Source organism: Pyrgilauda ruficollis, unplaced genomic scaffold (assembly GCF_017590135.1).
Source record: "Pyrgilauda ruficollis isolate IOZ18807 unplaced genomic scaffold, ASM1759013v1 scaffold93, whole genome shotgun sequence".
Classification (NCBI taxonomy): Eukaryota; Metazoa; Chordata; class Aves; order Passeriformes; family Passeridae; genus Pyrgilauda; species Pyrgilauda ruficollis.
This window is the reverse complement of record NW_024531377.1, coordinates 385,685-526,116: the sequence shown is the minus strand read 5'-3', so window position 1 is coordinate 526,116 and position 140,432 is coordinate 385,685. Positions and strand designations below refer to the sequence as shown.

The 140,432-nt window shown below is 44.9% G+C and overlaps 8 protein-coding genes and 1 non-coding gene across 14 annotated transcripts; 1 reads left to right on the top strand and 8 right to left on the bottom strand.

The window, feature by feature from the left end:
• Positions 1–43,757: 43,757 nt before the first annotated feature.
• Positions 43,758–56,339, bottom strand: DTD1 (D-aminoacyl-tRNA deacylase 1). Of its 2 annotated transcripts, none has more exons than XR_005956985.1 (6): positions 56,242–56,339; positions 54,346–54,436; positions 52,022–52,257; positions 48,355–48,452; positions 45,641–45,908; positions 43,758–44,365 (listed from the first exon to the last, which is right to left on the bottom strand). XR_005956985.1 is itself a non-coding variant. In XM_041489427.1 (6 exons), exons 1-5 carry the CDS (start codon positions 56,282–56,284, stop codon positions 45,753–45,755), a joined length of 624 nt encoding a protein of 207 aa, XP_041345361.1. In that variant the 5' UTR covers positions 56,285–56,339; the 3' UTR covers positions 43,758–44,365; positions 45,732–45,752. The 2 variants fall into 2 exon arrangements, 1 of the variants encoding a protein (XP_041345361.1); XM_041489427.1 differs by having other exon boundaries at positions 45,732–45,908.
• Positions 56,340–57,344: 1,005 nt separating this feature from the next.
• SMIM26 (small integral membrane protein 26) lies at positions 57,345–58,844 on the bottom strand. 3 transcript variants are annotated; one of them, XM_041489374.1, is made up of 2 exons: positions 58,669–58,844; positions 57,345–57,834 (listed from the first exon to the last, which is right to left on the bottom strand). In XM_041489374.1, the coding sequence occupies exons 1-2, from the start codon at positions 58,796–58,798 to the stop codon at positions 57,650–57,652; spliced, it is 315 nt and encodes a 104-aa protein (XP_041345308.1). In that variant the 5' UTR covers positions 58,799–58,844; the 3' UTR covers positions 57,345–57,649. The 3 variants fall into 3 exon arrangements, with proteins under 3 accessions (XP_041345308.1, XP_041345309.1, XP_041345310.1); XM_041489375.1 differs by having other exon boundaries at positions 58,675–58,844; XM_041489376.1 differs by having other exon boundaries at positions 58,681–58,844.
• A 257-nt stretch (positions 58,845–59,101) lies between these two features.
• On the bottom strand, positions 59,102–73,802 carry SEC23B (SEC23 homolog B, COPII coat complex component). 2 transcript variants are annotated; one of them, XM_041489417.1, is made up of 20 exons: positions 73,627–73,802; positions 71,534–71,825; positions 70,395–70,452; positions 69,737–69,823; positions 69,325–69,561; positions 68,876–68,961; positions 68,260–68,404; positions 67,558–67,716; positions 66,780–66,895; positions 65,706–65,829; positions 65,152–65,232; positions 64,748–64,837; positions 64,381–64,487; positions 64,092–64,245; positions 62,688–62,765; positions 62,230–62,391; positions 61,914–62,000; positions 60,765–60,920; positions 59,891–59,956; positions 59,102–59,354 (listed from the first exon to the last, which is right to left on the bottom strand). In XM_041489417.1, the coding sequence occupies exons 2-20, from the start codon at positions 71,752–71,754 to the stop codon at positions 59,265–59,267; spliced, it is 2,304 nt and encodes a 767-aa protein (XP_041345351.1). In that variant the 5' UTR covers positions 71,755–71,825; positions 73,627–73,802; the 3' UTR covers positions 59,102–59,264. The 2 variants fall into 2 exon arrangements, with proteins under 2 accessions (XP_041345351.1, XP_041345350.1); XM_041489416.1 differs by having other exon boundaries at positions 71,534–71,770.
• Positions 73,803–78,752: 4,950 nt separating this feature from the next.
• POLR3F (RNA polymerase III subunit F) lies at positions 78,753–85,803 on the bottom strand. Its single transcript, XM_041489439.1, has 9 exons — positions 85,730–85,803; positions 85,177–85,294; positions 84,227–84,294; positions 83,986–84,053; positions 83,597–83,709; positions 82,931–83,074; positions 80,881–80,988; positions 79,971–80,162; positions 78,753–79,390 (listed from the first exon to the last, which is right to left on the bottom strand). The coding sequence occupies exons 1-9, from the start codon at positions 85,783–85,785 to the stop codon at positions 79,313–79,315; spliced, it is 945 nt and encodes a 314-aa protein (XP_041345373.1). The 5' UTR covers positions 85,786–85,803; the 3' UTR covers positions 78,753–79,312.
• A 132-nt stretch (positions 85,804–85,935) lies between these two features.
• On the top strand, positions 85,936–106,847 carry DZANK1 (double zinc ribbon and ankyrin repeat domains 1). The gene is made up of 21 exons (XM_041489419.1): positions 85,936–85,963; positions 87,066–87,189; positions 87,827–87,980; positions 89,049–89,166; positions 89,540–89,636; positions 90,398–90,510; positions 91,060–91,145; positions 91,794–91,911; positions 92,805–92,918; positions 93,874–93,966; positions 95,863–95,985; positions 96,704–96,868; positions 97,477–97,705; positions 101,017–101,120; positions 102,312–102,383; positions 103,287–103,383; positions 104,197–104,282; positions 105,342–105,422; positions 105,962–106,089; positions 106,444–106,518; positions 106,727–106,847. The coding sequence occupies exons 2-21, from the start codon at positions 87,081–87,083 to the stop codon at positions 106,845–106,847; spliced, it is 2,283 nt and encodes a 760-aa protein (XP_041345353.1). The 5' UTR covers positions 85,936–85,963; positions 87,066–87,080.
• A 508-nt stretch (positions 106,848–107,355) lies between these two features.
• On the bottom strand, positions 107,356–108,872 carry LOC121365308 (baculoviral IAP repeat-containing protein 5-like). The gene is made up of 4 exons (XM_041489398.1): positions 108,742–108,872; positions 108,550–108,659; positions 108,265–108,382; positions 107,356–108,047 (listed from the first exon to the last, which is right to left on the bottom strand). The coding sequence occupies exons 1-4, from the start codon at positions 108,853–108,855 to the stop codon at positions 107,967–107,969; spliced, it is 423 nt and encodes a 140-aa protein (XP_041345332.1). The 5' UTR covers positions 108,856–108,872; the 3' UTR covers positions 107,356–107,966.
• A 2,034-nt stretch (positions 108,873–110,906) lies between these two features.
• Positions 110,907–128,161, bottom strand: KAT14 (lysine acetyltransferase 14). 2 transcript variants are annotated; one of them, XM_041489371.1, is made up of 10 exons: positions 127,906–128,161; positions 126,113–126,231; positions 122,801–122,922; positions 120,968–121,149; positions 120,024–120,443; positions 118,576–119,147; positions 117,928–118,064; positions 117,243–117,418; positions 113,984–114,174; positions 110,907–111,517 (listed from the first exon to the last, which is right to left on the bottom strand). In XM_041489371.1, exons 1-10 carry the CDS (start codon positions 128,159–128,161, stop codon positions 111,344–111,346), a joined length of 2,349 nt encoding a protein of 782 aa, XP_041345305.1. In that variant the 3' UTR covers positions 110,907–111,343. The 2 variants fall into 2 exon arrangements, with proteins under 2 accessions (XP_041345305.1, XP_041345306.1); XM_041489372.1 differs by having other exon boundaries at positions 120,024–120,440.
• On the bottom strand, positions 114,345–114,472 carry LOC121365339. Its single transcript, XR_005956991.1, has one exon. It is a non-coding gene; the product is annotated as a U1 spliceosomal RNA (small nuclear RNA).
• Positions 128,162–128,411: 250 nt separating the features above from the next.
• On the bottom strand, positions 128,412–132,414 carry LOC121365301. Its single transcript, XM_041489373.1, has 2 exons — positions 131,839–132,414; positions 128,412–128,562 (listed from the first exon to the last, which is right to left on the bottom strand). Exons 1-2 carry the CDS (start codon positions 132,412–132,414, stop codon positions 128,413–128,415), a joined length of 726 nt encoding a protein of 241 aa, XP_041345307.1. The 3' UTR covers position 128,412.
• Between the last annotated feature and the right edge of the window lie 8,018 nt (positions 132,415–140,432).

Genomic DNA, 140,432 nt, shown 5'->3' with positions numbered 1-140,432 from the left:
CCCAGCCCTAACTGAGAGGATGCACAGGAGTTCACATAAAGGACATGAGATGATGCCTTCAATCCCTATTTCAAACTCCAGCTGGCCTCCTGTGGCATTCACATTCTCTGAACAGAGAGAGACATAATTCTCTCTCTCAGGTTTTTTTTCTCCTGGAGAAGCACAGAGAGAAGAAGAGAAAAGCAATTCTTATCTCTACTTGCTGCTCCTGTTGTTTTTGCACATGTGGAATGTGTTAGGAAGATTGTTTACCTGAAGGGAGCTCTTAGTTGGACACCAGTGAAGGTGGTTTTGTTTCCTTGACAATTAGGTCAAAGCTGTGCCCTGGCTGTCTCAGACAGTCACAAGTTTTTCTTTTGTATGTAATTTAGTATAGTATAGTATGTATTTCTTTAATATAGTATAGTATTAATGTAATATAATATTGTTTTAATAAAGCAATTGTTCAGCCTTCTGAATCAATGGAGTCAGATGCCAATCATTCCCTGCTCAGGGGTTATCCTGTTTTATTGTAGGATTCTGTTCCAACTTACATCCTCTGCTCCTGCTTCCATCCCCTCGCTGTCTCTTGAAAACACATTTTAGAGGTTTAATCCAGATGTCATCCAAAAATCATTTGGCCAAAAGCAGCTATGAAGAAACAGAGAACAAATCTCCACTTTCAGGCGTTAAGACATTTACATGAGCTAGTGGAAAACATACCTTTTTCACTCAAATAATATTTAATTGAAAAACAGAATTGCAAGGTTTAGTATTTTGGAAGGGTTTTTAATTGGGTTTTGGGGTGTTTGTTGGGGTTTTTTTGTTGCTGCTGCTTCTTCTGGTCAATTCCCACTGTTGCTGCTTGCCCCAGAGGCAACTCAAATGCCATCTGATAAAGGCTCCTAATTAAAGTGCACAGCCAAACACCTAAATCAAGAAATTGGATTGACTTTTTTATTCACCACCTGCAGAATCATAGAATGGTTTGGGTTGGGAGGGACCTTAAAGCTCATCTACTTCCAACCCCCTTGCCGTGGGTGAACAAGTCCCTGCACTTCCATAGAAATGCCCAAACTGGGATGGCTCATCAGTTTGCTATCAGGGGTACCTGGCAGGGATTTGGGTGGTCAGGGCTGCATCTCAACAGGTCCTTGACCAGAGCAGGATCTGCAGCTCCTGCCTTGTCACAGCCAGGAGTGCTAAAGCCCACGGCCAGGCACGGATCTCCACCGCAGCACGTACCTGGGAGGGACCTGTTCCCAGCACTAATGAGGCAAAGAAGAGTCACCACTTAATTAGATTTGCACACACTGAGTAAAAACGTCACATTTCTCACCTTGAAGGAGAAGAAACTCACTCACCTGCTCTCCTCACAAGCCCAGCTTGATTCACCCCTTAAGGTTCTGCCTTAGACCTCCACTACCTTTTCCCATTTTTCAGCACTCATGCCTCTCCCAGAACTTCCAGGCAAACGTGTCCTGCTGGGAACAACCTGTGCTTGGGGAATCTCCTGACACTGCCAGGATGGGTCAGCACCTTCTGGGGAGTTGCCCAAGACCTGCTGCAGGGAGGAAGGGTAATGTTTAGCGCAGCCTCTCCATACCTATTCCATTCCAGGCTCATGCTGGCTTCAGGCTCAGCAGGACAGACTTGTTCAAGGCACAAAACATCCCTAAACTCTGCTGTTTAGTCCTGCCTGGTCTGGGTCACACAGATATCTACTAAATACCCTTTTTTATGTAATCCCTAAAATATCATTTTTTGCATTCTTCTTTTATGCAGCCATTATAAATAATATCAGATAAAAATATCAGTAATTTCCAAGAAATGTTTGACTCGCATTGGGTAACGGCAGTTCCATGGGCATGTTGGAACTGGATGATCTTCCAGGTCCCCTTCCAACCCAAACCATTCCATGTTTCTTTGAATAATGAAGCCATTCAATGAAATATAAAACCATTCTGTATTTTTAAATTAGAAAATAAAATTACTAGAAGGTTTTTTTTTTAGCATCTTGCAGACTTCTATGAATTATCCCAAAAGCCTCCCAATAACTGAGCAGAAAATCTCTTTGGTCAGCATTTTTCTTTATGACAAATTCATCCCAAATGTTTACTGTGAAAAATGCAGAACACAGAAGTTTTTCATGCATACTGCTGTAGAGGCTGTGCTCCATGCAAACAACAGTTATAAGGAATCAGAGGGGGGGAAAGTGTTCAGCAGAGTGCAATGCTGAGCAAATTATTCTGTCTGCTTTTCTAGCATCAGAGGTTCTTTGAAAATATCAGATATATGCAATGCGTGTGTCTGAAAGAGAGAAATAGTAGTTTGAGAGTCAAGAAATTGCTCCCAAACTGATGGCCCAGTAAGATAAAATAATTGCTCAAACAGAATAAAACAAGTAAGTGGAATACTAATGACTGTCTAAAAGCTACAGCCTTCTAGGTAAGCCTGTAAGTGGTTTACTCTGGTTTTTATGCTTATATGACAAAAAAAAAAATCTTTTAATATGTAAGCAGACAAAGAAAAGCAGAATTTTGCTCCGTTCTTTCACACACACTTTTTCAGTAGTACATGACAAATTGGGTTCTTGAGCATAAAAGCCCCCTGGTTTCAGGAAGAAATCTCTGCCTCTGTCACACAAGCAGCTTTTTCCAACAGAAGAGCATCCTCCATGCACCTGGAGATACAGCAAGGAGATGATGTTTCTCTTTTTGCCCTGCTCAGGCAGGATTCAAGCCTTAAATCTGCTAAAAGAAAATAATTAAATGCATGCTCCACTGATAAGCCTGCAGCACTGCCAGGCAGCAGCTGGGGGAGTTAACCTCAATCTGAAGTCACCTTCAGCTCTTGGACAGAGGTGACACAGGCAGGAAGGTCGCCACAAACCCTGGGCCTGCAGGAGTGTTAGCTGTGAAAGGACAGCATTTTTGAGTCACAAAGGTTTGCAGGAAGCCCAACAGTGCCCCATGGTGTCAACTGAAATTCCTTGAAATTCCCTCCCCTGCAGATATTCCAGGCTCCATTGTTTTCTGTTTGCAGTTCTTTCCTCCTGAGTTCCTTTGCCAGGAGAGATGAAGGTCAGAGGAGGGCAATTCAGCACAAGGTGACCAGAAGTTCAGAGCTCACCTCACTCCACAGATGCAATCAAGGCATCAAACCGCAAGGACAGCACCCACTTCCCCCTTGCAATACGTGCCAGACCCCAAAAGTCAAACCAGACTGTGAGCTACTCCCTTCCAAACACATTTTATTTGTCATGAAGTCTATTCCAAGCAACGCTGCGTGTCACCTGTCAGGGTAAATGCAGATGAGACCTCCCAGATTTCAAATTCAAGTGGATGCACATTTCCCAAGCAGGGAGCTATAAATGTAGTCTTGTGTAGTTTTTGTAGGGTTTTCTGGGGCATTTCCCAGCCCAAATGCCATGGTTTTAATGTGATGCACAATCTCATCAGGGCACCAGAGGTACCCAGGCTCCCAGGCAGCTTCCAGGGTGTAGATATCCATCTAAATCTGTGCACTTGCCATCTAAACTTCACACAGCAGCATCCTACCAAGGATGACAAGCAAGCAAATCCTTCATGTCCCTTTCCTCTTCTTCCCTGTTCCTAGCAGCTCTTTGGTCTGCCACTGCCTCTAAAAGGTTTCTTACTGCTTGTAACTGCTGTGTGAGAGGGAGGCTCAGATCTCTGGGCTCTCACAGGGGAAAGGAGACCCAAGAAGCAGCTGGTTTGGAGAGCAGAGGCCCTCCAGCATGGGAGCTCACAGCAGCAGGCAGAGATTTGTCCCATCAGGTCCCTGCCATGGTTTGCACCTCACACACACTGAGCTCAGCAAGCCTGTGCTGCCCAGGAGCCTTCTCCAGAGCAAACAGGTCAAGGGAGCGATAACAGCATGGTGGGGGAAAGAAAAAAAATACAATCAAGAATAAAAAAAACAGAAAAAAACCCACCACCCGATCACACATCACTTTTCAAGACTAACTTAAATGAGATGAAGCATCAGGTCAGATCACAGATTTCAAGGACCTTTTTTTTTGCCATCACAGGAGGTCTGATATCTTAGCAAATTATCAGTGAAAGCAGACACAGCACCAGCAGGCCTTTGGGTTTTTTTTAACTCTGTGAGGGTTTTTTTTTTTTTTATTACCAGAGTGCAGCTAAGGCTCCCAGATGACAGGAACCCCCATGTCCACGTACTGTGCAATGTCCTGAAGGTGTCACACCCTCACTTTGAGTGAGCACCTTGCAGCCAGGGGCTCTTACCTGCCAGGGGAGGCATCACACTCAAGCAGATTCTGTGTTTAGAAGCAAGCAACATCCCTGGCAGCTGGTATTGTGAATATTACTTAGAAATTCACACCATTTATCTACTTGTTCCTCTGTGACAGGCAGACCTAAAAGCAACACAAATATTGATCCAGCTGGGACAGAGATGTGTCATCTTGTTTAACACCCCCACAATCCTCAGCTCGAGGGGCTGGAGTTTAAAAACATTTTGCAGACTTGGACAATCTAATTTTGAAAATTACCTGAAGTGTGCTTTAATTATTCTGCATTTAATCACATTGAAATGGCTTTATTTCTGAGCACAATTCTCCCACCAGTTTCCTCAAATAAATTAGTTTTTAAAATCTGATTCAGAACAGTTTTACTTGGCTTTCAGGAGGGGCAGTAAAGCAAAGGATGAGATACACCAAGGGCAGTATGCATGCATTCTTAAAATAAACATCTTCTGTGCTAAAGAAACATTTAATCTATTTCTTTGTATGCAAAGAAATTGATTTATTACCTGACTTTTTTCAAGAAGCAAAGATAATCAACAACATTATACAAATGACAAGCAGAGCAACTAATCAGAGCTGGTGTAAGAACAGATAAAACTGCAGTTAGAAGCCCAGGTTAAGGTCAAGGAAAACTTATAATTCAATAAATTTTAAATTTCACACATGACAACATTTAGCTCCATTTGGGGTTTGATAGTTTCTGCTTTAAATGTAGATAAACTATACTAAGATAATATAATTAAAATACAGAGCTGTCAACATCTACGCTATTAACAAGAACAGATTTATAAATGAAGTCTGAGGCAGAACACGACTGAAATCCAGGACATTTCCATCTTTGTATTTGTTTCCACCTAATCTGATTTATGAGATGCTGTGAGGCCTAATACCCAACATGAGATGAAACAGTAAGATTAAGTAGCATGAAAAACAGGTTTTAGGGTCCCTCCATAATAGATATAATTAAAGAATTAAACGTAGATATTGGTCTTAAGTTATAAAAAAGAAGCAAAAATAATCACATTGTCTTTTTTTAAAAAGTACCGATTAAAACCAATTTCTTGGCACTGGGATTTAGGGACACTAGAACACGAAAACCCCACTCTAACTCAAAGCTTGGGGAAAATCACAGAGTCATTTTTGTGCCTTCTTACCTATAGAGAACAACTCCTGGGCCTGGGTCCTGAGCTCAGCTAAGGGTGACATGGCTCAAGAAGCCCTGGGGTTGGGACAGTGACAGTGCCCCAAAAACCAGCGCAGCCCCTTCCCTCAGCCCTCTTCCTGCCCAACACATTGGATTCCTGCACTCAGGGGAGAAAGGAGGAAAGCCTGGCTTAGCCAAGCACAGGGGCACAGCCATTCCAGCCTGGGGAACAGAAGGGAGCTAATTTGCTCTGCTAATAAACCAGGTATGCTAAACTGGTGTTAAACCCCGGGTAACAGCCTCCCATTGCCTGGAAATGCCTCCAGCACCACCCATGCACCTGGGAAAGGGCCACACATTGCTTTCACCCCCCTGCACCCACCCAAAGAGATCCTTGATGGCCCCATCACCATTTCTCAAAAGTCTAGGGAAAGTGGAGTTCTGCAGTTTAAAAACTTTGCAGTGAGACTGAATGGTTTGGGGGGAGCTTTGGTGGGTGTTATCAGGGAAAGCTTAACTCACAGGAGCTGAGGGGCACCCCGGGTGTAGTCTGGATTAACTCAAAATATAAAAAAGGAAAGATTTTATTAAAGGAAAAATTGATGTTGAGTAGCAGGCTGCTCCTGGTATCTGAGTGTATACCCAATAAAGAGGGTCCTTCAGCCTTCTGCTTTTGCTGCAAAGAGCCTGGATCAAGAGGCTAATGCTGCCATCTCCAGCAGTATTATTTGGGCCACAGAGGTAAAATAAACAGGGCTTTCGGCTTGCCTGAAGTACTAGACACAGGACAGGGCCTTATTTGTCCTTTATTTCCCAGGCTGGAGGACTGGTTTTATAAAATACCACTCATCTCCAGAGGCACAGCATAAACATCCAGGCAGGCACACTCCAGACTATGGGGACAAGCAATGTGGCGTTTTAAAGCAAGAATTCCAGGAGCTCTTTGAAAGAAGTTTTCCAGTATCCCAGCCTGCCTCAGAGCTGGGGTTTGCCAGCAGCTGAAGCCGTGTCAATGCCATGGAATCACACCTTTGGCTCCTGCCTCACAGCAGGAGCAGCCCTGACTCCACATTCCCTGTGTGCCCTGCCCCTCACTATTGTATTCACGGGGTTCCCAGACCAAGGAATGATGAATCTGACTCCATGTTCTCAGAAGGCTAATTTATTATTTTATGATACTATATTATGTTAAAGAATATTATACTAAACAATACAGAAAGGATACAGACAGAAGGCTAAAAAGATACTAATGAAAACTCATGACTCTCTCCAGAGCCTCGACACAGCTTGGCACTGGTTGGCCATTGAGTCAAAAAAATTCACATGAAACCAGTGAAACAACCACCTGTTGGATAAACAATCTCCAACCACATTCCAAAGCAGCAAAACACAGGAGAAGCAAATGAGATAATTATTGCTTTCCTTTTTCTCTGAGGCTTCTCAGCTTCCCAGCACAGAAATCCTGGGCAAAGAGATTTTTCCAGAAAATATGACTGCCACACCTCACTGACCAGGCTGAGGGCTCAGATGGATACCCAGCCTCACAGCTCAGTGCAGCAAGTGCCTCACTGCCCTGCACATGCCATGCCTCTGCTGAGGCTCAGAAGGCTGTGGAACTCTTTTAGTGGCCATTTAGTGCATTACTTGACAGGTCAGTCAAGGTAAGGAACAGTTTTGTTTTCTCACCAACTAAAGAGTTGTCAGGGTGAGATTTATCCCATTGTTTAGCTGACACCAGCTTAAATTTGGCTCTTTTCCTGCCTTGGGTGTGGTGGTTGCTGACAGTCTGGTCATAGAGAAAAGTCAGATAAATTTGCCCATACATTGCTCTGGGGAGTTTTGGGAAAACTCAAAGAATTAAAATACCTTTAATCTTTGCAGCTGGTGTTTTGAACGTGCTGCTTACTTGTAAGATGTTTACAAGAAGGGTGTTGTTCCTAATTGGCCAGTGATGTGAGGGGTGTTGATGGAGGAGCAATCAGGTCCAGTTTATTGGAACAGGTCCAGTTTACTGGAACAGTCTATAAAAAGAATGTGGTGTATAATAAACTTTCTGAGAACACAGGAGTCTGTGTCACTTCATTCACCCATCCCTAACACAGCAGCCATAGGGTGTCTCTTACTCACGCTGAAAACACCACACAGAAATTCCCAGCAGCGAGCACAAAGACAAACACCACCTTTGGACGATCAGCTTTGCTGTTGCTGAGCATCCCAAAGGTGTTCCCAACACTGGGAGCAGCGTGGGGCAGCTCAGGGCTCCTCTGCTGGGGAGAGCTGCCACCACCTCCAGTGCAAGAACAGCACCAGGCACTTGCTGACAACAAGAAGGCTCATTAAGAGGCAGCTCTGACAGTCTTTTTTAAGATAATTACATCCTGAAAGGGAACACACCTTTGCAGATGGCTGGATATTGACACAGCCCTAAGCAGGAACAAGGAGAGCTACTGTGATTTGTCTGATCGTGTCAACGGAGGGAATAAACAAAGATATGACTGCTAAATATGGCAGAAATTAGTACCTACTAATTATGGTAGATAGACACGTGGTGATTCCCTACCTGCCATCACCTGCTAATGCTGGATGCTTCAGCTGTAGGCTGAATGTACCTTTTTCTTCTGAACTGAATTCTCCTCTTTGCAAATGGAGCAGTGGAATGGCCCCCAGAGCGTTTCCTTTTCATCCCTCACAAGCACACAACACTTGAAAAGCAATAAATCACAACAAAGGAAATCTTCTATGGCACTGCCTACCAGCCCTCATTCCAGTCCCATCACAATCACTCCAAAAACCAACAAAGAGGAATAGATGCAGGAAAAATTTTTAAAAAAATAAATAAATAAATGGGACTATCTGAGAGGGACAAGGACAAGCAAGCTCTGAAATTAGTAGCTGGGTAAAGAAGGAGCCTCAAGGAACTTGGAGTAAATGGAAACAATTCAGTTCCATCACAAATTGTTAAGCCTTTCCCAGACAACTCGCAAAACCAGGAGAAAACTGAAACTTTACAAACTTCTTTGGAAGGAAACATAATGCCCTTTTGGATGGATGAGGACTGAACAGCCAGGGGTGGGACAAGCTGAAGGACACCACAGACCAGGACTATTTTTGGGTCCCTTATTCTCCAATTCCCTGGCATAAACACAACAAAACCAAAACAAATAAACAAAAAACCCCTAACCACAACAAAACAAAGTGAGAGTTTCTCCATTATTCCCCACCTCTTCCTGACCTGTAATTAATAATTACCAAGCTGTATTCATGGATGGCTTGTCAAGATTGTCTTGCAAGACAAATGGCTCTAGTGAGTTTTAGGCTGCCAAGAATATTTATTGGCTATGAAACAGATTGCTCCTGACTCCCAGGAGGATCCAAGGGCCATCAGGAAATGTACTTCCAGGAAAAAGAGAGCAAAAGAGCAGCACCCCTCAGAAATATTAGTACAGGCTTTTTAACAAGCACCCAGCAAATAGCACATTTTAAAAAAGGAAAACTATTACCCTAGGTTTATTTACTTCTCTCTCTATCAGCAGAGATGCCTTGACCCAATGGATTAAACATCTAAGGGGCCTCTCCTGACTCTAGGGAGAAATGGGTCAGACAATCTGTCACTCAAAATTGCTCATGTCAGATGATGTCAATCCAGAAACACTGTCTTAAATCTGAGTTAAACTGAAAATATACTGCAGCCAGTGGTGTAGATGTCTTGAAACCATCAGAGGCAGAGTCTAAGTACACAGTGTGCTGACTGATCAAATACATATGGAGCATGCAGCGTAATAAAGCACATATTAACTTGAGTAAATAATACTTTTGTCAAAATATCTCCTACAAATTTACACAAGTCTAAATAGTGTTTACCCAGGAGTCCAAAATAACTCCCAAGACCACAGTATTCTGCTTTTTCCCAGGTTAATTTAAGTTCAAGTGTTCACAACTGTTGATCCATGTTGGAGGTGCACTACCAGTTGCAAACAAAGCCCCCCATGGGTAGAGGTAGTGCTGGATTCTTGGGGAATGTTTATCCTGCCTGTCACACATGGATGTGGCACTGAAATGGAGCACCTCATGTGCTCATCAGACCCTCAACATAACCCTGCTTCTGAGAGTTTCATAATTGCACCAGCTGAAGTTCATTTATTTTACGTTAAATGCTCATCTTTGCTGCTTCTGTTGCACCTTTTCTCTGCTCCCTGCTTTTGCAGCAAACACCTTCAGCAGCAAAGCCTGGGGCTTGTTTCCTTCCCCACACATTGCCAGCACCCCTGTAAAATTTTAGCGCGTCAGCAAGGTTCAGCAGATATTTTTTGGGAGCTGGAAACAAGCAGTAACCTGTGTGGCAGTGACTGGTGATTGTGCTAAAACTTACCTGTTGCTGAAAACAGCTGACAAACCAAAAAAAGAAAAAAAAAATTCAATAATCTGCAAGAGCCAAAGAGCCATTCCTTTGGGAATCAACCACAACTGCTCATGTCAAGTGTTTGTGGTTTGTGGCAACATAATCCCAAAATTCCTTCCTTTTCACTGCCTTTGGGTTTGTTGTTACTCCTGCCCTCCAGAACCAGCTGCATAAGCACTAATCTCTTGAACTCTGCCTGCAGCTTGCTAACACAGCATTTAGTTCAAGCCCTGTGAGAAGTAGGTGGAAACCAGTAATTACTTGCAGGAGGAATTACACTGTACCACTGATAACCAAAATGGCTTTGTTCCTTCCTTGCTTGTACTTATTTGTTTGAAAGGCCTTTGGAAGACACAACTTATTCCATCAGACTCCACACAGGCCAAAGGAGAGCCCATGGCTCTAGTTCAGATGGTGCAGAATAACCCAGAATTGTTAACCAGAGCTTGTCATTACAAACAATCCAAGAACCAGTATACAATACACCCACTGTCCTTACTAGCCAAATTAACACTTCTGCACTCGATACACCTTACTTTTTCCACCTGCCTTCAAACACTGCTCCTTCACTCTGCTCAAGTGCTGTTTCTCTCAAACAGCTTCCCTGTGAATCTCTTTTTCTGCCTGGCCCCAGCACTTACCTTGCTGATGCTCCTGGTGCCAGCCAGGGATTTTGGTGGCTGCAGCCAGCAAGGTGGCACCTGGAATTTGGGCAGCATGAGCTCCCTGTGCACCACACAGGGAGAAAGAGCCTGTGCCTCTTTAGGCCTTTTAAATTAATTGTCTTTCCCTAAATGCAATCAGAAAATCAATCACAGTTAATTGACCTAAGGAAAACATTTCCCTCCACACACACACAGACACACAGAGCATAATTAAACAGTGTCAGAGCCCTGAGTGTTTTCTCTCACCCTGGCCATCCTCACCTGGGACCCCCAGCCAGACCTTTGGCCACAGCGCAGAAGCTCTGGATAAATTTGGGCTGCACTCCCATTCCTCACCTGAGCTGTGTAATTGTTTTCATCCCTGTCTCCCAGCACAGACTCTGGACCTCCCCTGTAGTCATCCATCTCCCCCTGCCCACCCTGCTGCTGCTGTCCCCTCCTGTCCTGCTGCTGATGGCCCCAGTGTGGCTCTGAGCTGCTGGACCCTGGATCCCTGCTCTGCCCAAACCCTGGGGCTGCTCTCTGGCCACTGGAGGTTCTGGGGTCTCCCTTGGCTCCCAGCTCACCCCACACCTCACAAAGGAGCTCCCTCACAGGCAAGGCCACAGGAGGGCCTCAAAGGCAGCAGTGAACTTTCCAAAAAATTGTATTCTTTACAGAAGAAAACATCCCCAGGTCTTACGGCTCCTACAGAGATTCAACCCCCTCCTCTAGTGGTCTTAATTCAACCCTTGTGGGTATTCAGGTGTGCTGCACTTAAACCTAAGCCTAATTTCAGGAAGTAAATTAATCTGACCTTTGAAGAAGACAGAAAACTCTTTTTGTCCCCAATAGGATGTGACTAGATGTTTAAACAGCACAAGCATGGCACATCACCTGCATTTCACAGCAGAGAAGCAATCTGTATATAGACCAGCAAGCAGCACTACCAGGAGTGTGATAAAAATTATCCTTCCATGATTTTAAATAAAAAAATCACACTCACTACCAGGAGTGTGATAAAAATTATCTTTCCCTGAGTTTAAATAAAAAAATAAATCAGTTCAGTTAACTTTGCCTGCACTTAGCCATGATTTTTTTTTTTTTTTTGCATGTATCATTAGGAGAAGTGAGAAGGAGCCTAACTATCCACTGGAAAAGGCTTGTCCCAAGGAAGGGCCAAAATTAGGATCAGGACCAGAGAGTTGTAGCTTTTTGAAAGGCAAATTCAGTTAAATGAAGTTACTGTGCTTCAGATGCAATGGGAAGAAATTGAAGGAAGTGAGGAGTAAATGAGGTGAATCGGGAGTTCGGTGTGCATAAAACCTGTTCCACTATTGCAAAAAATAAAATTTAGCAGCTGTAGCATTCAAAACAAAAGCTATTTCCTAGAGTATTGGAGAGATAATTGTAACTGCAGAACTTCTGTAAAGAAAACTAGATTATCAAATTAGTGTAGACAAAAGGTTTACTGCTACATTACATTAATATAGCCCCTGGAAATATAAAATACAGAATGAAAATTCAGAGACTTCAATTTGGGAATCAGATATTAGATCTCACTGCTAACTAAAAGAACTTCTAAGCCCATCCCACTTTTGAGGGGGCTTTTGGGAAACATAAAGCAATGCTTGAGGGAAAGAAGGGCTGTGGCAAATCACTCAGGGGATCAGATGGATTTAGAGGAGTAGTCTTTTATCACTGTTTGCCTCTTCATTACCCACACAAATCAAAGATTTACTACAGCATCCTCTCATCCCAGTCATTTGCTCCAGTAAAACCATCCCACCTCCACTGGCTGTCACCAGACTCCAGCACGACTTCCCATGGGGACACACACTCATGCAGGCTCTGCAGCTCTCCAGCAATTCTTTATTGCTTCTTCCCCTGTTTCCCTCTTTTAAACTCCAAAGAGTGGCTGGGCTGACTTGTGAAAAATGCATATTTTATGATTGGCTTTTCACAAATATTAAAATGTTTTGTTGCTCTAATTATATTACTCTTTTTATTACCATTTTATTACTATTAAACTTTTAAAATTTTAAAAAGAAGCGATTGGCATTTTTCACAGACTGACTCTGGATCTCTTGCCCTGGCTGGGAAAGCCTGTGATGGCCTCAGGGATGGCTGGAGCTGTGCCCCTGGCACACCAGCACTGCTGCCATGCCCTGGGGAGGCTGCCAAGAGCCCTGGACTGAAGCTCCTTTCTCTCCCTCTTCTTCCACTGGTTTCTCCTGAGATTTTAGCTACTGGTTCACTTTCTTCTCAGTGCCTCTGCAGACAAAGGTCACATATAACCATCTATCAAACTAGGACATCAAAAGCTGTCAAACACACTTCCCTTCTTTGCCCCATGTAAAAATTCTCTTCTGCTCTCAAGCAATTAATTTTTTTTTCCTTTTCTGTAGCTAATAAAAGCCATTTTCCTGCAAGCAGAAGCCATGGGGCCAGGCAAGCAAACACATCCTCTCTTTAAATCCCAGGCTGTGCTCTTCTGTCAGCGCCATACAGTGACCCGTCCACACGTGGCCAGAGACAAACCAGACTTCAAACTCTTCACACACCTCAAGTTACACCCACACACTTCTGGAAACAACTCATATATGTAATTGTTCAATTCACATATGTAATTATCTGGACTCTCATTTCCTAGTGGCACTCACTCCCTATTTTAGCATTTGGTTAAAAAGAAATGGGTTTAAAACACTGAAAGTCTTTTAAAGGATATTTGATAGAGCTAAAAAGAAATGACAGGAATAGCCATCCTGCCCATGGCAGAGGGGTTGGAACTAGATGATCTTTAAGGTCCCTTCCAACCCCATGAATCTCTGTTAGAATTGCACCAATTATACATTCATTAGCCCATTCAGGTTAGGGGGGTCTGGACAAAAAGCAGAAGTAGACATTTACAGTAATAACTTTCAGAGACATTCTGAATTACTGACAACAGTTAATACTCATGCCATGAATTATCCTTCAATCTGAAGGCAAAATGAAAAAAAAATTTTTTTAAAAATTGAAATGGGTGAGATGGCACAGCACAATCTGGCTCACCCATTTCCTCTTTGTTACTGTGAAATTTATATCCTTGTCTCAGCTGGTACCTGATGTCATTTAGATATTGAGAAACATTGGACTGTACCAGAGTCTCTGCTTATTTCAGACCCGCGGGTTTTTCTTGACCTGTCATTGTTTTCCTGCAAAGTAATGTCCAAATGGCATCTCTGACATTCCAAAGTGACAGCAAACAGGCTGAGTAAGTGCACTCTCTGGAGGGAAAAAAAAAAAAAAAAGAAGCCAGCAATAGAAAAAGAAGGAATTTGTTTAGAATAAACTGAAATTTGTTTGCTTGAATTCTCAGAGCTGGGCTAAGCAGACAAACTGCTACAGTGAGAATCTGAGAGTTCTCACTTGAAGGTTTGGCTGCTGAACAGTAATAGGGGGGGTCCCATTAAGTCATTCTGTGTAAGGAAAGAAAAGGTGAAAAGAGAACTACAAAAAATCATCTGGGAAGCATATCTACCCCTTATTATGAACACTGCTATCAAGTTTTCCAGTTAAACCTGGAGTGGATCAGCCAGGAAAGTCAGCTCTCTATTTACAAATGGAAATAAGCACACAAAGCAAAGCAGAGCCTATACCAAGAAACCTCCCAGATGCTGAAAACCTGCAGGAGCTGTCAGGCCAGACACATAATAACTTCCAGCATTCTGATATCTCATTTCAATAGGACATAAACTAATGACAGTGGGAAAATGTGCTAAGTGCAAGAATGATACCTTGCTGCTCAGCAAGAATTTCTGAAGATCTGAAGTGCAGCAGTCTCTGGGCTATTATTCAGATACAGTGGATAAAGCTGTGCAAGGCAGCTTTGCACTCTGTGATAGAAGTGATTTCTGAACTGAAAAAGGAGCTAATTCTGTGCAAGGCTGAATGCCACAGCAATCCCTGTACATTCAAATGAGATGGATATAATGGATGTCACACTGGGAACAGAGTACAGCAGCACAGAATCACAGACAGCTCCACATCAGGCTGCTGGGTAAAGTCACTGGTAAATAGAGCACTTCAGTCTTTATTGCCAAGGGAATGGATACACCCAATTAAATGTCATTTTAGGAAAAGCACCCTCCTCCTCCCTGCCAGAGTGAGGCTGGCATTTGACTTGACATGAAAACAAGGAATGTAGGCACTGGCAACCAGAGTTCACCTTGCACTTTCAAGCAAGGACCTGGTCTGCCCCTGCCCTAACACAAATAGGGAGCACATCCACTGAAAAGAGCCAGAACTGGGAAAACTGGAGGGAAGGCAGCTCTGTTTCCTGTGCATTTCAAGAGCACAGAGTGCCAAACCACCTGATAATAAATTACCCCACTCCAGCTTCAGGGGGCAAGCTGACAAATTGCATTTCTTCTGATTTACTCTTTCATAAGAAAATCATCATGCCTCCTGGAGATGCAGATATTGCTGTATCAGCCTGCTCTTTGCAAGATTACAAAGGGAGCACTGAAAAGCATTTTTAGCAATTGCTTTTCACAGGTGAAGAGATTTGCAGAAATTCTGACTACTCACTCAATTTTATCTTTTCCTCCGCAGTACACACAGCAGACACACATCAAAACATGCCTTGAGCTAAAACATCATGGAGTAAACGTCAAATAAACTGAAATAAATAAAAATTAATTCATTTAACTTAAAAATTCTCAGCTCAAATAGTGTCTGTTTCTGAGGATCATCCTTCACAAAAGATACACACTAATGAGAAAGCATCCAGAGACTCCAACTCAGAGAGATCAAATCTTTAGGAAACATGGTCTCATGGGATTAACCAGAGGATTAATGGACCTGGGGTTTAATGTCAGGAAGGTAGAAGAGAGCTGTGAAAGAGCCTTCCAGTATTCCAAAGGATACTGCAAAGGAAAATGGGATGAGTTTCTCCCTGTGTTCCATGATGAGCACAGGGAGTGGACAGGGATGATAGGAGCAAGCTTTTCAAGCAGGAGGACAAGACAGAGCTGCATAGCCCAAGGCTGGTAAGGACAACACCAGCACAGCAATCACAGAGCAACTGGAAGTCAAGAATTCATAAAAAGAAACATGCTGTCAAAAGAGCCCAAGTCATATTTGCTCTTGTCCATTCCCATTTCCTTAGCCTGCACTAAGCCTTCTGAACTTCCATTTATGCACACTCCAATCTCTCAGGAATTAAGGGAATTTTATTCCACAGACCAACTTTTTCTCTCAGCTAAGCCTCCCTACGACCTTCCTGATCATTGTTGCATGCTCAAAGCCCCAAAGGGTTCATCCCAGCACTGGCAGTACTGAAGGTAATAGAGGTTGGAGAGAAGTAATTCAAAAGACTGAAATACTGCTGAGGTTTTAAAGACCACTTTCTGTTAATTGTATCTGAATTTTACACAGTGCCTACATAGGCATTGTAAAAATCCCTTTTCCCTTGGAAAGGACTGCAACTTGCTTTAACATTCTCGTGGATTTTTCTCACCTTCCCTCAGAGCACTGGAATTTTTCTGCAAATTTCCTGACTTATTTTGCAGATCAATTTGGGCCTGCAAATATGGCTCTAGAGGCTAATTCTCCCCATGCTGGCACTCTAAATATACTCAAGGAAAAGCAGCAGCTGAGGACAGGATGCTGCTGCACTGCCAGGGCAGTGTCCACCATCCTTGGGAACAGGAGTCAATGCACTGCAGCTACCAGGATGTATGGGATCTGACAGGTCCAACTGACCCCCCAAAACCCTCTGGAGAGGGCCCTGCAAGTGAAATGGCAGGTCTAGATATTTTAATCTTTTAGTCTCTAGACATTTCAAGTCTTGGAATAACTCATGGAGAAAAGGCAAATGTTGTTTAGTACCCCACATAGTTTGCCTGACATAATTTAAGGAAAAAAAAAAAAAAAAAAAAGCTGAAACATTTCTGGTTGCTGTGGGGGCAAAATACTGGAAAATAAGTGTTAAATCAACATAAATGCTCACTTCAAGTACAAGCCAGCATTTCCTAGCAGCTAACAAACAGATTCTTACATTAGTCGACATTGTTCTGATCCAGCATAATCATCCAACAATCAATACCTCCTTTTGTGACAATCCAGCAATTCAAAAGTTGCATTTGAATGCTGCTCACTTCTAGGCATTGCCAAATCTGACTCTGGTTCATAGAAGTCACTGCTTTTTAGGCCAGCTGTCCTTTCCTGTGGGCAGTGGAGATCAACAGTTCAGCGGTACCCACACCAGACTAAGGATTATCCGACCTCCCTTTATTTCCTCCACCATCTAGAAGTTGTAATACAATTACATAAGGTTGCACATTTTTGTTGCTACTACTACTTCCTAAATGCAAACTGGTCGGATTCTATTACCTTCTAAGTCCTGAACTTGCCAACAATGAGGACCAAGGGCTCCTTCCTCTGAGAAGAAAAAATGTAAATGGACAGGCACAATTTTGAAGGTCAGTGGAAGATCTTTCCCCCTTGCTCCAAATTGTGCAATGTAACCTAAAACTGCGAAATTCACTACTGCTGGGGAAAGAGGATAAAAGACCCCTGCACTGGGGTGTAACTGGGGACAAAAGTGCTCCTCAGAATAAATGCCCTAACAGGAACCATGAATGTAAAACCCACACTTGTTTGGACGCCGTCTGCCAAGATATTAAAAATGCAATTCCAGGCACAGAAAGAAGCGCAACAAATTCAAGAACCTGCCAAGCATAAGGACTCTAAAATCCTAGCTCTGAGAGGCCAGAAAGAAAAGAATTGACAAGATGAGAAACATGTTTCTTGCCACAGATGGTCACTCCATAAATGTCTACGGTTCGAAGATAAGCCAGCACAAACAGAGAGCACATTTGTACTTTTAGGAATCAGCACAATAGCTGGGTTTGCAGTACTTGTTACTTGAAAATTATTTACTGCATACTCTTTTTCTGTATAGAATGTCATTAGAATGGAATATTAGAATGTTATTATATAGAATATATCTGGCATTATACAGTAAATATCTCAGTCCAGAAACACATCCAAGAATTTACTCATGGCTGCTGCTGGCCACTCTCATGGAGCTGTGCTCCTCAGAGGCAACTCCACCCTGCACTTCAGACAAATGGTCAGTGTAAGGCACCACCAGCATCAGCGTAAGGCACCACCATATTTAAAATTCAGTCCAAGACATTGGACTGAATGAGCTTCAGAAAGCAAACACAGCCCTGACACAGCTTTGCCTTCCTATTATTTTGGATTTAGAAATTATTCGGATTAAAATTTTCTTGCGAGTGCTGAAGTCAGAAGATAAAATACCAACAGGCAGTTTACAGAAGCTGTTACCTCTAAAAGCCAGATAAACAACAGGATGTCTGTCCTGTGCTAACGCTGCTCTGGGTGAGGATTAACTGCACAGCAGTTTCTAAAGCAAGGATGGTCAAGCAAAAAAAAAAAAAAACCAAAACAAACCAAAACAAAAAAACCCAAAAAATAAAACTTAAAGAAGAAGTTACAGGCCCCAAAACACGTCTTCCCTGTACATGGTATAGGACACAGGTGCATTTGCTAACATGCCAGAGTAATTTTGTCGCATGACTCTCCTATAAAGATATCTGCAGAGATTATTCTTCGTTCTGTTTCCATTCCAAACCTCTGGGGAGATTTCTTCCCTGCACCCCTCCTCCCCCAGCCTTCTCTAGCAGAAACTGCCAAGAAAATAAACCTTATCCCTTAAATTGGTATTTGAGCAAGTATTTCAGACGAGACAGGACCGTGGCTTTTGGTGACCTCCTGGACTGTCAATAAGGTTTTTAATTAATCAATCAACCACTAATCCATGTAACCTGCACAACTGATTCAGCCCATGGCAGCAGCACCCTCAGAGAGAGGAGGGAAAACAGCAAGAGGAGCTCCTTTGCTCTCTCTGCCCCTGCCTGGGGAAGCTGCTCTCCATGCCCTCCCGAGGTATCCTGAGCAATAACCCTGTGCTCCTTGAGAAAGGAGTGGGGACCAGGCTTCACACTGAGATAAGGCTCCACATTAAATTAGAGCACGGGGATTTGGTGCTAAACTGTCTCATCACTTGGTGGCTTAGCTGACCTCAGAACCTCAGCTTTCTGGGCTCAGAGATAAATGGCTTTAAATGTTTCACCCAAATTCCCTTCCCGGCATCTCAGGGCACATTTCACTGGCATCACCTGCTTTTTCAGCTGCCTCAGCAAGAAACTGGATAGTGCAGTTAGCCAAGTACAGTCTGCAGGAAATGACCAACATTACAGTGTCAGAGCACCTTCTCTTTATTACTTCCATCAGAAAATGAGCGGCTTTTGCTCTGAAATTGCAGAGGAGTAGCCAAGGCCCAGCACAGTGCTGTAAGTTATGTCTCTTTGGAGTAGACACAGCTTTTTTTTGTTACTATTTCCAAATAGTAACAAAAAAATATTTCCAATCCTGTCACTGCAGCAGGATCTTGCCGTGTTCAGGAGTGAAGTTCCAGACCATTGGTGCAGGACTCTTAGATGTTGCTGAGGCTTTTCAAGCAGAGTATCAGAACCACCTCACTCCTGCTTGAAAAACATCAGCTTTGCCCCAGTCTGCAGAGGCAGCAGAGCTCAGCCAACATAACACAGAAGCCTTGAATTCACAGGGCCCTGGTGCTGACACAGGTGCAAACAAAGCCCCTTTCAATAAGTGGGAAATGGGAGAAATTGGAGGAAGCCTCTGGGTGCCAGCACTCCTCACTGGGGAGCTCAGCTGACTTGAGCAAGTACATCCAGTGCAAATGCAGCTCTGAGCACTGTGAGCGGCTGAGCACTGCCAGCTTCACTCAGCAACAGGCTGCAGGCAGAAATAATGGCTGGCCTAAAATTATAGGGGGGAAACAAAAAAAAGAGATGGTGGTGGGCACACCCAACATATCAACAAAGTCAGGAAAAATAAATTGTTTCTATAAAACCACACTAGTGACTGGATGGTTGAAATCATTCCCAGATGGGCTCCTGGGTGTTGCATGACAGAGGAAGACAGGATGTCTTGGCACTGCTAATCTCTGCATGCAGAACAGAGAACCCTCTAAAGCTGGTTTGTGGGAAAGTCTGAGCACCATCCTCTTCAGGGATTAATGTCCACATATTCCTACAAAAATACAGACAAACAAGGCCAGATAAATTCCAGGCCAAGGCCTCCAAGCAGAACTGGAGATCCCAGACAGGGCTGCACTGGTATTTCTCATGGCATAACTCCTGCAAATTTACACAGCATTATTCTGGTTTGAAAGCAAAACCAGCGGGAGACTCCAAGTCAGAAATACAATTGATTAGGAAAAGGGAAAAAAACAAATATATGCAATAATACAAAAGAAAAAAAACACTGACAGAGTCAGAATACAACCTGACACCCTGCTAGTTAGGGTGGTGGTAGCAGTTCAGATGAAATGGTTTTGTTGAAGTGGCGATCCTGTAGAAACGATCTGGTAGCTCTTGACCTCTGGAAAACCAGTGATAAGGACAGCCATTCCTCTGGGAATCCAGTGGAAAGACTGCTTCTTTTGTCCCAAACCCCAGATCATATCCAGGTGGGATTGCTTAGCTCCTCCCCCCTGGGCAGAGCATCTCACAATGGGCTGTTATCATACTGTGAGTCATGTTTTGGGTCCATTAGACAGAAATGGCTCCGGGAGGGAGTTATCTCTGAGTCAGGGGGAAAGGCACTGATGGGCCCATTAACAGGAGATCAGGAAAAACAATGCCCCTCCTGGCTTCAACAGCTCTAGAGGGTGGGAATAGAAAACATCTTTATTTTGTAACCTAGGACAAGCATGGAAAGAAAAAGTGGGGTTTCTGAAACAGGGCAAGAGTTGTCAGAGCTGCGATTCACTATTGCAAACCCATTTTCCCCTCCGTTAAGACACGAAGCGTGCTGCTATTTCAGGCAAGTATCCCGAAGATAATACTTTTTGTTCCAGTGTGTATTACTTCTCTCATGTCTATTTTGCATTTCTAATTAAAGATCTATTTGTTGTTTAGCTGAGCAAACCCTGATGTCTTTTCACTGGGGATTGCTTGGATATATTCAATCCAATCCATGGTGGAAAGATGTTTCCAAAGCCAATGATTTCTCAGAGCAGTGAGGAGGAGAACAAAAGGAAACTGGGTGAAACAGCAAAGCAGAGAACCCCGCTTACAATTGTGAAAAACACCAATCACTTGTTTTTTTAATTTTCTAATGCAGCACAACTTTCTAACATAACACATACAATATTCATTTTAATATTTGCGAAAAGCCAATCACAAAATATGCATTTTTCACACGATGCCCTGGGGGCAGAAGGGTTTTGCTTGCAGACTGGGAACCCCCCATCCCTCTCTCCTGAGAGCTGCCTGATCCCCCCATCAGGCTGTGGATTTTCCAGCGTGGGAAGAGCTCCCCCAGGCTGCTGCGGGCAGTGCCGGTGCCTTGGGAACACCCAGGGAAAGGGAGAGCTCTGCCAGCCCTGGGAGCCTCGCTGCTGGCCAAAGCCATGCCATCACTTTAATTTCTCTTTATCTGCATCAGGCTCCTTTCAAGCTGCCAGGCATCCGCTGCGCTCCCAGGCTCACGATCGCCTCTCTCCCTTCGCCTTCTTGGATGTTTGCCATTTCTGCTCTCCCGTCCCTCTTCAGCTCCCCCAGCCCCTTCTCCCTGTTGTCTTTGTCAAGAGAAAATAATGAGTTCTTCAGACACACACAAAAAAAATCTATACATCCTCTGCATTAAATAAATACCAGGTCGTGTTTGACTCTCTCTCTCTATATATATCCTGAACTTTCTGTCTCTTTAACATGGTATCCTAGGCAACCTGGATTATCACGTTGGAGATACAACTATCCCAGCTTTTCTTCTTTTAATATAAAGATTAACCTTTGCACATCATCTGAAATTTTAAGGAAGTTCGTAACCTGACTATGCCTGAACGCCATGAATTATTCATTTGTCTGCCAGTAAGTGAGATCAGATTTAATTACATTTGAGGGACATCTACAGAATTAAATGTTGAAATCCTTGTTTGTCTTTGTTGCAGCCTTAAACACAATATTGGCCTTTAAATGAACACACATACACATGGCATTAGTTAAAAAGTTAAATTAAAATTAGTTAAGAAGTTAAAAATATACCAATACCTCATACAATGAAACAATAGGCATGTTTACTTAAGTTGTTTGTATATTAAACCAAACACAACTTTATCTCACTACAAAATTAAACCAGCAATAAATTAATACTACATTATCCAGAATGTGGCTGTGAGTCATATACAATATTCATACTACGGGAGATCAGTTTCTTAAACAGCTATAGGCTGATACCAGCCATCAAAAAGCATGTATCAATAACAAAGTCACAGCCTCTTGCCATATTTGGCATGCCTTAAATTCAAATTCAAAAGAGAAAGTTTAATTGTAATAGATATTAGTTGTCTGTGCAAGCACTTTTGCAGAATAATTTTACTCTGAAGCACTGGTAAAAAGCATCTTACAAAAGCAATAATAATAATAATAATAATAATAATAATAATAATAATAATGCTTCCACCCTTTCAAAGAAATTCATTGCCAAAACCCAAGATATAATCTAGGTTTTCACCCCACCAAAATTTATTTTAAGGACTGACACACCCCTGCACCTCAATTCATACACATCTGTAACCCAGAAGATTTTGGTGTAGCCATTCCCCAGTAAAACTAGAACTATATCCCAGTTAAGCCACCCCACAATTTCTCTGTATTGAGAGCTTTAATTTTGGGGTTTATTTTATTTGGGACTGCTAATGCAAATCTAAATTTCTGGACAGCAAGCACTCTTGTTTGTGGGGCCTGATGCACAGGCTGGTTCCCTTGGCAGCCAGAGGAGATGGAGCCACATTCACCTTATCCCTCACCCCCACAGCCCGAGATGAGACTTGGCAGGGGAAGAATTTGCACTGCCTCACTTTTTCTGCCTAAAAGTTGATGACACAGATTTATTTTCTTTTCCTATGGTATTTCAAGCCCTACTGAGAACAGCCCTATTTAAAAGGCTGCCTTTTAAAGTGTGTCATTCCCAAGCCAAAATGAGAGGTTGGTTTTTACTTGTATCCCCTGGTGGTTTGATTTTCCTGGGTTTTTTGCTTTGTTTTGCTTTGGTTTTTGCAAATGGAAATAAGCACACCTGGTGTGTCTGTGGACTGGGTTTGGGTGGGCAGGTTTTGGTTGTGGGGTGGGTACAGGGGTGCTGTGTCTGGCATCCAGCCAGGGTCAACCCACTGCAATCTGAAACTCTCCCTGGATATTTGCCTTTTCCAAGGCACACTGAAAGGATCTGGAGAGCAAGCTCAGCACCCAATTCCTTCAAGCACCTCCCCTTCAAAGCCTGCAGCTGCCTTAGTCCAAATTTACACCTGCACTTGCAAAAACACATTGGACTGGGAAGCAAACATAACATTTGGTGACATGTAAAGGATAAGGCTTCCCAAACCTCTGCATGAAGCCAGCAGCAGCCCCCTGAACCTGCCATAACCAGTGAGAACACACAGAAATCACCCTTGTGGGTTTATCCCAGGTTCCAATGTATAGTTTAAATGTGTGTGGCTGCAAAACCAGGACAGACCCCAAAAATTGCTCCCCTTCTCCTACCCAGCATCTTTTTTAAGCCCCCCAAAGCTTTACATCTAAAGTAATTTTCAAGTCTACCCTAGTGTTTTTTTTCTTATGAGATGCCTTCTTGTGGTTTGTTTCCCATTGCAAGGCAACAAAATGGATAACATTATATTTTAATACTTTAATATACAACATTTTATTGGTTAGTGAAATATTAATGAGTCCTCAATGCATCCTTATGTAACAACTGTAGGTGTCTAGACTGCCTGCTTCCTTCAAAACTGCTATGCTGCATAAATTTAGGCTTTCTGTTACTTTTCCAAATGCATCATTTTCTTATGGGAACTCCTTGCATTTAAGACTTTATGGATAATTTTTTTCACATAGCAGCACTCTGAGCCCAGGGGTCTTTGAGCCCAAAGTCCTGCAGGGATTCACAGGAGGATTTCAGGATGCACAAAGATTACCCTGACTCCTGCAGTATCCCAGTAAATGTTATGTTCCCTCCTTTCACAAATCAGGATATTGCATTATACAAACATGCTCTTTCAGAGGCCACAACTCAAACACACATTTAGCCAGGCACTCCAGCAACAAATTCAGCACAAGCTAAAATCCCAGCCAAAATGAAGCCTCAATGGGACTTTAAACACGTGCTTGATGCTAAATCCATAACAGGCCTGGCTGAACTGAAACCAGTTCAGACAGGGGCTTGGATGGCTCTCCCAAGCTGTGGGGAGCTGCAGCTTTTCCCTGCTGACATTAGGAGAAGGCAAGAAAGGCACCTGCAAAGAAATTGTATGATTGGAGTCAGAGCATGCAGCAGAACAAGAGTTTCACTCCGGTTTGGGGTTTGCTTTTTTTCTTACTAAAAGCAGATCAGTTTTTTTCCACATTTATTGGTTCGTCTGGGTCTGGGTTGAAGGCACTTGCTCCCCTGGGGGTCAGGACACCCCAGAGCAGACACAGAAATATTCACTGTGCCCTGGGTTTTCACACACATGGTGAAATTTGAATTTTCAAATTTATCTGTTCAGAAAGACTCTCCATTTGCCTGGTGTCTCATTTCCAGTCCTTCCTTATTCCAAATCCCAAGGTGTATTATTTTTCAGTGCATGTAATAGACATAATACATGAAAATGTCACTCAAGTTTTCTGAGATTTTCTGAGATGGCAAAGAGCATAAAGTCTGTTAACCACCCTATGACAAGAAAGTCTAAAAGCCAGCTACGAGACTTTAGAAGCCAGGGACCCTCCTGGGTGCTGCTTACATGTTCTGGAGGAGCAGTAGCTCTGAGATCTTTCAGTTAGCTTTTTCTGCTAAGAAAAGCTAAAACAGAGACATTTCTTGCCACCTTGCAGGGGCAGTTTTCTTCTGTGAGCAGCTGCCATGCTCTTTCAAGCTCCCTGTGCAGAGGATGCTCTGGTTTTGCAGTGGTCCTTACCACTATACCCTTAAGATATGTACAACAAGGAGCACAGGGCAGAGTCCTTCAAACTCAGCGTCTGCTTCGTGAAGAAATCCTCTCCTGGTTTTAAAGCATGGGATTGTTACCCTGGGGAGGCATTTGACACCTTGAAAAGTCAAGCAGTTTATTGATGTCTCCTGAAAAGGAACCAAAAATATAAAATAGGAGGCTCCTGCCTCTATGATTTGTTCAAGATCATGCAGCCAGAAATAGTAAAGACTATCTCCTCTTCAGAAACACTCTTGATTTGATGAAATTCAAGTATTTGAAAGCACTGACCAGAGCTGAGAGTAGCAAATTACGTCTGAAATGTGCCTTTATGAGCCCATCCAGCTCCCACAGAAATCAATAGGATCCTGCCCATGTTCAGCTCAGAGCCTGGAAGACAGATTACCTTCCTGGGAGTGATCCTTCACAACAGAGCTGCCTGAGCAAAGAAAAGGGAGAAGTTATTTCCCCAGCAGATGTGTTACCTGGGCCAAAAGCTCTGAGGTTCTCTCTCCTGCCACTCAGGCACAGCACAGCTGCCCTGCTTTCCAAAAGCTTTGTGCAGGTGTGGGGCTGCAGGTCAGCACTGTTTTCACCCTGACTCTGAAAAACCTTCCCTCCCTAAAAACATTAAAAGTCAAGAAAGAGATTAAAAAAATAATTTTTTTTAAATAACCTGGCATTTAGGAAGAAAATGGCTAAGAAGAGTGAAAGGGATGCACTGCCATTCTCCTTAGTCTTTTGCCCTCCCCTCTGCGCAGCTGCTGATTTTTTCTGCAAACATGGTTATTCTATGAGCAATGCTGAGCTCCTCACTGTGTCCAGAATTAGCAGAGCTCATTGAAGTCACCTGGAGTTAATGCTGCTGGTTTTTAATCCCCTCTGATCTATTTCAGAACCCTGGTTGTGGTGGTATGAAAGTCACTCCAGCCCTGAGGTCACTTTTGTTGTATTTCACCTGTGGATGGGTGGGGGCCCTGCTGTGGAGAGACCTGGAATGAACTCTGAGATCCCCCATGAGTGGCGATCCCTGGATTTTAACAGGGCTGAGTTCACTCAGGCTCTTCAGAAGGACCTTTCTGTATGGCAAACCCTCTGCAGAATTCAGGGGCTTGAGCTGAGCCCTCCCCAGAGCTGGAAACACTCCTTGCTTCAGTCCCTCCCTATCTACACAGATTTCTTCCAGCAGATCTCACTTTTTTTGGACCTCACAAAAGAGGGCCCTGCCAGCCTTTCAATTAGAAGAATATCATATTGTCACTTGTCAGGACTTGGCTTTGAAGACACTGGAGATGGCAAACAAGAAAAAAGTGAAGACTCTGCTTCAATGCAGAAACCTGGTCCAGCCCCAAATTCACTGACACAAACCACCTTTTGTAGGAAGAGGGCTGGAAACTGAAAAAACCCCTCAGGATGCTCACAAGGATTAACAACAGACTCAGGGGGAGAGGTGGAGGTGCTCAAAGGGGTTTCAGTAGAAACAGATTTTGCTTTTTGCTGGCTCCAGAAGGCTGATATCATTCTTTGTGACACTGGGCTAGGAGTTTTATTCACACCTCCTGCCGATTCCTGTTATGCATGTTAGTTTTGGTTGCCTCTAGTAGGGTGTCTTATTGATGTCACTGCTTTTCTGCAGTGCTACTGCCTGAGAGCTTTTGGTTGGAAACTCAGCTTCTAAAAGCTAAACAACCTGAGGAGGTCAGTCCAGGAGACAAGGATCCACAACGTGCAATGGAACAATGCAGAATTTGCCCCTGTCTTAAGGTGAATTTAAATACCTTGAGGGGGATGTTACTTAAAGTGAGCTAGCAAAACCACTTGGCCAGAATATGAACAAAACTGGAAATAAAACTGCTCCTGTCATCATTGGTGTAATAGCAATTAGGGACAGTATAAGGGGAAGCTTTAGAGTCGTTCACTGGAGACATTAGGACAAGATTATCCTAATCTTCAAATATAATATGTTCCTTAATGACAGAGGCAGTGAGATCAAATGTTTTAGCACATTCTTACCAATAAAAGTGGGATTTCTTATGGTAGTCTCTAAAAAGCACTAAAACCTATTGCACTTCTGTAGTTTTGATGTTGTTTTCAAACAAAAAAAGGCAGCAGCTTCCCAAATGTAAATCTTGGCTCCAGCCTACTCCCCTAATGACCTGCATTCAGCTTTGTCCATTGATTCTACAAAACATTAATCAGCCACACCAGCAGCCAAAAAAACATGAATAAAACTTCTTAAATCTATGTTTGCTTCACTCAGTTCAATCCTAACACTTAGATGTTTTACAGAACCTTTGGTGTTCTAAAATGAAAGTCTTACTTTGGACTGCAGCAAAATTCAGCTTCTTAGGAAACAAACTCTTCCATTGCACACTTGCTATTTCAAATCATAATATGAAATATGTTTTTGCAGACAACTGCATACACATCAAGTCCCTAAACGGTTCTTTTAAGGCACAAAAGAAGCTGGAGTTGCACAGAAAATTTTAGATTTGTTATCAAACTTTAAGTGCTGTGCAGCTCAAAAGTGATACTAAATACAAAGGTAAGAGAGAGACCCTTTTGTCTTTCCTGTAAAAACACAGCCTTCTCTTCCTGAAAAAGCTCCAAGCTGAGAAGAAAATTAACTCATTCTTACAAGGATGATGGTGAGCAAAGTAACAGCTGCCAGAAGACAGCATCTTCTTGAAGCAAAACTATTTAATTTTACAATATTGCAAGGTTCCAAAGAAAAAGCTTTTCTAAAAAAAAAAAAATTTCATTATGTCACCTTTTACTCCCATATATGTGGGGAAAAAATATGATTTCTGTTATAAAGGAGCCACAATGGGCAGTAAATTCAGTGTGCCAGGGGCAGATGTCAGCTGGAAGTGTGAACACCAGTTCTTGAACTTGCCAGCATGAACATTCCCCTTTTAATTTCCCATGCTCAGCCATGTGATGAGCTCAGCTCAAGCTCTGAGTCCTGTCGGGGTGGGAAATGCTGTATCTCAGCAGAGCAGCTCCCTCCCTACCTGCTGCTGGTTGAGCAAATGAAAAAGGGAAAACTTGTGACTTCTTCTTCCCCTCCCTCTCTTTGTGTTTGGTCTCTGGAAACTGAGCCTGCTGTGCAAGGACAGAGCTGCTCACCTGCTGTAATTTCAGTAAAACTACCAAGGATGCTTCCCAAAAGCCGGGGCAATTCAGCTGCCCATCACATCCTTGCTTCTCCTCAAAGACATCTTCAAAAATGTTAGTGACAGGCTCACTGTCACAGCTTTTGTGCAGAGGTAGGCAACTTGCATACACATAAAAACAATGAAAGAAGGTAATCATGCGTTTCCTATGTCAATTTTAAAATGGAAGTGGAAACAAAGAAAGAACTGTAATTAAATTTCCCCAGGCAACCCCCTTTGTCATTCCAAAAAACTTATGCCAATTAATGCTAAATATAATATTCCAAAGAAATTCTAATGACATTAACACAGTTTTATCACCCTTCAAAGAAGAATTTTGTTGGATGTGGGTCAGTACTGAAGGCATTTGAGCACGAGTTTTCAAGAACAATATATATATTGTATCATAAATTCTATATACTAAATCTGCTTTTCTGGAGGGTGGCATTTGAAGACAAAGAGCCATTGAATCTTTTCCTTTAGGCTGACCTTGTTTTGGTTATAGAATTGACAATAAGCTGCAAATCTTTATTATGATAATTTCTGCTGTTTGCATTGTAGCTGCTATCAAGTGCTAAGATAGCAGGGTAGACACTTTGCTGTAAATACAAATCAAATTCCAAAACTAATAAACAAAGTCAGTGGGATATTGTCTAGAAAATGTAATCAAATAATACTCATTATCATCTCCCAAATTTTCTAAGAGGCTGAACAAATCATGTTAGGAAGGTGCAGTTCTCATTGACATTCCCTGCCCACACCTGGGTTTTCCCATGTGAACTCCTCTCCCCAGTTCCCAGAGTGAGTCCCAGCTCCTTCTGGGGACCAAAGGTAGTCTCTAAAAAGCAAGACCCTGTCACCATTTCCCAGTTTTTTCCCTCATTTAAGCTAGGAGCTGTACTGGGAGCACAGGTTGATGTATCTGCTCTCAGCATCACCTTGTCACATGTGCTGGGGCTCATGTGACAGCATCTCAGGGACTTTCTAGAGCATTCAGCACGAGGCACACACATCACTTGGAAGTGACACCTATCAAAAAATACCTCCTTTACACCTGAAATAAACCCACAATCAGCAAAATGCATTCAAATACCTTTTTTTTTTTTTTTTCCTGCAAAGGTAACTGTTTCTGCCCCTCCCTGGGCTCTGGATAATTCCTGTTGATTATTTGATGCTCTGTTGCTATTGGATAGGAGCACAAAGAGCTGTTTCCCACTTAGGTTCTGGAAATTGGGGCATGCAGAGGGGGTTTTGCCAACTGTACCACTCACCAAAGGGACTGCTGGCAGCCCAGGCAGCATCCTCTGCAGAGCCTGAAAGGTTTTACTCCATGGCTGGAGGGAGTCCCTCCCAGCTCATTACCTCCAGAATGAAATTAAGGGCATCCTTATCCACAGGGTAAATCCCACATAGCCAAACTGCTCTGAAATTTTGACACAAAATTTTGCACACAATAGCACTAAAATAATAAAGGAAACAATGCACAGACAGCCGTGCTATTTTTTAACAAATCCTTACCCGACTTATATCCTGAGGACAGTAAAACATCAAAAGCAATTCTAAAGTCAATTTGACAGTATCACCCTTGCTAATGCAATCAGATATCCCTCTGTTTCTTTTTGAAAGGAAGTTAGGCTGGAAGAAAGTGTACCTGCTTTCCAAGGGGAATGCCTCAGCCTCAGGCAGCACCTTCCTCTGCAGAATTTTGCTATCCCACTACTAATTCCAAACTCTCCTGCTACCAGGGAGGCACTTTTGGAGAAGAGAGGAAAAAAAAAAACCACTCAGATGAAGCATATTTAGCTTTTGGGTTTTTTTTTTTTTTTTTTTTAAGACAGAATTAACAAGCATTTCAAAGTCTCCTTCCACCAGAGATTGCATTTGTGCATATTCAGGAATTGGTCCAACTTACATTTCAGATCTTTAGAGTGCGTGAAGAACTTTTAATGATGGCTTGACTGGGTAAGTGGGGAACACTGTGGGGATGCACAACTGTTATGGTGTTATGTAGGATAAAAAGCCATGCCATTCCTGCCTAGATCTACAAACATTCCTGAATTTCCTCCTGAATGGGAAATGAAGTGGTGGGAAAAAGAAAAAAAAAAAAAAAACCAAAAAAAAAAAAAAAAAAAAAACACCTTTACTAATTTACTATTTTCCAAGAGATTTGTGTCAGAGATTCTCTTGTACACACTCTAATGTAGTTTTTTTATTTGGTTTCCTCTTTCCACATTATGGGGCTTCACGTTTGACTTCAACCAGAAGAAAATAGTTTTTTAAGCGATGACCAAAAAATATACAGGGGAGAGACCACAAAGCCCAGCTCTCTTTAAGAAAATGGTGATTTTGCTTTGTCACTGGCAAGGGGTAAACTGCAAAGAACTCAACATCAAACTGTCGTTAATACTTTTAAAAGTTACACTCAGCTAAAAAATTTTTACTAAAATACATTTGGTATCTCAATGGTATCTGAAATATAAATCAATATTTAAAACCAAGTAAATCTTAAAATCATGCACTTTTCGTGGAACTGAGTAATAATTTTAATGACATTATAAAGCTTAAATTATTTTGGTAAAAGCTTATAAATGTGGAAGTCTAAGCATCTTTTAATGGATAATAAAAACCAGAAGAAAATACAAATAAGACATAATTTTAAATACAAGCTTAATTCTATAGGGCCTAGTTAGGAGATACACATTACCACACAATTACTTCTATGGGATAAAATACCAAAATCAGACTGGTATTTTTGCCATGTTGTTTTGCCTCACACAATCTCTTCCTGAACCCATTTCCTTCTCTCCTGACCTTTACTTTTATCTCCTGTATCTTCAGACCTCTTTCTGTGCATTTGAAGTTATTCTTGTTGCTCAGCCAAATCTGGGGTCTCATACAAGATGTTTGATATAGGAATAGAGAAAAGATGCCTTTCTCCAGGGTGGTAATGAGTAATTTTTCTATATGGCTTTCTTCCTACAGAGAGGGAAGCAACTGAATTTTTTGAAATTGAATTTTACTGAATTTAGCCTTCACACACTCACTTCTTTATTTCAGATTTTCTGTAACCCTCACTAAACCTGATCGCAGTAATTAATTACCACGTACCATCCTTGGAAAGCACACGTTGGACTAGACAAGCAAGAAGTTTGGAGATTAGCAGCCCATATTTAAATAAGCAGCACAGCATTATCTGCTTACCAGGCGCCCTGCACAGTAAATTCACTGAATTAAAGCCACCTGAGAGCAGACAAGCAGCTGATCCTCGTGCTGCTCATGGGCTTCCACTGCATTACTTAAGAATCATCCAAATAAACTTCTGGAGTTACAAGGAGTATCCTAAATTACTCCAGAGGAGGGGGGTTGCATGTTTCAGGAGTATCTTCATTAAGCCTAGGGACAGACAACACCGTGCCCGCCTGCTTAGATTTCACCTTCAAGCTGTGCCACATGAAATGAAGCCCTGCATCTCAAACACAGGGACTGTCCTAATGCTGGGAACAGGTTTAGGATTTACACCCAGCCGAGCAGCTTTGGCTTCGTGCACAGCATGGCACACAGAGAGAGTCAGTCAGGATTTTCCACTAACCCATCCTTCCTGAATAGAATCTAACTAATTAAGAGTCAATTTGATTCAATTACAGCGGCAAGCCAAGTTCCCAGAAGACAGAGATGAGGCTGATAAGGCCTTTTGAAAGCACAAAATCTAGACTGCAATTATGTTTTACAAGGCTCCCCTTCACAGAGCTGAGCTTCCCAGGGGAGGTCTCAGCAAAAGGGCTTGGCTCTTGCAGGTGGCCCCAGCCCCACACAACATCCAGGTATTAAAGGTGTAGCTCTGTCCCCAGTACTAGCAACTCCAGATGACTTCAAATATCTGGAGCCACTAATTATCTGGGAGACATTATGGAACAACTACATTTTAATTTTATTTTTTTTCTCATGAGTGAGATTGCTTTGAAGAAGAGCATTTCTTATTCAGTAATATTCTCCTAACAACGTGCGCTTCAGCGCTGATTTACATCTGTGACTGGCTGTGTAAATTACACTGCACACAGAGGCTCAGGTGCCTCTAACACCCTATTTTCCATTATTCTGAGTAGCCAAGTAATAAATGTGTTTTAATTGGAACCAGAAACGCATACTTGAAGTGACCAGCAGTCCCTTCTGCAGTGGTACTGGGTGCCCGTGGCATGCATTTAGATCCAGGCTTCCCTGGAGTTTAGAGGTGAGCATGTGAGCTGCAGCTAAAATTAATATTTCCTCTTTCTGAACACTGAGATATTGAAGCAGAAAAACAATCTTATTCCATGGCTCACCCCTCTGACCTGCATCCTCCCCAGCTAACGAGGGCTGGGGGAGAGACACTCTGCTACTCATTCATTGATGCTGCTCAGAGATTGCAAACTTCATGTTGTTGCAAAAGTTGCAGAGGCTGTTTTTGATTTAAAGAAATCACAAACATTTCTGGCACTGACAACTTTGCCAGCCCATCTTTCATTCCTGAAGGGTTTAAGAAAACCCTCATCAGCCTGGTGAGAGCCCTCAGTCTGACACACAGCTCGATGACAGCTCAGCCAAAGGTCCCCGTTTCTCTAAGGGTTAAGATCAAGCATCTCCTCATTATTTTGCACTTTCACACATTTTTCATCTGTATTAAATATGTTTCCTCTTAAATGCTGCCAGTCAGGTGCAAGTCATGGGATTCCAGGGTGAGCTCTGCAGTAACATCCCAACCAACCTTCCTGAAATCTACACCTGTGACATGTGGCAGCCCTTTTCTGTGTAGTGAAGAGTTACCCTATCTTCAAGGAAAAGCACTTTCAATATTTGGGGCTGCACAGTTCTCCAGACCAGCACAATGTCCTCACCCTGTTATGAAGTTAATAATAAAATATTAAAAATGTAATCCTTTGGTATTAGTTATTTCTGCTGCGCTATTAAAACTGCACTAAAACAACAAAATACAGAGGAGAATCACCTCCTCCGTGTAGAGGACTCAGTGGTTTAATTCACATGCCAATAATCTTCCTCAACTGACAGACTGTTGGGTTCATATAGACACATATTATTAGTGGCATATTGCCTGCTAATAATAAAAAAAATATGTGAGAAGTGGAGCTATAAATCATATTCATGGCTCATTACCATCTACAGTCCTACCTAAGGGCTACATGTGGTTTTCCACTCCTACTCCGAAAGGTTTTACACACCTGCTTGCAACTAAAATTAGATTGACAACTCTGAAATTTGACACTGCAATGTCCAAAAGTACAACTAAACCTGTAAAACTGTATGATGATAAATCAGTGAAAGTCTAAAATCCCACACTACAGCAGTGATGACCATTACCAAGGGGTAGAAACTTTCTTAAGTGCTCCAGCTTTGCACACTGAGCAGACAAATGTGTAATTCAAAATTATCCCCACATTGCTGAGCTGCTCCTTTATCCTGGATTGTTTTTATTTTATTTCAGGGACTTGTGTATCCCTAAAATAAGTTGGTTTCTTTCCCTTAAAGAATGCTGGAGAGCTGACATAGCCCATTTTTTCCCCCACACATTACAAACAGAAATCAGAAAAAATGTAGTATATTCAGTACTGTAAATATAACCTGAAATATTGGTGGTGGAACAAATTAGACAAATTTAATTTCATGTTTCACATTTGCTCATTTAGCCAATAAACAGAAATGGAACTCAAATTAGCTTATTAGAACCACTAAGCCAATACATTTCTGTTCTGGAAATAGGTCATATGTCTCACTTACGAAGAGTTATTAAATAGAAACCTTTCTCAAAAAAATCCCTTAACATATTCCCTTCCCAAACATAACAAATGAACTCATAAATAGACACAATATTCATAATACCTAAAGAATTATTGCTGTTGTAGTCCCAATGCATTCTTTTAGGGCATTCCACCTCCATTAGCATTCAGCCTTACATCTGGCAGGATAGGGCAGGAAAAAATCACCTAAAAGTGGAAAAATATACAAAATGTCATTCAGAATGTGGCATTACGTGAAAATGGGGTGGGAGACTCCAAGGTTACCTGAAACAAAGCTTGGGGCATGGAATTTCATCCAACATCCATACTGGAACAGGCCAAAATGCCTATGTGCATTGCCTGTGTGCCCATTTTCAGCACCTTCAGGGCCAACATGAGAAAAGAAGTCATTCTCATAAAGAAAATATAATTAAAGGATTCGTTGCACATCTCAATTATTTTTTTCACTATTTTTTTGCTGCAATAATGATAATTCTTTTGCTTCTTTCCCCCCCAAGGCAAAACGAATTTGTCCTAAAGAATCACACAGTGCTGGTTTCCAACTCTGTGGTCTGGTCTAAAAATCAAACACACACCCCCTCCCTGCATGAAACTTCTGCTGGGTTTCATGTCAAACAAATTCTTTGCAACATTGCTTAGGGACAGGACAAAATATTTCAGAGATGAAAATAAAGGTGTAGCCAGTGATTAGACAAAAGACAAGCACATCCCACTCCCTTCAGGAGGCACAGCAGTAGAAATCACAGCTAAACTAATCAGTACCCAATTTCTTACCCCCAGAATTAAAGCACTTTATTTTAAATACACTCACTACACCCACTCACACTGAAATGTGGAAGTTCCTGCAAATAAGAAGAGGCAATTACTTGTGCAAAGCAGTCAGGATTCATGTTAAATTTACCATCTGATGATGTTTAAAGAGCACTTAGAACATCATTCTCTCTGTGTGTTCATGAGAAAATGCTGGTTTTCTTATTAATTAGAATTTCATCAGATGGGTATAAATGGTAATTTGAAGCTGTAGGAACTTTTTAGGCCTAGGCATGGGATGTAATGGTCTGAGTCTGTGGGGAATAACAATTTAGGTCACACAGATCTTGCCTGTAGAACTCCAGGTTAACAAGGGGTTTTAGTTCTGATTTACACCATAGGTGGTGAGCACAGAATCATAGAAAAGATTCCTTATTTACCTTCACCTTAAAGAGGATGTGTAAAACATTCTTGCTGACACAAATCAAGATATAAATCAATATATAAAAAACGCCTGCAAATTGTCAGGTCCCCAAAAAGCTATCACTGAAAATCAATATATAAAAACCACTGCAAATTGTCAGGTCCCCAAAAAGCAATCACTGAAAAGAAGGAGAAACCCTTAGAATCACAGAATCATTAAGGCTGGAGGAAATCTCCAAGATGACCAAGCCCAACCTCTGACCAAACACCACCCTGCCAATTAAACCGCAGCACTGAATGTCACATCCAGTCATTCACTGAACACTTCCAGGAATGGTGACTCCACCAGCTCCCTGAGCAACCCATTCCAATGCTTGACGATCCTTTCCATGAGGAAACATTCCCTGATGTTTAACCTGAACCTCCCCTGGTGTATCTTGAGGCTGTGTCCTCTTGTCCTGGTTGTTTGGAAGAAGTCAGCCCACACCTGGCAACACGCTCCTTCCAGGGATTTGAGCCTCCTTTTGTCCAGGCTGAACAACCCCAGCTCCCTCAGCCTCTCCTCATAGGATTTACTCTCTAGATCCTTCACCAGCTCTGTTGTCCTTCTCTGGATATGCTCCAGTGCCTCAAAATCCTGTTAAAATAGTAGAAATCTAGCTACAGTTTTGGTTTGGCGGGCTGCATTTCTGGAGTTTATATAAGCACATGTCTGGAAAAAAAAATCAAATAAACAAACAAAAAAAAACCCCAGCCTACTCCTCGAGGTGTTTATATTAAAAAAAAAAAAAAAAAAAAAAAAAAAAAAAAAGTAGAATTCAAAGTACTGGCAGCCACAGCAAGAAGCAAGAAATTCACCAGAAATAGTCTGTGAGGGAAGTTAAGAACCATCTGCTTGGAAGAAGTCTTATAACTGCAAGGAGTCTCTAAGGTACCAGGGAAGGCTTAGGTTTCACTGCAAGATCAATGAAGAATTAAAAGAAAATACAAGTGTATGCAGAACTGTCCAAAAATCACCTGAAGTGAAGTACTCCTGATGCAGCATTTCTCCTCCTTCAGTTTTGCTTCCAGGAGCATCTCCTGTGACAGCTGGAGCTGCTGCAGGTGTTCTGGCATCACAGGCTCTTGTCAAACACTTCTGAATTCAAGGACCAAATAAAAGGGGGGGGGAATTAAAATAATAAGAATCATTTTCCCCAGTGGTTTGTCCAAACATGTGCCTTGTATAACAAAAGGAGCATTATCAGCTGAGGATTGTTGACAGACTCCCCCCTTCCCACATCCATTTAAGCTCTCTTGGACCTACTAGGAGAGATTAAAAAGGCAAAATCTTGCAGCTGAGGCAAGGGATCATTCTCATCTGATAAGACTTGTAGGCACTGCAGGCTTTCCCAGAGAGACCAGTAAAGAGTTATCACATGGCAACATCATGAAATGAGATGCTGCAAACTTCAATGTGCCCTGCAGCCCTCAAGGAGAGAAATTTGGGGTGAAGGAAGAAGTAAAACTGATCCTACAGGCTCTCTCTCTTCACTCATTGTGAAGCTTGTACAGCAACACCTAAAGGGCCTAAATATATTCCAGATATTCCACTTGGTTACTGAAAAGGCTGCTCAAGATTTCTGTAAACAGGGTTTTTATGGGTGAGAGAACAGGTCTAGACAAAAATCTTATGAAGTATTATTACACTGTGTTTTATTATACAGTAAATATTTTTGTTCTTTTTGAGAATTGGATGAGGTGAACTGAAGCCAGTTGTTCCAAGAAATGAGCAGTACCACTTCAGGAAAATACCCATGCTAATCAACACATCACAGGAGACTCCAGCAAGGGCAGAAGTAAATTGTCTCTGAGTGAGGATTTTGACAATCAAATCAGTGTGGAAAAACAGAAGCACACAGAATTTAGCACACCCTGTGAAGCAAAATCCTGCTGGGCCTGCTCATGTCTAAAGTTTAAGGTAACTTCAAGGTTGATCTTAGTAAGAAAATATTAAATATTCCTGGTTGGATGTGACAGATTTTTGAGGATAACCCAAAATGTTACTGTATTCCAAATTGTTCCAATATTGTATTCCAATAACAATTCCAAAATTGTTATTGGCTCTTTAAGACCCTACAAAACACAGATGCATATGTATATTCATATATATGTTATACATTATATATATTTATATAGATGACATGCATATATATAAATTTTAAAGTGGCGCCTTTATAGTGCCACTTCATAAATTTTATTTAGTTTATATACACACATACATACATGTATGTATATGCATATTCCAGCAAGATCTGTCTTGAAGGAGAAAAGCTGGCAAATTTCCAACCACTCGGAAGGACAAATGCTGTATGAAACCCTGTTGCTTTGAGGACACAAAATAAAAATACCTACATTCAGGAATCCAAGCTGGTTTGACAAATTTCCTGAATACAAAGAGCTGCTGCAGTTTCTCCAGCATCTCTGGATTTCCCCATCAGAAACATAATTTTCAGCTTATTTAAATAAATCCTCTGTCCAGCCACACTCATGAACTAAACCTCACTTCAGCCAGATGCTGTTGATGTAAGAAAAGTGAATGAAGTGACTCTGATGACCACACTGGCTAGCTGGTGGTGAAAACCATCATCATACGAATAATGCCATGGCCCAAAAAGGTCTTTCTCAGCATCTTCTGCACATTCTGACTGGGGGACCAGTAGCAGAATCTGTCAGGGACTGTGTGGCACAAAGGTCAGGTGTGTGTGTTCCTCCTCATGGCTCCTGTTTCCAGGAGTCACCAGCTCCCCGATTTTTGGCCTCAGTGGGAAGCATCCTGTAGCAGGTCCAAAGTAAAGCTGTGGTTTGGTGTAAAACAGACCCAACAGGAGCAGCAGAGAGGGGAGAGTGGATGGACCTCAGAGCTCACACATCACCCTTCAGAGATGTACAGCTCCTGGAGATGGCTGTGAAATATTGTCTTACACCAATGCAGCAGGCCAGAAGGATGCAAACAAGTGATGGCCCAAGTTCCTGCCTCATGTACATTTAAAGATAAACAGATGATCAGCCTATAGGCTCCACTTCAGAGCTCCTCAGATTACAGGTCAATGTATTTTATATTTTATTTACAACAGCATGGCAACACCATTCTGGTGCATTCAATTAATCTCCTGTGGCATCTGCACTTGGTAATGCTGGGCATGCTGCCATCAGTGTAGAAACATCCAGTTCACACCTAAAGCATCTTTTACTCCACTTGGTTTGCTCCAAGGAAAAAACCTCACAGATTCCACTCCAGCTTCCAGCTGTTCCCCTTCTCCCCATTTCCCCACTGGGACCTCAAAGGGATTTATGCCTGAGAAGGAAAAAACCAGGTTTTTTTCCTTCTCAGCATCCTTTATTTTATTTTTACATCCTTCTAAACATGTCCAAAACCAAAACAAAGCCCACTTTGCAAGCTGGGCTGGAAATTGTGCTTATGCAGGAGCCCCAGGGGGACGGGTCCATTTTTCAACGTGGGGTCACAATGGACAGAGGAGCAGGAGCTGATCAGCTTGATGATGGGGAAAGAAGGGATGCTGGAAGGCAAGATAAAATGTGCTCAAAAGCAGTGCATCTGGCACCTTCCTTAGGAGGCAGAAACAGGAATTAAGTGTATTCTGTGTTTATCTTTACAAACACATGTATTTCAGGTAGGAAATAACTGGGGGGAAAAATGGTGACTGACCTGGCATTGATATGCAAAAATCTTTCTGCCTTGTCTGGTGCAGATTGGAGGATCACCAACACCAGCACCCACATCAGGAGCAGCACAGCTTCTCCCAGGCTGAGATCACCCTACTCACCCTGAGAGATTCCTGGAGCTGGCACAGGTGAAAAACGAGTGAAAACATCAACACAGCACAGTTCCAACACCAAAGCAAACAACAGCAAACAAGATTTGATGTTAGGGATTGTAGCCAAAACTTCTGGCTAATTTGAAATCCTTTTTCCTAAAACATGTTGAATTTTTCCTAAAACGTTGAATACAAATGGAACAGTTTCAATGTCAGCACTTTTATCCTTTCAAGAATGCACTATGCTGCTCCTCAAGATGGTTTTCTTCTCAGCATGTAGCTGCATATGACTCCATGGACTTCTCAACAATACCTCCTGTTAGAAAATTACATTAGTCTGAATCTAAATACTCTGATCAATTTTCTTGATGGATTTTAATCCATAATACATTATATTTCACTGTAATTATTTGCAGGAACATTCTGGCTAGCTCAGTATATTTTCACCACTGGAGCATAATGGAAAAAATACAATTTGTCCTACCATCAGAAATATTTCTAATCAGTTTTATAGAAGAACAACATGGATTTCCCCAAAACACAGGTGGGGAAATGGAAATTTATTCATAAAATATTTTGTGAGATGTATTAAAAATATGTGGATGTTAAACTATTTGGAATAAAAGAGTTGCTCACCTCTCTCTTCTCCCCTGAAACACAGAGGCAGTTTTGCAGCAGGCACACAACAACTTCATGGTTGCAGTAAATACTTCAACTTATGAAGCCCATTGGCTATATTCCAATAAATTTCCTAAAACTTAAAGGTATCATTGTTACTCCTTTTAATCCATAAGAAACATCTGCATTGCTCCACACTCCCTCCCATTTCATCAAGTGCTCACTATGTATTAGCACATCATAAACCATCCTAGCAGGTTCAGGGGGATTTGTTCTGATTTCTTTTCTAAGGATATTTATCAACCTCTTGGAAATTTTCCACGCTGGCCAGGAGTTCCTCAGCTGGGCACCACAATCTCGTTGCCCACACGGTTCCTCTTCCTAAAGCACACCAGGGAATGCTGCCTGGCTGATTGCTGTTTGTGCCTGCTTCAGGCACAGCAAACCTCAGCACTGTGAGGCCATGACACAATAATCAACTCTCCATAGGGAGAAATATTCCAGCTGGCTGCCCTTCGGAAGCATTCCCCTGAAACTATAGCTTTTCCAATGTGAATGCATTCTAGGATTGACAACCACTGTGTTTGCTGGTTACATTCTTGTCTTGCGTCCCCCTAACCCCAAACAAACAAAGAAAAGCAATTAGAGGGAACTTCTTTGGAGCTATCACGAGGTAGAAATAAAAATCCATAGTAAAACAGTGTGTGGGTTCTGAGGAGCAAGAGCACCTCAAAGAAACAAAATCATGCCAGAATGAAAGAAATATTCATTTTCTGATTCAAACTGCACCAGCAAAGGCAACCTCCTCCCCTAAAAGAGATCTTGTAGACACAAGTGTGAGTAGCACCATACCCTGGTTTCATTCAAAAGGCACCCACCTATTTGTCAGTCCTAAGGAGTGATTGTAAGCATTGGACTCCTCTCAGGAAATCCACCTCCTGCCTTGACACCCAGAACACACCTATTGGTGCTGCCAAAACTGCAGTCCTGTAGCTTGACAGAAATGCTCTGAGCCAAGGAGCTGAGAGGCTGAGGCTTCCAAAGGGCAGCCCAGACAATGCTGGTGGCAGCACAGGCTGTGTGAGCTCTGGTAACAAAGGGCTGCTGCTTCCCCGGGCTGAGGGGCTTGCACAAACGTCACACAGATCACTGGGTTAATATGCAGAAAAATTTATGTATTGCGCAGTTTCTGAACTCTGGAGAGTGCAAATGCTTAGACCAAGTGCGCTCTGAAGAAACAGCAGTGTCAATTATCACTGGAATGGTAATTTTTCTTTAGGGAAGGAGTCGTTAATGAAAACCACCTTAATCCACTGTAATGGTTTTCAGTTTCTTAGGTTCTGCTGACACCAGGTGGCACAAAGGGAAATAGTCTCAAAGCAATAAACATCCCTGGTCCTGCTTCAGCAGCCAGTCACACCTCACCCTCTCTGAGTCAAGATTTGCTATTTCTATTACTACAAAACCAATACACTCAAAGTTTTTTAAGAGATGCCATGGAAGGCTTTTACAGGTTAATAACATCTGCCATATGAACTGTTCACTCCCAAGTGCTCCAACCTTTTGCATACAGTTGTGTTAGTGCAGAAGGATTAGTAAAAAGACATATATGTGCTCTATACAGCCAGAGGCTTTTCAACCACCCTTACAAAATGATCCCAGTTCTTAACAGGAAAAAAATTTACCATCATACCTCATCTGGCACTGGTCAACCTCACCCAGATAAGCTAAACACAAGAGGAAAAAACACTTTTGCATGAATAGCAAGGTACTGTCTTACACAAAGTGTAAATCTCTTCTCCCTAAGTCACAACTGAGGCACATTCCCCACACACCTATATTCTGACAATATATTTATGAAATCAGTAATAATTTTTGAGCCTGGAAAAACAAGGAGCAGCCCTAAAATATTGTGGCTATTAGGTTAAACTCACAAAGAACAAAAACATATTCAGATACTGCTGGCTGCAAATACTAAACTGTTAATTAAATCAGAGGAGCTCTCAGAAAGGAGAAAGTCCAAGATCAGCCACAGCTCAGGTTTCCATGGTTTATTTTCAAAGACCATTGTCAAAAACCCCGCAAGCTTCATCCTGGCTCCTCATCCCTTTGAATGAGCTCAGCTTTGAGCCATTTGTGCCAGGGTGAACAGGCCAGTTTTCATAGGAAGGACTGGGATTTGGCCTGGCAAACCATGGACTGGGGAGAATGCCTCCTGAGGCATTGGGAATAGAATGAGTTACAAAAGAATTGAGGTTGGTATGAGAATGTGTACTCCAGAATATGGAAAGGTGACCTGGCTCCATTGTATTTCCACAGCATCTGCTCTGATTCCTGCCAGGCCCTGCCATGTCACTTCCACTGAGAATCAAACGCATGCAAAGAGTTTAGGAATCTCTTTTTAAATTGTCACCAAACCTTTGCTGTCTGCATAATCCACAGTTACATGCAGTTGAGCTGACAGAGAACCACTTCTAAACACTTACATGAAAAATTGACTAAAATTGGGCATTTCTGAGAACATTGTGGGGCTGCACAGGACGGACTGGCAGCCAGACAAGAGCAGACACTTCACACCAGCTGAAAACCTGCTTGGGGAGATCTGCCTGCCTTTGCTGGGCAGGTACTGAAAGGAAGAAACTCCACTAGTCAGAGTGAGGGTGCTCCATGAGTGAGCATATCTGTAAATGAGAACATTTTTAATTTATTGTCCACACTAGCTTCTAAACGATGAGCTTAGCCACTGGGTACTTACATCAATTGTCATGTTATTTTGACTTTGATTACTGTATTTACATCCCAAAATAAAATACTCAGATCATTTTTCCAAATAGCTTTGTAGAAACATCACTTATTCTGACTCTTCCATTCTTAAAATCCTATTTTCCAAACTATCATAGACCCTAGGGCCAGTATCTGAATGGAGATGTTGGAAAAACACCTGCAAAAGTTTTTTAATGTTATAATAATTGTATTTTCTGGTTTTAGGCAGTCCATGACAATTAGCAACACATTTCCATTGGAGGTGTCTTCTGTTGAGAAAATATTTTTCCTAAGAAACATCAAGCAGAGGAACAAGACACAGGAATTCATGTATCCTGGTTTTTGCTTGCAGCTCTCTACAAGCAGAAATATCCATAGGATAAATATCCAATTTCAAAGCCATGTGACTGCACTTGGAAAAGTGGCCTTGTCCACGTTTGGCTGGCAGTAGAGTAGGGTAATAACTTTTGTAGAAGTAAACAGTACTTTTAAATGAAGTAGGCTTGGCTGGTTCGTGGTTTTTTTGAAACTAATTGTGATGCTTAAAAATACTCTGGGCACACAGGAAACATCTGTCCCAAACATGCAGCTTTTCCTTATATTGCACATAATGGATGTGGCATTAACATTCTCTGAACAGACAGAGACAAAATTATCTCTCACAGGATTTTTCCTGGAGAAGCACAAAGAGAAGAGAAAACAATTCTTTTCTCTACCTTCTGCTCCTGTTGTTTGTGCACATGTGGAATGTGTTAGGAAGATTGTTTACCTGAAGTGATTTGTCAATTGGATTCTGCTGAGGATTGTTTTGCTTCCTTGGCCAATTGGCTCAAAGCTGTGTCCTGGCTGTCTCAGACAGTTACGGGTTTTTCTTTAGTATCCTTTTGTATAGTACAGTATCTCTTTAATATAGTATAAAGTAATATAATATGGTCTTCATAAAGCAATTACTCAGCATTCTGAATCAATGGAGTCAGATGCCAAGCATTTCCCTGCGTCAGGGGCAGCCTGGATTCAATAAATGGTCACGTGGGAAATTATGTCACTCTTAAAGGCAAGACAATGTGTATGCATCAGGGGCAGCCTGGATTCGATAAATGGTCACGTGGGAAATTATGTCACTCTTAAAGGCAAGACAATGTGTAACACTTCCACCTATCCTGCCCTCTCACCATTCCTGTTCAAATGCCAGCTGCGTAGCTTGCCAAATCTTTACTTAAGCTTCATGGTTTTTAACAAACCATGTCAGGGTGCAGCTCTAAATCTCCTGTCTTGGTTGACTGATATTTTACAACACAAGCAGCCTACAAGTTAAATAATAAAAACCACAGTGGTTACACGACATGCAGCATTGTAACTGTGCTGTGCATTTGGATTAAAAGCTCTCACCATTGAGTTATCCCAACAATCAGGGAGAGAGCTGTGCATCCTGCCTCTGATGGCAGTCACAGCAGGGGCCCAGGGCAGACTGGAAGGGCAAGGCAGACCTGGGGAACAGCAAATACAAAAGGTGCCATCATCTCTGAAAGAAGTCAAAGTGCAACAACCTGCAGTCTTTCATTTTCCCCGAAGCTTTCCTGGCAATTTTGCAGCTTCTTCTCAGCTCTTGTTGTTTGCTGGCAGTTTCCAAATGCTCGTTTGCCTCCCCTGGATGTGACAGAAGTGTCTGTCAGCAGCCCTGGATGCAGTAGATGGAGCAGCTGTGTGGCATTTTGATACCACAAAATAAATTACTTAGATGTGTTAGAAACAGCAAAGATTTCAGGTCAGCAGCCTGATTTCCAGCCTTCCACAGAAAGGTGGGAGAGCTGAAGCAGTATGTGTTTCTTGGCCTGCTACTTTAGCTCTGTGTCCCCCGCTTTGTGACACCCAGGAGTGACTCAGGGAGTGCAATACACAAACACCAACAGGCACTCAGCTGGCATCATTTGTTTAATAAAGTTTTTTCTGGTTTTAAAAAAGTTTACAAGACACATGTGTTCCACATGATAAACAACTAGAGGCTGATCTTCTCTTGTAATAACTTAATCCATGCAGAAAGACTGGACTGCCTAACCTGATGTTAGGCAGCAGCTAACAATTTACCAAAATATACACAGATCTGCACACTGCAATGGAAACAGATAGCACACGACACCACGGAGTGAGAATCAATACACAAGCCTGCTCAGAGAATTTTCAGAATTCAAGTGTAAGTTTAAGGAAAAACCCTGATTTATTCTTTAAATGGAGCTTACGTACTGAGAGTGAAATGCTCTGCTACAATCTGCCTACAGTCACCCTTTACTCAGCAGTCGTGTGAGAACGCATACACAGAAATGTCACAAGTCCTTTTCACTACTGACACTACACATTAACAACTGGATCTGATAGCATTGCTTTGGTTGGTTCAATACAGAATGAAAGGTTTCTAATGTCTCAGCTCTGCTTTCCCATTTTCCATCCTTCTCCAAAGTCGCTGAAGAGTGTTGCTGAGGCCAGTGTTGGGTCTTTCTTCAAGAATTCAGTGTAGCTTTTGTGTAAGAAACTGTGGAAGGCAAACAAACAGGAACATTACTGTAGGTAGAGCAGAAATACTGAAGGTGTCCTTCAAATCCCACGGAGAAAAGAATCTTTACTTATTGTCACAGCACGAAAACTAATGCTAGGTTATCTGTATGCCACATTTTAGAGATGTTCAGCTCCTTAGAAATCCAAATGTTATTGGAAAGATTGGACTGGCCCAATCTTTCCAATAACACTGCAAACCCTCTAAAATGTTCTTATTATTTCAACACACAACCCAGAAATGGTGGGGGGAAACCCTGTATAGAACAGAAATCATCACCTAATGTCTGACCACCTGGGAAATTATGGATTTAAAAAAGAAAAAAAAAAGTAAGGAACTTTGTGAGCAATGAATGATGCTGAATTGTATAAATCACAGCCAGACTAAACTCTGGAGACAGGAAAATGAGAGAAAGGTTAAACCTTAACTTTGAAAAGCTGCTAATAATTAAACTGCACAGCCAGCTCAGAGCTTCAGTGTGCAGATGAGGACAATAACACTTTCTTTAGAGCTTGGACACATTTGAAAAGTCAAAATCAGCAATGTAGATTTTTGGGGGCAGAAAGGGGGAGGAAAGGTAATGAAAGCTGTGTCCTGAAGGCTTAAAGCTGACTGGAAGATATGATAAACACATATCTACACAGGCAGATAATCCATGACAAAGGATTCAGGTCTGTATTCAGCCTAATTCCATTCACTGATGTCTAGGCATGTCCTGCAGGTCGAGTGCCTGAAGGCAGAGAAGATCTCCTGCTGCTCAGGCAAGTTTGGCTCTCAATGCCTGCCCTAATGTCCTTATTAGATGGTGAAGGTCTATTAAACAGCCTGTGACTAATTCATCCTGGGAAAAGAACAAAACTGAGGAGGGGCAGGTAAGAACCATGAAAGGAAGCTGCAGTTCTGCCCTGTCTCCAGCTTCTGAGCTGTTTTCCACCTCCATTGCTACGGACTGTGCTGTATTTGGGCTGTTCCAGAGCGAGCTCCCTGCTAGGTGAGGACAGACAGAAACACAACCCCATGTCTCTGTCTATCTGAAGAACACAAAGAAGGATTCTGAGTTAAGTCACTGCTGTATTATCAGATCAAACTTTCAGATTTCCTGAGTCAACATGGAAGCAGTCACAACTGGGCCAGACCCACAACTCCAGCCAAGCTGGGAAGAGGTTTTCACCCACCCCAACATTCTGGTGTGCGACTGCAGATGGGAGCAGAGGTTGCAAAATTTATAAAACCAACAAGATTATAAAATTTCACCTTCCAGCACTTCTAATGCCACTTTCTGCATGTGCTGCTTCAGTAAAACAGGCAGGGGGCCAAGCATTCCAGAGGAGAGGAGAAGCCAAACCTGAGGCCTGCCTTGGATGAGCTAAGGCTCTCTTTCTGAGGACACATCTCCTTCTGCTCCACTGCTGGCACTGGGGTCATCCTTGTTTCGGGGGGCATTTCTTTCTCTGCTTGACTCAGAGGGCACCTTGGTTCTGGTCTTCTCTTTTCTTTGCTGCTGTTTTTCAAGTTTTGTCAGCTATTCCAAAGGAAGGAAAAAATATATCATGTAATAAAACCATTTCAGAAGTCTATTTCTAAAAAATTGTAAAAGTGAGCATTTGTATAAAACTTGCAACTTAGATTCACAACACCAATACATGTATCAACAAAACAAAAAAGAAAGAAAAAAATAACCTGAAGGCTGAGATTTTAAAAAATTTTAAAAAGACAGTGAATTATCACCATAAGATAACATGATCACCCCAAGTATAAAAGAGAAGTGATTTATTTAAATCCCTCAGCACAAGTAATACAAAAAATACATTTGGATTGACTAATCCAAATGCATTTTTACTAATTACATTGCAAATTACTTAGAAAGTTCTGATTACCAATTACAAACACAGACAATTGCTCAGACAAAATAAGATATTTCACTGTCACATCCAATGACATAAAAGAGCTACTCATCAGCAATTATTTGTCTAATCTCTTCCTGCTAACATCACATTAAACACTGCAGGATGGTTCAGTTATCTCTTCTTGCTAAAGCTGAAAGCTCAAATATAAAAACCACACCATCCCTAAGCCTTACTTCCCATGCTACAAACAAATCAACAGATTTTTGTCAGCAAAAAAAGAATGCAATGGGCAGGGAAGAGGAAAGAGAACAACAATTTAAATTGGTTCTCCCTCGTCACACTATGCATGATGGATGTCTTGACCCCATCTCCTCTTGGAATTTCTATCAGCTGAACATTGCTGGCACCAGGAGTGGAAGTTATAATTGGTTTTTTCTGTATCTTTTCTGTCTCTTTCTTCTTCTAATTCCCTCTCCTCTGAGTTTTGAACAAGTTAAATAAAATTGGACAGGTTGGGAGTTTGTGAAGCTGAATGGGTTAAGCCAATGCTTTGTGAAATGTTTTGTGTTAACTGGATGTTGCTCTAAATTTTTGCCAAAGCTGTCTGATTTTCTGAAGGTTGCCAGTGAAGCTTCTGTTGTTCTGACCCCTTGAAATTCCTGTTGGAATTTCTCCCTTGTGTCTAACTCAGGGAATATGAAAAAACCCTAAGCCCTTTTAAGAGGCTTGTCAAGGGAGTTTTCAGCCTTACACTGACAGAGAAAGTTTAAAAACCCTGTCTTCAGCCTATGTTGTCACCACCAGGAAGGTGCTGTCAGATGGGTAAAGCAAGCAGCCTTGAACTGGGAAGGCAAAACCCTTAAACAAGCCAATGTTCCCCAAGAAAGAAATGAAACCTTTCAGAATCCTGCACACCTTGGTTATTTTACACCTACATGCTGGGCAGCAATTCTCACTCCAAAAACAGAGCTGCTGCTGCTGCTAATTATGCATGGCTTGGCCTGAGAACTCTAAAACTGTGAGGGTACATAAGGAAAGACTAGAGACAGAAGTAGATTTTTCAGGGGCTAAAACATGACACAAGAATCCAGAACAGAATTTGAAGGTAAAAATGAAACCGACTTCAAACCAAGCTGTTTAAGGCAACCCAGGGCACTTGTATCTCTCATTTCATAGATGGAAGTCTTGTTGAGAAGGATGATGTGAGGGACAGTATCAAAAGCTTTACTAAAATCTAGAAAAACTAAATCCACCACCTTCCCCTCCTTCATTTGGCAGGTGACCTTACTGTAGAAGAGCATTAAATCAGTTAGACAGGACTTTCCCTTTTGAATCCATGCTGACTGTGCACTGTCCTTTAAATGCCTCCCAGTGGCACCCAGCATGATCTTCTCCACAATTTTTCCAGGCACTGAGGTTAGATTAACAGACCTGTAGTTTCCTGATTCTTCCCTCATGCCCTTTTTATAAACTGCAGTAACAATTTCACTGAGGTTAAGTGAAGCATTATACAAATAAGGTTGGTGTGACCTTGCTGAAGCACAACAATCCCCTTTGCCCCTTTTCTCTCAGCTGGAAAAGCTGGCCACTGTTGTGTTTAGGGGATGAGGAAGCCTCAGCACTACATTTGGTTTTCAGCACAGCTTGTGCTGTTCCTCAGCAGAGCTAGCTCACTCTCCTGTCCACTCCATACTTAAATACAGGATTGAAATTCACTATTCCCTTGTTTCTGACAGAGAGGCACCTCTTGACTTCCATCCAGTCACCCACATGCCAAAGCTCCCACATAGCAAGAAACTTCACTAAAGGCAGGGGGGGTGGTCCACTTATTAAAAACATTGTTAATGAGTCATGATTAAACAACAGCTTTTATGAGGATGAATAAACTGTGAAAAGCTGTTCTGCATTACACACACACACACACACAATCTTTTCCAGGACAGCAGGCAGCCATCAACAGGCCAGGGAACTGAAGAAAACAATGCAATTATTTGACTGTTCAGAGGCTGCATAGGAAGGACAAGGTCCTTGTACCTGAGGGAAGCTGTACTGCTTCACAACAGGAATGCTACAAATTTGCAGAGGATACATCATCCTTTCCAGACCTTGTGAGTCACTTACTTGTTTGGGATCAACAGTGGCTGCTGGGGACTCCAGTTCTATTGTTACAGGACCATCATTCTGGATGTGGACCTGCATGTAGGCACCAAACTTGCCATCTGAAAAGGGAAGAGACAAGTGCTCAGAACCCTTGGGAGGATAACACACACCAAAGTTTTTATCAAAAGTGATACCAAAAAGAAATTAAAAAATACATAAAAGGGCAGCTAACTGCAGAAAGCTACTAAGAAAAAAAAACAGTGTATGTGCACCCAGGTATGTAGTTTGACATTCAGAGAGGATAAATACACAGCTAAGTAGAGAAACATGCACAAAACAAACCAAGTCTACAGGTAATCAGGGTGTGCACAGTTCAGGACAGGCAGGATGGTTCTCACTGCCAGGAGATGACATTTCAAAGGCTCTAACAGCTCAGCCTAGGGATCCAGTCCAACTGACCAGTTGATGTTTTGAAGAAACGTTATAGCTAGGCAAAAGGTAAGAAGACCTGAAGCCTACTCTGAAGCATTTGGCAACTGAATACTGTAGAGCAGGGACACTGGGGTGCAGCTCAGTCCCAATCTGCTACAGCCATTTCTACATTCCTGCTGGTAACCTAGGCTGGTCCTTGAGAGTTACATAGATGTAACCTACACTCTGTGACCACAAAACCCAGTCAAAACTAATCTTTCTTTAACAAAATAATAAACAAAGAATATTATCTTAAACTTTATTAGTGGGAGCACAACTTTTCAAATTGCTCTGTACATCCCTCTGCTGTACTTCACATACAAAAAGGGTTGGTCTTTTCCATTTCCCATTCATGTGTATGGACCTAAAAAAAAGTAAACTCTACAAGCCCTTTTTTTTCAGAGGCTGATAAAGTGGTCAAATAAACCCCCAACTTTACCACAACACTCAAAGTACTCCCATGTCATAAGCACTTTCTATCTTGTTTTGGCACCAGAACTATTGTCAAGGAACATCTCCTTGTAACAGTTCCCTCCCATTCTCCTCACACATTTAAATTTCTAGTTACTGCTCTTCATCTTTCCCCACTGTAAGACTTCTGGACTGATCAATTCATCTTGTAACATCTTCTGCAATAAAATAGGATCCTAGAAGTATTATACTTCTTCAATTTAATTTAATACTTCTAAATAGAAGTGTTATTGAAGTGACAAGTTCATTCTGCTGGACACCCATCTCTCCAAATTCCTTGCCTCTAAAAGCCCAGCCTTCCTCAGATGGAATATCTGCACCTGTCATGAGTCAGAGAAGCCACATCTGAGCCATAAAGACTTGAAAAAGAGGCATCATTTACTTCCAGAATATTTTTTTACATATTTCAAGCCTTATGACCTAGAAATTTCACACTGGTTTTATACTTCTAAGCTTGTCTACTTGGAAAGTTATTCTTAATTAACCTCATGTGAATACTGTTGCTCCAGATAAGAGCACTTATTCTGAAGTGACAACACTCACAAAGGGAATTAATCAGGGAGAATAATTGTGCTTTCAACTTGTACCAAACTTTAATCTGAGTTAAACTCTGCCTTGTGGAACAACCCTCTCATATTTACTTAGATATTACTACTAAGAGAGCAAGACATTTCACACTCCTTGCCATGTTAACCTTTACTACCTCAGAAGAATAAATCCACATTCAAGACAGAGAGCAAATGCCCTGAAACATAAGGAGGAGCCTTGGTAAGTCTGATATTTGGATATTACCTTGCACAACAAGAGTGCTCAGGCCTGCAGACACCAGCTCTGCTCCCCAGAGGGGAGTGGGATGTTTAAGAACACAAGAAAGCACTGAAGCACAACAGGCAAGGACTTCTGATGCAGCCTTTTATTTTCTAGATGTGGGTGCCCATGTGTTAACCTGTGCTGACCTAGGAACCATGGCTCTGAACTGAAGGAACCTTCTCCAAGATTTGATTTGTCAAGTGTCCCACTGCTCTCGGTGTGAAAGAATGGGCTGTGCCTCTGTTTGGGGAACACTTCCCACCCTGAGCTCCTGGCTGGCAAGCTCCAGCTAGACCAGAGAGCAGAGAGGAGCTGCCTGCCCAGCACCTACAACTTCCAACAGACAAATTCTCTACTGGAACCAGGAACCAGAAAACACAAGGCTCTTAGGACAAGACCTTTATTGATCTGTCTTTGCCTCAGCTACACAAATTCCACTTTCAGTGATTAAATTACTCCTCTAAGATGCATTAAGCAATTTGTAGGATCAAAAGGGAAGGGCACCTACAACAATCCAGAAAATCAAATTCTTATCTCCCAATAACTACAACTGTTGTGTTTGTGCCTGTGTGTATGTAGGGGCAATGTGAGTACAGATCTCCCAGACAGCAAAGAAGCAGAAAAAAAAAAAAAAAAAAAAAACACCACTGGCAAGCAGAAACTTCAACCTAAGAGAATCTTAGCAGACTTGGGTGCAACACACCATAACTGGCACAGCTTAATAAGAAAGCAAAATCATAAACTGACAGGTAGTTCCGGTGCTGCCAGCAGTTTTAAATTCATGTGTTATCTGACACAACAGCACTCTTGGGTTTCCCAATCTGTGCTTTTAACACAGAAATAAAAATGCAGAAGTGAAAGCTCGTTTTGCAGAAAGCACTGGCAAAAAAAGTGCCAAAATAAGGGCACTTAATATTCAATTCAGATACACAACTGCTATTCACTGAGAGAATTAATTCAAAAAGCTGCTTTCAAAATATAAAGTGATTGAAGTGGTATCAGAAATGCATTCCTTATCAGGAACAAATGTTGGAAGAACATATCAAGCTAGAAAAGCTTGAAAAATTGACATTTTTGGACATGTGGACATGTGTGTATTTCACTGTGCCTCCTTGGAAAGCACTGGAATAATTATCCTAACCTAGAGTCAATATGAAAATTAGCCTCTAAATCCTTCCTCAGCTTTTTTTACTTTCTTCCTCATCAGGAAAGGCCAACCACTATCTACTAGCAAACACCATTTGAAAAATAGTCTTTTCTAGAAACTTGTCTCCTGTCAAGTGTAGCAAAAAGTCAAATCTGAATATGAAAATGGACAGAAAGTACTCAGAAAACCAAACAGAAAAGATTGAGTGTGGACAGAGCACAAATGAACAGGAAAGCCAGGTATTTTCTGATAAAGAGAAAACTGTTCCACACATGACACAGAGTTGAGGAAAGAGAGTCTAAATCAAAACCTGTGCTCATGTAGCACATTACACCTCCCACTGTCACAATTCCATTTAACAGGATGTAGAAGTGACAGATGGAACTGTGCTGTCCATCACACACTGGTGACACCTTAGAGCCTCACTAAACACACTCCTCAGAAAAAATGCTTCTCTTGGGTTAATCTATTTATACAGCACAAAACATCCAGCAGCCTTTGAGGGAGCCTGAGCACAGAACTTGTTCTCATGGCTGCAGCCTCTCTGGGCTGCTCACGTTGTGCAGCCAAAAGGAATAAAACATCTACATGTCATCCAGAGGAAGGCCAGGAAATGGCTTGGCTAGAGGAAGACTGGAGCGATCACCCTGACAGGCTCTAGTGAAAGTATTGTTAACACCCCTTCAGCTACAGAAAGTCACAGAATAAAGAAAGCAAGAGTCAGGAAAGGACACACACAAGGAGTGTCCACTGGTCACAGCAAGGACCTTACCAACCTTCTGTCCTTACCTTTAATAAGCTCTGGTTTGTAGGCTTTTCTTAGCTGCTCTAGGAAGTTGTTATAAAAAGACTCTGCCTGCTCCGTGGGCATTGCCATGTGATAGTCAGGCTTGTTTCCCTTCAGGATGCACTGGAGAGTAAACTGGCTCACACACAGCACTTCATACTGTTTATCCATCACACTTTTGGACCAGTGCTTCCCACTTTCATCTTCAAAAACTCGCAAGTTCAAGATCTTTCGAACCCTGGGAGGAGGAGAAGATAATTCCTAAATTGTCCCCTGTAGGATCAACAGGTACCATACAGAATGAGATAACAGATGCATACTCAGCCTGCCTCCACATAACAAGATATCCCTCTGCTCTTTGATTCCCAGCCATGGGAATCTCATCACATTAGGCAGAGCCTTAACCAAGAGAGCCCTCACACAGTTACACAAGAGTGTCAGGGCACTAATCCACACCATCATTTTACATTGTGGCACCAGGGCAGAATAACTGCGTGTTACACAGCAACATAAAGATGGCACAGGAAGTAAGAAAGCTCACTCTTTACTATCTGCTTCTATGTGTCACAACATTATTTAATGTGTGAACAGCTTTGGGAATTTGAGTCCTCCCACCACACCAGGAAATCACACTCAGTAGGAAATGAGATCATCCTAAACTGTGTTTAAAACTGTGGGTTTTTGTTTCCAGTCATGATTCACATATACTCCTCCTGCTTTGTCACTTCCTAGCACTATTTCCAGACCAGGCCCCATAAGCCAGATGATGACAACACTTGTTCATCAGGATGAGAGGAGGAATCCAAGGAACAGGGCAGAACTGCAGCTGGCAGCAAAGTGGTTTGCATTTTGGGCCCATTTTCTAGAGACAGGGGACAGAACTGACTGGCTCAACACAACAAGAGGACTTTCACAAGTGGGTCCTGAAAAGCAGCAGGCAGCTGCAACCAGTCCATGTCAGGACTTTGACTGATAACAGGACTGCATCCAAGCCACTCGCCTGTCTTTGGTTTCTTCTTCTGGCTTCTCCACACCTGCAGCATATCAAGGGAACCTATCAAGTACAAAGGGTTTCAACTGCAGCCATCAGCCAGGCATTTTTACTGCACCAGAGGTGAGGCAGTCAGTGCAAGACAAAGCTGAGACTTTGTTATGGTCTAGCTTCAGGGTCTGGCCATCACTATTTCAGCTGCAGCCATCAGCCAGGCATTTTGCACTGCACCAGAGGTGAGGCAGTCAGTGCAAGACAAAGCTGAGACTTTGTTATGGTCTAGCTTCAGGGTCTGGCCATCACTAAGGCACAGTCACAAGAACATCCTTGCCAATTTGTGTGTGTGAACAGCAAACAGAATTAACTCCTGAATGAAGTGGACTGTTGAAAGCATCCACTGGAAGGCCCCAGCAGAAGGCTTAAATCATCACCACTGCTGGTTTTTGTGTTTAATAATGTCTGTTGTTTCATTTACAGGATTACTAAAGTTTCCTTTAATAGGACCTGAAAAGCCTGGTTAAGCTGCTTTCTCTCACTCGTTTTGCCCAGATGCTGGCTTCCTGCCCTTCCTGTGTCAGCCATCCCAACAACCTGGTGCTGAGAGCACGGTAGCCACAGATCTCCTGTCTGCAAAATTCAAAAGCAGCTTCTTCATCCACCAAGGCAGGGATGGGAAGCGAAGGCAGAGCAAATGTTACACACTGAGGGAGGCAAACAGGAAGGTAAACCAATGGAGCATGTGAGAATAAAAACCCCTTCTTCTTGACATCAGTCAGCTCCATTACCTGTTTCTTTTTTGCCTTTGCAAGGACTGAGGTCAGCTCTAGAGCAATAACCAGTCCAAAAGAGACAGAAGAAGCCCCTGGAGAGCTCTCTCTTGCATGTGTTTGCTGGCTGAATCCCAATATTCTGTGGCCATGGAGCAGATGGCCAGAGCCAGTCCTCCAGGCTGCCAAAACTGATTCCTGTTTGCAGACAAACAACTGACAAGACTATCCCGCCTTTAGGAAGAACAGAACTCATGTGCAAGCTAAAAGGAGAGTTTGAGGATGCTCGTAAATCCCACCCTTGAAGGATGGATTTCTTTTGGACTCAAAAAGGATTTAAAAGAGTCTGCTCTTGATAAAAAACACTTAGGGGAAATTGGGACCAGATTTTTCTCAATGGAACATGAAGAGAAAACTCTAAGAAATCTGTATTCAAGGTAAAATCTGAAGAGAAACTAACAGGCAAACCTCTATTTCCCATAGGAATAGCTGATTAGTTTGGCTACTGCACAGGTATCAGCAATGCACAAACAGAAGAGTACAAGGCAAAAGGCAGGGAGTGACTTACATGTGCTCCAGCTCTCTTTGTGTATCTTCCAAAGAAATGCCCAGCAGCACACAGAGGCCTCGTCCTATTGAACTGATTTGTTCACCACCCACTGGAGAAAGCAGAGAGGAAAAAGAAAAATAAGGCTAAATGCACTGTCTTGTTTTATAGCACAAGTTAGGACGGTTTCAGCAGTCCAGCCACTAAAGAGAACAGCATTCTAAACCCTGTTTCCTCTGTCTTTACGTTTGTAGATTTGAAAGATCACATGGAAGCATTCTTTCAAAAGCTTTCCAATGCCACCACTTCTTTATCAGATTGGGTTACTTACTCCAGCATTTAAAAACACTGTATGAAGATTTTTATACTACCATTGAATCAGCTGTCCTAAACAGAAAGGTGGTAAAACTCTTCCCAGTCCTTGAAAAATTATCCACCTGGTTGATGCCACTAAGTGCACTCCATTTCTCTACTTCACCATTCCCTTCATACTTTGCCATTGTTTTTGAACAGGTGATTTCTGCCTGAGTCCTCATGGATTTTTTGAAACATGACTTTCAACAACCTGCAAATTAGACCCTCCTAACTGGGAAAACAACCTCTTTAATGACATTTACAATAAAACACAAACTAGCACAGATCTGTAGTGTTTTCCGAAGAAACGCCTTAAACTATCTTAATTTAAATAAATTATCTTAACGTGGTTTTACCCTGAGATTACTGTAGTAAGAATAAATGCCTGGTGCTGAGATAAGCACCAGTTACCCAGCTGCTAAAATTGCATCCAGGCTCATGACTGGGACAAAAAGCTCCAAACATCTCACAAAATGAAAAGAGATCAGGCCTCCAGTAAAAGCTGAAAGTGTCTGTGCACTAGTGGCTGGATTCAGGGTATGAGTCCTCCAGCCTAGAAATTTGTCCTGCTAAGTACAGCACCGTCCACCAAACTCTACAACAGCTGAAATTCTCCCCAGAAAAGTGGTACTAAGGCAGCAAGAACCCCCATGCCGACAGGGTGTGCCCAGCTGTGGTCACGGTGCCAGCTGTGCACAAAAGCTGTGCCCTCACAGACACGCTCTGCCCGTGCTCACAAACAGGCAGAAACTCTTCAATAACTTCCCACAGCAGGCACTCACTGCCTCACGGGCAAACTTCTTGGCGATTTGAAGCACCCTGAGCACAGAAGGTCCAAAGCAGTGCAATAGCAGGGACATTCCACCAGGACACACCGTCCCTGCCGGAACCGGGGCTAGACCCGGGCGAGCAGTGCCCGGCGGCAGCTGGGACAGCACCACTGACACACACAGGCTATGAAAAAAGATGAGCCAGGCTGCGCTGCCAGCATGCCGGCCATGCACGCAGGTGACTGTGACTGCAGGGCCAGCGCATGCAAGCCACGGGAGAGGGACACCGGGATGGCACCGCCACCACAGGCACGGCAATGCACGGCCGTGCCAGGGCAGCCCCGCTAGCACAGCACCAGGCGCTGTCACGGCACCGAGCCCAGGAAGCGTCTGGACAATGCTCCCCGGCACACGGTGGGACTCTCGGGCTGTCCTGTGCAGGGCTAACAGCTGGGCTCCATAGTCCCTGTGGGTCCCTTCCAACTCGGAATACTGTGTGATTCCGTGAACACGAGCGAAGCAAGACGACTGCGACTGTGCTGCCAACACAAAGGCGCTCGAGGAGGCGATGGCAGCGTGTCTGCCAGCCCACGCCCGCCAGGCAAGGCTGCACACAGAGCCCCACACACACCCCGCACACGCACCCACGGCGGCCGGGCCGCGGGGGAGCCGCGAACGAGCGGACCCACGGCGGGGACAAGGGGAGGGGAGCGCCCGCACACACCCGCACCCACGCCCAGACACCCACAGAGCCGCCCCGGCCCCCGCAGCTCCGCGGTCGGGACGCACTGACCTGTGACGCTGGCCTGGGCCACCCGCTGCACGATCGCCTTCATGGCGCAGCGCAGCGCGGCCGGCGCCGAGCGGGGACAGCGGCGGCGCCCGGCAGCAGCGGCGGCCGCGCCCCGCGCACAGCGCCCCCCGGCGCACGGGAGGTGCCGCCGCAGCCCCGGCACCGCCGCTCGGGGGATTCCATTCCATTCCATTCCGAGCGCCCGGACACGCACGGGACGTGTGTCCAGGTGCTCGGCCTTCCTCTTACTGCCTGTAGGGATTTGGGGGTGCCGTCCAAAAGGAGAATATGCACGTAAGCAGATTGGCATCCGCTATAGGAACAGCTATAGGGAGACAGAAGGGTGCCCATAAAAATGAGTAGCTGGGGGAGTGCTGGGGAAAAGGAGGTGGTGGCTGTAAGGACCTAAGGAGTCCATGTGGAAAGGTGGGTCTGTAGGTGCATGGGCTGGGTGGGGTTTGGGTTGTAAAAGCTCCTATAGAATCAAAGGTGTGGGCTGGAAGGGCAAGGACACTTGCACTAGGCCAGGTGGCTCTAGGTCTTATCCAAAACCTGGCCTTGAACACTTCCACAGCTGGGGCATCCAAATCCTCCCCAGGCAGCCTATTCCAGTGCCTCACCACTCTCACAGTTGAGAATTTCTCCTAATATCTAGCTAAATTTCCCCTCTCCTTATTTGTACCAACTCCTCCTTGTCATATCAGCACAGTTCCTGACAAAGTCTCCCTCCCCCTGCAGCATCCCTGCTGGGCTCCCTTCAGAAGGGAGGAAGGATCTGGAAGCTGAGGTGTGTGGGCAGAGGAGATGGAGACAGATTTCCAAACAGCAAGATGGAAACCTTAGATCCATCCCCTTGAGGGGCAGGGCAAGATGTGTCCTAAAAGGGCTGTAGGGAGAGCCCAGTAGAAACAGGGAAGGGATGTCCATAAGGACTAGGGAAAACCCTACAGAAGGAACATTAGTTCTGGCCACAGAGCTGAGGGACAGGACCCTACAAGGGGACATAGCGTGTGCAAGGATCAGGACAACCCCTAAAGAACAAGAGCCTGGAGCAGAACATTCAGTAAGATTTTAGCTTACAGAAACATTTCCACACTTGTAACTCATCTCTCAAGAGCTTTTATTTGAAGGACCATTAAGAACTCCGGTAACCAAAACATTAAACTACATTCCTTCCCATTTACTCATCATTCCTGAAGTATCCATTTCAGAGCTGCCCAGCTGAGGAGCCATCCCAGGTACAGCCTGGATCGCCTGGGTTTGTCCTGCTGGGAAAGCAACTTCACACCAGCGAGGCTGAGCTGCTGTTCCAGCAATGCAAGGGACAGTGCTCCAGCAGTGGGCCGGTGCCAGGCACCGGGATGATGTTCTCAGAGGTCCAGCACAACGTTCCAAGCTTCTGAACAGCTCACTTCTCAGAAGGAGGGTCATCATTAGGAACAAAGAATGATACCACACGCCTGAGCAGCTGAGTAAGAGGAGGCGGAACCTCTTTGTATGTTATTTCTGTTGTCACTGTCAATCCAAAAGGATATTCCCTAGTGTGTACTTCCTTGCGGACCCCTTGGTTTGCCTCAGGATCATTTTCATTCTCTAAGGAATAGAAAGAATGGTAAGTGGGGGGGGAAGACAAAAAAAAAAAAACAATAAAAATCTTTTATCCCTTTATCATGGCAGCCACATGGACATTCAGTATTCTTTTTGCTTTTCCTTCCATTCTGAGGATCAGATAGAAAAGATCTGTTAACCATAGCCAGAAAAACTGATTTAATGAGGTAAATCAGATACCTGCACTGGTACGGGACAATTATCAGTACTACAGTAGCAGTAACAACAGGTTTCCCAAGCTATCCACATCAAAGCTAGCCCAAGCAGCCCAGTGCAAAAATCCATTAATTCCATTATCTGACCACCCTCTCAGTAAAGAAATGCTTCCTCATGTCCAGCCTAACCCTCCCGCAGCACAGCTTCGAGCCATTCCCACAGCGCAAATAAAAGGAACAGGTTGGGAAGAGCCTAGTGCCCGTTTCTGTGACTTGAGACAGAGCACGACTTTCTCCCATCAATGCGGGATTTACCTCCCTTCAGGAGGGGCTGCCGGGGCGGGCCGGGCCGGGCGGACACCCGGGTCACTCAGCCCGAGCGGAGCCCGCGCTCCGGCAGCCGCACAGCCCGAAGTGCCCCGAGGGGCGGGCGGGCAACACCCCGCGTTACCGTCCCCCGACCGGGAAACGGCGAGACCGGGACTGGGGGACCCCGGCGCCTGCCCCGGGCAGCGAGGAGAAACCAGGACGATCCCGCTGCCGAGCTCTCCCTCACGCAAGCCCCGCCCCCGGGCAGGCCCCGCCCCGGACACGACGCGCGCCGCGCTGGCTGTCCCTCAGCGAAACCTCCCCACCCCCTGGCGGTGACCGCAGGCCCCGGTACCGGTACCGGTGCCGGTGCTGGCTTTCTCCAGGCGGCTGTAGTAGATGAGGCCGCCCAGCGTGGTCCAGGCGCCCAGCGAGTAGAGCAGCGCGGCCCTGGCGTTCCACACGGCGGCGCGCGCCGGCTTCATGGCCGCCCGCGCAGACGCGTGGGAGGCCCCGCCCCCTAAAGGGGCACGCGCGGGGGGCGGGGCAAAAGGAGCCAAGAGCCGCCCTTGGCACCAACAGCCGGATCTGGGAACAACACTAAGGAGCTGTGCTCCTACCCGGTTTTATTTTTCATTACTACAGCCCCCTGCTTGCTGGGAGACCTCTCAAGAATATTAAAAGTTAAGCTAAAGGCTGTCGAAATCTCTGTTGGCTAAAACAGCTTTCAACTCTAATTGGGATGTGTGGAAAATGCAGAGTGAACAGAATACAGACAAACAGCAATACAAATAAATTAGAAGGGAGAAGTAAAAAACTCTCCCTGAATGTTTATTTTGTGTAACAGTTAAAATCCCTAGTTCAAAAGAGAGGAAAGGAAATGTAAATAAATTGGTCCACTTCTGTCATCAACACGATCCATGTAAATTGTCTGCTGCTCCTGCTGCTCAGTCACGATGCACTTGAAACTGCCAGCTTTTTAAGGTGGTCCATGAATACCTGGAGACTCACATCATCTGTCAGGATTGGAGCTCCAGATTCCTGCAGAAGAAACAAAGTAATAACGAGCCTAAAATACTGTTGCTAACACAGGGGAAGAACTGAAAGCAAATCAAATGTCAGCACTCTCACCTAATTAAAACCCGCTAAAACCTTTTTCTCCTGCAAAAGCCAGATGCTACTATTTGGCAACAGCACTGACATTATCCTCTCATACAATCTGAACTGCTGCAGGGAAGTCTCTTCTTCCTAAAGCACTGGGAATTTTGCTGCCCAAAGCTCTACACAAACAAGGTAAGCAAAGAGGATAAAGTCTAGTATTCTCAGCTAAATTAGATGTGTATGTATCCATATGCTAGTTGCTTTTTCCAGCATCATGAAAAAGCATGACATCCAGGCTTGAAAACTCCATTCTGATCATCCAGTGCTGCCCACCAGTGCTTCCATGATAATGAACCAAAGACAAATGTAGCACTTTTTGTGGCCACTTGGTGAGACAGGATGGCCACTGCACACACAAACGTGTCCATGTGTATTTTACAGCATTCCCAAAGATGAGCAGCTCCTCCACTGCTTACCTGGCCCCAGGCATAGAGGTTATTGTGGGTCTGAGAAGGATTCACCTTAGACAGGAGGAACCGGGCCTATAAAGACAAAAAGAGGAGGAGTCTGGTAAAATGAGAGATCTGTCTGCTCCTTCAGGCTTCATCTCACCTTAGACGCATGGCCAGCAAAGTTCCTCTGCTTTTGCAAGGTACTAAGTTAACTTAAGCAGGTTTCAAGTCCAGAAATCCCTGCTCCACAGACAGTTTGTCTCCCAGGGGCACTGAGTATCCTGCTACAGCAGGCTGTGCTCGCCTGGCAGGGCAGCTCTGATTCCATGGGACAGGAATCCATGGCACAGGAAACACCAGCACTGTTCTTCTCCCCATGCTACACCTGCTCTTCCAAAAGGGGCTCAGTGCCAGACCAGTGCAACAGGGTCACAACAAAAATCAACACCAAATCTTTAGTTTGGAGCAGCAGTCCCTGCCTCTTCACTGCTACAAACAAGTACAGCAATTCCAGGAAGAGCGAAAGTAACAACAATTTTATATCCTCACTCAGTGGTTGAGAATGAAGATACAGATGGTCAGTCATTCAGCATTACTCTCCTAGCAAGCTAACTATAGGCACATAGCCAAATCATTTATTTCCCACCTTTTTACTGGGGAATAAAAACATATTTTAGTTGGCTTTTCCATTTTTTTCCACCCTCAGATTTCATAAGCATATCCAGCAAGTGATCAGCCTATTAGAAGACAGAGTTGTAGCAAAAGTTGATAAGAAAATATGCAAGCTCTGTACTTTGAAGAGCTAAACTGTGTTTGACTACCAGAACCTCTCAGAAAAGCAGAATGAGCCATTTGCTCTAGGCACCAACAGAATGAGTTCCTCCAGAAACTTCCTTACCTGACTGCCCCCGTGCTCAGTGTGGATGTAACGTGGCATTGGGAATCTGGTCTGCAAGATTTCCTGGGCATCATCCAGTGGGGCTTGCAGGAGGTGCTTAAAGTTTTCATATTCAGGCATGTCTTGGTATCCAGCTTTCTGCCACTGGGCAATAGTCTATTGATGGGACAGGGAGGAAATTAAAACGGAGCAGGGATGTCTACAAGCCTCCCCTTTTTACCCTGCATGTCTCAAGGCAGCAGAATGCTGCATGTGCTTCTGCTTGGGGCAAACACACACCTTCACTACTGTGCCTACAACATTACTTTCTGTCCCCAAATTTAAGCACAGGCACCCAACACAAAAGCTGGCAGCAATTTGTGCAGTGCCAGAGCAGTTTGTTGAAAATCTTCAATATGCTTCAGCCTGTGCCAACACAGAAATGAAGCATTTATAAATCACTGACATTTTGAATCTGACTTGGCCTTACAGTACTTTCAAGGTATCCATTGCATGCACCATATGTCTGCAGCAATTCCTCTATAAGTACATAGGTCAGACACTCAGCTCTTGTCTGGTTTTTAGCCAGTTACTGAATGTCCTGATCTGCAACAGAGGACAGAAACTCCTTAAGGTAACCCCACAAGATTTTTAGAAAGTATCTAAGCACTTCCCTCAGTCATGAGGAATATAGCATCAGCTTCCAAAACCATCCAGTATTTAAAAGCAAAAACTGGAAAACTGCCTAACTGATTTCTTGAAGAGCCACTGCACGTAAGTATTAAAACCCTGCAAGCAAAATTCTGTCACTCCTCTGAAAATACTTGCAACTCTGTCAAAATATGTATCCCTCTTGTTAACTCTGCCCTGCTTAATTTCCAGGTTCTCTGGCCTTTTCCAATGATGGTAAGGGACCACCTTCATGGCCAAGCTAACACAACAGCTGGCACTCAGTGCAGAACATATCCTTAGTGGTTCCAGTACTATTTTTACTCTGACAGTGGTGGGAATTGTATTCCAACAAGCAGCATGTACATGGCATGGTCATTATGCTGTGTGGGCTTTGCAAGAAGTTAATTTGTTCATATTTCATACTAGCAGCAAAGCTGTCTGCATGCATGGCAGGAGGGAAGGGGCACAAACACAGAAAGAGAATGTGTTTCACCATACCTCACCAAGGTAGATAACTATCTGGAAGAAAGTATCCATCAGTAGGATTCTGTCAGGAAGAATACTGCTGCTGTCCAAAAGCACTGGCTGGGGAAAATAAAGAACAAAGTCAGGCACCCCTATGCCCTCAGATCTCAGGATGCCAGAGAGTAACTTCTATGCCCATCCAATTTGATACGATCTTGAACAAAAGTATCTTGTCCTTTAATAATTTTCTTTTAAATCTACAAGGGCCTTTTGGCTGAAATAGTGTTATTTCAACTGAATATTCATTATTTTGAGTTGATTGACCTCTTCCTAGAAAACACAGACTCACCTCAGGAGGCCCATGGAAAGAATAAGCATAAAGGATGGGCTGGATCATAATGAGGGACTGGGTCAGATCCTGCCTGGCAAAGTGGTGCCGGTAATAGGAAGACTCATCTGGGCTGTTGTTGAAGACCTGCAGGAATGGGGAGCGGCGCAGGTGGAAGATGAACTGCACCAGAAAGAGGAGTGAGACAAGAAATGTCAGCCAAAGTCGCCAAGACATCTGGACCCAGTTCCAGTATTTTTGAACAGCAAATTCTTTGGGAGAAGTCTGCCCCTTAATAACTCCCCAGATTTCTTCTCTTACTGGTCTCTTGCAGTGCTGAACTACAGGATCAGTCCATTACATTAAAAAAGCACTTGTTCCTCCCCTCCTGAATCTGACAAATAGTGCAAGATGTTTTATCATCATTCCCACTCACCCCTGCACACTTTTCCCATGGCTGTGGGAAGTGACATTCTTACCTGAGGATACAAAGAAAATGATTCTGATAGCCTAAAGGAGTTGGGATCATCTTTGTTGTATTGTCCAAATTTCTGACACTGTTGGAAGCAAAATGGGTACTTTAGTTATCTCTCTCTTTTCTCTATTTTTTTCTTTTTTTTTTTTTTAATAGAATTTACATCTCTTTTTCTACAGGGTGTTCTTCTGCTAATTTTTAAACAAACAAGGCATGAACCTGACAAGAACAAACACTATAGCATTTACAGGCTATTTTTCTTTAAGTCAGTGGTTTCTCTGTTTTTCTGGAATGAGAATGAAGATTTAATCTATTTTGATATTTATATATATATTCATAAAGTCTAGATTTGAAATTATCAAAGAATGAAAGAAGTGGTGCCTCTACAGCACTACCCTTTTTTTTTCCATTAATTCAGGGCTATTACACCTAAACTGTTCTGTACCCTACGGAACACTTCTTGCAGAACAGCAGATCAGTATTTCACCATTTCACTGAAACTAAGTATCAGTGGTTTTAGAAATTAAACTCTAAATGATTGCACAGTCACTGCAGCAAACAGTTTGCTCCTGTTTGTGCTTGTGCTCCAATCTCTATTTGACTGGCCCTGGTTTTTAGGGTCTGATGTGCCATATTGTCTTAGTACCAAACCCACATGGTGTTTGGACAAGACCAGCACTGATTTAGACAATTTGGGCTTATGAAATTGAAAGCAAAAGACAGCAGGACGTTGCAGAATTAATTCAGGTTACTATCCTGAACTTGCCCACATCTGAATGCTGTGTCCAGCTTTGGGCTCTACATGGATATACTGGTCTAGCAGAGACCACCAAGTTAGTCAGGGGTTGGAGCATCTTATGAAGAAAATGAAGCTGAAGAAGATGGGTTCGTTCAGCCTGGTGAAGAGTGAGATCAGGGAGTCAGTTTGCTGTCTACCTGACTGGTAACTGGGGAAATGGAAATTCTGATTGAGAGATAGAGGCAGAGAAGAGAAAAAAAAAAAACAAAAACACAGTGACTGTGACCAGACACTGGAACAGGCTGTCAAGAGAAGCATAAGAAATCGCACCTTTGGAGATCTTCAAAACACAACTGAACAAGACTCGGAGCAAGCTGCTCTAACTTCAGAGCTGGTCCTGCTTTAAGCAGGAGGATTGAGCCAGTGACCACCCCACCTGCATTACTCTGTGTTTCCCTATCCCTTATTCAATCCCTTTCAGCATGATGGGATGTTCACCTATCCCATCCTAAATTTGCTGATCGCACTGGGTTCTGAGTTATTCCACGCTACACCTATGTGACTATGATCCAAGCACAAACAAAGCAAGTCAATCTGGAAAAAGATTGCTGACGTCTCTTCCATTTTCACTGAAATCAAGAATGCCCCCAAGCTCAGTGTTGGTCTTACCAGCCTGATGAGCTGCCTGTCCAGCCAACGCAGAACATCAGGTCCCTCCTCAGACTCAGCCCTGTACACTCCCAGCCGTGCCATGAGCACGGCAGCTGCCTCCTGGTCAAACGCAGCCTCGATGTGCTGCAGCTGAGTCTGTGCATCTGCCCAGCTGCAGGGTGAGCAAAGGGTTAATGCCACGTGCACCCACGTGTGCCAATGCAGGCAGCAAAAAGCCAGGAATCCCAGCACAGATGGGAGCTGAAGTTGGTGCCACTCTGCCAGAGCACTGGCACAGGGTACTCACTTTCTGGCTACGGTGGTGACACGAATGCGCTTCTGGGTGCTGGAGTGTTGATACTGGGTGACAAACTGCACTGCCCCTCTGCCTCCCTGAGGGATGGGTGCATTGTGCTGCAAATGAAACAAGGGCAGACTTCAAAACATGATGCCTTTTCCAGAACTCTTCCCAGCTGTAACAAGCCCCCACAGCACATAAAAGAAAGAGACACATGCGAAAAAAATTCTGAAATTATTTTCTCATCACAGAACACTTGGCTGCTTTGCAACCATCTACCTGCAACACAGGGGGTGCCATTGCATTTTCTAGACCTGTAACAACTAGTTTGATGACTAAAAAAGGTATTAAAAAAAAAAAAAAAGCCAGGACTGACCTGATTTACCACTTCAAAGTAAATAGCCAGAGTTGTACTGGGATCCAGACTACAGATTTTCCATTGAGATGTCCCTCCAATTCCAAGTTCCTGCACAGAATCCAAAAGAAAGCAGCAATTTTACTCTAGCAGCAGGAAAGGCAAGCTTATGTTAAATTCTGATCAGTGGTACAAGTAATGGCAGGCCTTCTAGACTCCTTATCTTTTGGGTGTGAATGAAGTTACTGAAGGCCATACAGTTAAAAGAAAGCCTTAGGAAGCAAGAATTTAGTCTAAGAAAGGCTGTAATTTCCTAAGGATGTTTCCTGGAAAACTGACATTCTGTTTCAGCTGCAGGTCTAGACAGAAACTTTGCACTGTATATTTACTTCTTTGTTAAAGATTTTTCCATGTCAGAAACTTACATTTTCAGACACACATGGCCCTTTAGCATTCAGGGATATGCATGGTCCAATGGCTCCTGCAATTTTCAGCTCCCTGGAGGTCTTGAACAAGGTAAAAAAAAAAAAAAAAGTTTGTTTTTTTTTATGAAGTCAGTCAAATAGCATACACAGAGTCTAAATTAGTTGCTCAGCTTTAATGAGATGGTATTTTCCCATACTATCCACTGCTACAATTAGTGAAGGTAAGAGAATCTACAGAACCACATTTTAATAATGAAGACATATTTATAGGGATTAAACAGTATGAAATGTTCCTTGTTGAGTGAGGAGAGGCTGCTTTAAATATAACAAAACCAAACCAAACAAACAAAACAATAAAACCCACACAACAACAACAAAATTACCAAGCTTCCAAATCAGTATCCCTCCAGTACAGTGCTTCTCCCAAAGAAGCACTACATCTGACCTCAAACATGTAGACATTCCTACACCCCAAATATCCCAGAGACTTAAACTGACTTTTTAATCAACAGCACTTGTATTTCCCCATTACTGCAGTCATACCCATCTCTCACCTTCACATCCAGATTTGCACCAAAAGCCATCCGGAATTCCCCATTGTAGCCTTTGCTAAATACCCTCTGGAAGGTCTGCTTGAAGAGAGAAGTGTTGAAGGAGTCTCCCATCACCATGTGTCCTCTGGGAAAGAAAAAACAAGGGAACTGAAGCAGCTGGGAACTAGAAGTACAAAGGACACATGCCTGAACCTCTGACACGTGCAAACACATGCAGTTACTGCTTTAGAGCATGCCTTTGCACAGGCAGGATTCATAACAGGGAGTGCAGATTCATGTGTGCCTTCTACAAAGCCACTCGGGTTAGTGCGTCAGTTTATCAGTTTCCTTTGTCAGTTTCCTTTCTCAACTCTGTTTCTTGCCATTGCTTCAGCTGCCTTCAAAACGTTTGTTTTTCAAGCCTGGAAAGCTCTTTGCTCAGCCTGCTTTCCCTGAGTAGGGCTGGAGCCACCCACACCACACCAGGGGTGGCTGCACCACTGCAGCACAGGGAAGGTGCTGGGCCTCCCCTAAGTGCCATGGCAAGCCCAGGTCTGCCAGATGCAGCTCAGTAACACATCCACAGGGTCAGTCTCTCTTCTCCTTGCTGAGCACTGAGGGGTTATTTACAAACACCTTGCACTTGCAATAAGTCATGCCAAGTCCTCAAAAGGCCTGGGTTAGCACACAGCCTTCCTCACAGAGACCATTTCTAGCAGTATGGGACAGAGACCTTTACCCCTTAAGACATGTCACTTAAAACTGAACCCAGGGAAGTCAAGAATCCCTGGAGAAAGCATAAGCGAGCTGTTAAGCAGAGAAAATCTGGTCCACACAAGGAAAACATCTACCCACCATTGAGTTTTCTAACAGCAGTGCTAATTCACATGCTGCTTTGAGACTCCAGAAATGTAGACTGGGATCAGGTGAGGCTTGCCATATAATTCCTGGCAAATTCAAACCACAGTTTAGAACAGAATGACAAAAAACCTTCTGCCTTGACAGCACACCTAATTGCTTCCTGAACTATTCTCCCCCTCCAAAAACACCCCAAAAAGCAGGTGCCAGCTGTGTGCTGCCCTGCTGTGAACATACCCAGTGAGGTTTGCACAGCACTTCATCTCCAGCAGCCCTGTCTGGTCCAGGGCACAGGCGTAGATGTCGATGCAGTGCCCGTTGGCCGCAGAGCGGTTGGCCAGAGTCTCGTAGTGCTGGAACACACACCCGAGGGTTAGGAGGCTGCAATTTCTGCAATTTCTGCTGCTCCCCACCTCAGGCCAACACAAGGTACAGATGGGACAACCACCAGTACTGTGGTAGCTAAAGAGATGTTGGCTGCAGCACACTGCTCCCTTCTAGGATGAGGGATGCATTTGGATGAGCCTCAAATATAAACAGTGCATAAATGACAAGGGATCATCTAGTCTGTGATGACTTGCTGGGAACCCAAAGACAGTTAAGAGAACAGGTGTCATCCTGCTTTCTCTAAGCTGACAGGCACATTTCATATCTGACATTTTTTCTGTTTTAATGGTTGTTTTATATGTCAAGCCAAAGGAGGCTTTCTGGAAATAACCAGTTCTTAGGAGATTTTTATCTCTCCAGAAAGAGACACAATGATGCAGATGAACAAACTCTCCACCCACCATCAGCTAAGAAACAATACTGAAATACTTTCTTCTCTGAGAAGGCACAAGACCATGATGGAGAACTAACTAGAAGGAAGCTTTTTTACTCTTCCCTTAACCATCCCCGTAATTTAGCATACACAAAGACTCAGATTATTTCAAGGACAACCATGCAACCCATGTAGTGTTCTGACACAGCATTCAGTTTCAGCTTTTAAACACACATATCAAGCCCTAGTACCTACTTTGGTGGCCTTCTTCATGAACCTTGCATTATCCTTCTCTATGTCATGCCAGGAGCGGATGGGTGTTTTCAGCTCATCTCCCACCACCATGCCTGGCCCTTGTGTTGGTGGCCCGCCTGTGAACAGCATTATTCTGGCCCCTGTGTTTGGAAATGTACCCTAAAATAAAAACAAAGACTTATATCAGAGAGGGGGAGGAGGGGGAAAAAAAGGGAAACTGATTAAATAGCAACAATGCTTTCTTTAGAGAAGGGTCTGCACGTGCTCCTGCAGTGTCAGTGGGGACCTGTCCCTCCCTGCCAGAAGCCACCTCGATAAATAGTGATGCACTTCCTGACCGTCACAGCACTCAGATAAAGTTTAAACTCAAACCATATCAAGCTTCATGTCTACAAAACAGGAAGCAGGCAGTTTCTGTTCTCTTTACTTATATCTTAGATAATACTCAGATAAATCCAGTGCATAGTATCACCTCTTGTGTGGCAACACACGCAAGAATCAGAGACCTTTAAACACCTGCAAATTTAAATTCCATTTAGATGAAACCTTCCAGCCCATCTACATCAGCCAATGCTAGCACAGCTCAAATGTCAGTAGAGACAAATTGCCCCTCTGCACCCCACTGTAACCCAGCTGCACTCAGCAAGCATGGCCATGTGCTTACTTTGGCCTGCTCATCTCAAACCACAGCATTAGAAGTACCTCCAATAAGCCAACTGCAATTGAAAGAGCCACTCCAGTAGATCGCAAGGGTCTCTTTCCCTGGGTCACTGGCCATGGGTCCCTCTGCAGCTCTCCAAGCAGATCTGTTAAATTCATGTCAATCTTATGCACAGGCTGTAGGAACCTGCAAAAATTCAAAATAGTGTTTTCCTGCTTCTAAGTTTGGAGAAAAAAAATCTGCCTCTTTGTTCCTGGCACACATAAACTGCACTGAGACAATAATCAGAATCAAAAGAAGTAAAGAGACATGCAGCAGGTCGTCTTCTTACATGCAAACTTTCCAAGATAACAAGCCTGTGCAAAATAAAAAATTTGATCAAAGCAAGACATCAGGAACTGACAAGACGTCAAAGTCACATAAAGAAGAGGAAAGAAGTTCAAAGGTGAGTTTGCTGAAAGGCATGAGAGCTACCACTGAAAAAGAGAAGCTGAGAAAGAGAAAACTGTGTTCAATGGAGGTAAATAACTGTGATAAGACAATACCATTTAAATCTCCTTTCCCCTCCCTGGGAAACCCAGGGTTAGAAGCATGACCTATGGTTATAAAGGGGCATAAAACATCTGCCCTGCTGTGTGCTGTGCTGGTGAAGCTTACCTGCTGGAAATAACAGGCTGCTCTGGAGTTTGAAGAGGTCTTCCCTGTTGCATGGGGACAGCTGGCCTCGAAAGCCCAAGCATATCCTAAGAACAGTAAAGAGGAGGCAGAGATGTACTATTCAAACACTAATAATATTATGTGTATTATTTAATATACTGTGAGGCCTGCAATACTGCAGCATTAAATATACTTAAATCTGTAAAATTATTCATCTTTGCACTGCCATTAGGAATGGATCATGGGTCCATTATGTGAGATATAAAAACTCAATCATGAACAAGCTTCCAAGACATTTACAAAAGCAAAAAGACAGGACAGATACTGAGAGGGCAACAGGCTCACAGCTGAGAGCACCAAGCCCTCCTTTCTCCCAGAGAGCCCTGTGCTTGAGAGCCCAACAGAGCTGAGAGGTACAAGCCCCTGGCCTGAGGGATGGCAGAGCACACCTGGATTTGCTTGGCTGTCAGGTCCTTGGTGCCCCGGAAGACGTAGCTCTTGGAAATCCCTTCACAGCTCAGCTCGTGAACCTGGACCATGCGGCCAAAAGTGATGAGCCCCACCAGGGCATCGGGAGGCAGCAGGCTCAGGGACATCTGCAGGGACTCCTTCAGGGCCTGCAAATCCTCCTCTTCCAAGCACGTGTCCACAACGTACAGGAAGATCAACGGCGTCTGCGGACCTCGCTGACGTGGGAAGAAATGACATTTTATAAAGCCTCCAGCCAAGGAATAAAATGAGCCCCTTCTTAAGCACCTTGCAGACATGGTATTTATTTGCATTATCCTAAGAAAATTTTACACATATATAATTTGTCACAAACAATTCTGGGAGCTTCAAACTTGCCTGTGGTTCATTTACCTGCACTATGTATTCAATTGTTGAAAACTGAGGCATAAGCTCTGCTGGCTGATTGACTTCAGAAATGCCAGCATATGCTGGGGGGAACTGAAAAAGACAACAAAAAATTAGGACAAGGAAGTTGCAGGACAAAAATTTAGGGCTCTCTACTGCAGCACAGAGCCTGCCCTGCAGATTATTCAGGTTATTCAACTTTTTATTTACTGCCACTGCACCAACCTGATTAATTCATTACGTGCTTTTCCTAAGCACAGACAAGTGGCCAGCAGGATGGACAACTGCTCAGTCCAGTGTAAATAAAAAGTAAGGCTACAGCAGCAACAATGTAGTAGTTGAAATTCTTTTAGCCATAGCTTCTGATGGCAAAAGTCTACTCAAATCTAATAAATTCCATAATCTGCAGGAATAGTAAATATCAGATGCAAAAACAGACTGGGACACATGGAATAAAATAGCATTTTTATCTCCTTATATGCTCCGCATGCTAGTAAAATCACTGACAATATGTCAGATAAAGAAGACTGTACTCTAGCCTGGGCTCAGCAAGAGAAGAAAGCCAAGGGAAGGGATCTAGAGAAGCAGAATTTATGTTTAATGTCCAGGGAAGGCCATCAATTAAGTGTTCACTGAAAAGGTGGAAGTGCTTTTTCCAACTTACCTGGTTTCTCTGAAAACAGAAGTTACAAGCCCAAAGCTTGGCCCGAAAGTCAACCTGGCTGCAAGGGAAATATGAGGCATTGGTGTGACTTCAGGAACAATTTTACAGCAAAGCTTCACAATTAATTCATTAATCCATGCTGGTTCACAGCACTGAGGAAGAAAAAGACACTCCAGCTTGAACAGCAAGTATTTTAGGGACTCAGACTCTGGTTCTATACCAGGAAGTTCATTAGCTAATCCAGCCCTGCCATTTCCAGGCTTGTCAGCATGAGGGACCACTGACAGCTCTCTGAAGCTCAGCCCTTGGCAGACACAGACTTGGGTCTAATAACTCTCACTACACTTAGGCTCATCTCATTGTCTTACTGTTTGTGCAGCTGTGGCACACAAGTGCTCCAGTCTCAGAGCAGCAGGAGCCATCCACCCAGATCTTGTGCAAACACAGAACAAACAGGCTGTTCCACAGAGTTTATCCCCTCAGCCCAGTACAACATCCTGCTATTGCAGGATGCCTCGCCATGTTCTCATTCCATGGCTTTGATCTCATTTCACTTCCTCTTACTGGCATCTGTCCCACAGAGTTTACTCTCCTCAGCCCAGTACAACATCCTGCTAGTGCAGGATGCCTCACCATGTTCTCATTCCATGGCTTTGATCTCATTTCACTTCCTCTTACTGGCATTCCCTGCTTTTTCTTAGCCCAACACCACACTCCGAGTATGCATGATCATCACATGATTTTGGGACCGAGATATTCCTCTAAAATTACTTCATTATGCTCATACTGGAACTGACCTACAAGCAGCAGGATGTGTAGGAAGCAGGAAAACAAGTGAACACCAGAGTCCAGAGCACAGTATCAGTATAATGGGCATCTTTGTCTATTACGAGTTTCCTCATTCACCATGAAATTCTCTGGGATGCTGAGAGGACTCTGCCGTAACAGCCTCCCCAAAGATCCTCCTGTGCCCTCTGCTCTTGCCAGCTCTAGCAACAGGCATGTTGATGTATGGATTTTAACAAGCCCACCACATCTAAATGAAAGGCATAGGGCAGAGAATAAGGAAGCAGTGAAGTTCAGATGACAACTAGGTATTATCCAGCCCTTTCCAACATCCCCAGCCGAGCAATTCCTACCAGAGCGGGTTGAGCACAGCTTTGCAGGTCGGCCTGCTGCAAAGCACCGGCTCATACTGCACGGGGGGCAGGTCCAGACGCTCCTTCAGCGGGGTCAGGAGACAGGCCAGGGGCACAACCATCCTGGTGGCCTCCAGCCTGCTGGAGGGCCACACGTTCCAGCTGAAGCGCACCCCGTCACGCTCCTCGTTCTGCTGGATGAACTCCAGGTACGTCGCCATGGCCCCGCAGAAGCTCCTGAAGGACAGAAGAAGGCACCTTCGGGCAGCAGCCACTTGTGTGGGCAACAGACCTGCAAAGGAGCTCAGCAGATCAACTGCAGGTGGGGACACAAGACACTGAAGCACAAAGCCAACACAGTGCAATGAATTAATCCCATTATCAAACAAACCATGTGACTCCATTAATCTCTTCTGTCCAGTGCTCTCATCAACATTACAGCCAATTAAAACACCACCAAATCCAACAAAGAAACAAGGAAAGCTGACACTCAAAGTCAGAATGCAAGAGGCTGGGGTTTTTTTCCTTATGATTCACATTTAACATCTCAAAATCCAATCAGCCTCATGCTGGCCTCAAGGCAATCCTGCCTGACTGGGTCAGTAAGGGAAGACAGGCCAGATTTGCAACACATCCTGGAGCCTTCAGCTGAAACGTTGCAGGGAGAAAAGGAGGCCAAGTCTGACACCAAACCAATCCCAAATGCCACCAAGATGTCAGCCTGACCTGCTTACAAAGGGAAAGGAGTACATTACAAAATACCAAAAAAGGTCTTTTGGACACCCACTCTGCATGGCATCATTGTCCCACTGCCAGTAAGGAGGGAACTGAGAGGCCAGAAGACTTCAGAAAACATCAAGGAGGAATATCCCCAACATAACAGAGAAATCATTCTCTGTGTTCTCTCACTAAACTCTCCAAAATAAGACATAAAAAAGAGCCTCCAGGCCATCACTACTTTTGATTTCTCTGAGAAAGGCAAGAACAAGCTTACCAAAAAAACTTACTTGTCAAATCCAGACCACAAACACCACACAGCACTAGCAGCAACTCACAGAGCCAAAAGCAGCAGCTCACAACCTGCTTCAGACAAGGAAACTCAGAGGTTCACCTACAGCTGCAGATACTCCAGGATTACCTTACTCCTGGTCCTCACTGCAGGTGGGATATTCAGGAGGGCCACAGACATGAAAAATCAGAAGCAACACCTCCCCTCAGATGAGGAGAAGTTTTGGTGTAACATTTTCCTACAGAACTACAAATTCACTGACATTTTCCTCTTCCTTGCTATTAAGCATGGAAATCAAGCATAAGGGGAGAATTGCCCCATGTTTCCACCTCCCTCACCGGATGGACAAACAGAAGGGTTCACAACACATCCCCACCACAAACAGGTCTGTCAATGTGAAAGTCAGAGCTGAGTCTGCCTGTAAAAGATCCCGCACACCAGAACAGCAATAAAAACATCTGACATCTCAGGTATGCAGCACAGCCACAGGGCAAATTTATTCCATGTTTTCCCAGCTGTAGCCCAGCATCACTTCCCTGCCCCAGGAGAGCCCTGACTGCCATGGGCTGTGGCCCTACTTTGGGGTCAGGACAGCGGCAGGACAGGTGTAATCCTCCAGCTGCTGCGCTTGGCACGGCTATAGGGGACACCACAGATCCCCCGTGCCGCCACAGGCGCCACCTCCGCCCCCCAGAGCACTGATCCCCGGCACGGCCACAGGGCAAAGCGCCGCTGACCCTCCACAGGGGACACGCCCGACCCCAGCCCTGCCCTGGCGGACACTGCCGATGCCCAGCCCGGCCGAAGCGAACAGCGCCGAGCCCGTGCTGCTCCGTGGGACACTGCTGACCCCCGTGAGCACCGCGCCAGGGCACAGCGCGGGCCGCGCTCAACACCCGTCCAGGGGACACCGCTGACGGCCCCCTCCACACCCGCCCGTCACAGGGGACGGCGCCTTCGCCCTCACAGGGGCCATCAGTGACCGCCTCACACCGCATCCCCTCAGGGAACACGGACACCCCCCCTATCCCCATCCCCATTTCCATCCCCATTCCCACCCCTCGGAGCCCCCCGCCGCTCCCACCTGCCCGCGCCGCTCGCTCGCGCCGCTCCCTCCCGGCACGCCCCGCGCGCCCGGCAAGGCCAGCTCAGCGGTACGCGCTGCCCGCGGCCAAGATGGCGGCGGCGGAGGCACACCCGCCCGGCGCCCGCTGAGGCCCCGCCGCCATCTTGGCTGAGGGCACGCCACACCGCCCCTCAGAAGGAGGGGAGAGGCGTGCCGCGACCAAACGTGGCGGGGCGCCGGCGGCACGGAGCTCATCTTGCCTAAAGGCGGCAGGTTCCGCCTTGGAATGGCGACGGACGGGGTGTCCCTGCTAAGTGTGGGATGCGGAGTCGCGTTTCTACCCTGGCACGGCATGAGGGAAGCAGCTCTGCCCTGAAGGGGCTCGGCTGCTTGAGAGCGCGCTGTCGTGTTCAGCAGGGAGGACAGAACTTCTGGGAAGGGGTTATGAGTAGCACTCCACTAATAACACCGAGACACTTTTTAAAGAAATAAACTGCGAGCCCCACACGGTCTCACCTTTGTCTCAGTTCTCGGCTCCTCTCTTGGGCCGAGGGTTCTGTCCCAGGCACGCTGGGCAAAGTCATGAGGCCATTCCATTCCAGCAGCGAGGCAGGGACAATCCATGGGATTTTCCTCCCGTTCTGTTCCCTGACCAAGCTTTACCCCCACATAGGCTCGAGGCCACAGTGGTTCACCATTCTGCCAGGAAATCCGTAGCCCAGCCTACGGGGGAGACCCTGCAGTGCCCAGACCTTCGGAGAGGAGAGGTCCAGGGATGGACACAATTTTCAGGGAGCTGAGGGTATGAGGTGGATATGAGGTGGAGGTTTGGCACATCTGACTTGCCCCAGGAGCTTGTCTCTGCCTTGAAATTAGGCAAATACGTGTCCCTCTTTCATTGCTTCCATCTTGTGTTGCCTCCCAGACTCTCTTCCAAAGGCAAGGAGGTGAGGCCTTTTCCTAGTGAGCCCAAGACAGGAATCCTGCCCTGCAGCTTTGTGTGCTGCCGTGCAAGTGATATTTGTCCTATCTGAATGCATGGATGCAAATCCATTCCTGAATCCTGCAGGCTTTCACACATATTCGAGGTGCATACCTCATTTCGAGTGAAATACCTCAATCTGCTTCTTGTAGTTTGGGTGTTTGCCTCACATTCCTGCAGTGATCAGCTTACAAATATCCCCCAGGCTTCTGTGTGGGCACTGCTCCACCATTGCTTAAAGGAAATTATTGCCCTGTGATCAAGTCTACTCACCCATGTCCAGCTCTGGGGGTTGTTTGTTTTTGTTTTTGTTTTTCCTGTTTTCTTTCTTTTAAATGCGACAGAAATCTGTGTTTGGAATGTGCAGAGTACAATCCAGGTCCAAAACAAAGCAAAATGAAATGCTGTCTGAGGTGAACTTTAGTTTTGCCTTCCCAGCTTCCCGACATCACAAACACAGTGGGAATAAAAAAGTAGAAGCATACTACTGATGTGTGTATGCTAAAGTGTGTAAAATTCAAATTACTAGTATTGCTAGCATTGTCAGGTGTAGGACTAACATTCTCAGCCCAGGACTGGCTCTCCAAGTAGGAGGCAAAGCAAATCTGCTCTTCTGAAGTTGCCTGTTTACAGTTTACATCTTCCTCCCACTGCCACATCTCAACACAAAGAGCCTCACCAGGACCTACGGCTTCAAGGCCATAGTGCACCCCGCTGCAAACATTAGATTAACTAAAATATTAAGCAACTATTGTAAGTCTGTGTCTTGCTTTCATCTTTCAGAGTTAATTTTCCTCCCTCAGAGCTGGTTTAGTGTTGCATCTTTTGATTTAGGATTAGGAAGATGTTGATAACACGCTGATAATTTAGTTCTTGTTGAGTGATTCTTATCCTTAGTCAAGGATTTTTCAGGTTCTTCTGGCCAGCCAGGAAACTGGGGCTGCATAATAATTTGGAAGGGGACAAAGGCAGGGCAACTGATCCCCAGTGGCTCAAGGGATACTCCTTATTCCTTATCATATGGTGTCATGCTGAACGATGAAACTGGGGAGAGTTGGCTGCTGGTTTCCAGCCCACTGCTCTGGCACTCCTTGGGCAATGGTCAGCAGAGGAGGAGCAACTGTATTGTTCATCACATGATTTCTAAAATCTCTTACCATTATTTTCCCTTTCTTTTCTGCCCTGTTAAACTGTCTTCATCTGAATCTACAAGCTTTGGTTTTTTTTACTATCGTCTCTCCCATCCCACTGGGGAGGAAGTAAGATAACACCTGTGTGGTGTTTACCTGTCTGCTGGGTTAAACCAAAGCAGTTTGGAAGAGGAGCACAGTCTTAAAGCCCTGTGTCCATGGAACAAATAACCCAAGTAAAAGTTTTCCCAAAAGCATTTCCTGAAAGAAGCACAAGCTTGCTCAAAAAGTGGGAGAAAGGAAAACACCACAGGCTGCCTATACAAACCCCAACTTGGTTTGTGTTTAACAGCTGAAAGAGAAGAGAGCTTTGAGCTCTGGTTCCTGTCCTCCCCATTCCCCAGAAGACCTCCTGAAGAGTGAGCAAAGTGCAGTGACCAACTTTCTCATGGTGGAAGTGAATATTTTCAGCGTGAACTTGGACACCACCTGTGGAGCTTGTCACCGTACCTTTTAGTCTCTTCCAGGCTGCAAGCTGAGTTGGGCTCAGTGTGGCTGAGGAGAGCCTAGCCATGCCGTTTCTCACAGGTGAAATGACAGAAAGTCCCAGCCAAGCAGAGCAGGAGGAGGGAAAGGTGGTCTGTGTGTGGCAGAGGACAGCTCTGTTTGAGGTGTCTGTACCCTGTTTCAAAGCATCAAGTGTTTAGCAGCAACAGGAGACCCAGTTGGCTCCACTCACTACAGTTTCTTCCCAAAATCTGCTCTGCATGTGGAGGCAAAAAAGAAACCAGTATGGCTTAAGACCGAGCTTTTTCCATGTTGGAGCCCTGGGGGAGCCATCCCAGGAAGAGACAGGAGATGGTGCTCTAACAGCACCAGAGGAACAACAATTACCCATCACACCTCCAACGGGTCAGTTACCATCAAAGTAAAAATACAAAACCCGCAGCCAAACAACCAAACCCGGGAAAAAACTGAACAGCCACTCAGTCACGGGGAAAATGTTTTCACTACCAGAGCTTCAAGTTTGCCATTCATCCTCATGTTTTAAACTTTGGAGTGTAAAGGCTACACATGCCAGGCAGTACCTGCCGGCTCTACACTGTCAGTTCTCAATGCAGCCAGCTACTGTAGTCAGTGTTTATCTTGGAATTAAAACACAATTTTGCACTCGATCCCCTGTGGCAGCTGGGTGTGCCCACCCTCCCACTTGCCTTTGGACAGCTGGCTACTACTAGTGAGGCAACCACTCAAAAGAGGCTCATGGGTTGACAGCAGGATCAGGGCTCATGAAAACAAGGATGAGCTCTCTCCAGCTCAGGAGGGATCTCATGGTCCTGCAGCAGATGAATTCTGACCTCTTGCATGAGGCCTGCGAAAATAAATGAGCAGATCATGCTTCCTATTTGTCATCCATATTTTAAGGGATAATTCAACTTTCTACACCTAAGTGTTTTCATATTGAGTACCGTGGAGGTACTGTAATAGCTTCCTCAAAACATTACATTTCATACCAGTTTGGAATAGGGACAGCTTCGCCAAGGAGAAGATTGACAAAACTCAGGACACTATTAATGCTACCTTTTAGCATTTCCTCACTTTTCAGATAAGAATGTCAGACTAATAGATCAGCCAGGTTCATGAAGAACCGGAGTGACAGAAAGATCATTTCTCTGATTCATATAGAAATAGATCAGACAGATTCCTATCTGTAGGAAACTAAATCGAAATTACTTTTCCCTCATAGGCACTTTTCCCCAAATCTGAGAAGTCTTGTTACAGCTTCAACACTAAGAAGTTTCAGATACCACAAAGGTCATCTAAGCCAGATAAACCCAAAGCCAAAATTTAAAGAGCTTAATAAACCATATATCTACTTCCTAAAGCTGTTCACTGAGAACTTTTCTCTCCTTTTTCTTATTGCCAATGAATGTGATTATAGAGCATAAAGTGACATACCTGCATGATAAAGCCTTATTGTTTCCCTGGAAGGTATCTTCTAGCTGCAGTGGAGCATAAACATTGTGTTATCTCTGCAGCAGCAGGCTCAGGACCCCATTGTGTCAGGTCCCCTTTGAAGACAGGAAGACAAAGGCAACCCCAGCCCCACATCTCAATGAAATTACCTTGGGTGGAATAAAGGATGTCTGATCCAAGGCTCTTTCCAGGGAAGAGAGCAGCATTTTACCCTTGACTTCTCTGTGGTGAGTGGTTAAAGGGGGCAGAGGAAGAACAAAGCTCCAATCATTTCACCCCCACCTCTCTTTCCTAAGAGCCCTTCTGCCTCTGTAGAGATATGCATCCCTTTCACCTGGAGACAACACTGCAGCAAAAGGAGAGCCTGCTGGCAGTGCTCACCTTGCTGGGACAATCAGAGCCCTTCCAGGGACTTGCCAGCTTATCAGCGCTCATTGTTTGCTCCAGTACACACCTAACTGCTCCCACACAAGGAGCCTTTCTCTCTGCATCCATACCCTCCCTGCATGGGACAGGAACCATGGGAGGTTTTTTTATTCTTTGTACAGCACCCTCATTAGCCTCTGTCCTCTAAGAAAGGAAATGGAAATCAAGCAAGATTTGAACACTTTCATTTGTGATCCAGACTGCTTTTAGAAAGTACAAGCTCCTGGACAGTATTGAAAATGCTGATGTGAAGTCTCTTACCCTTATGAGGTAAACTGTTCCAAAACCTATGTTAACCCTCTGTCAGGTTACCCAGGATGCTGCTAACAGCCACAGAGGTGCTTTCCCACCACCCTCCCAACACAGTGTCCAGAGGGCTTATTTTGAGCCAGGCACACTTGAAAACAGCCAGATGCAACAAGCTCTGTGGTGTGCTTGACCCCCTGATTGCTTGGAAATTGTCTGGAAAACATCTTTCCAGAGCACCTCTACTCAAAATTTCAGTGGAGACATCCAGGTATGTGATGCAGCTGCAGAAAACACCACCAGAAATTTGATGATGAAGGAATAAATACAGCAGGCAGCAATACAGGAAATGAAGCACAGATGTACATAAGAAAAATCAGGGGTTTAATGATAAATAAGCAGGTAAGAAAGATAATAAAGAACCAGTAAGTGTTTGACATATTCAGTGTCTGACATATTCAAAATCTTTCCCACATCAGATTCATAGTCTTCAATTAGATGGAATCTATCATGGGAGTAAGTGTCAGCTTTAGAACTTAAGCATCCATTAGTAGCATTAATCTGAAAGCAAAATTTGGGATCTCATTCTTGGTACCACTTGTTACAAGTTTTTCTGATCAGCTGTGAGGAAGTGATAAATGTTAAGACTAAAATGTCTCAACCTTGTTTGAACTTTATTTTGAACTGTTGCTTAGAAATCTATTTTATTAACCACCTTAGTTGCCATCTCCAATTTTGACTGATTTCCACTTCAGCCTTGATCTTCAGCACTGACTCCACTTCCAGTCCACTCCCAGGATACCTCACACAACTGATACATGGCTGGTTTGTCACTCCATGTCCTGAAGTTGCTTACAAATTTAGAAGTCCGCTTTTAAAAAAAGCATTCTGCTTTGTCACTTTGGCTGTGAAGGATGAATCCAGTTTACAGTTTCCTTTCACTTTAAAACTCCAACCATTCTGTCATATAAATACAGTTTGATGGAGAAATCTCACCACCTTCATGACAATCATCAAAAACCTGCAAAAGAAAGCCCTGTGTCAGCAGAATAATTACTTCCAGTTGGATGGTGCTTGCTGTGTGTAACATGCTCCCATGTTTTCTGCTGCTTTCCCAGTAGATCAGCATTAGTCTAACAGAGGCCAAAACCTAGGAAGTTTTATGGCAGCTCTGAAGGAGAAGAGAAAAACAGATCCCACCACAAAGGGACATGCTGGCAAGTTTTACCTACAAACCAATTCACAGTCCAGAGAGGAGAGACTAAAAGCTAGAGAGAAATAATTTAGCTTTGTAAAAACACAGGCAAATGTGGGATCAGAAATAACATAATTTGGAACAGGCTACACTTGACAGCATCCTTTCACATAGAGTCCAGTAAAGAGACAGGCTGCAAGTGGGAACCACCTGGCAGAGCAGGTCTGACCACCAAGTACAGAACCTGTTACACCACAGCTAAGGCCTCACAGGCAGCTTTTAAGCACAGCTGGCTTAGCCCCGAGGCTGACTCATGGGCAGAACTTGCCGTGTGCCATCTGGCCACTGCAGGCCTGTGTTCAAGAGCTGCATGCACCACTAATGATACACAGAATTAGTTACTCACAGGGCAGAGTCCACAGGGTGTCCTGACCAATCCAGTGGGCTGGATGAGAGGACTGACGGCTCTGTACAGCCTCATCTGCCCATCCACGCTGCCCACTGTCCCCTCCTTGGCAGCAATAATGGTCATCTCCACTTTGCCATCATAGATCAGAGTATTCAAAATGGTCTCAATGTCTTCCATTGACAACTCTACCTAAGAAACAATTGGTGAAATAGATGTTAGGAAAGATGTGTGCCAGTGAGTCCTGCAAGGAGGAAAGGAGGAAACACCATGAGTAACAAATCCTTAGAGTTCTAGCCTAGCCCAGAAAAAGGCACCAGTCTTCATCACAACTTGATGGAGTTGTGCAGATGCAAAAAGAAAAGCAAATACTAATACCTCCTACCTCCTGAGCATTTCTGATTTGCACTAGCCTTGGTCTTACCAAAAAGAACTTCCCTATGCACCTGAGATGTCTCCATCAGCCTAGCACAATACAGTTCCATTTCTGCAAGAAAACAGTTATGAAAGAAGAAAAAGACAAGATTGCTAAAGATATACTTGTTGATACACCCCGTAATGGTGGGGTATTTTTCCTCTTCTTTTTTTCCCTCTGCTAAAATCCCTTGAAGTGCATATGTAAACTTAAAGAGAAATGATGAAATCTAAACCAGCTGAGACAGCTAACAAGGATGTGAATGCTAATTCTTTTACACATTGTTGAAAACCCACATGCACAAGCTATCCTGGTATGCCAGGCTGTATCAATAACCCTCCCCAAAAAGCAATGAAGCCACAAAGCTCACCTCCACTACACAAGCTGTGGGGCACTAAGACACTTACGAGACCTTCAGCAAGTTTGCAGTACCCAGCTCCTAGAGCTAATCATGCACTGACAATGTGAACAGCAGTGAGATCAATCTGTTCTGACCTTACTGATGCCCAGTTCACAGATGTATTTCCACACCTCGTGGGATGAGGCAAACGAGCTGTTCCTCTGTATCATGGGATTCTGTTTGCTGTCTCGAGCTGCCTCTGCCTGAGAAAAAGCAAAGGTCAGAGTCAGCACTCACTGCCAAGAGTCTCCTTCGTGGTTCAGTTTCAGGCAGACTCAAAAACAAAACTTGTTTTCCATTTCTGGGACATGTTTAGCATTTAAAGCCACATTCTTAAAACTGGTGTATGTGAGACAATGCAGTGCACAATCAAATATCATTTTATAATAAATGACATAAAATTTACACTGTAATTCAGATTAATATGGGAATACCAGCATTTGGCATTTTGTTGAAAAAAAAAAAGTTTCTGCTGTACCTACAGCCAATTAAAAATATATTGTAATGGAACAGACACATGCTAGAATCTGCAGAAATATTTAATGAACCAGAGACAATTTAGACTAGGGGCAGTTGTGTTCTAGGCAGAGCTACCTGACTGACCGCTACCTTACACCCTCTCAGAAATGAGGTGCTCTGCAGAAACCACAGTGACTTTTCCTAGATTTTTTGGTCCTGTGGTCTTTGCTACCTGGTTTGTGTCTTAGTTTAAGACAATTATATGATAACTCCAAAATTAGTTAGTTTTGACCCTTTAGTTTTAACCAACCTTCTTCCACCAATAAATAGACAAAATGGGAGAAGACAAAAGGGAAAAAATATCAAATAAAAGACAACAGCCTCGGCAGTTCCAGAAATTCCACAAAGAACAGTCAGAGGGGAACAGGGACAAATCAAAATCTGGACAAACAATTTTTGGCCAAAAGGCTCCAATGCTGCCAAAAACGCTGGAAAAAACTTCCCAGCAAGTTGCAGGTCCGCCTCCTCCTTGACAAACAAACGGCAGGCGGCTGGAAAATCGCAGAGAGAGCATCTGACTGCTCCTTGGCTGGAAAAGGTATTGCGAAATTCCCTCAGGAGCAGGTCTGGACTGCAAAATGCAGCTTCTCGGGTGTGAAAAATGCGTATTTTATGATTGGCTTTTCGCAAATATTAAAATGAATATTGTATGTGTTATGCTAGAAAGTTATGCTGCATTAATTTTCTTAAGTAGTGTGTTAAATATAGTTTTAGATTATAACATAATGTTAAAATAGAAACTATGCTATGTAAGATACTTTTTTAAAGAGAGGACTTGCACCAGATAGCAGCCACAGGACACCTAAATCTTTCAGAGAAAAAGAATTTATTGCCCCATTATCAGAAGAACTAACTTCTTCCTGCCTCACTCAGCCCTGAAGGTGCTGTTAGGATTCAGAGGAAGAAGTTGACACTGACCAGACAGAATCCTTTTTTTGAATGGAATTATGCATCACGTATGAGGTGTATGAATATGCAACAGGCTATCATTTTTAAGGGTTAATCCTCTGTTAATGTGTGTCCTTTTTCGGGCTTATTTTGCCCAGAAAGAGGTACCTGGACTGTCCGTAACTCTTTGTTTTTATTGTCTCATATTGTCCTAAATCCTAATTGTCCAAATTTTTATTACTATTAAACTTCTAAAATTTTAAAATCAAGTGATTGGCGTTTTTCACATCGGGCATGACTTGAAGACCCGCCCCAGACAATCCCCTAGGGCACCCAGGGAGAACAAGGGCGTTCCCCTCATGTCCATTTCCATTTTTAAAGAGATCCTGCACCCTCCCCTTCCAGGATAAAACACACAAGTTCCTCTTTCCCGGGTTGCTGGCTCTTAAGGATGGCAATACTCTTGGGCAGGCTGGCACACAGAAGATAAGGAATACACAATTTTGGGTCACCTAGGACAGTTTGTCATTGGACCTTGGGGACAAAAGGCTTCCCTCCTTGTCCAGGGTGTAAAAATACTCATCATTAAATACAAAACCATCACACCTACTGTGACAAAAATAATAGTCCAGTATGGATTTGCCAATCTAGCTGCAATAATGGCCAACACTTATGGAAAACCTAAGCCTTGCCTGGCACCTGTTTACACAACAAATGGCAGGTGACTTTGGCACTCACCTTGCTCTGCAGAAACTTAAAACACTGTTGATTTAACACCTCCACAAACTCAGACTCGAAGTCCTGGTCACTGTACCAGGCCCCTCCAGTGACGGAGCGGTCGGGCTGCAGGTTGTACAGCATGTAGACCTTCTTCTTGGATGCCTGGGGAGGGAAATGCACAGCTCTCAACAGGTGAAAACCTCCATCAGGAAGGAACATGTGAGCAGATAATCTGCAAAAGAGGTTTATTACTCCTATACCTAAGGCACAGCAACCCACCTGACTCCAGCTATCCTCAACCTGCTTGACCCTCAGGAAACACAGACATAAAGAGAAGATCAACCCATTTCGATTCCTAATCATTTTATAACACGGTGTTGGAAGACCAGATGAAGCCAGCATCTTTCACATGAACACAAACATGCCACTGCTTTGCTGTGTCCAACTTCTCTACCCCCCACCTGCTTTACCAGACCCAGCAGACAGCAGAGAAGCTGACCTGTGCACCCAGTATCTGCTGCACCTCAAACCTGCACACTGAAGGCAGAGACTCAAACACTGCTGCACAGTCAAAGACAAAGCTGGAGGCAAAATGAGGTTTCTCTGCCCTCAGGCCCCTGTTAAAAGCATACAAAGCATGCAGCAGATGTTTGAAATTATTAAAAAAGGATCACAAATACTCACTGCCACAGATTTAACTGCTTTAATTAATTTCTTGCTTTCCAAGTTTTTCAGTATCTTGTTGATCTCTGTTAAAGGCAGATTGCTTTTGTACCTAATGTCCCTGCTCCAAATACCTGTTAAAAAAACAGAGAAGTGAACAGAAATAAATAGAAGAAACCATTTGTTTCCATACATACCAACCAAAAGTCACATCAGACACTGCTTGGGTTGCCTGCCTGCCACTCCCAGCAAAAGGGAAGGAATGGACAGAAGGGACTGGGGAAAAACAAGCAGGTATGGGGCATTAGATTTTATATTTGTATTGTCTGGGCAAGCATTCGTGACTTTGGACAGGAATGGTCCCATAAGCAAACAGAGTTAGTACCATTCACATTCATAATTTAAAGTACCTTTGTTGCCTGCATCCTCTATGATTTGGTAAACCAGCTTCTCTTGATTGTCAGAACCTTTCATTTTACTGTAAACCAAGACAGACATCAGGATTTATTTAAAGGTCCAAAATTTGAAAGAAGTTTGATTTGTTTTAAACAAGAACTGAAGTTTCATTTGTTTTAAACAACAACTGAAGTTTCATTTTTTTTAAACAAGAATTGTGTTCCCAACATACTTACCCAGCAGACACAGGCTTACCTGGCATTTTGGGAATCTTTGATTCTGTACAGGAGACCTGCACTGCTTCTCAGAAGGTCCAGCTGCCCCTAGGAGAGATGGACACAATACATTTACTTTCCTTCAAACAGCTTGTTTCAGAAGGTGTTTTAGAAGAATATTCTGAAATTCTAAAATAAAAACCTTGTTTAATGTCAACTAAATAAAGAAAAATGAAAACTAACATTTCTAACCACTGGAAACAATAACAGCCTTGAGGATATTTTTCCCTCCTGACAAATTTCCACTTATCATCAGCTATCAGAAATAACAAACAGTTCCTGACCCTTCCCACAACATCTGCACAATTCCTATTGTTTCTCCTGACTTTCACATGGTACAGGGGACTTCCAGTTCTTGCACACTTTGCTCTCAGTTCCCACCAATGCACTCATTTGCACGGCAACCCAGAAATCACGGCGGAGCTCTGGAACAATTCCAAGTTCCAGCAGCAAAGTTCTGCTTTTTACTAAGTAACTTTCCAGTTAGGCCATCACTGGAAAGCTGCCAACTTTGATGGGCAGTGACCCTTAGAAGCAAATTACTGCCATGTCTCACACACACCAAGAGACTGTTTTGCTGTGCACTGCTGTGGCCAGGCAAAGTCCTTCTTTCCTCTTTTGAAGGGGAAAGCAGTTGGACAAGCCTAAGGGTGTAAGTGTGTAAAACAGCATTAATCAACATTCATTCTCTCACTGCCAGCTCATCCTTTCCTACAGTCACAGCCTTGGTTGCTACAGTTTTGGCAGGTTCCTGTGTGCCTTCAGAGCAATCCACAAGCTTGGGATTTTGTGGGGGGTCAGAGAACACCCCCACCTACGAGACCATGGGCTCACATCCTCCTTTTCTCTAGAGCTAACTAACTGCCCATCCCTAATGGGCCTTGTGGTTATGTGTGTGCTGAGGAAGATGGGAAGGTGGGCTGTCCCTACCATGGAGAGCAGCCTGTTGATGGCCACAGCTCTCTGCTGGGCTTCCATGTGAGGCATGTCATTCTGGATCACCTGGTCCGTGATCCCATGGGGGAACTGGTGGCACAGCTCAAGGATCCTGCAGGAGGAGAGAAGCAACTTTAAAAGTCCTGTTCTGCTGCATCCAAACCCAAATCCAAACAGCACTGGAGTCAGGATGGAAGAGAGTGACAAGAGCAACTCAGGGGAAAATCCATCAATTGCTTCCTCAGGGAGCTCGGCACCAACTCCCTGTGTACCATTTCCCTTTCCAAGACCACAAAAACTCCGGGACAGCCGAAAGTGACCTGACCCAACCCTCACTACCCCCTAAGCACCTCCCAACACGAAACCCTCAGTGTCCCCAACAACCCTCTCCTTCAGCACCCATCTCCTGATTAACACTCGGCCGTCGAACCACCCCCCACAGGCCTTGAACGACAAGGCCCCGCCACGCCCGCTGCCCCCCGCCCCAAAACCCGTCCTTCGTGGCCTCCACACAGCCACTCCATGGCTGCCTGGGCGCCCGCAGCACCTGCTCTCGATGTCCATGGGATCGGGCACCTCCGGCTTCACCTTCACCTCCGCCATAGCAGTGGGCTCCGGCGCGGAGGGATGACGTCAGAGCCGCGCGACTGCGGGAGGGGGCGGGGCCGGTTGCCGCGCAACGGCCAATGGGCGGCGGGAGCGGCGGGCGCGGCGTCCCTGGAAACGGAGCGGGAGGGGCGGGATCCAGCGGGATCCGGCGGGATCGGGCGGGATCCAGCGGGTGAGCAGGGGCTGGGCAGCAGCGATGGAGCGGGGCGAGGTGTGGGGGCCGCCGGGGATGCGATCCCAAAAGCTGGAGCGGGGCCCGCGTAGCTTGGGTGTGCCAAGAGCGCGGGGAGCGTGAGGGAAAGGATGAACGCCTGCCCCTCAGGCCGGGGATGGAGCTGATCCGCCCGGGGTTCGGGGGTGTGTGTCAGAGGATGGACCGGGCTCGGCTCGGTGGTGCCCAAAAATGGGACAGGAGGAAACAGAGAGAATCTGGGACACGGGAAGTGCCCCGCTTCCACGGGAAAGGTTCAGCCGCGCCCTGCAAAGCAGCACTGGGACAGACTGGCCAGAGAGGGTGGGGTGGCCCTCGCTGCCTGCGGTGATGAGAAGCATCAGAGTTGTTCTGGAGCAATGCAGCGTTGGTGACAGAACCAAATTCTTGTAGCCCAGACGTGTTTCCTGGCCCTGAGCATCAATTCCCAAGATCTGGAGTACATTCTCTTTGTTTTGTAAAATGTCATCATATCCAAATGCAATTTTTCATTCTTGAATTACATGACATGGTAATGGCTATGTACATCAGGATAGATCAGGTTTGGCACCTGTTTCATGGATATATTCTGGATTCACATGATAACTGCAATAAGCTTAAGAAATAGCTGGTTTTCTTTAGTCCTTTCCAGGGCATCCTGTACTTACTCAGGTGGCCATAGTGGGACAAGGATGGTTTCACATCTGCCATGGTTAGGGTGGAGATTCCTGTCCCTTCCTCCTTCCGTGTATCACTGACATGAGGTGCTAATGCTGTTAATCTCAAACACACAGAATCACAGTCACAGGATGGTTTAAAGAATCCAGTGTTCCCTCTTTAAGAGAAACAGAGACAAGGAGTCATGCTAAAAGACTGTTTTTCTCAGTGCATTCTTCTTTTTAGACGAATCTTTAGAAGAACTTCTTTTCTTTTTCAATTATTTTGATTGTCTGCCTTTTTACTTTTCTATTTTAAAGATCACTGCTGAAAAAAGACAAGGAATCATGCTAAAAGACTGTATTTCTCAGTGCATTGTTCTTCTTAGGAAAATTATTGTCTGCCTTTTTACTTTTCTATTTTAAAGATCACTGCTGAAAAAATGACAGCTGGTTCTGTCTCAGCTCCTCAGATCATCCCACTTCGAATCCCACCTCCAGGAAAAGCTCAACGGGATATAGACACAAATACTCTCATAGAAATAAAATCAGGTATGAACAAGAGCTTTAACTCCGCCTCAAACCTGTACTTGTGTGTCCGTTGGAAATATTTGGCCTTTATACTTTTTTCACATTTAATCATGATTTTTGGAGTGTGCATTTAAGGAACTTATAAAATTAACCAGTAGGTTTGATGCACCAAATATTCTTGCATGTAATTTTATGCATCCAAACAATATTACTGACATAAAAGTTATATGTGTTAACTGTCTTAATTGCTTCCAAGGCCAAACTTTTAAGCTGTTGCATTTGGCTTTGACTGCAAAAACAGTGCTTGAAAGAATCATGTGCCAGGCTCACTCCCAGTGTTGTCGTTACAATTTTTGAATTGTCACCTTTTGCTGTGGCAGAAAATACCCTTTCTGTCATTGGAATTGGCAAGCTGCTGCAAGGATTGCATGCAAAATCATTTCACAGATACTTTGCTGTCAGAAATATTGCTTACAATGAAACTGCTTTTGTTGAGTAACTGATATTTCATGGGAGAAACAGTTTTGATCCCAAACATTCAGTCACTTATGGACCTGCTTTATTTTCTTTATGTGAGAAAAATCAAGCACGGTAGTGAGTACTTTGTTTTTCCAAGGCTGACTACAGTGTGAGGAATCACTTTTTCTGTTTCTTTCAGATACACCTGGGGCCTCTATTTATTACACTTTAGATGGAAGTAAACCAGAACTCATTAGGAAAGCTGGCCATGGGCCATATAACACTTTGGAGTATAAGGGTCCTATCATATTACCAGAGGGGAAAATAATGGTCAAGGCCCTGGCAGTTACAAAGTGAGTATCCTGTTTTGGTTTATTTTAGCCATGTTTTGGCAAGGGACAGACATCCCTGTCATAGCCCGTGTTGTTTAAAGCACTCCATACCCTGCAGGTGAGAGATGAGCCTTTCCCCAGGCAGTTTGCAATCTAAATGATCCTCATGAATAGCACTGACTTGGCTTCCTCAGGATAATTTTTATCCATTAAGTGTTTGTGTGGTTGGATAACCTCTTGGGTGTGATCTCCTGGACTCTGGGTGTCCATTGATCCCAGAGGCTGTGGGTGAGAAGCTGATGTACTGTCCTGAGAGCTCATCCTTTGGAGTGTGACCATCAGAAACACCAGAGAAACCAGGCTGGTGTTTCTGGAGTCACCCAGTGGTTCTGTGGATTTATAGAAGCTGGTTTTCCCAGGAATTTGCTTTGTTTCTCCCAAAGGATCACAGAATGCTGAACCTCACAGCTTAAGTACAACATTGGGTGAAGCAAAAATACAGTACATTGTAAGAAAACTGGATTTTGCTGCACAACCACTGATTTTGTCCAAACTAACTTCATGCTTAGAGATAGAGAGAGAGGACACATCTATTCTCTGTCTGTACTGTCTTGCATTATCTTTTATTTCCAAGGGAGCAGGAATTTCCACTCCACTTGGAGATTGGTGTTTGCTGTTCCCTGTTGGCAGCACCTGCAGCCAGCCTGTGCTTGTGTCTGCACTGCAATACAACATTATATAACACACAAAACCTAGGCCTATGTTTATTTTCGTGCTACCACTGCCTAGATAAACACTTGTTTCGAGGCTGTTTATATTAAGACATTTTCAGAGATTCACTATAATGACAATAAATCATGGAAGAGTGGTTTGGACATTTACAGCAATTTCAATCCACTGTTGTAATTTAATAGGTATTAGAGAATGACAGTTGTTTTAGCAAATAAATATTGCTCAGGATTCTACTGCAATAATGACTGGCAAGCTTGGAAAGGATGTTCCACCTAATAAGCCACATCCATCAGTGATTTTCTTTTGCAGCACACAGGTCTGTGGCAGGTTCTTAGCTTTGTGAATATTGATTTTCAGGGACTACAGGGAGAGTTCAGTTGTGACAAAGGTGTTTGTGGTAGAGTACCAGCAACCAAACTTCCTTTTCCCTGTTGAAGATGATGACAAGAATTTCCTAAAAGATATGGCCACACAGGTAAGTTTTGGAAATTGTAACCCCTTGTGTGAGTATAAAATGTTATATATATGATATTATTTACAGATTAAGCTTTCACTGTCAGTTTTATTCACATATCTTATTTTCTCTGTTTGCCCATCTTTGCTGCTTTGGTCCTTTTTGTAATATTAAAATTTCAAAATTTCACTTGCCCTCCCCCCAGTAGTATTTTATGAGTAATTGAGGTAAAATATTTTAAACCTGCATTTATCAGTTAAGCTTTCCAAATACTTCCATTGAAAATAAATACCTTAAGCATGTACTCTTAAAATTTTAACAAATAACTATAGCAAGAGAAGATTAGAGCAAAAGCAAAAATTTTATTTGGAATTCAAATGGAATTACATTTTAGAATAAGGAAGGTGGAACATTTACTACAAAACCTAAGAAGAATAGACTGAATGTGGAAATCAAGCCTGCCTGGGATGAAACATCCCAAGACCTTCAAGGTAAGCACCACTTCATAAAACTGAGATAGTCTTCTGTTCTAGCAGAAAATAGCATAGAGTTTCCCTCTTGTATCACTTGTAAAATGTGGGTAATTTTAAAACTCTCTCAGAAGACAGAATATCCTCTGGAAATTCCAGTTTGGATTGCTCAACACTGCAAATAGAGAACAAAATTTACCTTCTATACATTTCACATGACTTCTTAAAATCACATTAAAACATCACTCATTTCTCAGCAACACAATAAGGCCCTGTCTGTATTTCCCTTTGTGCCAGAAGATGCTCTTAAATTGATGGGATTGCAAATCCTTTACAGAGTTTCTTTACTGATGTTTGCTTGCAGCAAGATTCCAAAATAAATACACTGAGCAGAAATGAAAGCTTCACCCAGATTTTCTCTGTAGATAAAGTCTCTTATTCCATGGCAACAGCAATGGGACTGTTTTAGAGCAGGTAATTATATTAATGTTTACTCATTAATTTACTCTTAGGAGCTGGGTTTTTTTTTTAGCATGCAGGAAGGAAAAAAACTGTAAATAAATTAAAGCACAAAAGTAAGCTCTGTCAGAGAGGTGCGGGGTTTCTTCTAGTTTCATTTCCTGTAATTCCATGCAGCTTATTTGAACCCAAAATGTGGATACCAAATTTGTTTTTAATTATTCTTAGCTAGTATGTAACATTCCTGTTCAGGTACATATTAACTAAAGCATGAAGTGGGTGACAGTGGAATAACAGGATTGTCATTTTAATCTTGGAAACAGACAGAAAGCCTTCTCACAGATCCCCTCAAGGACCTCAGCTCCTTGCCAGTGGTTTGAGAGCCACAGAACACAGAGAGAAATCCACCTCAGCACAGCCAATGGAGTCTCTGCAGGTGAGCAAAGGGCTAGGCTGAAGAAAACTGCAAGGCTGTCATCAGGACAGAGGTCTAAAAAAGGAGGAGGTGAAGATTTGTGATCTCTCTCAGCTATTAATGCCTTTCCCTGGATTCAACAGTCTGATTTAAATGTAATGGTAATGATGCACTAGAATAGAAATGCCCAAAGCAGCACAGAATTGTCAGTATGGATAAAACCAAGCAAAGGAAATCAATACTGACTGCATTCCTACTAATTATTTTCTAATACATTCCTGAATCTGCAGTTAGCAAATACTTACTGCTGTTTGTTGGCAAGTTAATATTTAAAACTCAATATTCAGCAATGCTGTGGTGGAAGTATGTAGCAAGGCATTGATTTTTTTTTTTTTTTTGTTACAAGAAGCCGTGTGTCCTTAATGCAGCTAATAGGGGAAGGAAGGCTCCTCAAAGCAGTGCATTTCAGTGCAGTTTATTTCAAATTGCAGCACTAGCTGATTTTTCTATCTCTCTATGCATCTTGCAAATATTTCCTTACTAAAACGTAAAGAATTACCTCTATTTCAGTTTGCAAGTTCCTCTGCAGTGACTAGCCAGAAAAGCTTAGCAAGCACACAGGTGTCAAGGATCCAGAGTGAAACAGATTTCTTTAAGTAAGTGGCTTCTTCTTTTAACATATTTGTCCTTTGGAAAGTATCTGATCCTTTTGCAAGCTGATAATATTGTGGGCCTCTATAAAAATTAGGAAGCCAAAGACAGACCAGACCCTGGCTCATAGCTGCAGAGTATAATCTAGATAGGACTTTGAAAATTCTGTTTCTTAAATGTAGTTTTCAACTGTCAGTTGTCAGCTGTCTTATCATCCCTTAAAAAAACTCCTAACACCCATAGGATCAGAGGATAAACTGTCTTTTCAAATTATAGTACACCCTCAGTGCTGTAGGTGAGCACTTCTCACAGAGCATTAATGCTTATCAGTATTGAATAAGTTCAGTGATCTACATCGATGGCTCCCCATGGTGCAGCAGTGAGGCCTGACACAGACTGCCTGTCTGGAGACCTGTTTATCTCCCATGATGAGGAGGAAAGTATGAAACTCCATAGTAGCCAGAGAGCTTTCTACCTTGCAAAGCTGTTTAGAGTTCAGAACTCCATATCATGGATGCTGGGGCACAGTGTGGTGTTCCACCACAACTGAGAAATCAGTGTCCTAAGTCCTGTCACAACCAATTCCAGACTATTCATTATTATGCAGCAGTGCAATACTGAACCCAGCTCAGCCAGTTTGCTCTTATTTTCAGATGTGCACATTGTTCTGCCCCTCGCCTGTCTGAGCCCTTGGCTCACTTCTGCCAGAAATGTGGATCTCCTGTCCCCCCTGTGCCAGTCCAGCGCTTCCCAGTTCCCGAGGGAACACAGGTCAGCAAAACATCACAGCAATCCACACACCATCCTTGCACAGAACAGCACGCTCTGCAAGTTACAGGCAATGCTGGCAAACCTGTTACCTACTCACACTTTCACTTCAAAGTTCTGCTCTAATTGCTTTGTTCTGCTCAATACCTTTAGCACTGGACCCAATGAAATTTTCCAACAAGGGGTGAAATTGATCATAGATTTCTTCAAGGGCCATGTATTCTAATAAGGAAAACAAAGAAAAAGTAAATTATTTGCCTATGTCAGGAAACACTACCAGACCTGAAACTTTAAATGGTGGCATGTGTGGGCAAATGCACCAAGTTTTTGGAGCGGTGTGTGTAACTGTCTTGTCTAAGCTCTTCCCAAGAGATCATGACCTGATCTAACAAGTCAGTGGTGTGTTTTCCTTCCTGTATCATCAGAGGGTTGTCTGGTCTGGGCAATGGTGTAGTTTTAAGTAATGACTGAGATTCACCACCTCCTTAGATTAAGTTCATAATTAGGAGTATTTCAATTACCTGTATGAAGTGTGTGACAGTGGAATAACAGGATTGTAATTTTAGTCTTGGAAACAAAAAGAAAGCCTTCTCACAGGTCCCCTCAAGAACCACAGCACCTTGCTAGTCCTACTGTATTTTATAGTATCATTTCCATTTTATTGAAAATTACCTTAATACTTTTCTGGCATTCTCTTTCCAGATGTCTTAATATTTTCTCAATATGATCCTTTGATCTTTAAGGCTCAGTATCAGCATCAGTTGCTGTCAGTTGCTATGTTTCCAGTGACCTTGCTGCTAATGTAGACTCCAGCTAGGAAAATACTGAAATCTCATTATAACCTTAATGATCTCATTGTGCTCCTTAACATAACTGTGATGTGGCTTCTCCTTCAGATGGCACCGTGCCTTGAATGCAGACATCTTGTGCCAATGAATACACCCACTTGCATTATCTGTGAGGCACCAATAGCTCCACAGCTGCAGCCCCAAAACAACATCTGCATTAAGGTAATTGAGAATAAGTAAAACAAAATAGTCATTTAACACCTGGCATGCGTTTTTCTAACAGATGACTTCATTACAAATATTTTGATACAACCTGGCCTTGTATCATTACATTATGGACAGCTTTAAGAGTTAGTGGGATTTAAAACAGCTTGAATGGAAAAAGGGATTAAGGATTCCCCAGGAAAAGAAAGACATGGACATACCTCCCTTGAGAAGGAAGGAGCAGCAGAGGCAATGTGTGATAAGCTGACCTTAACCCCCATTTCCCTGTGCTACTGAGGAGGGCAGGAGACAGAGAATCAGGAGGAAAGTCAAGTCCGAGAAGGAAGGAGGAGAGGAGGGGAAGGTGTTTTTTGAGATTTGGTTTGATTCCTCATTTTCTACTTTGATTTGATTGGTAATAAATTCAGTAACTTTGCCCAAGATGAGTCTGTTTTTCCGCTGACAGTAATCAGTGAGTGATCTCTCCCTGCCCTTAAACTCATGAGCCTTTCATTATATTTTCTCGTCTCTGTCCAGCTGAGGAGGGGAGTAATAGAATGACTTTGGTGGGCACCTGGTCTTCAGCCAGGGTCATCTCACCACCAGAAGTCTTTTAAGGCACCTCATAGTATTATGGTATTATATTATTAATAATAACTGTCTATGCAGATACTGGGCTGTGTGATTTTTGTGAGTATAGTGACTAAATAAACTGAAACCAGAGTATACAAAGACCTGGAGATACTGATACTGCATGTCCTGAGGAAGCTATACCATAATTTAAAAAAGAATAGTCCCCATGCGATGAGAGGCAACATGGCCTAAGTAAAGTGTGAAACAGCCCAGACCTGAAGGATGTCCTCTATCTGCAGGGCTGAATAACCACAGTATTTTGTAAAATTATCTTCTTCTTTGTCTTTTTGTTGACAGTTTTCAAATACTATGTGAAATGCATTTTCTCTCTGTTTAAAAGGGCAAAGTCATTTGTCAGGTGTGTGGCACAGGAAATCCTCTGCACCATAAACACTGTGCAACTTGTGAGAGCAAACTGCCTGAAGTACAGATGGTAAGACTTCAATCACACTGGGGGAATCAAACCACAGCACAACATCCTTTATCTCTGGAAAACTGAAGTCATGTCCCTATGCTACCAAAGCAGAGATTTTCTCCCCAATGGCATATTTAAGCCCAGTTCTCCCACAGGAGCTCCACCACAAATGTCCAGCTAAACATAAGTGTCTCATGTGTCTTCAAGTTTCTGACATGGAAGTCAGGATTGTGAATGCCATTGAGAAAGCTCAGAAGGCTCTTAGAAAATGGGTAGTCTTGACTCCAAGAAGTCTTGTTTGTGTCCAGATTACTTTCAATTGCAATAGAAAAGTTGAGTATATACATCAGGAACATCAATCACACTGATTTCAGTTATTTTCTGAAAATAGAATACACTTTTGCATTATTTTTCATATCTCCACTTTTACATTATTTTTCTTATCTCCACTTGCTGCTTCTCCTACATGCATACAGCTAGCATGCTTGTATTTGGCTGTGACTGCACAGAGGTGAGAAAAGCACTAAAATATTACCCCTAAAATTGCTCTGTTTCAACTCCCTGTTTAGCTTGGTTCCTTAGAAGAATTTTATTTTCAGTACTGAAAAAATTTTGTATGAAAAATGTCTGGTACATTTCACTTCTCCATGTTGTGGTAAATACAAAAATGATAGAACAATAATGTTTTGCAAGTTAAAATTTTCAGATTATAATGATTAACATCCTGAGTTCTAAAACTATCCATAGCTAGAGGCAAAAGTCTCTTGTATAGCCACATAAGTGTCATTTCAAAGTGAATTTCAGTAGGATTCTATACTTACCTAGATAAATGTAAGTTTGGCTGCTTCATAAATGCAGACATGTGTGTAGATAATATGTAGCTGCATATGTAGTTAGGCATGTGTCTTGAATGTGAGACCTGTATTAGCTGAGAAAGTTAAATGCCAAGAATTATTAATAGTAATCAGAAAACTTGCTAATAATAGTGATGAATTACTGATAACAAGAGTACTTTTAATAATAGTAATCATACTGATCTCGTTATTAATGGCTGTTAAGTAATTTATATTTAGAACATACTTAGACTTGTGCTTTTCCAAATTTTATTTTCCAACTGAACCCCCAAATTACATTGTTCAAATTGCAATGCAGGCCACAGAATAAAACAGGGCTATTTTGTGTTTGCTTACTTGCTTTTATGGTATAATCAAAATAATTTTCCTTGGGTTCTGTCCCCTATCCATATTCCTGACTTGTAGAGAAAATAAATTGCATAAGCCTTAAGGCAAAACCTAACAAAACATTTTTAAGTCCTGTTTGTCCTAACTGGGATCTGTACTTAAGCTCTAGAGGTTTCAGATGAAAAACCTGTTTTGCTTACTCATATAAGTTAATTGTAGAAAAGTTGGGTAATATATAATTTGCACAAGGCAAAAGAGTGCAAAAAATATTTATGCAGCAAATTCCAAACTGTGAGGAAACTCTTTGCCTAAACACATTCTCACTGCCATACTACTAAAAAGAAAGGTACAAGGAAAATGGTGTGTTGGATTTGAAAATGCAAGTTTGTCAGTAGAGAAGCCTTCATCTTCATTTCATCTGTACTTATACATAGGGCCCTATTAATAAAAACTCAGTTTAAAAGCACACCATTGATAAGGTTATTTTTTACTGCTAATTCTGCTAAAAATATTTTCCAATTAATTAATGCTACATTTTACCCTGGTTTTGTAATGAAAATTATAGGTTAGATCCAAGTCACTCTGTGGCTCATTGTAAACTGCAATAATTCCTTTAGGCTGAATATTACTTTATGTTGCCAGAGCAGCTTGCTTTCCTCTTTCCCCTTATTAGGCCTGTGGACTTTCCTTCCTGAGGAGCATTTTCTCCCTAATGCTTGTTTTGTTTAATCAGCCCGTGTTTGGAGGAGACTCCTGCCCACCTCTGCAGGGCCAGCCAAGGAAGACGGCTCAGTGCTCCAAGTGCAGCGGCGTGAACCGGAGCGACGCCCGCTTCTGCGCCTGGTGTGGGGCCAAGGCACGTGCTCCTGCTGCTGTGGGGACAAACCTGGGGCTGCTTCTCTGCAGCAGTGTCACACTGCTCTGTGCAAAGCTCCTGCCAGTCAGTCAACACTGTCATCATCCAGATACTAGCTAGAGCATAGAGGATTGTGTATGGAAAAATGAACGGCTTAGAAGACATCCTGACCCTATATCAGTCAGTGACCTCAGGGTTTAGAGCTGCAAACAAATTATCACGGGTCAACAAGCACCAGGTCATTGCATCAGCTGAGATGTAACAGCCCTGTGCTCAGGCAAAGTAGCTTAACCATCAAAGGTTAAAGTACAGGCTGACCCAATGCAAGTTTTCCCATAACAGCTCTGGGCTATAATCACCTATACAGGCAATTACCAGATATGAGATGATGCAATTGTTTTGACTGAAGGGCTCCTTAACTTCAGTAAAGACAAGTACTTAACTGCTGCTCAGTAGAGTTACAATCAATGCAGACAATTTCCCCTTGTACAGTGCGTCTATCTAAGATCACACTCAAGAAGAATTTATTCTCTGTGAACTGAATGCACACAAAATTTGAAACACTCCCCTATATGCATAAATAACGATTAGTCCTGTAGTGTACTAGGGCACTCAGGGTGGTACTTTACTTCCTTTTAATTCATTCCTCTGCTCTTATAATTTCTGAGTCATTCATCCTATGTTCCTCCAGTGACAAATATTGCATTGAACTTTCCAGCCTGGACCTCCTCCATCCTACTTTACTTGTTCCAAGTGTGGTACCAGCAACCAACCCTATGCTCGTTTCTGTGTGTTCTGTGGTGTCTACATAGAGCCCCCATCCAGACAGAGCTCTCCTGGCAGTCCCATGGACCGTGGGGACTCCTCTCTGGCATCCTCTCAGGTAGGACACCCAGTGTTACACAGCCAGGTTTGAACTCAGCTGAGAGGCTGCTCCACTGGGGGTATGGATCAGCACAGCTCCATTCATTTCCTTGGGACAATGCTGTGGGCTGGGAGCACAAGGAGGGCAAAAATGTTTGTTTTGCTTTCTGCTGAAAAGCAGCCTCAGCCCAAGGCCTCAATCCGGCCTCTTTGTAAATGGCAAAAGGAGAAACAATCAGCCTTTCAAAAGTCTTAGCTCTTCAAGTAGTTTTATCTTATTGGCTGTGAATTATTTGTCGTCAGCTGATACAAGGTATTCTTCCACACAAATGTAGTAGCTGTTTTTAAACTGTTTTAACAAAAAGCCAAATACTTAACAAGACCAGCTTTTACCTACAAAAGTATACACGTCCTGTGGCAATTGTGAAGAATTTGGATTTTGCTTGAATATTTGTGATAAGTTGCATTGTTGTTACAGACTGGTAATTAAAATTTTTAAATTGTTAATTATTCTTCCTACTTGCTTTTTAATTCCCTTACAATTTGGTGTTCTGGGTAGTTATGCTTGTAAGCCATTGAATTATATCTATATTACTTACATTTTCCCTTCTCCCCCACCCCCCACAGGCAAAACTATTACAGGCTCAAGCTGGCTGGCAAACATGTCCTGTTTCCTTGCCCAAATCAAGGGCAGAACTAACAGAAAGAGAAGATAAAGGAACCCAAACCATTGGACTTTTTTACCCATCCAGCAAACTCTTGGAAAAGAAGGAGCTTGAGCTGATTTCACAAAAAGAAAAGGTGGAAAAGATGAGTGATCATAAGCCTCTCCTGACAGCCATTAGTCCTGGAAAAGGTTAGAAGTTCTGATTTTATGGTTTCTAAACAATTCATGACCTTGCTCTTTTTCTTGAAAGTATTGTAGTGTATGGAATCAGTAGGACACTCATTACAAGTAGGACACATCTTTACAAGTCTGTTTCCATCAGTCACTTGTAAAAGCACTGCCTTAGAATTCAATCACTGATCTCCACCAATAGCTACAATAAAGCTATCAGCAATACCAAAATTGGGGTTACTGAGCCCTGTACAGCCTTACTAAATTGGTAGCAGTTTGATTTCTTCAGATCCCACAAGACTGGAGGCAGGTGTCCTGAACTGGAATTGGAAACCACTGAACAGCTCCCAGTTCCCAGCACCCTCCCCAGTCCCTGCCATGTGAACTTCAGGTGGAGCTGTGATGGCACCTGCAGGGATATTGATAAACAAAACTCTGAGACACAGGGGATCAGAGCTCTTGAAAATATGATGAAGCTTGTCTACATGAGGAACTTGTTTGGGGTGCTGTTGTGGAATAAATTATAGAAGCTTCAGAAGCAAAAAAAACTAAACTAGAGGAAGGGATTCTTAATAGGATTATGAACACATCACTCATTGAAGAGTCTTTCCTCTCACAGACTACAGTAGGAGCAGTATCAGTAGTGCAGACAACTTTCTTTCACAGGGAGTTTTGTGGTCACTTTGTTCTTTGTGGAATCACTTGGCTGTTTGCTGTCATTAAATGCTTGCCATTTTTAGAGGTTTTAGTTTTACGATCCTGAGAAATCTTCAGCTTTCTGGATCCCAAACCCTTGAAGACAGTCCATCAGTATTAATTAGGTATCTAATAAATGACTCAGTGGGCAAAATTGTCTTTAATCTCACAGGGCAGTCCAGCTGGGCAATCCGTAGAATGAGTTAATTTTAAATTATTATAGCACCAAACCCGGGTTTAGAGGAGCAGTTACTCTTTTGCATCCACTTTCTCATCTAGCTCTCTTCAGCAATCAGATGATCACCCCCTCAGGCTGCTACCAGAATTAATTTTCTATTGGGTAGTAAAAGTTGCTAATGAATGTTAGAAATTTCTCTTTCAACTCTGTGTGTCTGTATTCAGATGGACTCTGATTCTTAAAATAATCACTGGAGAAATCTGTTTTTCCTCTCCCTTCTTCTGAAATGTGACATGTTCTCTTAGGCATCACTGTAGGAAATACAACACTTGCCTCAACATGTCAGGGAGCTCAATTTAGTCAGAGACAAGAAAGGATTGGCCCCTAATAGTGCCAAGAAAAAAGCAAAGTCACACTGAATATTTGTATATCTCTGTCAGAAGTACAGCTCTTGACTTGAGAGTGAGAACTGCTGTCACTGGGAAAGGTTGGGCAGAAATTCTGAGCTGCTTTTGAATTCTTTTCATTTTTGTCCACTTAGCAGAGGTAACTTTGTTGAAGTTGCACTGTGTAATGTATTCTCCTTTGGATCCTGCCAAGGACTGAGGAACTTATTCCATAAATCAATAAATGTCTCTTACAGTCAGTTCATGCTGAGTCGTATACATGGCTTGAAACTATCAGTATCAACAAAACTGTGCACTATCACCCAGGAAAATCTTGTTTATGTATGCCAAATATGACCATTATTTCTTCAATCAGAATAGGATCAGACATTTGATATTCAAGTTTTTAAATAGAAGTGATTAAATAAATGGTGGAGGTTATTATTTCTTGACTGTATGAACTGTTAACTAACCTTCTTTTCATGTGTGAAGATTAAAAAAATATTAAACAGTTAAGAAAGGGGCAAAAACAGCAGTATCAAAACACTAATCCTCTGGTGTATACTGTATTTCTTTTTTTGCTGTACTTTCAGTCTGTTTTGAACAGGAACCAAGACATTTACCAGGTAAACTTTACAAAGAGCTTCCCTTTTCTACTGTAACAAAGGTTAAATCAGTGTGATATAGGTATAATCTGCTATTGGCAGCATGGATTCAAGTATTCCATCAATGCTGCCAAAAATCCTTTGAGATCTAATAGAACATCAACCATGCAAGAATATGTTCCTGACCATCTGGATTTTTTCAAATAAAATCTGGGGATCTGGGCTAGTTATGAACCACTTTATTGCAAATAATACTGACTTCTATGGAGAGATCACTCACCAAGTAGTTTATTTAAGATGTTTTAAACACTGCTTTCAGCTTCTATTAGTTTTTGCATATGAGACTACAGCAGGGAACAATTTATGTTGTTCTGTGGATCCTTCTTTTTCTATTCATTTAGAGCTGATTAACAAGTAAGATTTGTTGGTTTAGTTTGTCATAGCATCATTTGTCAACCTTGAGTCTTCCAAGCACAAAACTCCTTGTGCCCTTGCTTTGTCTTGTAAAAGCCAGAGCAGCACTTTCCTTCTGGCTTGGTCTCTTTTCACTGTTTTAAGCTTCACTTAACATGAAGGAAAGGATAAGGTCAGAGCAGCTGCATTGGGTCAGTTAAATGAGGTTACCAAGCCCACACAGTTTATTTACAATAAAATGAATCATTCTCTGTATTTACCATGAGGATGCTAAAAAGGAAAATCAGCCAGATCCTGAAAACAATCAGTTAAAAATGAGAACAAGTCCATTTGTGTTTTTTCTCTGATGAAAACAAAATGTAGCTCTGGAATTGCCTGGACAGGAGGTGCAAAAGCTCTAAGTGGCTTAAGATGAGTTTTTAATCCAGGGACATTAAGCCCCTTATGTTTTGTGCCCTCTATCAGCATAAAGGAATGCTGACTCTCTCCCAGCAATCCTGACAGGCAAAAGAACAGGAATGCTTAAGCTTTTAATATGGTCTCACATATATAATTAAAAGGAACTTATTTGGAGGATAATTTACACAGACCAAAGTGTTGTGTATCCTGAGTTTCTGTGTTTGCAGTTTTCAGATTTGGCTTATTTTTCCCTGTCAGTTATTCCAAATCAACTAAAAATCAGTTCAGTAACACATAATTGCTTAATTGTAATATTTTACTTTTTTCTTTTCTTATGATCTGGAATGGTGTGAGATTTTTCCCTTCACACAGAATCAGTTTTGTCTCCTAAGGATCATTCTAAGACATGGCTTTGTTATGAATAAAGGGCCCTAAGGATGAATTATAACTACAGATAAAACAGTGTTTCACCTGGCTTTTTAGGGTATAACTTCCTTCTCATTTTCTTGATTAGATGAATTTTCTACAGAATTTTTTTTTTTTTTAAATCTCAGTGAAACTGTGCTATCTTTTAAATCTTCCATCACTTGACTAGAAGGAATGTTAATCACATTTTAAGGATTTTTCTCCTGCTTAATTCCCTGTGAACAGGTTACTGGAGAAAACAGCTGGATCATGTTTGTGCTCATGTACGAAGCTATGCCCAGAACAACCTTGAATTCAGAACACTGATTGGAGAACCTCAAATGGGAAAGGTAGGAAGGAGCTTGTGAGTAATATCATCCTATGGAGGGTCATGAAAAGATTATTGTGGCTGCTACATAAACACTGGAAAAATAAATGTCTCCCTTTTCTTTAGATGTTGATCTGTTTGTGTGTGTCGTTTGTCTTGTTTGGTTGTTCCATTTTTTGGTCAGTCTTCTCCTGAAGACTTTTTTCTGCTTTTTTTCTAATGGCAATTCCTATTCTCTCACCTAAGAGCTGTAAGGGAAGTGAGAAATCCTTTGCTCAGCTGCTTTTATATAGTAAGAAGGTGAAAACCTAGGACTCCTTCCTAAGAAGTAGATTCTCCAGTAGATACTTGACACCTGGTTTCTATATTCACTGAGACCTATTGTCCACCAGGATGTTCAGAAGCTGCAGTGCAACTATAAGAGAATATCTGCTTAATAGAGTTGAGATACAGTCCATTGCAACTTGTTTCCTCTGCTAGAGGATCCAAAAGGATACCCTGAAGAATATAAAATTGCATAGAGAAGGCTATTCCTGCTGCTTTTTGGCCTTTTGTCAGTTTATTGTCTTAAAAGCAGTGCCCCCAGAAGTAACAAATGGTTCAAAGCAGATGCCAGCTATCTGGGTTTAATGCTGCTTTTTCAGTTTTTCATGTGGATTAGAAATATAATCAACCTTACCTCAAAATTCTCAACCAGCTGCAATATAATCTTCATTCCCCTTCTTTATAATCACCTGCGCACTCATTTCTGTGTGCCTTCCATAGACTTGTTGCCAGCAGTACTGCCTCAAGGAACTGATACACAAAGGTACCAAAGTTTTAATACAGACTGTGCTTCCCCAGACTGGTGTCACTAAAGCAGCCACCAGTTCTCCTGGATCTGGGAGTCCCAGGAACAACACAGCCTTTTATGCAGCTACATCATCTCAGTGGAGAATGACTGAACTTCCATGAAATGCAGCCTCATTACAGTTTTGGATTCATTTGGTATCAGTTGTTGTGAAATTTCCAGTTACTCAAAACACACGTGCCCCTTTCTCATTGCCATGGGAAGCGTTGGTACAATATCACAAGGAGGCAAAGGCCACACGTGTGATTTTGTGCATTGGCTGCACAAGAAACACCATCAGCAAGAATTATTCTTTAAAGTACTTCTGTGTTGGTTTTTTTTTTTTTTTGCTAAGATATACTAATGGCTGCTCTTTCCTTTTAGATCAATTATGCCACCATCTCTGAAGATGACTGTGAAGTCACTATTACATTGAATTTTGCTGCTGTTAACAAGGTCAGTTCATGGGATGGGGCCTACTGAGAGGCAGCTGGTCACTAGAGCAGTGTAATGCTGATATATTTTAAATTCAGGTCTAAACAAGAAATGCTTTTGTTCAGAGGGTGTTAACTGACCTCTTCAGAGAAAATAATCTTTTTCTTTCTCTGTTGGAGTTGGATGAACAGGTATCTTTATCAGATTAAGCCAGACTTCATGGTTATGTCGCTATCATCTCACATTTTGTTAGTTTGCTCTTAGTATTAACTTTGTTCTTTCAGCTGATGTTGTTTGATGATTCTAGCACCCCTTAGCTTTTGCTCTCAGAACCTGCTTTTCTTCAGCCTGCAAAGTGTGCTCTTAAAAACTAATCTTAGTAATTTTCAATAGTTTGGAGATAACTTTTTGTCAGAGCTCCTGTTATAGCTCTATTCAAAATCTGGAATCTCTGTCTCAGGAATTACCATGTTCCAAAAACCGCAATGTACACATTTCCAGCTTTTCAAGATGAAAATCTATTATTTCAAAAATCAAAAATTCAGACTGTGTCTCTTGTGTGGAATTTTGGAAAGCTTATCTTGCCATTGAGGCCTGAAAACCTGTATCACATCATCTCAGAAGTGAAATTTCTCAAGTGGTAGAAACATTTTCATTTGGATGAGAATCTCAATTTCATTAATTGAGGTTGTATCACTTTTTTTTTTCTAAATCAAAAGAAATACCTAACACAAGGTTCAGAAAAAAATTGCTACATAATTTTGCCTCAAAACAGAGTTCAATTACATATGATAATGTCTTGTGGTAATTTGACACTGATATTCAAAGCCTATGTATTTTCTCATAGGCAAGTATTGTGCCACTAAGATTACAGCAGCATTACATGATCATCTTAGTAACTGCCTGCATTTGATGATTCTACAGGATATTCATCCTAACAGAGCAGTGAAGTTCAGCAATGATTACCTGAGTGCTGGAACAGAACTCACAGATGGACAGGACGGCAGTCAGACTAATTTTGGTGAGATTTTTTCCTTCCTGGTCTTTACAGTAGACCATAAATATAGCAGTCAGGAATACAGAAGTAGTGCTTGGAAGCCTAGAGATCAAGGCAGGCAAACATTCTGTGCCTATTAAAGTTGATCTTTTAAGTCTCAAAACGTGTCCAAGTTGAGATTTAAGCAATGTACAGATGCTCTCAAAAAATCCTGGGAACTTCATCCCTGGAGAGCTGAGGAGACCAGTGAACTGCAGCCACAGGTCACAGCAGTGCTTTTATTACAGTATTATATCAAACTTTAGATGTTTCACATACTCTTTTACAGTAGGAACCATAAATATCAATATTATCTCTACTTCTGAGCTCTGCCACGGACTGCCAGCTCTGGCATATTTGGCAGAGATGAGAAATTATGAAATGCATTCATGTGGAGATGTTGTTTAACTGCAATCTCCCACTGGTGTCAGTAAGAGCTCAGCATTTTGGGCATCTCATTTTGGACTTAGGTTGTGATTAAATCAACCAGTTGTAAAGTCATCATTACAATTCAGGAATTCTTATAGCATCATTTGACATATTTAATTCACATGTAAGTTTCATCTACTTTGTGCTCCCAGTCTGAGGCTTGGCAAGAGGCAGTCACTGCACTGGGAGCTGTGCAAACCTTTTGTTAAAAACCAGTTTGAACTGCAACAAGTATTTAATCACTTTCTCATGTGGAAAACTGATAAATACTGCTTTGATTTTGGATAAATTATTTCCAGATCTCTGCTCCAAGTTCTAGTTAGGATACTGACTTTGCTTTGAATTAACACTTGTTTTCCTTTCTGGTAGGCAGAGATTTGAATCTTTTCTATTCAAAAAGCAAAATAAAGAGAACCAAGTCAAGAACACTCATGGGACAGGAATATAAACTCTCTGTAAGTATCCTCTGCAAATACAGGAAAAAAGATTTATAGAGCAGCACTTACATAAAGGAGGGCATCCAGGCATTAAAATAGAAAGGTTTTAACCCTGACTGGGGCAGGGGATAAAAGTCCAACTTAATACAAAACCTAGACATTGGTAACTGACATTTAGTTCAGAACTGAAAATAACTAATTTGTTTTTCTAAGAGTTTAATTAGATTTTTTCTCTTGTTTTGAACCCATTCAATTTTGCAACTGCATTAGGCCTAAGGACTGTTGCAGTGATTCTCTTACAGATTTTTTTCAGAAGCAACATCATATGGAGGTACTGTCGTCTTCCCTTGACTTTACATTTGACTCCATAGAGGCCTAGTTTAAGAAGTAAGGATTTACTTTCACTGGAGACCAAATTTCCTGAAAGAACTGTCTACTAAAGGGATTGTCAGTAATGACATGGAAAATTTCAAAAGGGGAATGTACATTAATCTAAGCTTGGATCAGTCAGCAAACTCAACAGGTGGGAGAAGATACAGAGCTCTATGATATGGGCCCAGAGATGAAAATGCTTGGTCAAATGACTGAGCTTTTAAAATGAGAAAAGGTTGAAAGTGGGAAGAAATAAAAGGAAAGGTTTTAGGTTTTGTTTGTTTGTTTGTTAAGTAAACTAATTTCACTGAGGCAAAACAGACAAATTTTTAAAGCAAAATACTTCCACAAGTTCTGGAAGCTTCAAACTTTACTCCTAAACATGTAGCCTTGTTTAATTTTACTGTGCTGAGCAGATCTTTGTACAGCCCTGGAGAGCTGCACTGACATAAAGTGAATAATTTGCAGACACACATTGCTGAATGAAGACCTCAGTAGTGAGATATTAGCCAAGGTTACTCAACACTTGCTCAGGTTCAGAAAGACGTTCCCAAAGAAGTCAGGGATTAGTAACAATGAGGCTCAGATACATCACATTCATGCCACTGTGTGCATTTTGCACTTTCATTCCATGAAGAATCTGGCCCTTGACTTACTTGTATTTTCCCTGTGTGAAATGTTCCTGGCTATTGTGTGTCTCCACAGCCAGAGTCCAGACAGCTGCTGGATGAGCTGGGTCAGTCTGGGAAAGGAAGAATCACCTTCATAGAACAATTGCTCAGTGATGTAAGTAACACTTGCTGAAGTTTCCTTTTTCAACTCTTTGGCTGTCTACTGCATGAACATTAGCCTGGAATGCAACTTCAGCTTGATGATTAGAAGGCAACAGCCTTGCAATACCAGTCTTCAGATTGAAAGAGCATTTTAGAGAAGATAGGACCTATTTTACATTTATAAATGATCTCCCCAAATTTCTATTTGGTCAATGCATAAGGCAGTCTTCCCTGGGTTTGTCAAAGCCAAACAAACAAAAAAAAGTACTAGTTTTATCATTTAGGATCAAGTCTTCTGTATAGCAAAAGCAAGCACAATCTCTGTGTTTCTGCTCTGGTATCTCATTTGGCTACTGTTACACACATTAACTCTGGCTTTGAGCTAGGAGATGACAAACATTTTCAGAAGAAAGCAAAACTGCACACTTTGAAACTCTCTCGGTCTTGAGCATGAAGCCCATGTGCCAACCTGAACTGGCGTAACACAAAAGCGAGGTGGAAGCTGAAGAATCTGTAGTTTTACCAGCCCCCTTTGCCTCTGCTCTGTCCCAGGGAGCTGACCCCAACTCCCTGAGCGAGGAGGAGCGCCCTGCCCTCACAGTTGCTGTCCTGAACAAGCACACAGGAGCCATCTCCCCTCTGGTGCAGAAAGGGGCTGACATTGACCAGCAGTCAGGGCCGTAAGTGAGTTCTGATCCTCTGCCTCAGCTCTTCCCAAGTCTCACCAAAAGAAATCACACGTGCTCCTGTTTCAGAGAGAACGAAACCCCATCTCTCCTCCACAAATATGTTCCTTTCAAGGACAGTATCCACACTCCCTCTTCCAGCTGCCAGCTTTGAAGATTTCTCATAATTTGTTATAAAAGCTGCTGTTCTGTTCAGTTCCTTCCCCCACCCACTTCAATTTAATATGATAAACATCACCAAAACCTACCACATTTCTCATGTGTTCTGTGTCCTCCTATTCATCTTCCTACGTTTTATTTGCTAAGTTTCCTTAGGTATTAAGTGCACTGCTCATTCCTCCTGTGCAGGCACAACAACACAGCTCTCCATGAGGCAGTTCTGCTGGGACTGGAGGGAGAGGAGAGCATCCGAGCCCTGCTATGGTAGGTACTGTGGCTGGGCCTCCAGCTCAGCTGCAGGCTCCCCCCAGCCTGGCACCACCACTGGAGGGCCAGAGCCTGCCCCGTGTCCCTGTGGGAAGGAGCATCCAGAAATTCCACAGTTACTCCACATCAACATTCACCACAAGCCACTTCATCACTAAGTGCACTGAATTTAAGCAGTTTAAACCAATGTGTTCTGTACTTACAGCTGCAATGCAAGCGTGCAAAAGAAGAATGCAGCAGGGCACTCAGCGCTGGATTTGGCTGCTGCAGCTGGAGATAATAAGGTTATTTCACTGCTCCAAGTAAGTCTGGATAGAGAACACTAAGCAAACTTATGTGACACAGGAACATTTTTCTCATCAATGTGTTATTACAACAAACTTTTTCCCCAAATAAAGCTGAAGGTTGTTTAACTTTGGGAGCACCTGATCACATGTGTCCAGCTCTGTCTGCAGAATCCACGACCCTGTGTGATCAGCTTGGGCCCTGTAACAGTCAAACAGTTTCTCCAAGACTGCCCCATTCCTTTCCAGCAGTTCAGAGCACAATTCCCCTCTGACTGCACTCTACTCTGCAAATTTCCTTTCCAAACAAAGGGACAAACCAAACCTTCCCAGGCACAAATACATTTCAATGTCTCTGAAACGTCTGTAATTCCTGATGGACACTGCTTATGAGAGTTTGACACTTGAGCAACAGCACTGCAAGCTGTAACTGATGAGCTTCATTTCCTTTTTGATGGTAAAACTGCAACCAGTGCAGCCCATTGCAGTACAGGTCAGAGTCTTGTCCTCCAGAAAATCGAGTAAAACTACTTTGTTGTTCTGCCTTCAACTTTTATTTATAAATGCATCAACACGAGGCAGCAGCCAACTACAAACAGAAGTTTACAAGAATACCAGGCACACTAAGGTGTGGTATAACTCAGTGTTATTAGCCACAATCCTAAATCCCTCAAATATTTTTAAAACTTCTACATCCCAAAGTATCTAAAAGCATCAGTAGATTCAGTACAAACATGGAAATACATGTCAACTCCTATGAGAAACATAAGTTTTAGCACCAGAGCTACCAGTATCTTTATGAGACAGCAATACCTCTAAACAGGTGGATTTACAACAGCACAAAACAAAACACCAAAAAAACAAACAAAAACAAAACAAAACAAAAAAAAAAACCACCCACAAGTAAACCCACAAATAATAATCCTGTAAAAACCAGCATGAAAATTAGAAGAATCCTTGCAGAAAAAGATTTTGTATGCAATGCATCAAACCCCAGGTACTTTCCAGACAGACTGGGAAGAGTGAAGCAGAATTCCCTCTGCTCCTCAGGGACAGCCAGTCTGGAAGCAGCCTCAGGAAACACGGCCATTCAGTCACAGGGGCAGTGCCACAGCATGTGGACAAGAGAGATGTCACTGGCAACTCTGAAGCTGCAGCAGTCTAGGCCAGATTCTTTATACTACAGCGCTGGATCTTGGCTTTATCTTCAACCTTGGTCATCTTCTGAGAAACCTCTTTCTTCTGCAAAGAGTAAAAGGGATACGATGTTATTAAGTGGAGTATGTTCAGCTTCGAGGAGAAAGCAGGATACATCCTGCATAAAGCATGGCTGAGAACCAGGAAAGGGGACACCGGCCGATGCAGCCCGAGCCTGGATGCAACAGGCACTTTGCACAAAGCCTCGTGTTAAGGAACGAGGCCAGCTGAACACTTCAAAGACAGGAAGCCGTGTACGTACAAGTGCCTTTCTCGTTCGCATTTTTTCCAGCTTCAGGAACTCCTGCACCGTCAGCTTAGGAGGTTCTTTCTGAAGAGAAAGAAAACCACAGGCGGCAGTGTGTTTTTTGTGCTCCTCCCTGAAAAGAGGCATAAAGAAAGAGAAAATAAAAGAGAAGGCAGCAGCTCCCAGCGAGCCACACGCAGCCGCTCTCCCCTGCCGAGCCCCTCGGCTGCCACCAGCGGCTCCCCCGGGCCGGGGCGGCCCCGATCGGGGCGGAGGCCGAGGGATCCCCCCGGTACTCACAGGGGGTCGTCGTCGGGCTCCCAGCCCTCCAGCTCCTTGAGGCAGTAGAAGCACTGCGCCACGTCGGGGCTGTTCTCGCTGGGGCTGTGCACGAAGCCCGCCGCCGCCATCTGCGGGCACAGGAGAGGCCGTCAGCGCCCGCCCGGCCCCGCTCCCGCCGCCCCGGCCCCGCCGCCCCGGCCCCGCGCTCACCCGCTCGGGCGTGCAGGCGCAGCCCTCGGTGAAGGGCCAGTTGTGGAAGGTGGCGGCGCGGACGGAGTCGAAGTAGAGCCGCCACACGTCGGGCAGCACCTCCCGGCCCTCCATGGCTCCGTTCAAACGGCCGCGCGCGCGGGGCAGGGCGGGAGCGGGGCGGGCCCGCCGCCCTCACGGAGCCCGCGCAGCCAGCCGAAAGGAAGCTTTTCCTTGTGGCAGCGAATCGGAGCTCAGGGAAACTCTCGGGCTTTGCCGCCCTATTAGGAAAGGGTGAGGTTCCGCCTTTATTCTCCGGGAAAGCCGTGCTTTGTCGGGCTGTGCTCGGCTCCTCCTCTCCGTGCTACGGTCGCTGCCCGGCGGCGGGAAGCGCGGAGGAGCCGCGCCGGGGAGCAGGGCGGCGGTGGCTCCTCAAGCGCAGCTCGGGGGAGCCAGCAGCCGGCTCCCGAGGCACCAGAGGGAAGCAGAGGGCTGGCAACACCGTTCGTCTGCTTGTTTCACTACGTACCTTAGAAGAACCTCACCCCTTACAAAGGCATGGGCTCCCACCCCGAGGATCACTTCACTGCCTTTGGGGATCGGGGGTTAAACGAGGGACCTGGATAGAACAAGCTGGCTGCAGCTCAGCAGGTGACACAAGGCTGTCATAACACAATCGGCACTCGGCAGTCCCTGAGGGACAAAGCCACAGAGCAAGATGGTCCTCAAGATCTTCATGGTCACCTTTGAGAACACAATGCAGAACCAGCTATCTTCTCAGACTACTTTATATTTCCTAATTCTGTCTGGAAAGGAGGAGCTTGCTAAGGCCTGCATGTGCGTGCCTTCTCTGGGGGTGCCCGTAGGGAAATGAGTTTCTTGCCTTGGTTAGCTGCCCACACATATCCTCTTAGGGCCATACTGGAGTTTGCTAAATTCCAGTGAAATAAGGTGATGGAGAGACACCTTAACAAACAGTATGACTACAGACAAGCTTTTCCAAGGGAAGGGCTTTAATTCCATTCATAAAGACATATATTTCTTTTCTTTCAAAGTCCAGGTAACTCATAACATTAAGAACACTGAAAATTTTCACAGTCATGAAACAGGCAGAAATGTGCATGGATGTCTGGGCACACAACCCATGGCTGGGCTGGTTTTCCTTTCCTCGAGCACTGGTTTTGTGTTGGTGATGATGGACACTGGCTACACAAAAACATACTTTGTGTCCCTTTCTCTTCTGTTACCAAAATGAAGACTCCACTAAGGCAATTACTGCTATAGTAAGGTAGCCAGCAGGTACACACAGTAGATTAAGGACAGAAGTCACATTTGGTGTGCAGCTCTCTGTGGGCTTGATGTGAAAGGAGCATCCCAATGGATGTGATCCATAGTTAAAATGCACAGCCTGACCTTTGGTCAGTGGAGCTTTCTGTTCATCTGCACTGAAAGGCAGAGAGAGAAGCTGCTGCATTGTGGAAAAGGACAAGAGCCACTACCAGAGAAATCGTTTGGGGTTGTGGTTTTTAATTCTTGGGTATTTCTATTTATACTTTGCCAGGTGAGCCTAGGTGCTTCCAAGAACTAGATCTGGGCCACCTCTGCCCTCTCCTCCCTCCAAGCTGCCAGCAGACTGCTTCTACAGATCAGAGCCGGCATTTCAAACATCCCCGCTGACTTTTGCTCTGGGTTTCTTCCAGCCAGAGCGCCTGTAGCAGGAGGAGGTGGGTGCTGGAGCCCGTGAGGCTGCTCTGTGGCTAGTGGAGTGCCCAAAGGGCTGATCTGCAGACCAACAACCACAGAGAGGTGGAACGATTCCAAAGAGCTGATCTGGCAGCTGCGGTGCCCTACCTTTGCTAGACACAAACGCACCTGACACCGCTCCTGAACACAAAACACTGCGCGCTACGAGAACGTCACACTGAGCACGGGGCAAGCAGGGGAACGGAAGGGAAGGCAGCAGGGAAGGAGCAAAACAAAGGTGTCTCCTCTGAGCCTTGCACTTGGGATAACAGGAATCCACACACTCTTCAGTAGTCCCGAAACGTGGTTCCAGGACTACGGTTCTGGCATGTGCAGAACTTCCCTAACGTGAACATCCAGCGACAGGCACCAATACCTTACTTCCCTTCACAGACTCAAGACAGTTCCTAACAAAGCAATCAAACCACAGAAACACTGAATGGTTTAAGTTTAGGTGTTCATTTTTGCTAATAAACAAAAACAGAGACAAAAAACCTGCAACATTTTTTGGACAGGTTTCAAAAACTTGAAATCCATGGGGCCCCTCTGAAATGAGAAACACTTTTTTGTTTGGTATTTTTTTTTTGCTAATGAGGCTCTCCAAAGTAACAGTGGCAGGAAAATTCCCCATAAGGAATTTCAATTTTCCAGTGGTTTCAGTGTATCCTAGTTGGCATTTCCAGGCCTCTCCCCTTGGAGCACAGGAATCAATCCTTTTGGATTGCATTTTCCACACAGAACATCTCACCACTGACATCCAAAGTCCTAGGAATAAACACACCAGCGTGTTCCAGCTCTCCTGTGGCAGCCAACATCCTCCACCAAAAGCTGGGGGAGTTTTTTGGATGGATTGGGCTTTTCCCCAGAGCCCTCCCGCAGCTCAGCGCCGCAGCCTGAGGAAGAAGGCGTGCTTGCACTCCTTGCTGTCCAAGGGGTAGTACTTGTCATAAAAATCCAAAATGTACTCCTCGGTCTTAAATCCAAACTTCTGGTAGAGCAGCATAGCAGGGTTGCTTGCAGAGACGTGAAGGGTGACGTCCTTGCCCATGCAGGTCTGCCAAAGGGAGGGGGAGAGGAAAAAAAAGGAGATATCACTGCAAGAGAACGAGACAGCCTCTGGGGGAATGCGGAGGTGAGGAGATTCATCAGCTCAGGGATCCAAGGTACTGAGGAAATGTGAGAAAAGTCACAGGAGTTACCACACATAGCAACAGCAAAGGGAGCGCTGCTGCTGCTCCTCCAAGCCTTTGTTTCTGGGAAACATGGATTCTCTGACAATGAAAGGTTTGGGATTATAATTTGTCATCTGCCCATTGTAAATTACTAAAGTAATTGTTAATTAAAAATAATCTTGGTTTACAGCCCTGATCTCAAATACAATGGCCTGAAGAAAAGACAAAACACGCCAGAGGATCAGGCTCTGCACTCCTCCCTGTCAGCAAACAGAGCTGAGCTCTGTGGGACTGCCTGAGCACCTCTGTGCTGTCACACTGGAATTCCTGCCTATCCCACCCAGCTCCTCTCCCATCCTTCAGGGCACAGCACTCGCCTCCTCCTGAGAAGGCAGGAAATTCAGTTCAGACAGCAAATAATAGCATGGCTGAAGTTACCTTCAAGATCCTAAATTATTCTAACCAGCAACACTGACTAAGATGCTGAAATAATTTATTTTCTGCTTTCATCAAGTGATTTAATAGCATTCCATGTATATTGAGTGTATTGTAACTCTAAAGTGGGAACACTAATACCCTCTAGGAAATCTCCAAGATAGTACATTCAAGGGGAAAACTCTCACGAATTTAAGGAGGGCAGGAAAGAAAAAGAAATAATTGGAAGCTGTTTTAGGGAAAAGAAAATTTGAATGAAATCATTAAGAAAATGCAGTTTATTCCTCTGGGACAGATGCATTAGGCGATACATTTTGACAGCAAAACCAGCCATCACTATTTGCATCAAACCATTTTCCTGTTAAGTTATGCTGTTCCCAAGCATTCAGCCCCAAACTCAGCACACTGATCCCAAAGTCAGCGACCTACTCTTAATCCAAGCAGAGCATTAAAGTATCTCCAGCTACAGAGAGGAGACTCCAAGCCCAAGCAGGTTGCAAAGCAGCACCTGCAACCTGGACACTGAGGAACAGAAGGTCACAACCACCATCATTCCACAGGACCAAACCGTTGTCAGAAAGTCAGCAATGGCAAAATAAACCTCATGTGAGCCAAACATACAGTGCTGATCTCTCATTGCTAGCGTGCCTAATCAGACTCAAATCTCTCAAATCTGCTAGGCTTTTCTGAACAGGGAATTTCATGCAAGCAGGATTAGGTTAATTGATGTGATACATCCTACAAAAAGGTGTGAGGATTTTCTGTGGCTGACTTGCCAACTCCAGCATCCCAGCTCTGCTGGAGAGGGAAGTCTCTGAGAGTCCACCTGCTGGATCCCTGCAAACCTTGGCGCCTGTTCCCACTGGGTGTTGACATCTCACATCAACACACTGAGCTGAGGGCAATTTCCTTCAGCACTTGACACAGAGCTGCCTGGGAGATGCAAGGGGTGAGTTTAAAGAATATTGATTAGAGGCCTGTGTCAGCACTGCAGAGAGCTGTGCAGGTAGCAGAGTTACCCTCGGGCGGCCCAGGAGCACAAAGTGCTTTTCCAAAGCAGGGATCACTTTCCCCAAGGCTCTGCCAGCACTCCCTACTTTGCTTTAGCCAAGAAAGAAAGAGGATAAAACAGCTTCAACGGTGAGTTTTCATTAGTGAAGCTCATCTCGACTACAACGTTTCCCATTGGCAGCACGGCCAAGAGAGTTGAGGGAGTGGTAAAACTGTGGAGCTGGGCTCTTGTAAAGGATATGTATCTTACTCATCTTTACTCACAATTAAGCTGCCTTTCCTGCAATTGAATTCAATAAAGCCAGTGGAATTAAGGCCACTTGAATAACAGTATTCATTCAGAGATTTAATGAAGTTTAACTCCTTTAGTATCCCGTTTAGTTAGCTGAGATTAATTTTCCCAAGTATTCCTGTGGAACAAGGCCCAGTACAAGCCAGTTTAAACAATGAGGTTGCAAACACTTCGTCATTAACTCAGCTGTATTTGAACCAGAGGATAAAATGAAAGTGAGTGATTGAGATCAGTAAGTGATTTAATGCACGGAACAAACCTCCAGGTGTAGTCAAGAAAGCTGCAATCATTCTAACTGACCCTGCCCACTCTTAGCTCATTTCCTCCTTAAACCCCCGTTTACAGTATCCCTTGTACACAAACTGCCGGCCACCGAAGAACACAGAGTTAACCCCAAGACAGCTGAAGTGTGCAGCGTCCCGCTAATTCTGACGACATGACCAGGATGGTTGTTTTCCTAAACACATTTTGACTTCCAAAGCAGGAGCTATTCCCTCCCAAAAACATTCACAAAAAGGGTTCTTACTCTCCAATATCTGCAGGTGTGCACACAAGGAAGAAGTGAGAGCTGGTTCTTTGGCAGATTCAAGGGATGATTTCATTTCATTACCTGGATAAGATGGTAAATCATGAAGGTTGCAATCCCAGCTCTTCTCCACTCGGGGTGCACCAAGAGAAAAGAGATGTAAGCTTCGTTGTACTTCACATCTGGCACCATAAAGCCAAAGGCAATGATAACTTTCTTGTAAAGGACAACAACACTGAAGTCTGGATACTGCAGGCACTCTGACAAATCAATTCCTAGGGAGAAAGAGAGAAACAGCAGTTGGAAGCACTGCAAACCAAAAGAAAAGTGTTGTTCAAATCCATGGGTTTAAGGCATTTTAGAAATCAATCCCTTCTTTTTACCTTCATTTCAAATTTGTGATATCAAGAGATCACAGCATCATAGAATAGTGCAAGGCCCCTGCTAGAGCAGTGCTCTGTTACTACACATTATGTGGATAAATTCCCCACATTTTGGGAAATCCCAGGGGTCAGGATACCCAGAGTGCAGGGGATGTGCCTGATCGTGGTGCCTCCCCTGCCAGGTAAGTATGCAAGGGAAAAGATGATACAACAAACAGACCGAACAAGACCTGCTCACAGGGAAGCTTGCGTGGAAATACTAACAAAGATGATTTCCTTTCAAATGACTCAAGGATGAAACTGAAACTTAACTCTCTTCAGAAGCAGCACACATGAAACCAGACTTCAGCTTTGGTAGCACAGCCTGCTATGGTTTCTGTCTTTTTCCTCCACCTTACAGCTCTTACTGCCGTCTCTTGCGCACTCAGCCGGTTGTGGAGCTGCACTGTGAGCCTGACCACAGCTCCCAATGCTATCAAAACACTTGCTTTTAGCATGCAAATTCTCTATCTGGGAGAGGAAGTAGCCTCTCAGGCAGTGGTGCTTCTGTGAGTCAGAGGCTGGACACAGAAACAGACTGGGAGTTTGTTACCTTGCCTAATCACCTGCTGCTGCAGTCCTAGAGCATCCACACAGCCTGGCAGCACCCAGCAGTGCAGCTCCAGGCACTGAAGACTGACTGCTTGATAATTTATGTGGACAGACCCAAAATGAGATGCAAGACACAGAGGAGATGTGCCAAAAACGTTTGCTTCAGCCTCAAGCTGGCAACTACAATGTATTTGGAACACGGGGTAACAAAATAGCAGAGTGTGTTTTCCAGTAATCACTCTTGATGAGATGCAAGACTTCAGAAGGCACCAGGCAGCAAGAAGTGGGTGAGTTATTTTCTTGCTGGAGAGTAAACTGGGTGGAGCAAGACGTGGGAGGGATCGATTGGCAAATTGGAGCTGTGTTAATAAAAGCAAGGCTGCCGCTGCCTGTGGAGTGCCTTGCAGCTTGTCTGGACAGAACACTCTCTGCCCCGGGCGCTGGCGTCTCTGCAGGAGTGCAGTTTTTCCTGTAGGAAGATGCTTAGCTCAGGATGGTTCACCACTGGAGACACTCCCCGCTAGGGAGAGGTTTCCCGTTAGGGCACCAAGGCACTCTGTGAGAAACAACACCCGGGAATCTCTCTATCTGGAAACCTAGTTCTGCCTTGGGAGAGACAAGAACAGCTCTGAAAGGAAGGATCTGGAGGCACAGAAGAACTAAGTGCTGGCTTAATGATGCTCACCCAGCGCATATCCCTGCCTCCCACCCCCAGGCTGTACCAGCTAAACCCTCTGTAGCCAGGCTTTATGTCCTGCATCAATTCCTCACTTCCCTCTCCTGCTAAACAGAACCAAGGTGCAAGAATCATATCCCAGCATCAGAATTTTTTCACCATGGAAAAGATTTGGATTCCTGTTTGGAGACTGATGGAGGTGTCAGCTTTCTAATTTAATAAGGAACAGTTCACAGTTGGGTGGAACACACCCATGCTCCCTATGTTAAATAAAACAGGGTGAGTCCTGCAGAACTTAATGAATGTGCAACCCAACTTGGCCAGAACTTCAAATGCATTATCAGGAGAGGAGAGACTATGACAAAGTGGTTCAGCCTCTGCTGGGATTGCAAGCGTCTCTCACAAGCTCTCAAACAGCTTGTGAAAGGAAAGGCGTGCCAGGTTATTTCCCCCCACACTGTGCAATTTGCATAATGAGCAGCAAAAAGAGCTCCCATCCTGACTGCTGCGGCATGTGGCACTGCTGAACTACAACCCTGCTGAATCACCATCGGCAAATCAAAACACAAAGCCAACAGTTACCAGGAATAAAGGTGTGTACTGTTTGCACTGGCCTTTTCTAAATTAGTCTGCTGCGTTGTTTGCTGATCAGAGGCTGATGCATGCAGCAGATGAACTCTATTATTATTATTTCAGAGGAACTAAAGAGTGCAGCCTCATAACCACACCCCGAAAGCACGGCCATTGTCCCCAAAGAACCTGCAGTTCCAGAAAGGACACAGAAAAATACAAACCTAATCTTTCCCATACCTTGTAAATACTGAGGCCGGAAGAAATAAAGGACATCACAGCGGAGCCTACAGTTGTAAAAGCAATTCACTGAATCACAGAATAAGCTGAGTTGGAAGGGACCCTCAAGGACCATCGAGTCCAAGTCCTGGCCCTGCACAGGACAACTGCAAGAATCGCACCATGTGCCTGAGAGTGTTGTCCAGACTCCTCTGGGGCAGGCCTGGAGCTGTGACCACTGCCCTGGGAAGTCTGTTCCAGTGCCCAGCCACCCTCTGGGTGAAGAACCTTTTCCTAATCCCCAAACTAAACTTCCCTTAACACAGCTTCAGTGCCATTCTATGGGGTCCTGTAGTCACAGAGAAGAGATCTGTGCCTGCCCCTCTGCCTCCCCTCCTGAGGCAGCTGCAGCCCATGATGGTGTCTCCCCTCAGTCTCCTCCTCTCCAGGCCGAACAGACCGAGCAACCTCAGCCACTCCTCATATACTTTCCAACCTTCACTCTGACATATGCAGCTTATGGCTGCTAGGAAGAAACCTTCTCACAAAGGTAATGAACAGTAATCTCTGGTATAAAACTGTTTATTTCAACCCCTGATTCTTGCAAGACATTTCACTGGATGCTTAAATTTAGTCAACTACTAATCTACCTACTACTCCTATTAGCACCTATTTTTCTAAGTGCTGTGCTAATTAGGGCCTAATTGCCCAGTTTTATGCGATCTCAAAAGACAAAGACACCAAACCCACGCCTCCACCTCAAATACATTCCTGTAACATCAGATAATGGGTTTCTAAGAACCAGCCAAAAACCAACTGAAATAAAATTTGGCCCAAGAACGTTTTTTTTTCTCTGAACAATACCACTTCTTTCTTGGAAACCCAAGCACTAGAAGAATCTTACCAGGCCAGAAGAATTCGTGGCACATGGAGTTTATAGTGGGGATGTGATTAGGGCGAACATAGCAGTAATCAATGGGTGCTTCTGGCTCAGCCTTCCAGTTGAGATCATTCCTGTGTGGATTCGCCCGGATTTCTGCCAGCAGCCTGAGTTTTGGAGGCTTTGTCTCATAATCACGTCTGCCAGGAACGTGAAAAGGAAACACAAAAAGCAAGTGAGCAACAAGAACTGCCACAGCAGCTAAATGGGTACTGCCCATGAAATATCTTCTGACATGCTCAAATTTAGGAAAATAAAGAACAGTCTTGCATTCACAAGGGGAAACAGCCCCCAGCTCAGCAAAAAACACCCTTGGTGCCAGAGGCCAGGACACTTTCCAGACCCACAGCATGTCCAGCCAGTCTTTCCTTACATCATGAGCAAGGAAATCACAGCTCTGACCCAAGAGCAGGTGCAACTTGCATTGAATGGCTACAGCAATGCCCTCTCTGCCCTTGCCCCCTCTTGGAGATTCCCCTTCCCAATGCAATCCGTTTCACTACTCAGCTAAATCAAACACTATCCCTTCAGGGTTACCATGGTGCACTGGGTTGTACTTTGAGGAGGAGTGAGGAGCACTGCCCAAGAAAGGTGTCCTCTCCGTGGGCTGGCGGTGCACAAGCCAAGAGCAAGCTCAGACCCTCTGTACCTGATGTAAGGTTTAAGGACACGGGAGGTGTAAGGGCTGACAATACTGTGGTCTGTCAGCAGGTCTTCCGAGCCTACCAGGCGGTACAGAAACTTGGTTGTCTGCTGGCGGTATCCCTTCGTGGCAGGCAGCATCGTCTGCACGCACAAAAAAATGCAAAACAATTGCAGGAAGGTCAGACAGAGATTTAACAAGGGAATTGTATGGAGGGAGAGTAAGGGCCTCTCAGTGTGACAGGGTGGACTGGACCACGGAGGTCCCACCTCTGGACTCTGCTGAGCACTCCCAAATTTGGTGCCCAAACCTAGAAGTACTGCAAGTTATCTCCCTCCTACACACATGAAAGAGCACCCACCTGTCTGGGTACTTCCAGGCCTCCACCATCAGCATTTGGGCAGGGCTGGAGTACAAACACAGTGACATTTGTGGTGCTGACACTGACAGACAGCAGTGCTGAACCAGCATGTCCCAAGAAAAAAGGGACTTAGGAGAGGATTGGTGGGGACACAGTCTCAAGCCAAAATGAGTGTTGTTCACATGATCCTTTTCACTTTAGGAGCCAGAAAACCTCAGTGAGGCACTGCTGGCTGCAGCAAAAGCTTTAAAATAACTAGTGCCAAAAGCTAACTTAGATTTGGGAACACCCACCTGGTATCTGTCCAAGATCCTGAAGTCCTGGCTAGTAGTTCTGTATGTTGCTTGCCCTACTGGGGACCTGGAGACACCACCTTCTTTGGCTCCATAAATCCCATCAACCAGGAGCAGTGCAGCATTCACAACCTGGTCCAAGTCAAAGAGCGGCAGTCCTCTCTCCCTCTTGGCCTGCCTGACCAGCAGCTTGCGCCTCAGCCTCCGGGCCTCTGGGGTCATGCTCAAAGCATTGGGACAGGCTTCCAGCCTCTTCAGCAGCAGCTTTTCCTCATAGATGCTAACTGAGGTGTGCTTGGCAACTCTGGGTTTAGCATCCTTCTCCAGCTGTGACTTCCCCTTGTCTCGTCCCCTCACCTGCAGGGGTGTGTTTGACTCTTCAGGATCTTCACTGTCACCTTCCATCCGTTCTGTTTTTTCTTCTTCACTCTCCACCTCTTGCTTGATCTGCTCAGCTGTCTTCACTTTTTTCCTGCTTGCTATCATGGTGCCAGCACCAGCTGTCCCACTGGGAGGGGGCACATACTCTATTCCTGGGTCTATGACTCCATCTCCTTCCATCTCCTCATCATCTGTGGAACAGATCAAAATAATTTGGGGGAAAGAAAAAATAATTTAAACATCAAGTCCTGTTTCAAAAATGGCTGTCACAGCATTTTCCTGCTAAGGAACAATAATGTGGGTTTACTCAACACACTTCATTTTCTGTGTACTGCCAGATCTCCTGATTTTGGATGGGAGATGCTGAAAAGAGTCCAATTTCAGGACAGAGAATCAATCCTGCTCCTAAAGTGTCTGGCAGTTTGGCATCTGGAAACACTGCCCCTCCTGAGCTGCAAGCACATGTTCTTTGAGGAACATTAAGCTGCTGAAAATTCGCAAAGGCTGGGAAATCAAAAAGTCAGGCTGGTGAGCTGTATCTTCAGCTAGCATACCCTCACTATTCTTCCTGTCACCCAGAAGACTGGCTCCTTAAGGAACTAAGAGAATTCAGCCTGCATCACTGCTCTGCAATCTCACTGAAATTTAGCATCCATTAATCAGCACAATCAAACTTACAAAATAATGGGATATTACCATGGGAATAAAATTTCTCCCATGAAAAACATTTGAGACAAAACTAGACTTTCTACATAACAGTGTTATCTGTGTTGCAGTGAAATGCTTATGCTGAGTGGTCCAGCAGTTGCTGTGTGAAGCCTACCCACTGTTTATTCAGGATCTCTCAGAAAACAACACTGGGGGTTTCTTCTGGCCTTAGAAGCTGGTGAGAAAACTATGGAAAACCAGACAATTCTCACACTCAACTGAGACAACAGAATATCAACAGTTACTTTCCTTCTTATCCTGAAACAATCCTGAACCTCACTGGGAGCTTATATTTTACAATATATTCCTAGAAAACTGCACACAGTTCATCACTAATGGAAACCCATGGTGGCTCTTACCATGGAAGAGCGCCTGTGGCGGCATGACATCCGGGATGAGATCCGCTTCCGAGAGCAGGCTGGGAGTGGCCGAGTGCGAGGCGGGAGTGCCGGGAGCAGAGAAGTCCAGGGACGGGGACGGAGAGGGGCTGGTCAGAGGCGTGCGGTCGGACGAGCTCAGGGAGGAGAAGTCGATGACCTCTCCTTTCTCCAGGACGATGTCGGGCCGGCGGCAGCGGCTGCTGAACTTCACGGGAGTGGAGGAAGTGCTGCGGTCCAGGAACCCGGCCGCCTCCTTCTGGGCTCTCCGAATGTCCTTGGCTTCCTGAGTGCGGGACCTCTTCTCCTTCAGCTCCATGGCTGACTCCACTGGATTGCGGCTCACCCGCTTCCGAAGGCCTTCCACGGTAATGATGGGATCCAGCGGGGGCTTGGAAGCTGCTAAAGGAGGAGTTTGCTTATTCTGAGCTCCTGCAGTCACTGGATTCACACTGTGCAGTCAAAACCACACTGACTACAGAGCCTAAAAGACGGGGTTTTCAATGTGACCAAGAAATTCACTCTGGGACAAGCAGCATTAAGCCAGGGTATGACTAAAGCCTCGTTAAAGCCCAAATTTTGTTCCTCCACACAGAGGAGAATTTGCGTCTAGTGACAAAAGATAAAAGACATTCCCCAGGGTAAAGGGAAGTGGGAAAATTGTGGATTTCAGCTAAAAAAAAACCCAGCAAAAACCACTCTGCACAAGCCTCAAAACCCTGTAAGTCAGCACAATGGAAAAAGGTAATAAAATATAACAGGCTTCTCACACCACAGCATACGCACCATAGTGCTCTTCAGTCAACCATTACAGCAGAACAAAACTAAGGAACTGTCCATGCACACAAATTGGTTTTAACTGAACTCTTCTCACGTGTCCCAGCTCTGGCCCAGTGAGGAATCTACACACTACTGGGGACAGTTACCTTTTGCCTTCAGAGCAGATGCTGACAGCTTCTCTCCTTCAGGTTTCAGTGTTGGGGGTTTGTTATGAACCAGCTTCCACCATCCCGGTTCTCCAAATTCCTGTGCCCCTGAGCGGAAAAACAAGGGGCTCCCCACAGACAGACAGCCAGCAACTGTGCTCCACCATGTTGAGGTCTTTTTCCTGTGGTGGGAGAGAGGAAAACAAGGGTTAGGTGCCCACTACCAGCTGTGCTTCCATCCTGGACAGTGTGTTTCTGCCAGAGTCACTGACACACAATCACTGAACTACTCCTGAAGCACTTTTTTGGCCCCTTGGAGACAGGGAGCTGCATTTAAGCCTTTCCCTCTGCTGGGCAGTGCACGCTTACTGGGCATCTGAGCATTTTGTTCCTTTAGGAGCTGGGGACAAGGCTAACTAAGATGTCACTTAGGGAAGAGGTGAGAAGAAATACTGAAGAACTGCCCTTTTAACCAGTAACTGAGGTACTCCCTAGGACTCTGGAGAGTCAGGTTCATGGAACAGAGTTTAACCTCAGTTGCCCAGAATCTCAGGATTGCTTCTTGCCTTTGCACACCCCCACATGCAGAAACTTCTGTACTTGCCAAGGCTTGGCTGAGTTGGTGCTCACTGCTGCCCAGGCTTACACACCTTGAGGTACTGAACCTCAGAGACAGGAAATCAAACCCAGCTGCTGCAGCTCAAAGTCTGGGGTGTTACAGTAAATCTGGGTAAGCTGCACTTCAATATGCCAAGGAAGATCTCTGCACGATTTGTACTGCTACACACACGATTCAGCTGTCTCTGTTCCTTCAGTGGCTTGTCCAGGCAAGCGGGAAGGCTGTGTCTGAGGCCAGGAATCACTCTCTGAATTTTAATCAGAGCAAGGAGTGCCCAGTTCCCAGGGCAAGTCTCAAAAGGCAACATCAAACCCTGGGAGGCATTGATTCCCTGAATGAGGGACAATGGGCCACCAGCTGCCCTCCTGTCAGGGTCCCTGTGGCTTCCAGAGAGGACAAATGCTAACATTTCTGAGAACAGAGCAAGGAGGCACAGACAAGCACTGAAAGCAAAGCCAGAAACCAAATCTGGTTAGGAAGAAAGGCCAGATCTTATGACAGAGGAAATCCCTGGAGAAGAAAAGAAGCTGTGAAGTCAATCAAATCTACAACTTCCAAGGATTGCTCAGTTCCTTCCCTGCCTCCACAGCACAATCATTAACAGTGAGGCTTGGGTTTGAGAGCTTCAGCACGCTCAGAAGAAATGTGCAGTTCACCTGGAAAATAAAGGCTGCCCTCTATGAGAGGGGCTCCTACTCTGACAGTGTGAAAAACGTTTCAGTTGTTTAACACCTACGGTGTAAGAGCCATTTCATTAAGATCTGAAACAATCTAAAAGGTGAGGCTCAGTTCTTCTAGAACTTGGTCCTTTGGCAAGCTTTATAGCCAAGGAACTTTGCTGGATCACATTTCTGTCCCTAAAGTTGGGCAGTACCAGGATCAACCCATTGTGACTGTTTAGAAAAACTCAATTGTTTGCAGGTTCATATGCTGCCTAAAGGAAGATAAGAAATAATCCAAAATACAAGCATTTTTATTGCTTTTCTGTGACATTGCTGGGGTTCTTTTTTCCCCCAGTAAGAAATACTTATTCTTTCTCAAGTGCACCCTCCATGCCTGCATTCAGATTCTCAATATTAAATCCTCCCTTTTTATCGCTTGTAAGGCTCAACAGAGATGTCAACAAATTAACCAGGATTCTTGTCCATCTGTATAACAGGTTTTAATTCCTTTGGCACACCACCCAGACCCTCAGGGAAATATCATGTCTTTACCTGTTCCCTAATAAGAAAGTCCAGTGTTTTTCAATAAAAGCACAAATGTCTTCTTTCCATCTGAAGTAGCCCTGACGGCCCGTTCCTTCCAGAGACAAGTTGTACATTGCCAACATGACAACCTGGAACAGAAAGTGTTGGACACAAGTGAATCCCTTCTGCTTTTTCTGCTGAACAGACCCCCACAGCTGCCACACACACACAGATCCTTGCTCCCTCATAAATATCTTGTTTTTGCAACATCTCATAGGCAGCTTCTGCAATCCATCTTCTTCCTGGTTTTGTGCTGCCTGTCCTTGTCTTTCTATTGTTAGATGCACATCCTTCCAGACATTTCTCCATCCCAGGGGAATAACAAGCTGCCTAGTTATGCAGGTTTGTGCTGAGAACAAGAATTGTCCAGCTGTTGTATAAATGAATTACAGTACAGCTGAGGTCTGAATGTAATGTGGAGGTAGGGAAACAGTCTTTCAAATAAATTAAAAAAAAAAAGTCACAAGTAATCCTGCTATCCAATACATCATAAACACTGTGACAATGGTCTTGCACACACTTCACAACCAAATTCACTCTAACTTGTTACATACCCAAACTAAAGGGCACCTTTGAAAAATATCTCACCCCCTTCAAGTAAATCCTAGGTGACCAACTGTTAATTACATTTACTTCATTAATATCAATTAATTTATTAGAACAGAACTAAAGTCAGCTGGGCTGGGATCATCTTTCAACAATCACACAGTCTTGGTTTGGCACTACTTCCAATAACAACTTGCATTTCACCCTCAGAGAAGTCTGAAATCTGCTTTTCTCAGGGAGATGGATCTCCTCACAGTGGACCTTGGCTTCCTGGCATGCATTGTCAAAGATGTCATAATGAGGAAACATGAACAGCTTTAATGTCCCCTTCACCCTATTTCTACCTCACAACACCTCTCAGTTTGATCACTAGGATTTTGTGGGTTTTAAAGTCACGTGGGACAACGTCTCAGGATGTCAAAAATAATTCTCTTGTCAAATGGCTAAAGATACGGATCCGTTGAGGCTACATACTCTGAAAAAAAAAATCCAGAAATCACTGTCCCTATTCTTCCTGCTTCAGGTAAGTTAGTTTGGCCATTTCTCTCAATTCTACTCACCCAGAAGCAGCAGCAGCTCTGGCTGCTGGAAGCCCAGGGAGGTGGTCACAGCTTTCTTCCTCACCCATTTTCATTTTGTCTGCCCCTTCCCCATGGCACTCTGAAGAGACCTGGGCAATGTCAGCAGCCTTTGCTTTCCCAGTCTGGAACCTGGTGAAACTCTGCCAGTCTGCCAGCACAGACCCCTGCCTAAACCAACCTTTTTCTCTGCACTGGCCACCAGAGAAAGCAGTGCAGGAGTTACAGTCAGTGTTTCAAATTACCTTACATGACAATAAGGCTGAGTGGCCATGGGTAAGAATCAAGGAAAAGCCAACAAGGCTGGTATTTTCAACAGTCTCACAGCTTGTCCTCAGGACAAGTGGCCTCCTGAGCTGGAAGATGGGGACAGGGAGCAGAATAATAATCCTGTTATTCAGCAGGAAGCAGTTGGTGACCCTCTGAGCCTCTTAGATGCTCACAAGTCTATGGGACCAGATGGGATCCATCCTAGGGTGCTGAGGGAGCTGGCAGAAGAGCTCACCAAGCTGCTCTCCATCATTTACCACCAGTCCTGGCTCACCAGGGGGGTACCTGATGGCAGAAGGTTGGCCAGTGTGACAGCCATCCATAAGAAGGACTGGAAGGAGGACCCAGGGAGCTCCAGGCCTGTCAGCCTGACCTCAGTGCCTGGCAAGGTTATGGAACAGATCATCTTGAGTGCCATCATTTGGCACCTACAGCAGGGATTCAGGAGGGGCAGGTCCTGCCTGACCTCCTTTTATGACCAGGTGACCTGCCTGGTGGATGCAGGGAAAGCTGTGGATTTTGTCTACCTGGACTTTGACACCATCTACAGGGGCCTGGACAGGCTGGATCCATGGCCAAATCCAACACTAGGAGGTTTTACAAGAGCAGGAGCTGAGTCCTGCACTTTGGCCACAACAACCCCTGCAGCACTACAGGCTGGGGACAGAGCAGCTGGAGAGAGGCCAGGCAGAAAGGGACCTGGGGATACTGGCTGCTGGCAGCCTGAACACGAGCAAGCAGTGTGCCCAGGTGGCCAAGAAGGCCAATGGCATCCTGGCTTGGATCAGGAATAGTGGCCAGCAGGAGCAGGGCAGTGATTCCTCCCCTGTACTTGGCACTGGTGAGGCTCCACCTCAAGCCTTGTGTCCAGTTCTGGGCCCTTCAATTTAGGAAGGACGTTGAGGTGCTGTGGCACATCCAAGAAGGGCAATAAGGCTGTGAAGGATCTGGAGTGCAGATCCTATGAGGAACAGCTGAGAGAGCTGGGGATGTTTAGGCTGGAGAGGAGGAGGCTCAGAAGAGACCTTATCACTCTCAACAACTCCCTGACAGGAGGGTGCAGCCAGGTGGGGGCTCAGCTCCTCCCCCAGGCAACAAGAGACAGGATGAGAGGACACATCTTCAGCTGCACCAGGGTAGGTTTAGGCTGGACATCAGGAAGAATTTCTTCACAGAAAGAGTGAGTGGGCATTGAGATGGGCTGCCCAGGAGCTGGTGGACTCACCATCCCTGGAGGTGTTTAAGGAAACCCTGAATGGTGCACTCAGTACCATGGTCTGGTTGACAAGGTGGTGTTAGGTCATGGGTTGGATTTGATGATCTCAAAGGTCTTTTCCATCCCAGCTGATCCTGTGTGTGAAACTACACACCATTACAGGCCCAAAGGATGCAAACAGATGTTATTTTGATTGCTCAGGTGTGCAAATGACTGGAACAGTGAAATCCAGCAAGGACTGATGCTAGTGCATAAGCAGCCAGGGTGGAGCTTTGTACCGGGAGCTGGCAAGCTTTCTGTTTCTATGCTGCCACCTCACCAGTTTTACATTTCATAGACACAAAAAACTGTTCATGCCTAGAAGCCAAATTGCATATATTTTGCTTTTCCAAACTTGCTTGAAGCCATGAATTCATGAGCAATATGAGGGGAAGGAAAAAAAAAAAAAAAAAAAGAAAAGGAATGTGGTTTGTATGATTATCTTTCAATTTCCCTGCCAAATGCTGAAGTTCTCATGTGCAGGCAATCCTCAGCTAATTAATTTCTGAAGTTCATGCAAATGCTCCTGTTACCAATACCTGATCCTCCTTTCCCAGGTAGCATGTACACAGCAACCAACAATTTCACGAAGTCCCACGGCTGTTCTGCTGTCACAAACATTTCACTTACTTGTTGCCATGTTAATCTCAGACGTTCAAATTGCTCCTTCCCATCTTCTGAGCAATCAGAGCAAGTAAATCTGAAAAAGTTATCTCCTTTGAGGTAGCTGAGCTGTTCTCTCAGTTGACCTAAAATGAAAAGGTCAAAGTCAATCTTTTTGCCCTTTTAGAGGAAAAAGTGCTGCAAAGGAAATTTGGATTTCTTCCAAGATCAGGTTTGTCTGAACAAAAATCACAGAACCACCTGTAAACCCCCATGCACCCAAAGTTACAGGCTCTAATTCCGTGTTTGTAAAGCAGAGGAAAAAAAATCACACGATTCAGGGCAATTTACACAAACATGAACAAATGAAAAATGGCATCGGAGGACAGGGAAACAATGTCAAGACTAGAGTGTTTCTGGAAAGTCACACTCAAAAGATGTTTCTCTACAAGGATGTCATCTCTTTTACTGTATAATTTTATAATTTTTAACATATGGGTACCCTGCTTCCATACTGAATTGCAATTCAAGTTGCAGCTGCATCTGATGGGGGGAAAACCCCTCGCACTTGGTAAACTGAGAATTTCTAAGTGGCAACTCAATGTAAAAAAGTGATTATTTGCCTGAGCAGGTTGGCCCTTTTCACATGAGACAACTGAACCCCCTTGAAATGAATGATCAGGAAAAAGCACAGTATCTCCCTTTGGCAGCTCGTTTACTCGGCACAATTGTATGTAGCTACCGTTGCTTTGCAACTGGCCTTTTCTGCTCCTTGGATTTGTTCCACAGCAACTGCAGAGAGGAACATATTTGTAAAATAAAACAAGTTGAGTGTTAAATCAAGTGCTCTATATGAGATAGCTCAAGCTACCTTTAACTGCTTCATTTTTTTTATTAATACATTTCAAGTTAATGTTTCCCTTTACTGCATAGTAATTTAATAGTCTGGTGCTGGTTTCATTACATTAACACCTAAACATTCACTCACACGCCTTGAGAGGAGATTTTTACACTATAAATTTTGGCAAATCCTTTGAAGACAAAAAGGGCAGCTCTGACATATCTGCAAGGCAGGTGCCACCTAAACAGTTCCTTATTTCTAACCACAAACAAACAAACCCCACAAAACCCCCAAATCAAATCAAATAAAAAAAAACCTCCACCAAAACCAAAGCCAAGGTGTTCAGCAATATCTGGCTCTTGAATGTAGTAACAGATCAGATAACCCAGAATTTAGGATGTAAAGGTGTCTATTACACTGCTAACAGCATATGTCTTATGTCAAGTGCCAGAGGAGGGGCACCAAATTCTGCAGCTTGCTCCTAACACCCCCCCAGAGCTGGCTGCTGAAGGCTGGGCATGTTTCTAAGCAAACTTAAATTCAATTATTGGGAAAACATAAAGGTTGAGATTTAGCCACATGCTCCACAGATGTGACAAATCACCAGGGAGGGGGAAAAAAAAGTAACACGCAAAGTCCTTTTCCTCCCCAGAGCTTTACAGCAAGGGTCATTATCTGAGTGAGCAGAGAGGTCAGGTCGCTTGGCCCAAGCCCCTAAACAGCTGCAAGAATTGTGAGGGTGGGCACGTTTCTGAACTTTGATGTTCTCCATTAACTGAAGAAGAGTTTCACTTCCTCAGGAGAGCAGCAGCTCTGGGCACACACAGCTCCTGGACTGAAGTGCCTAACACAGCCCCTGCCAGCAGGCATCACCCACCAAGGCAGGACGGGGAGCAGCCCAACAAGCCGTGAAAGAGGAAGGCAGGACAGCACAAACACCTTGCAAACACCCACCACGGCCAGCACAACACAGCCTTACTTGCTGGGATCCACTTCTGGCACTTCTCACAGTAATAGGACATCTCCTCCATCCAGGACGCTTCACCCTCGTCGCTGTTCAGGGAGTCCCCGCTCTGGTCGTGCGATAAATCCACGGAAGCCTGGTCCTCGGACTCCACGATCAGGAGAGTCTCCCCTTCCACCTCGCCCTCCTCCAGGCCCTCGGAGGTGGAGGTCCTGGTGGCTTCATCATCATGGCGGCTGAGCAGCCCACTCATGTGAACGTTGTTGGCCATCCTAGAGGGAGAGGGAGCCTGCCCAACAATGAGCTGCTCCTGCCCAGTTTCAGACGTGGGCCAAGCCTCCGCAGTCCACGTACCAATCACAGATTAAATGGGCCTTTGTCTGCCCTAAAGCTGCAGAGGCTGGATTATAATTTATACAAAATAACCAGTCTTTCACAGATTTGTTAAAACACCTGCAAGAAGTGAGATGCAAACGACCTTCAAACGTCTTTAATCAAACCTCTAAGGAGCCAGGCTTGTGCCTAGGACTGCTGGGAACGTTTTTCCATTAGCGCCTTGTCTCTCTCTTCAGTGAGCTGCTTTGTCAGAGCAATCTGCTCTTCTAACAGGCGAATGTTCTCCTTTTTCTGCTTCTGACGCTCAAGATCTCTGACAACGCCACTTCGCAGCCTCTGAAAACACAAAGGACAGGGTTTATCACAGCCCGGGGGATGCTGATCCGGACCAACCCCACCCAGGCTCCACCCCTCCCGCAAGGCTGTTCCCTCTGCTGCTCTTGCAGGGTCTTCCCACAGCGACTTACCGTAGTTGGAACCTTCAGGAGCCAATCTCCAGAATCACTACACCAAAAAGTGCTTTATTTGCGCTCACTTCAGAGGTTGGGTTTGCTAAGTGACAAAGCTATGAGGAAATTAATGCTCGGAGCCTGTAATTCCCATGCCATGCAGGAGGGATGTGATCTGAAAAATCCTGTCATCTCACACCTAAATCTTTACGAAATCAGAATGAGCTCCTCAAAACTTCTCTACTTGGAGGCAATTTTGTCACAAATTGGAAACTATTTTAACATAAATTGGCGTGTGTCTTCACTTGCTTCTTTCTGCTCATGTCTTAATCTTAAAAAAACACCCACAGCCTGCTTATGCCAAACTCCTGAAAAAGCAAGGCACTTGCTTCACAAATACCCCCTTCACCTCAAATATTCGTTATAAATCATGTAAATATATAACACATATATACATAAATACATAACGTGCAACACAACATCAGCAGCTTTCAGCCTGGGGTGCAACCCCTCAAGGGGTGTAAAAAGCCCTAAGAAAATCCCAGCTGCTTCTTCCATATGCTTCTCTCTCTTACCTAGACATTTCTACTCACATTGATACTTTGATAATTAGGTGAAAGATCAGTAATTTTCGACCCATTTGAATGATGCCAAAATGCACCTGCAAATAATTTATTTGAAAGCTCACCCTGAAGTCGCTTGAGAGGATGTCTGTGACTATTATTCAACAAGTTATCGCAGGGTTTAATTCCTCACCTATCATGCCAATGACTGCACACTTCAAATGCAATCATTTCTCCTGTCAAGATCAAAACAGAAAGATTTTGTTTAAGAAATAATTTTATCTTGTTAAGAAAATGCACAGCCGCATGTGTCTGCCAATAATCAAAACTCTCCAGAAATTAATCTAATGAAACCAGTTCCTTCCCACCATCTTCCATCAACTGAACTCAGGCTATGAATTACTGCAATTACTGATTACTACAAATCAGTCATTTGAAACTGAACACAAAGTTCATAAAGTTATTATTACATTACTATTAGTTAATAAAAAGATGTGAGGAGATACAAGGTAACTGATCAACTGCACCAAGAATGTAACCCTTTTTCCTTCACAAAACACTGCAATCTTTCAGATGGTGGATGTATTCACTTTGAAAATGTACATTTTGCAAAAGACACCTTTAGAATTTGAGTGTCACAAGTGAAAAAGACCTGAAATGAAGTTAACCTTCTCATCTTCCTCTATTCTTGGAAGTTCGCCCTGCTTGCCTTCTGCAGGCATGAAAAGCATGTGCAAGCTCAAAGCACTCTGGGCCTGGCACATCAATTTATAAAGGTCAAACGTTTATTAATTTGCATGAAGATAAACTAGAAATAATCTCTATGCCAGGACTGTAAAATATCCACATTATTTATTCCCATTATGTTATCTAGATAACTGGCTCTGTAGAACATGAAGCCACTACTGCTTGCCTTGGCCATGAAGAATTATAAAAAGAAAAATCTCAGATTTAATTTACAAAACAAGCTTTGAGCCTTGGACCTTCTGAGTAGGTATTAGCCTAGAATAGGATTTGGGTCAAAAGATCCACGCAGTTTAGGTGTCCCACTGAAACACCCAAGGGTGATGTTTATTCTGCAGCACATGTTCAAAGTACAACTGCCATTAATTGCAGCTGCAGTTTAGTTTAGGAGCATTTAGCAGCTATTCCTGCCAGATCCTCAGTGCCTCACGGCAGGCACACTGAATCAGAGAGCAGCCAGCTACAAAAATGTGATGTGATCTACCTAGAATATGTTAGGTGATCTACCCATCAGCTCTGGCAAGTGCAGAGCCATTGCTGGTTGCCACACCAGGATCCCAGCGATCCTTGCCTGCGCCATTCAGTGTTCTCCAACTCCTGCTCACACAAACCTGCCTCTTTCCTTACCCAGACCAGTCTCATCCTCCAAATTCCATCCCTCTCAAGCACTGACAGAGACCATTTCTTGAGGGGAAGAAAATTTAATCCTCTAATTGCAGAATGTATCACAAAGCCCAAGCAACAGCCAGCTGAGCTGGGCTATGGATTGGGAAGTTGAACTCTTGTATTCTGTAACTTCTGACTGCCTCAGTGCCATTTAACACAGGCTGTTTCTGTATGCAGTTTCTAGATTTTTTTGTATGTAAGTGGAGAAGGATCAGACGTGTGCCCTCATATAACCCTGGGCTCATCAGCAGGGTCCAAACCAGCACACTCCCTGCTCACACAGCACAGCTTTACACAACCTTTACACACAGCTTTTAGTCCCAGGCAGGACTGCTCTGCTCTAGGACTCACCATGGTCATACCTGACACCTTTTGGCTGTGGGCTCCCTGGCACACAGGCTGCTTGCCAGGAATTCCCTGATTTTTGTAAATATAGCACAGAGAACCTCCACCGGGCCTCGCCTGGAGCTCCCCGCTGCTATTTTCCCCTCAAGGGAAACGCACAGGACAGCATTAGGGAGCTGGTGCAGCTAAAAGAGCATGGAAAGCACAGGGGCCAAGGCAGGAAAACACAGGGAAGAGGGAAAAGGTGGCTTGTGGAAAGAGCACCATTGGGCGCAGTGGGCAGGGTCTCTGGGAGCCAGGCTGGGCACACACAGTGCCCGCAGCGCCAGTGCTGGGGCACGGAGTAGGTGCGTGCAGGGACAAGGAGCGGATGGATGGATGGATGGATGGATGGATGGATGGATGGATGGATGGATGGATGGATGGATGGATGGATGGATGGATGGATGGATGGATGGATGGATGGATGGATGGATGGATGGATGGATGGATGGATGGATGGATGGATGGATGGATGGATGGATGGATGGATGGATGGATGGATGGATGGACGGATGGACGGATGGATGGATGGATGGACGGATGGACGGATGGATGGAGCAGTGGGCTCAGGTGCGGGTCCGCAGCGCGGGCGGGGCGGGGCTTAGAGGTGGGCGGAGCTTTTCCCAGTGGGCGTGGCTCCGCGCTGAGCTCGCAGGTGGGGGCGGGGCGTGTCGGCCGCCAGGTGAGGGGCGTGGCCTGAGTGCGGGGGCGGGGCCTGCCCGGCCGGGGGGCGGGGCCGCACTGAGGGCCGGGGCAGGGCCCCGCTCGCCTCCTCCCCCCCGCGGCCCGCGGCGCGCACTCACCTCCAGCTCCCGGCGCTGCTGGATGTGCACGGCCGCCACGATGGCGGCGGAGAGCAGCGCGGAGACGGCCAGCGCCAGGCGGGAGCCCCGCGACATGGCCGGCGGGGCGGCGCGGGGCCGCGGCGGCGGAAGCGGCGGGCGGGCGGGGGTGCGGGAGAGCGTGAGGCGGCGCGCCCCGCCCCCGGCCGAGCGCCGAGCGCAGCGAGCCAGGCCCGAGCAGCCGAGCGCCGATGCGGGGCGGGGCGGGGAGGCGGGAGCGGCTCCCGGGAGATGCCGCCCCGGGAGCCGGGGCTCGCACGGTGCTGGCCAGAAATTCTGCCTTGGGGCGCTAAAATCTGGCCTTTGTTCCCTCAGCGCCGCTGGGGATTGGGTGCCCAGCTGTGCCCGTGTCTCCTGGGGCTGTTCCCTGGAGCTTCCTGCCGGAGATCGCGAACAAAAGGAGGTTTGTGCTGCGTGCATTGCTGGTTTTGTGGAGTGAAGACCACCAGTTCTGCGCTCTCCTCGCCCAGAAATCCCGAATTGCATGGCAGAAGCAGCTGGAGAAAGCTGCTCTTCAATTGTTTGGTTTCTTCTCATTGTTCAGTGTGTGGCCTTAAGGCCTCCTGTTTGCCAGTTTTTTTGTGCTCTGAAGACAGAATTATTCCATCCCCAGCCCTGTCTGCAGCGGAAAAGGGAAACCAAACACACGTCAGGCTGATCCCTCCTCATTATAATCTTTGTCATCTCTCTGCTGAATGAACGCGATTAAAATGAGAGGTGAAATCAGTGGGGATGCTAATATTCCAGTCGGGTCTGCTGGCAGTGCTCACCTTGGTGTGTTTTACTCTCCTTAGGGTTTGTGCATAAATGCTTGTAAGGGGTCCAAGGCCACTGGAGTGCCAAGAACGGGGTCGAGCCGGGAGCCGGGAGCACCCTCGGCACTGGGGAAGGGTGCATCTCCCCGAGTGCCTCCACCCGACCCCGTCATTAATCCCTGGCGGGGCTAAAATCCCCGGGGAGCAGGGAGCGTTCAGGCTGCGCTTTCACAATCCCGGTTTCTGCCCTCTGGTTCTGGTGTTCCTGCTCCTCCCGTTCTCCCAAGGGCTGCGCCTTGCTCAAGGGCTCAGCTCCCCTGCCCTGCCCCTGCTCTCCTGCTCTGGCCCCTCTCCGTGCTCTGGGGTGAGAGGGGACCTTTCCCAAGCCCACATTAGCCGCTGGTCTGGTTTAAAAGCCCGTTTTCCTTTCTCGGAGCCCGGCTGCAGGGGCAGGGAAGGGGTGTGATGGAGGTGGGAAGGGCAGGAGTGCCCAGAGGGGATGTGCAAGAATGGGGGATGTTTTCCTGCTGGGGAAAACCTCCCCAGCTGCTGGTGGGCAGAAGGACACGAGAGAAGAATTCAGCCCGGCGAACACGAGCCTGTCCATGAGACTCCCAAATGGAGAGGCTGAGCATGAGCTCAGACTGAGGGAGAGGTGGATCAGGAGGGCTTCTCTGCTGGTGAAACCCGTGCTGTGCCCAGAGCTTTGGTGCCCTCTTTCCTGTGCCTGGTTCCTCCGTTGCTGGCCCGGGAATAGCGGCGCAGCCGCTGATGGAGGTGGGGCCAAGCGCCAGGAGGAAAAGGGCTGGGTCACACCTGAAGGAGACTGGAAAGCTCAAGGCCATTTTCCCCCTGGGAAAACAGCTCAGATCTGGATAATGATCTCGAATAACATCTGCAGTCCATCCTTAGGGGGCATTTTTATCCTGGATTTCAAAGAAAATTCAGCTTGTGCAACCCCTGTGTGCCTCATCCACCCTCCACGCTTTTTCACAGGCATTTGGCACCCTCTTTGATAACGCTGCATTGCAGGCCCTGTCTCAGTAAGACTTCCACGTTTATTTCCCTGTTCCAGCCCTTCTGATGGATGAGGAGTTCTGGCTAGGCTTTGGGTCATGGGTGATCACTGGGGAGCTTCCTGTGAAGAGAAGGGGTGGCAGTGTCAGCTCAAGCCTGTACTAGTCACCAGAAAAGGGGCTGCTCACTTGTGGCTTGTCTTGGTGGCAAAAGAAAAAGGACTGAAGCCTAAGGAAGATATCCTGTAAGATATGGAAAGGGAGGGAGGAAAGTTCGAGCACAGCCCATTTCCAGGTTTGGTCCTGAACCACAGCCCCCTCCTGCTCCATTTGTCCTGTGTAATGTGAGGAGCCAACCTCAAGTTATCAAGTTAACAACCTCAGTTATCAAACTGCAAACTAACAAAAAATAATAGTAACAATTTCAGAAACCATCCTAAAGTCATGTTTTCACACAGCTTTCTCGGTTTCCCCCCCGTGTTCTGGTGAGCTGCTGCTCTCTCTGCAGAGGCGGCTCTCGCTCCCTCCCTCCCAGTGTGTGTGTGTGTGTGTGCTCACACGGGGGGCTTTGCACACACCCAGAGCTCCCCACTAGGACACAGGGCCTCGCCTGCCTCAGTGGCAAAGAAGACAAAAAAAACCAAAACCTGAATTCAGCCTAACCCAGCTTCCATTTGCCCCGTGAAGCTGAGGGTGGATGGCGAGTGTGGGTGTGGGTGCCTGCGCGGCTTTGCCAAGGGCTCGGGGTAGAGGCAGAGCTGAGGAGGGGAGCAGGCTGTGCCTGCTGCTGTTAGCATTGATTTTCTCCTTATGGCAGTGCTAATTATAGCAGCAAAAAGAACTAATTGCTGTGTGTTAGGCACTTTTATCTCACCCTGATACCTTTTCTCCCTCCAAGAAACGGAATTATTCCCGTCCCTCCGCAACAGGGACGGACCTGCCTGTGGTGGTGTAGGCACTGATGGTCCAGGTACAGCCACCCTGGCCCTCCAGGAAATGTTCCTGTAGGATTTGCTGGCAGGGTCGTGTTGTTTGTAATCAAAAGTGCATTATGCAGAGGAAAAAATTGTAACGTGTAACTTTTTGTGTCCCTCCTCTGTAATTCAGAGGGGTGACTGAAGGCTTCTCTGTGCACGGAAACCCCAAAACTAGTTTTAATTCATTAAATGTATGTATTAAAAATGCTTTATTTTGACCAGGTCAGGCTCCTTTCCAGGCAGGTGGAGGTGTGCCTGGCTTGGGTGAGTTTTATTTTTTGATGGGCATGAATGAAGTGAAAGCCCTTGGAACTCATCCCCTCAGCACCTGTACAGAAAGAAGGTCTGTGAACCTGTTCTCACCAGGAATTTGGATGAATTTTGTTGCTCCTCCCATTCAGACAAGCCCCAGGGCCCTCTGATAGTTCTTCCCAGGGAGCTGGAGGGAAGCAAATCTGATTGTCCTGAGATTTGAATGATGGAGTAAAGATAAATTAGGGGGGAAGATGACAGAATCCTTTACCAGCAAGGAGCACTGAAACTTTCCTTCCATTTGCAGGGCAGCCTGTGAAACAGTTACTTGGGATTTTAAATTCCCGGTGCACTTCCTCCTTCCAGCCGAGAGGGCAGGAGCTCCGGGCAGCCGCTGCTGGAGCCCTGCTGCTTTTACAGCCGGGCTGGTGTGACTGCAGGTCGGGCAGCCAGCCCCGGGGACACCGGCGGGTCACCTCCAGCTAAATCGGCTAAGGTGTGGGGCTGCCACCCGGCGCCAACACCTCATACTGCCCTGGCCAGAGGGGGAAAAGCAGCCCCCAGACATCCCACGCTCCTTCCCTGGCATCACCAGCATGAGGGAGTGAGGAGAGGGGTCTGGATGCCCCTCCCCACCATATCCCCCCCCCGCCTTCCCCATGGCATCCCCTCGTTTTGGGGTGCTGCAGAGGGTACCAGACCCGGGGAGTGCAGCCTGGCTCCCTCCTGCAAGTGCTTCCCCTGAGAGGGGATGAAATGCGGGCAGAGGCCAAAGTCTGCCTGCTCAGCGGCAGGGAGAGGATGCAATCCCAGCAGTAATAATTATATTGGTGGCAATTGCACAGACCCTTGCCCGCGGCCGGCAGGAACAGCGGCAGCGCTGCTGGGAACTGAGGGCAGGGGTGCTTGCTGGCTTAGGGCTGGGCTGCTTCTCTCCTGGAAATCATTGTCAAAGGGAGATCAAAACCGTTGTGCACGGCTCCCCGAAGTGTTGGCAGGGTAATTCTGCAGTCACGCTGCAGCTTGCAGGGTGGAAGTTGTGGGGGGTCCTGGCCCCCAAAGCAGGCTGAGCTGCCCCCCCAGCTCACACCCTCCCAGGGCTCTCCCATAGTGAGGAGGGGTTCTTGGGCTGCAGCCATGAGGGCAGCAGGGAGAGGAAGGCTCATCTGGGTGTGTGTGGAGGGGCCAGAGGCACCCATGGGTGCTGCAGCCAGCTCTGAGCCCCCTCAGCGGTCAAACCAGAGCTGGAAGGAAGGGGCCCAGCTGGAAGCAGCACCACTGCACTCCCATGGCCATTCCCAGCAGCAGGGTGTGTGTGTGCCGGCGTTTGGCTCGTCCTGGGCGTGTTGGAGCACATGCTGTGCTGTAGCACAGGCGGGACAGGCGGGGACTCTCCAGCAGCAGCGCTGGATCCCCATTGGAATCAGCCCTGCCCCTGCACGCGTAGCGCCAGGACAAGGAGCAGGAAAGGTGCATCCCTAACAAGGCAGTTCTCAACACAGGGCTCGGGATATCCTGTCCTGTCCCCTAGCCCTGCCTGGAGCTGTTTTGTGCCTGGGATGGCATCACCACTGCCAGTGGCCAAGGCTGTCCTGGTGGTCTTCCTTGTCGGGGAGGAGCTGGGAGGAGTGCAGCAGAGCCATCTTCTCTTTCTCCTGCTGCCAAAACCCCAGGGAGCTGCACTGCCAGGGTGCAGCAATGGGACTGTCCCAGAGCACCCAGCTGGGAACAGTTATTCCTTCCTCCAGCTGACCCTCTCTGCTCTTATCACTTCCTTCTCACTCCAATAATCCTGCAAAGGGAGAGTGATGGCAGGGACAGAGCCTAGCCCCTCCTGGAGATTTTTGAAATGGTAAAGAAATGCTTGAACTCCCTACGCATACAATGGGATTTATGGCAGCCGTCATCCGGCAGGAATGAGGAAGCCTTGGGGGGCCCCAGAGGTGCCATTTGTCCTTGGGGAGGGGACAGGGGATTTTCTACCCCCGAGGTTTGAGCTTGGCAGTGATGGCAGGGCTTGTGGGAGCGGGGAAGCACAGCTTATCACGCCGTGCCAGCTGCGGGAAGCACGGGGTTCAAAGGCACGCTCATTATTTTCAGGAACCTGGAAACAGACTGACTGAGTCAGTCCCCAGTTGTGGCTCATCCAGCGTTTTTCCACCATCCAGCGTTTTTTTATTTTTTCACGGAGAGCTTTCCCCCTGTCTTCCCAAACCCCGACAAATGCTTGTCATCCCGGTCAGCTAATGGGCTTCGCATTCCTTTCTTGAGCTCTCAGCCTCCTTGAGCTCATCCTGGTGTGCAGCGCATCCCGACAACAGTACATCCTGGTGGCAGTGCATCCCGATGTGCTGTGCATCCTAGTGCCAGGGAAAATGAGTCTTTTCCAGGGCAATATCTCCCATTTGCATGGGAAGAAGACTCAGGCTGGGCAGCAAAATGGGAACAGGGAGATGTGGTGATGATGAATCGAGCATAATGCAAGGAGGGAAAATGCCTCTCACAAGGATAAAGCCAGGGAGTGAGGTGTCAGCAGACCACCTGTGGCATCCTTTCCACTGCATTCCAGCAGCCCCCTCCAGAGACTGAATTGGGAAGCTGCTCAAGTGGCCAAACCCACCTGGCCGAGGCTTGCTGTGACCTGCCAGAGAGAATCCAAAATCCAAACAACTGGGCAAGAAGGGTGAGAGGCTGCTGCCGCATCTCTTCACTGTTCACACAGCTGTTGGGTTTGGTCTCTTGTGAAAACACCAGAGAAACACGGGGCATTGAGGGCCACCACCAGCAGTGACTGGTTACTGGAAGAGAGTGGAGGGGCTCTGACTTGAGTGGAAGTTTTTGGAAGTTAGAGCCCATGTGGATTTGCTGGTGTCTAAAAAACGGGATGTATTTTGAAGCACTGCAGAAACATTCAGAGGGAGAAGCTTTCTGTCCTATTTAGCTACTTGCAGGATATTCCTGGGATTTCACTGCCTCTGGAACCTTTGCTGCTGGATCAGGCTGGTAGGAACACACTCAAGTTCCCAGGGAGGAAACACTGGGCAGTAGGATTGCAGGAAACCAAGCAACAAAAAACCCCAAGCTAGACAATGCAGGCAAAGCTGGCAAGGGGCTTCAGAGATCTCCAGAGACAGGTGCTCACAGAGTCACCTTTCCATGTCAGTCTGAGAGCTCAGGGCTCTGCTGACCACCTTGTGAGAGTGGGCATCTCTCCAGGAGGGTCACTGCCCTCCCAGAGTGGTGCTGGACCATGTGTAGGGGAAGTGAGGCACACAAGAACCTGCAGCAGCCCCTTCCCCCAAGCACACACCAGTGGGGAGGATGCTCAGGGGATGCTGCAGTCCAACACCCACCACAGACCTCACAGGAGGGCCTTTTCCACAGGCAGTGGGACCTGTAGGTTCAGTAGGAACCTGTGGTGATGCTGGGTGCCCCGAGGAAGCAGAGCCACAGTGAATGGGCGGCCAGAGAGACAGTGCTGAGCCGCTGGGGAGAGTGGGAAGGAAGTGGAGCCATAGGTCGAGAAAGACAGGGAGACGCCGGGAGTGGCAGGGGCCGTGGGAGGCAGGGAGACAGGAGCCCGGTGAGTCAGCCTGGTGGGGTGCTTTGAAACGCGGCAGGGAAGCACAGGCAGGGCAGGTTCTGCCGCAGCCTGGGGAGGCATCTCCCCCCAGCTGGCACCTTCTGCATCCCTCCCTGCTCAGTTAAGGAAAGCAGATCGCCCTCCAAACTGGGGCAGCCTGCAGAGCCGCTGCTCCCTCCTTCCAAGATAATGCTGGCGCGGAGCCACTCTGGCTCCTGCCGCTGCGGTGAAGCGTTTCCTCATCTAAGCAGGAGAGCTGCCAAAACCTGGCTTGGAAGCCGGGCTTTCCAGTGGCCGGGCCCCGGAGCTGGCAGCGCAGAGGGTGACGGCGGCAGTAGCTTTGCTGTGCCAGCCCGTGCCGCCCCAGCAGCGCTCACATCCCCCTGCCCTCCGCGGGCCGGTGTCCACCCAAACGCCGTGCTTTGCCTGGGAAGCTGCCCTCGGAGACAGGAGCAGCCCCTCGGGCGAGGCGAGGCGCGGTGCGGGCGGGCGGCTGCCGAAACCCGGCTGAGTCAGCCCCGCTGCCGCGGGCGGGCAGGAGCCGAGCATCCCCGGCAGCGCCTCGGCTCTTCGCTGACAGATGCTGAGCTGCGGCACAGAGACAGCCAGGTGGAAGGAAAGCCTGGGCTGGAAGGAGCACGTGTCCGAGGAGAGGGTTTTGTGCTTTTCTGTGCGCTTTCAAGACACAGTCCTCAGAGGTGCTCACAGTCCTGCCTGAGAGACCCTATGGCATGCTTGACCTCCACTGGGTAATCCAAGAAGGGAGGAGGTTGGAAAAGGCTGCACAGGAGATACTCTCCCTTGCTCTAATCTTGCCTCGGTTGAATGTTCTGTGAGGCTCTCTCTGTGACCCCAGGGCTTGTGGTGGGCTGGCAGTGCCCACTCCTGGGTGCTGCACTGGGCTTGGTGCTCACCATCCTGCCTCGCAGCATTTCAGGGAACTGATGTCACACCAGGGTGTCCTGCAGAGCTCTGGGCAGTGCTTTGACACCCAGACTCTTCCCCATCTCTCCCAAAATGTGTCTTGAGAGCAGTGTGAGGGCTCACCAGCCAAGGGGTGTCAGCTGAGTTTTTGGGTGACTTGCAGCAGCGCAGGTGTCCCAGCCCTGGTGTGTCAAGAACACTACGGACCCTGAAGATGAAGGTTCATTTTCCCAAGGGTATGAATTTGTGGCCTCTCCTGTATGGTCAGTAAACTTGTATAAACCTCCTCACCTGAGTTCTGCTGGGAGATAGAAACCAAAGGTTGAATGGCCGAGCTGCTGTACCAGCCAGGTTCTCATCTCTGTATTTTGAGTCTGGTTAGGCTCAAAATAATGAGAAATGGCCAGAAATGGGTCCTGAGTGACTGCAGGGCAGAGCACCCCCAGCCCCTACAGGTGGACCTGCTGGACTCCCTCCATTCCCATGCCAGAGAAGTGAGGTTGGGGACAGGATGCTGCTGGGGGTGGAGCAGGAAGGTCCCTTTGCTGGATTCCATGCTGAAGGCATTGCCCTGGCACTGCTGAGGGACTGTGCCTTTCAACAACGCCCAGCTCCGGCGGGCTGTGCAGTCAAACCCTCACCCCTGCCCAGCCAGGTCCCTTTGCAGCCTCATCATGCTGATCATGGTGAAAAGTAGCCCAGGCAAGAAGAAGAACGGACAGGGCTCCCTGGGATCACAGCTGAAATATTCCCTGTTCAAAGATCAAACTGAGCTGTTGTCCCCTGAGCAGTGCCTGCCTTACACCTCCTTTCCTGGGCTCTTCTCAAGCCCAGCTCCTTCCCTGGCTCCCTACAGCCAGGTCCTTGCCCCCAGGCACGCTGTCCCCACTCCCTCCTGGGTGCCACATCCACAGGGTGATGCTGGCAGTGACATGGGGTCCTCCAGAATGGGGGAATGAGTCCCCCTGCCCCTCTCACCAATCCAACCCCGCGGAGGGTTAGTTTGGCAAGGGGCGGGATGTGGTTGAGACAGCGACACAGGGCTGGT

Excerpts from the sequence above, each read along its gene's own strand:
- DTD1 (XM_041489427.1), bottom strand. The coding sequence starts at position 56,284 with ATGAAGGCGATCGTGCAGCGGGTGGCCCAGGCCAGCGTCACAG. Across the intron at positions 54,437-56,241 it reads GGCCCAGGCCAGCGTCACAG|TGGGTGGTGAACAAATCAGT; the intron begins GTCAGTGCGTCC and ends TGCTTTCTCCAG. Across the intron at positions 52,258-54,345 it reads CAAAGAGAGCTGGAGCACAT|GGTTCGAAAGATCTTGAACT; the intron begins GTAAGTCACTCC and ends TCCTCCTCCCAG.
- SMIM26 (XM_041489374.1), bottom strand. The coding sequence starts at position 58,798 with ATGAAGCCGGCGCGCGCCGCCGTGTGGAACGCCAGGGCCGCGCTGCTC. Across the intron at positions 57,835-58,668 it reads CAGCACCGGCACCGGTACCG|AGAATGAAAATGATCCTGAG; the intron begins GTACCGGGGCCT and ends TCTATTCCTTAG.
- SEC23B (XM_041489417.1), bottom strand. The coding sequence starts at position 71,754 with ATGGCGACGTACCTGGAGTTCATCCAGCAGAACGAGGAGCGTGACGGG. Across the intron at positions 69,824-70,394 it reads TCTGTTTTCAGAGAAACCAG|TTCCCCCCAGCATATGCTGG; the intron begins GTAAGTTGGAAA and ends TGTCTTTTTCAG. Across the intron at positions 67,717-68,259 it reads TTGCAGTTGGCTTATTGGAG|GGTACATTTCCAAACACAGG; the intron begins GTACTTCTAATG and ends TTTTTATTTTAG.
- POLR3F (XM_041489439.1), bottom strand. The coding sequence starts at position 85,785 with ATGGCGGAGGTGAAGGTGAAGCCGGAGGTGCCCGATCCCATGGACATC. Across the intron at positions 84,054-84,226 it reads AAAGATTCCCAAAATGCCAG|TAAAATGAAAGGTTCTGACA; the intron begins GTAAGCCTGTGT and ends CTTGGTTTACAG. Across the intron at positions 83,710-83,985 it reads AGAGGATGCAGGCAACAAAG|GTATTTGGAGCAGGGACATT; the intron begins GTACTTTAAATT and ends TTTTTTTAACAG.
- DZANK1 (XM_041489419.1), top strand. The coding sequence starts at position 87,081 with ATGACAGCTGGTTCTGTCTCAGCTCCTCAGATCATCCCACTTCGAATC. Across the intron at positions 90,511-91,059 it reads AGCCAATGGAGTCTCTGCAG|TTTGCAAGTTCCTCTGCAGT; the intron begins GTGAGCAAAGGG and ends CCTCTATTTCAG. Across the intron at positions 93,967-95,862 it reads AACTGCCTGAAGTACAGATG|CCCGTGTTTGGAGGAGACTC; the intron begins GTAAGACTTCAA and ends TTGTTTAATCAG.
- LOC121365308 (XM_041489398.1), bottom strand. The coding sequence starts at position 108,855 with ATGGAGGGCCGGGAGGTGCTGCCCGACGTGTGGCGGCTCTACTTCGAC. Across the intron at positions 108,660-108,741 it reads GCGCCTGCACGCCCGAGCGG|ATGGCGGCGGCGGGCTTCGT; the intron begins GTGAGCGCGGGG and ends CTGTGCCCGCAG. Across the intron at positions 108,383-108,549 it reads GAGCCCGACGACGACCCCCT|GGAGGAGCACAAAAAACACA; the intron begins GTGAGTACCGGG and ends GCCTCTTTTCAG.
- KAT14 (XM_041489371.1), bottom strand. The coding sequence starts at position 128,161 with ATGGCCAACAACGTTCACATGAGTGGGCTGCTCAGCCGCCATGATGAT. Across the intron at positions 120,444-120,967 it reads ATCTGCTCTGAAGGCAAAAG|CAGCTTCCAAGCCCCCGCTG; the intron begins GTAACTGTCCCC and ends CTCCTCCTTTAG. Across the intron at positions 119,148-120,023 it reads GCCACAGGCGCTCTTCCATG|ATGATGAGGAGATGGAAGGA; the intron begins GTAAGAGCCACC and ends TCTGTTCCACAG.
- LOC121365301 (XM_041489373.1), bottom strand. The coding sequence starts at position 132,414 with ATGAGAAGAAACCAAACAATTGAAGAGCAGCTTTCTCCAGCTGCTTCT. Across the intron at positions 128,563-131,838 it reads AGCAGCGCCGGGAGCTGGAG|AGGCTGCGAAGTGGCGTTGT; the intron begins GTGAGTGCGCGC and ends TTGTGTTTTCAG.